At 35.2% G+C, this 144179-nt stretch overlaps 1 protein-coding gene across 1 annotated transcript; it reads left to right on the top strand.

Moving 5' to 3' along the window:
* The first annotated feature begins 46717 nt into the window (after window positions 1-46717).
* LOC150097429 (uncharacterized) lies at window positions 46718-139436 on the top strand. The gene is made up of 7 exons (XM_090406912.1): window positions 46718-47258; window positions 114450-114762; window positions 115104-115221; window positions 130450-130565; window positions 131756-131874; window positions 138818-138987; window positions 139296-139436. Exons 1-7 carry the CDS (start codon window positions 46718-46720, stop codon window positions 139434-139436), a joined length of 1518 nt encoding a protein of 505 aa, XP_090263038.1.
* Window positions 139437-144179: the final 4743 nt, after the last annotated feature.

Below are 144179 nucleotides of genomic sequence, written 5' to 3'. Positions count from 1 at the left end.
GCATAGCATCTACTTCTTCCTGTGGATCCCATCTCCTAGTATATAGCAGCAATCAACATATTTTGTCCTATTAGACTCTCACACCAGACAGCATCAAATAAACATATTTCCCAAACCTATAAAATTCTCTAACTTCTAATATTTTGTACAGTACTTTTTCAGCTATCATAAGCAACATCCCATCTCCTGTCCTATTCTCTCTCTATCCTCCTTAAAAATGCAATTCCATGTTCTGTCAACCAAGTCCCACTGATGCCTATAAATTTTGGCCAAGTCAACCTGACCGATGTCAAACTCTCTCCCCTTATTTCTGGTATTAATGTATATGCAATTTTATATGATGTAAAATTGTATATGTAGTGATACTAATGAAATTACACAAATTCCATTGTGTAATGTCATTACCAGCCAATTTCAATCTGAAACACCTGTGAAATCACATTCTTCTTTTCAGCCATTTTCTGTTTACTGCTGGATGAAGGCCTCCTCCAGTTCTTGGCAGTGGTTAACCAATTTTCCCCAACAAAATTTGACAATTCATCACTCCACCTTCTTTTCAAGTCCTCAGCCTCATTTCCCTTCTTTAGGAATCCAGTTCATTAGTATGGTGGTCCATCGCTCATCTTCTCTTCTGGATAGATGTCCGGTCCATTTCCATTTTAGTCTCTTATGGTGAAGAATGATGTCAATGATATGAGTCTGGCTTCTTATCCAGGTGTTTTGCTTCTTATCTTTTAGTGTGATGTTTAGCATCAGCCTCTCCATTTTTCTTTGAGTTGTTTCAAGTTTATTTGCAAGTGCTTTTGTTAGAGACCAAGTTTCACAACCATATGTGATGACTGGAGTTATACATTTGTTAAATGTCTTCCTTTTTAAACAGAGTGAGACATCATTGTTTTAAAAAATGCTTTTCAATTTTCTGAATGCACTCCAGGCAAGTTGAACTCTCCTATTTATTTCCTTTTGGAGTCCACAGTTCAGATCAATGAGATTTATTATTTGACACCTCCAGGGAGTCCAAGGACTCATCAAGGGGAGGGCACAACTCCACCTCCGTCATTCAATCACTAAATGACCGCAACTACACCAATGCCATCTACCACCGACGACCTCAAACATCTATGCCCATGGTGGGATTCAAACCTGCAGCCTTTTGGCTGGAGAGCAGAAACGCTATCCACTCTGCCTATGAAGACACTCTTTCTAAGAAATTGTTTTCTATTATGTTTTTTGGTGTTACAAAATGATTAAACATGATTTTAATCATGTTTAATCATTAATTTTTTTTTTTAATTTTAATTTTTTAATTAAAATTTTATTTTTTTCTGTTTATTTTTAGAAACTTTTCTGCTTTCATGATATATGTCTTCTATCATTATATTAAGGTCTTCTACAGTGTTTACAAAAATTATATCATCTTGCATATCTTAGATGTGTTAGGTTTCTGTTATTAATTTTAACACCAAGGTTTGTCCATTTGTGTTATTAAATATTTCTTGAAGGACTGCTGTAAAGATCTTTGGGTGATAGTCTCCTTGTCAGACACCTTTTTCAATTGGTATTTTATTGCTATTCATGTGAAGTTGGATTGTTGCTATTGCAGTGTGGTATATTTCCTGGAGGAGGTCCATATATTCTCCAGGAATTCCCTGATTCTGAGTGCTTTGATTATTGCATTAGTCTTGATGTAATCAAATGCTTTTCATAATCAATAATTGATAAACAGAGAGGCAATTGGTTTCCTTCTGCTTTTTCTATTTGTTTTACTGCATGAATATGATCAATTGTGTTCAAGCCTTTATGGAATCCTGCTTGTTCTACTGGTTGATTTGAGTAGTATTACTTTAGTAAGAATTTTGCACAGATTAGAGATAATATTAATTGGCCTATAGTTATTTACTTTGTCCCTTTTTTTTCAAATAACACTATCAGAGTAGCATCTTTCCAGTTTTCTGGTATCTCCCTTTCTTCTAGGCATAGATTTAGTAAGTTTGTGACATGGTGAATTATGTTGTTTTCTCCCCATTTAATTAATTCTATGTGAATTAGGTCTTCACTGGGATATTTTACATTAATTTTTTTTTTTTATTTTGCATTAAAACAAGCATTTGTTTTAATGCTTGTTTTATTTCATCTAAAGTAAATGGGGAGATGAATTCCATATGCAATGAAGAAGAGTTATTTATATTTGATTTTCTATTGAAGGATCACTATAGTTCTTTATAAAATTCTTCTAGCCTGCTTAGGATTTGTTCTTGGTTCCTTATTGAAGTTCTATTCTTATATTTTATTGCAGTTATTTGTCTTTTACCAACTGAGTGCTGTAAAAGGAGTTAGAGATGATAAAGGTGACATGAAAACGGGAGAAAAAGATATCCTTGAGGTATGGAGTAATTACTTTGAAAAACTGCTAAATGAAACAAGCAGTGATGACAGCACAGTGGTAAAAAACAATGACCAGGCATGTAGTCAGGAATACATATCCATACTTGAAGTAGAAAAAGCCATCAAAAGCTTGAAATGTGGAAAGGCAGCAGGAGTAGATGATATTCGATCAGAAATGCTGAAGTATGGTGGTATAAGAGTCTTACAGTGGCTGCACTGCATAGTTCAGAAAGCCTGGACAGAGGGACGAATTCCCAATGATTGGAGTAGAGCTCTCATAGTACCCATATATAAAAAGGGAAATAAAACTGAATGTGAGAATTACAGAGGTATTTCCCTACCGAGTGTTCCTGGCAAGATCTATGCAAGTATACTTGAGAAACGGTTGAGAAGAATTGTGGAAGAAAAGCTTGGTGAAGAACAAGCTGGAATCAGGCCAAATAGAGGCTGTCAGGATCAGATCTTCACTTTACGACAAATAGTCGAGAAAGCATGAGAATATAACAAAGATCTGTATTTAAGTTTTGTCGATTTGGAAAAGGCATATGACAAGGTGCCAAGAGAGAAGCTATTCAATACGCTGCAGTTATATGGTGTCAATGGGGCATTATATCAAGCAATCCTTTAGTCTTTATTTGAGTTGTAAGTCAGCAGTTAGAATTGAAGGAAGTACAGGAAGATGGTTTAATGTTAAATCTGGTGTTGAGAGAAGGATGTACATTATCCCCTCTGTTATTCATTATCTATATGGATCACATTATGAAGGAAAGTGGTATTAAACATGATATCAAAATTGGAGATGTTAATGTCAGCTCTTTGCTTTATGCTGATGATGTTATACTTCTAAATAAATCCGCTACAAGTCTGCAAGATTCTCTGACTAAATTGAATAACTGTTGTAATAGATATGGTATGAAGGTCAGCAATAAAAAGACAAAGACAATGAAAATAGGCAGAATCATTGAAAATGTCAACTGTGTTGTGAATGGAGAACCCGTGGAACAAGTAAAACATTTCAGCTACTTACGCACGATTTTTACTGAAGATGGTAAATTAAATATAGAAATAGCAACAGAATCGGCAAAGCTGGTATGGTGGGAAGTCAATTGAATAAATTCATATGGAATAAGAGAGAAATTAGTCGGAACACTAAATTAGCTGTATACAAGACAGTGTTCAAACCAGTTTTAACTTATGGATCTGAGAGCTGGGTCAGAAGTAAAACACTTGACCAAAGACTAGAGACCGCAGATATGAGAGTCCTGAGAAAGATTATAGGCTGAACAGATGGCATCAATGGCAATATCGTATTAAAAACGAGGATATTAGGAAAGAACTTGACATTGTCAGCATCCAGGAATGCGTTAGCAGAGCTAATCTCAGGTAGTATGGTCACTTAAACAGAATGGGCGAGGAAAGATTAGCAAAACAAGTGGTCTCTGCCAGGTTGGCAACCAAACGACCCAGAGGAAGACCGAGATATAGGTGGATTGATATGATACAAAGTGCCTTAGATGATAGAAATATAAGATCTGATAATGTTGGAGTCTTGACAAGTAACAGACTGATTTGGAGGAAAATTGTCGATAGGAAGTTAGTAATGATGTAATTTTTTTCATGAAGTACTATCATATCCTGTACACCCATTGAGGGTACATGGCAGGAATTTGATAATTCAGGCCTCCGTGGAGTCGAAAGACTCATTGTGGGAGGTCCTTCCTAAGAACATAAAGTCTGTCAGGACTCATCAAGGGGAGGTCCCCCCCCCCCAAGAAATACAAAGTCTATCATACCACTCCTTAAACTCATTGACTGTTCTCACTCTCACCACTCCATCAGGCAATGCATTCCACTGTTCAATCACCCTCCATGCAAAGAAACCACTCCTCACCCTCTTGCTCACAGTTTCCTTTCATAACTTCCAGGGATGGCCTCTTGTCATCACTCCTTCCTGCTGTTCAACCAAGCGAAAGAACATGCTTTTATAATTTTCTCATTAATTATACATTTTATCATTGAATTGAATATCCATACAATATTTCCAATTTCTTATACTTTCATACTTTTTCCAGTCATTTTTTTTCTCATTCTCCTGCCTGCTATTCCACCTGACAATTGTTTCTCTAGGTCCTATTTTGTCTTGTGTATGCCCAAACATATGCACTTTCACTCCTCACTGACACCTCGTCTTCTACGTTACTTTCAGCCACTTCTTTCTTACTATCATATTTCATACACTACCATTCACTCCTTCCACATACTCAAGAACACTTTCTTTCATTACATTATTAATATTCTTCACTTCATTATCCCTCTTTCCACATAACTGGCATTTCTTGCACTTGCACAAAAACATTTGACTCTTTCTCTCTCTCTACTCTTGCTTTCATATGGTAACCCATTCACTCTTGGTAATGGATACATAGAACATACGCTACATCATACTAATATGCTAAACTTAGTGAATAAGGAAGCTTTGTCTTCCGTTTTCATAGTACGAATGGGTGTCATGAAAAAATGCTTTCTAAATACTATCCCATACAATATCATCAACACAACTTTATAAGTTTAAAGTAACCAAAAAATAAAATAAATAAATGCAGAAGGCAAGTGATTTTAGGTGATTGTGGGTAGAGATTTCAAGTTCCTAGGATATATAAGGCATTGGTCAGACGACACTTTGACTATTGTGCTCAAATATGGTCACTTGGTTTTCAATGTGATATGGAGACATGGGAGAGGATTCAAAGATGAATGACTAAGACAATATCAGCAGTTTGGGATGCTGGCTATGGAGAGAGATTGAAGAAATGCAGATTGCAGAGTTTGGTGGATAGGAGGAACAGTGGTGATATGATAGAGACATTTAAATTAAAGGATTTTATCAGATTAATCCAGAGGGGATTATGAAAAGAGTAGAAGAGAGGGGAGGAACAAGCAGTCATCTCTAGAAGTTATGTAAAACTGTGAAGAGTGGTGTGGGGAGTAGATTTTTTACATGGAGAATGGAGAATTGTCAGTGAATGGAATGCATTACCAGAATGTGTTGTTAATGCAAGGAGTGTTAAGGACTTTAAGATATTCTATATGGTAAATGTATTGCCAGTTGAACGAACCTCCCATGATGTGTCTTTCGACTCCATGGAGGGTGTAGTAATAATACTGCTGAGTTATGAAGACATTCAGAGAATTGCTGCAATATGAAGGAGGACAATGACCACAAGAGTTAAGTGTGGTTGTCCCATTGTATAATGCTTTGATCAGACCATTTCCTGATTTCTGTTCTCAGATCTGGTTACTGTGAATGAAGGGGATGAAATAATCTTGGGGGGAATGCAGATACATATAACAAATATCAGAACTGTACAGTGTTAATCCCTGTTTATCCTTAATTATAAGGATAGACCGAGAGCATGCAGACTGCAGAGTTTTAATAGAAGACAAAGGGTGGATGTGATCAAGATATTTAAGCTGTTGTAGGTTTATTATCTTAACATATTATTCATATGATAGAATGAGAGGGAGCAATGACAAGGGGCCATCCCTGGAAGTTGCAAAAGGGAGTGGTGAATAAAAGCATAAAAAAAGTCTTTTGCATAAAGCGTGGTCTGGGCAAATTCATTACCAGTGAATGTGCAGAGAGTGGATGAGTTAAATGGTATTATAGACTTTGTTGACCTCTTGTGGTGTTTTGTTACAAAAATAAATAAAAATTACTAATATTCACTAAAATGAGACTTATATGTTGGATATGTATGGTGCTGAATGTGATGTGCTATGTTAGTCAAATTTACCATAGCTATATCATTTAAGTTCTCTTTTATTAAAAGCAGAAAAGTGAGCATCACTATTAACTTGCCTGGTGAGAATTTTTCCCTTCTAACATCTTTCAACTTCCAGATCTTTATCAAGGGAAACAAGCTGTTCTTCCATTCTATTGAAATCAGAAATCTCTCTATAAATTTGCACACAAAATTCTTCCTTTTAAGAGATTTGGTTCATGAACATAGTGCTTTGGTAGTGAATTATCCGAATCTAAATTATCTTGTCCTAATTAATTGATCTCAAATTAGAGGTATGACAATGAATTAAACTGATATTCTTAACTAAAGGATTCATAACTGTACATACTTACTAAGCTCTGTTTTTCAATCCAACTCAAATCATTTAGATGCAGTTCAGCTGGCTGAGAATTTAGACAGGTGAATTTGATAGTTCTGTGATATGCATAGGCAAATTGATGAATGAAATGAGTGGAAGGAGAGTAATATTATGGGGGATTTCAACTATAGTAACACTGGGAAGGAGGAGAGGACATATGTGAGGAAGGAACTGGATTTTATCCAGTTACTGAGGGATAACTATCTGAGACAGCATGTAATGGAAAATGCTAGGGGGTTCGAGGGTGCTTGACCTAGTAATAGCATCTGAGAATTTGACTGTAATGAATATGACCGTGTTGCCATCTATTGGTGAGAGTGATCATAGGGTCTTGACTTAGGAGGTGGCTAAATGTGAAATTTTCAGTTAAGACAGGGTACATGTGGAATTACCGTGCTGGCAAGTATGACAAACTTAGAAGATTGCTTGGTTCGGTGTCATGGCATGTAAAACTGTAAGGGTTGGATGTTGATAGGGCATGAGAAGTGGTCAAGGAGCATTTGCAGGAGGTAATTGCAGACTGTATACCTAGAGTCCGAATAGTAAATCAAGTAGGGGTTAAATGGATGAATAACACTGTTAAACTTGAGTTGCAAAAAAAGAAACAACTGTAGAAGGAATTTAAGGAAAAAGGTGACCTGCAGGCACATGAATGGTATAAAGCGCAGGCCAGAAGGGTGGTGAGAAAGGCAAAAACAGATTATGAAAGGAAATTAGCCATGCAAGCTAAAGAGAATCCCAAACAGTTCTTTCAATATGCTGCTAGTAAAAGAAAAACTGTACACCGCAGAATGATTTTAAGGAACGGTGATGGTAGGGAGGTCACTGAATCAGTCGATATAGTGGAATTGCTGAGTGAGCACTTTGCAAGAGTATATCATTCAGGTGGTGACGTTGAAGGAATGAAGGAACCATTAGTTTATATAGGAATTCTGGTGAATGAAGTGGAGGTGAATAGTCTATTACAGAACCTTAATGTGAATACATCTGTGGGATTGGATGGTATATCAGCATGGGTATTACGTGAAGTTGCTACTACAGTTGCAAATTACCGACCGTTCAGCATATCACGAGTCGTTGTCGAGGTCTTGAAGAAAGTAGTCAAGGGTAAAATACAGAAATGGATTGATGTAAATGAGATACTGTATGGGGGACAGCATGGTTTTGTGAAGGGTAGATCATGCCTTCACCAGCAAAGGTTTGGTCGATTGGTAGAGCCTCTGCTACAAATGGCGCAGCAAAAAGTTAAGCAAGTTTGAGCGTGGTTAGTAGTTGGAAGGGATCAATCGTTCGATGCTGTTGGCACACTCTCCCCCAATGAGTCTTTGGACTCCCTGGAGGTGTCACATAATAATAATGCCTCGGTAACTTGCTCTGGTTTTATAACACAGTGATGGCTGAACTGGATAAGGGTAATGGGTTTACATTGATACTGCTGGTAAGGCCTTTGACAGGATACCACATGGAAGTTTAATCCATAAACTGCAACATATGGGAATGGATATAGGGTTGGTGAGATGGATAGGAGGGTGGTTGATGGAGAGATTCCAGAGAGTAGTTTACTCAGGAGTAGAGTCTAAAAGATGGCCTGCGACTAGTGGTGTGCCGCAGGGTTCTGTTCTTAGACCACTGCCATTTAATTTGTTCATTAATGATATAGGGAAGGATCTGAGAGGAACGGTACATTTGTTCGCTGATGATGCCGAGTTGGGTAGGGCAATAGTGAATGCCGAAGATGTCAAAATTTTGCAGGATGATTTGGATAGATTGGATGTATGGGCTAAGGAGAATGGATGTCAATTTAATGTGGCAAAATGTAAGATTATGCATTTTGAGGTGAAAAGATTAGCAGCAGCATATCACTTTGGTAATCTTTCTGTTTTCGTTCTTTGAACGTGTTCCATCCATTTATGTTTATATTTTTTATATTACTGGTTCTTGGTTTAATTCTTTCCTAATTTCTTCATTTCTTTTGTGATCAAAACAAGCCTTAAAGTACAAGCCATTAGGAAAACCAGGACGTCCTCTTAAACGATTCAACGATGACTTCTAAGGCCGGAACAGCCCGTACTAGGCCTAAATCCTTGATACGCATGATGATAATGATATCACATTGGTGGAACTGTACTCCAGGAGATTGACGAGGCCAGGGACTTGGGAGTTTTGGTGGATAGGAAGTTGAAGTTTAGGGGGCACATCGCAAAAGTGGCTAAATCAGCTCATCAAATCACTTGAATGTTGAAGATACTTTGACAAGCAGAGATAAGCAAGTTATTGTTCCTCTCTATCAAGCCTTGATAAGATCTTGATTACCGTGCCCAGATCTGGTCACCTCTGTTTCTTCTTGATAGGGAGGAGGTTGAGAAGATCCAGAGGTGAATGACCAAGATGATAGCAGATCTATGGGAGAGACAGTGACTTTGCGAGAGTCCATATATTTTTGAGTCCATATATGCCATTGCTGCTCAACTGGAGCATCCAAAATCAAATGTTAGTGATGTGATCAATAAATGGAGATGTTCTGGCATCACTAGTGCAGGAAAATACCTAGGGAAGCTGCCAAAAAATGACTGACAGAAATAGTGTTAAATTGGGTGGCATAGAAAAACGGGCTACGATATCTGATGAGTTCAAGAGTGCCAGTAAAGCCATGGTCAGCACTAATACTTTACGGAAAAAAAAAATCCATATACTGGATTTTCACAGGAGAGTAGTGGCAAACAAGCCGAACATTATGACAATGAACAAGGTGGTTTGTATGACCTGGTACAAAGAGCATGTGAACTGAACAATTGATCAGTGGAAAATGATACTCTGGAGCAATGAATCAAGGTTCATCTGTTTCCAGTCTGATGGCAGAGTGTGGGTATGGAGGCAGCCTGGTGAATGCTTGTTAATACAGTGTGTTTTACCCACAGTAAAGTTTGGAGGAGTGATGGTGTTGGGCATTCAGCTGGTTTGGAGCAGCAACATTGGTCATTGTCAGTAGTTCCATGAAGGCAGCTCAGTACCTGGATATTCCAGATAATCGGATTCTGCCTACACTGTGGAGTTTTTATGGAACACACCACAAAGCTGCAGCTGTTGTGGAATGGTATGAAGAGATGAGTGTTAAATGACTGACCTGGCCTGTAGAGAGTTCTGACCTCAAACATCGAACACTGTGTGGATGAATTGGAGTGCCGATTGAGGTCTAGAGCAGAGAGTCCTCAATCTGCTGCTGTTTTGATTTAGGAATGGAGACAAATTTCACCTGTCTGTCACACATTGGTGGAAAGGAAAGCCTCCCTCAGAGGGTGCAGGAAATGATCAAGCCAAAGGTGGACATACCTAATATTAGGGTTTGCCTGTTGGTATCGATAATTGTTAATTGCAAAACTGTCCAGACAATTATTGGAAGATAGTGTATAACACATATATATTTTCATAAGTTCACAAATTCTATTCCCAGGTAGAATAGTCATTTAAAAAAAAATGGCTATTCTATTCGCACACATCCCTAATCTTAAAATTTTGGGGCTTCTAGCATTAAATACAAAATACACTGTTTGGAAATAAGTCGGTGGACATCATAGTGTGGAACAAACAGCCACAGCACTCATCTTAAGATGTACAGCTTCCTTTTGCTGCAGCAATTCGGTGGGGCTTTCCACAAGAGTAGAATGGTGATCAATGGAATTTTTTAACCATTCTTCACACTATCATCTACTCTGGGCTTTCATAAATAGTTTCCGAGAACATATAGTATTCACGTGACCAAGTATTCTGCATATACTCTACGTAAGTAATGTTTATGTATACATCTACATCAGTTTCTAATTCAGTGGCCATTAGGTCTAGGAAGTGGATGGAAATCTGAAATTCTGCAGTTCAGCAGCCAAATGAGAATACTCTTTTTGGCCAAAGCAGAGTTGACATAAATGGGATCAAGAACTTTGCATAAAGTGTTGTAATACTACCCGTATAAACTTCTGCCACAGCCAAGAGTTGCAAAAGGAAGATACCAGCATTTGAGGAACGTGCCTGTTCAACATTTCTGGCACATGTAGAAGTCGATGAAGATTGGCCTTGGAACATCGTATTTAGTGAAGAAGAACATTTAGAGTTCCCTATTTGGGTTACAGAGAATTGCTATGGATTTCATTCAATAATGGTAACCGTATAGATAAGATTTATGGGCAGATTCTTGATCACACCATTTTTAATTCAAAGAAATCCCTACAACTGGATTTCCTGCCTGCTTGAAGGCTCATGGATGGGACATTATTATTATTTTTTTTGACACCTCCAGGGAGTCCAAAGACTCATCGAGGGAGAGTGTGCCGACAGCATCGAACGATTGGTCCCCTTCCAACTACTAACCGCGCTCAAATATAGCTGACAAAAATCTTCATACAATTGAGTGTTTAATTTTTATAAATTCACATGTTTCAAGAATTGTAAACCTGAAGTATTTTATTTTACTCTTCTATAATTTAGTTAATATATTTATTTATTCTATTTTTATATTTATTCTATATATTTATTCTATATATTTATATATTTTTATATTTATTCTTTTTTTATTATTATTTATTCTATTTATATTTATTATTCTATTTTCTGAGGCATGGACTTCCTCAGTTTCCATTGTTTACTGATTCATATACTTTCATTCCTTCCAAAGACATGTTGAGCAGTTTCATCATCCCACAACTGCAGCAAAGGGGGTGCCTGAATGCACATTGGTGTTAATGCAAGATGGAGTATCTTCTCACACAGGACATCAAGTTGAACCATTATAGCATCAACATTTCAGAGGATACTTAACAGTCACTCATTGTTAGTGAAATGTGCACAAAGGCCAACACATTGAGCACAGACTCCAGATCATCCCAATCTCCTTGACAGCTCTCTGCAGTATGTCAGATCTGTTTCTTGTGTTGCATTTTATGAAATGAGTACAAATTAAACATCAAATAACGTCATTTGTCACTCACTCTGATTTCACAATCACTTTCCATCTGGTTCACGTTATTGTAATTTTCTTCATTTTATTTATCTTCAATGGGATTCTTTTTATTCAGTTAATAGTTACTTTGCAAATATGATACTTGAAATTCATGTTCAGTCACTCTTGTTCAAATTGGCATTCTCAACTAAAAATTGAATTTTTGTCCTAATTTTTCTAACTTTCATGATGTACAATTATGAATACCACTTTTTAATGTTAGGCACATATTTTTGATTCTATGGGAAATTTGTTCTTATTACTTTCTCTTCTGTCTCTCAGTTCCTGTGTGAGTATTGAAGGGGGGGGGGATACTGTTTGCCGTGATCACTCACAAATATGTGCTATGCTATGTTAGTATAAAGTTATAATATAGCTGACAAAAATCTTCATACAATTGAGTGTTTAATTTTTATAAATTCACATGTTTCAAGAATTGTAAACCTGAAGTATTTTATTTTACTCTTCTATAATTTAGTTAATATATTTATTTATTCTATTTTTATATTTATTCTATATATTTATTCTATATATTTATATATTTTTATATTTATTCTTTTTTTATTATTATTTATTCTATTTATATTTATTATTCTATTTTCTGAGGCATGGACTTCCTCAGTTTCCATTGTTTACTGATTCATATACTTTCATTCCTTCCAAAGCCTGTTTTGGCCAGATGATGATTCAGATTTCTCAAATTGTATTGCAGTAATGGGCTCCACTATGAAGAGAGCAAATTCAATGTTCTTTCTTAATGGCAGTAACTGAGTTACTGCTAGATATATACATTTTCAGCATGACTATTTGCATAATTCCAGGGATCACTTATTTAATTCTTTATTTCTGAGTTAGCAAAACTTTGGAATATCCTCTGTGTATAATTTCTTAAATTGCAATTTTTTTTTTTTTCACATCAGAAGCTTACAGCAATTTCTACTCCCTTGTAATGGTCTTAAATAATGTTTAAGTAAAATTAAGTATTATTACTGTTAACTCAACTGTAATCTCTAATTGCTTACTTTTTTCCCACAACTTGAAACTGAGCGAGAAGAACCAACAAAATTAACTAAATGAAGATACGACACATGGAAATGACAGGCAGAATTACAGGTAATTATAACTGACAAATCTTTTGTAATCTGTAAATAACATTCAAATATTTTATATTGCATATTTATCAACGTGCATTCCTTCATCAATCTACAGGTAATTATTCCCTTATTTCATCATTGATTTATGAGCTTTTCCATGATTGTTAAACTTCCATTTCAACATCCAAAGTTGTGTTGCTTTCTCAAGAAATACTATAATTATAGTAATATTTTACACGATTGTTATCCGGTCATACAGGGTGAAAATTTGGCATTGTTCACATATACGTTGCTTGGAAAGAAGTAAATGGATACCATAGTGCCCACCTTCCTGGACTGTTTAGTGTGACAGCCCTTGACATCACCTGATGATCTAGTTCATCTCCCAGATGTTCAATATGGTTGACATCAGGATTCAATGAAGGCCAGTCAAGTGCATGATGATGGTTATGTCCACAAACCACACAGTTACATCATCACTCTTATGAGACTGCATTGTCTTACTTTTTATTTATTCGTATGGGAGTTCCTCCTTTCTTCCAAGTCATTTTGGGGGGGGGGGGGCATCTTACTGAAAGAGACAATGGTCAGTTTCATAGAAATGCTACAAAGTAGGAAGGCATTGCGTTATCCAGAAATTCCAAGATACCTCTCAGAATTTGTTCATGGCTCCACATATGGAGGTCCAAGGTCAAATCCAAGAAAAACAGAACCATATCATCACACCACCACTACTGCATTTCATATTATGGTTATGTACTCTGGTAAAAGATACCCACACTTGTCCATCTGCTCAGTAGAGGTGTAATTCATTGCTCTATAACACAGCTTTCCAAGCTACAGTGGGAAGGAGTGATGACAAGATGCCATCCCTGGAAGTTACGAAAGGAAACTGTGAGCAAGAGGGTGAGGAGTGGTTTCTTTGCATGGAGGGTGGTTGAACAATGGAATGCATTGCCTGATGGAGTGGTGAGAGTGAGAACGGTCAATGAGTTTAAGGAGTGGTATGATAGACTTTGTATTTCTTGGGGGGGGGGGGGGGACCTCCCCTCGATGAGTCTTGACAGACTTTATGTTCTTAGGAAGGACCACCCACGATGAGTCTTTTGACTCCATGGTGGCCTGAATAATAATAATCTCACTGTACACTCTTTGCAGCTCTGAATGTGCATATTGGTTTGGGTTTTGTGGGGGGGGGGGGGGCTTGCATATTGTGGTCCTCCTGTGAAAACTCATGTTGTGTGCCTTCATTCTCAATGTTTTTGTGCAGAATCATGATCTAGTTGCTGCTTGTTGGCCATTGAATGGTGGCTTTTACATATTATCCTTCATATCACCCTATGGTCATAGTTAGTGACTGTGGTGGGTCATCTACTGTGGATGCCACTCACAGCTGACTCCCTGTGCTTCCATCTCAGTATGGTATCACTGACTGTTGACCTGGGATAGGTCAATTTGTAAACAGTTTTCGAAACAGATAGGCTTGCAGCACAGCATGCTATCACAATGCCTCTCGTAGCCATTTTACCAAGACATGGTGCACTAACTTGGGACAATGCACCTTGTCCATTAACCTCTAATCAAGCAGTGTACAAATACCTCGTACATATTCAGAAATGAAATTCTTAAGATTTGAACTACTGATCTCATCATGATAGTCCATATTCGAAATCATGATTACCGTGGCGGCCGGTGAAAATTTTAAGTGGGGGGGGTGCTGCATATACAAAATATACAAAATACACTTTCAAAAAAAATTTTTTTTTCCTAATCAGGAACCAATTTATTAATAAATAAATTTACATGTTAAAAAATTTCTTTATTAAAAATATTCACCCACACCACGAACAAACACCAATAATAAAAGTTTTGTATCTCACAGAAATAATGTGTGCAAGCATATGATACAATGCCCAAAGAGCAGTGTCAAGTGTAAACGAATATCTGTGAGTCTACGTGCAATTAGTGCAATCATTTTAACACTGCGTTAGATTGCAATGTGTATGTTTCGTGTAACCATAACTGAAAAAATATAATTCTTTTCATATTTTCAGCAGTGACACTGGTCATAATTCAGCCTTGTATCTATAATAAATAAATAAATGTTATTTTAACAAAATAAAATAAGATTAGCAAAAAATAGTTCACCCTTTCATATCTCACAGAAATAACACGTGCAAGCATATACGATATACTGTCCAAAGAGCAGTGTCAGATTCACTAGTTATGTGCAATGAGAAGTGCAAACGAATATCAGCGAGTCTGCCTGCAATTGGTTGAATGTGATAATTCCAACACTGCATTAGATCGCAGTGTATTTTTTTTATATATATCTGAATTTATCATTTGTTTGGTTCAGATATCTGTCATTTGAATATTCTATCCCATTCTGTTTGTTTTCTTTGTTTATTTTATTTAGAATTTTTTAATATAATTTCTAGTTAACTAGTATGTTTTGCAGTTAGGTAATTTGCATTTTTCACTATACTGATATGGTACTCTGGTTTATATAATGTTCCCTAGCTTGCATTTTATAACTCTATTATCTATATTATATTTATCATTATCTCTTTACTGCTCTCTCTCCAGATAAATTTTGAACATCTGGAAATTATCACTCACCAATTCATACAAAAAAACACCAATTCATACAAAAAACAAAACAAAAAGGACCATTCCTGAAAACATATGTTTTCAGGAATGGTCCTTTGTTCTCCTTCTGCCTCCAGATATTCTATCAAAAACCTTATCCAACTTATTTTGATAATTATGCCTTATCAAGTTATGTCTTGATCATGTAATCCCTCCCTCTTTCTTCTCAGTGAATCTGTAATTTGCATACTTTCAATCTGTCCTCATTCTTCATTCCCAAGATCTGAAGCTGACTTAGTTATCTCTGAATCCTCTGTCTCCTCTCCAGCAGCTCTTCCTTTCAAATATTAAGGTGACCAAATCTGCACTGTCCTCACGATTTTAATAAAAATGCTCTGAAGTATCACATCTCTATCCACCATCACGACAAGATCCCTCATCCCATCTAAGATATCCTGGAACATTTCCTTAAGACACCTTATTCTACCACAAATCCCCTTGCTTTATTCATATCAAGTTGACTCAGTAAATCATTCTTCCTGCTCGCTCACCATCAGTAGTAGTTATCCTACCAATTCTCCCCTGCTCTAAGTCATATATTATGTGATATTAACAAGGATTTAATTACTTGTTTAACACCTACTTATGAGTATATTCTCAGTGGTCATCATTATTATTAACCCACATCCTCCCATAATCATTCTTCCTTCTATTGGCCTCATATTGAAAAAAACTCCCTAGGATGTCTTTTAGCCTTATTTGATAACTGCTGCTGCTCATACTGCACTCTTGCTACCCATAACAAGCCTTGTTTAAGGGTAGCAAACACTTTCCTTGTTCTCCTTATGTAACTGATTGCCACTGATCTTGTGCTGCCATCATATGAGGCATGCAATCTCTTCCATATTGCATGCTTCAGTCACCCATTTTACAGCTCCTTCATTTAATCTTCTGACCTTTAAAATACAGTCCTTGCCTCTGCCAGATAGTTTGCAAGTAAGGAACCAAGCAGCATTGATTTCCTTCCCATCCAATTCCTCATTCCATGATATAACTGCAAGTCAACTGAGTTTGTCAAAATCACTTTCCTTATAGTTCTACAGCTCTTACGTGAAAGTCTTCATATGCCTAGTGAGCACCAAATGCCACTCATGGTCACTTTCACCAACTGTGGGAAGATTTCCAGCCTAGCTGGCTGAGTGTATCTGCTCTCCAGCTTTTGATTTGAACCCTCAGCCTTTTGGCTGAGGGTTCAAATCCCGCCATGGATGTTTGTAATTGTCCTTTGAAATACTAGTGGTGGTGGGTGGCGGTAAATGGTGTTGGTGTAGTTGCGATCAGTTGGTGGATTGAGTGGCGGAGACAGAGTTGTAGAGCAGGTGCCTTCTCTCGATGAGTCTTTGGACTCCCTGGAGCTGTCTAATAATAATAATAATTTGACACTTCATCTAATAATATCCTCTTTGGTAATCAAATACGCAATTCCCGTGTGTCCTCTGTTACATTCTGCCTAAAATGGTCATCCCTCAAAACCTCAAGGAATTCATCCTGTTTAGTTCCAGACTATATATTCATGCCAGCATATATCACCATAATGATCACCCTTATCTAATTAGACAGACCAATTTGCCTACGCATTTTTTTTCACTGCCTTCCAGATTACCAGGTCTATAGCAATATCCTACTAAATATTTCATCCTGTCCACCTCTGCTTTATACCATTCTGCTTCAACACTACTGTCACTATTTGCTCCTTGCATCTCCATCTTTGATGGGCCTCTGCAATCAACAGCACTGCTCCCTTTCTGCCCTGGATGAATTAACTATCAAATGCTACAGTTTCATTCCCCTCGTTTCAAAAGCATCTTTCATTTGTGAACATATACACTAGTTTTCTGCTTTTATAAAAGTCCTACACCTTCCTTCTATGACTCTTCCGTAGCCCCCCCCCTTGACCATTCCTCTATATAATCACTGATATTACTCTCTTGAGACCTAGATGTTTAATGCACATGCTTGATTTTCCTTCCTTGAACATTCATTATCTACCTGAAGCCTTGTATGCTTCTCATGAAGTGTATCACTATTCTGTGTTCCCCCTCTCTTATTCTCTTCACTCATGCCACTTGTCTCTTCAGTTACAAATTCCCCTACCTTACTCTAATCTCTTTCAGACAGCTCTATATATCCCTCAAATTCATCCCACAAATTTGAAAAAAAATTGCCTCTCCTCACTTAACTCTGCTAGCATACAATTCCATAATCTTTGTTCACTGTCTCAACTCATTATCATACCTAGGCAACATGCTTGACTACCTTGCCTACCACACTTATCTTTCAGTCTACTTGATACAGCCTCCTGACATCCATCCTTGCATTCTCCTTACCAACCAAATATTTATGTCAACTATCACTACCAACACTATTGTTCCCCTACTCTTATCCAGTTCTTCAATCACCCTGCTCATTCTACAGTACAGCACAAAAAAAAAAAAAAAAAAATGCTGAATAATTACAATGACATGTTAAGGAGTAAATGGGTTTATTAAGAAAGAAATATGGTTATGCAAGATGTGTACATCCACAACAGTTGATGGAATAAAGCATTGACGATAGATTACATGCTCAACATAGGCACCTTGTCTTTTAAGACAGATTTTGTAGTGCATGCAAATGTTTTCTGCTACCTTGTGGGACAAATGTTTGGATATCTGCTGGACATGTGTAATTTTATCCCTTAGTTCGTTAATGTTTGAAGGTGGGTCACAGTGGAATACCTATTCTTTCAACATACCCTCAAACGAAAGCATCAAGTGATGCGAGATCAGGAGAACGTGAAAGTTACGGGAATTCTGCGTACCTCAAAATGAGCCTCCTGAGAAAGTGTTCTAGACCCACATGTGTGACAAGTTGCTCCATCCTGTTGTAATACCTGTGCACAAAATGGAATATTTTTTGCACGATACATTATGGGTGAGCAGAACGAACACAATCTCCATGTAGAGTTCACTGTTGAATGTCATAATTACATCATCCTGTTCAATGAAGTAGGGCCCAATTATTCCATGCCACACACACCATGTTTCTCTTGAACAAATTCAGATCTCTAAATCAAAGAAACCTATAGGTTTGTTTGTTTAGAACCGCTTAGATAGAAATGCGCTTCATCCGAGAATCGAACATTATGGAGAAAGGATGGATCTTCAGCACATTGGCCAGCATGCATGCACAGGTATTTCTGCCTTACAGCATAATCTGTTGCTGTTAAACACTGAGTCACCTTCAGTGACTACGAAATGGCACCCAGCTCCTTAAGGATTATTGTAGTGACAGAGTCAGTGTTGCAAGTTTAACCGCTGTTCCACATTAACAGTGTTTGGGAGACTGTAACACTTGCTCCAGCACACGTCCGTGACTCTGTTAACAGTCCATGGTCTCCCCGAGTGCCCTTTGGATTGCGGCAGAACACTTGGTATGCTGGAACCTCTCGATTAAGTCAATGATGACACTATTGCTTGGGGCACATTTACGAAAACGGCGAATAAACTGTTCACAAATATATTGTGAACTTGGATCATTTGATCTACCAACTCCATATGAATGAAAATAATGTGCGACAATAAATGTCTTTTCTTCCAACATCAACACCAATGCTACAGCTAAAAGTAATGGTATAAACTCTAGACGTGCTCTTCTATTAATATGCATGCGGTCGAACGGCATATCTCATAGTGCACCTACTGAAGAATGTCGAAGTTTAATACTTAGTTTTTGCACATTGCCTATCTTCTGGAAAAACAATCTTGTGCAGCTTTTCTCTCACCACTTCTCTACTCATTAAATCTCTGTCTAGGGCTATTATGAATCATTCGATGTCTTCCAAAAGGCCATCTTTCCTCACATCTTACAAATTCGTAATTGTCAGTTCATTCCTCATATATTTAATCTGTTGCCTCAACTCCGCTTATATATCTTCAATACATTCTCATGTCCATATACGCCAATCATATTTTCATCACCTTGCACGTCCTGCTGTCTTAGTGCGCATCGCTGCTAACTCACTGCCAGGTATGAGTGCTGTCTGACAGTTATCATCAGCAGCAGCAGCATCTTTGTGCACTTAATCGTATCATCAACCGTGCTTCCTTCCGTAGCTGCATACAGGATCTTTTGTCCACTACTGCTTACATTAAATTACATTTCATAATCTGTAGGCTTGTTAAATTGTTGCATGTCCAAACTCTTTCATCTCTCCTATTAATCCTCTCTTCATAAATATTTTGAATCTCTCCCTAAGCAAACATAATTGCTCTTCAAGGTATCTCTCCAATTTAGAAATATCTCTGCCACTTGCTTTCTTTCTCACCTATCTATGTTTCGCCAATTTTCCTATGCTCAAAGCTTAGGAAAAAACACAAAATAATTGAATTAATGCAGAACTAAAACCGAACACAAACTATGGATCACAAGCTCTCATACACCCATATTTAAATAACATATGCTCTATCACCACACAATTTTAAAATTTAACACTCTTTTCACTGTTCTCTTAAATAAGCAGTATTATTCTTGTTTTAATCTTCTGCAATCTTCCGAAGTGCACTCATAAATTTTTTGCATAAACCATGACAGCCTTTTGCTAGATATGCATAAATAGTAGTAGTTCAATGGTTTACATCCCTACCATCTATAGGGTGTAGCATAGAGGCTGCCTGCCTCGTGGCTCGGTTTAATAAGAGCACTCGTTCAGCCATATTGTGGTAGGCTCAGTCGCTATGCTAAAATTTCTGTTAGTGTAGCAAGTGCGGAACGAAGTTTTTCCAAGCTTAAACCGACTAAAAATTATTTGCGAACAGCAATGACCCAAGAAAGATTGGTTGGTCTAGCTATATCGATAGAGGCGGACATAGCTTATAATTTAAATTTAGAAAAGCTTATGAACAGTTTTATTGTGCGATATCCCCGTAGAGCAAACATTTAATTAATATTATTATCCAATCGTTTTACATCAGTGATTCTCTTCTAATAAAACAAAACAGCAACTGGAGATTTTCTTATATTTTTGTCTTATGATCCAATGGGGGCGATATTTAATTATTTGCCTCAAGGGAGTGATCTAATCTGGCAACAGCCCTGTTTACATGATACATCAAATTCATCTCTTAGAAATATCCATAAGCAACATGAAATCTAGAGTAAATTTTGTTTTCTTTTGATATCAAACTTGAAATGCACTTCTCATTGTGTATAATACAGGTAATTCTCATTATGAATGACTGATACAGGAATTGAAGTGAATGAAATGGAGATGAGTAGTATATTACAGAACCTTAATGTAAATACATCTGTGGGATTGGATGGTATACCAGCTCAAGTCTTACATGAAGCAGTAAAGGAATTGTCATTTCCCTTGACCATATTGTTTAATTTAAGTCTCAGCTCTGGTTATTCCCGAGGAGGTGGAAAGAGGGGGGAAATAGTTCCATTGCATAAAGGAGATTCCAAGACTACTGTTGCAAATTACCGACCGATCAGTATATCAGGAATCGTTGTCAAGGTTTTGGAGAAGTGAAGAGCAAAATACAGGAATGGATAGATGAAAATGGGATACTGTATGGAGGACAGCATGGTTTTGTGAAGCGTAGATCATGCGTCAGTAACTTGCTCACGTTTTATAATACGGTGACTGAACTGGATAAGGGTAATTGATTTACAGTGATACTGCTGGACTTTGCTAAGGCCTTTGACAAGATACCACATGAATTCTAATCAGTAAATTGCAGCACATGAGGATGGATATAGGGTTGGTAAGATGGATAGGAGGGTGGTTGATTGAGAGATATCAGAGAGTAGTTTATTCTGGAGTGGAGTCCAAAAGAAGGCCTGTTACTAGTTGTGTGCCACAGGGTTCTGTTCTTGGACCACTGCTATTTAATTTGTTCATTTATTTGCTGATAATGCAAAGTTGGGTAGAGCAATAGTGAATGCACATGATGTCAAAATTTTGCAGGATGATTTGGATAGAGTGGCAGATTGGGCTAATGAGAATGGATGTCAGTTTAATGTAGCAAAGTGTAAGGTTATGCATTTTGGGGTGAAAAAATTAGCAGCAGTATATCACATTGGTGGAACTGTACTCCAGAAGGTTGATGCAGCCAGAGATTTGGGTATATTGGTGGATGGGTAGTTGAAATTTAGGGAGGCACATAGCAAAAGTGGCTAAATCAGCTCATCAGATCACTTGGTTACTGAAGAATAGTTTGACGAGCAGAGATAAGCAAGTTATTGTTCCTCTTTATTGGGCCTTGATAAGATCCCATCTTGACTACTGTGCCCAGATTTGGGCCCCTTGGTTTCTTCTTGATGGGGAGGAGGTAGAGAGGATCTAGAGACGAGTGACCAAGATGATAGCTGATCTATTGAATGAACCTTACGAGAACAGGTTGAAGATCTGTGGGTTAGAGAAATTGGTTGATAGGCAGAAAAGGGGTGATATGAATGAGACATTGAAATTACTGAAGGTGTTTTATAAGATTCATTCAGAGGAAATTTTTTAGAACAGGTCTGTTGGTGGGAGAACTAGGGGCCATCCATGGAAACTGAGGTGGTTACTATTGACAATAAATGTATCATTTTTCAAAATTCCAAAATGCATGACACCTTATATATGACAATCCCCTACCTGTGGAATGTCACAGCGCAACCAAGCGCCGGAACGGATAATCCATATTTTTTGAATTAATCCAATTTTTAACAGGGACTCTTTCCTTTCGAACTGTCCATTTTTTAACATGGAAGTCTATGGGCGACCGCTGTGCACGTCGTGATGCGTTAGCAGGCGCCTCGTCCTCGTTTGCGAACGGAAGTGACGTCACCGGAAGGGGGATGAAGCGGATGTTACATCAGGCAGACGTCACAATGACGCACTGATGGGTAGAGGAGGAAAGCTTCTCGCTAGTGGAATAATTTCACCCGCCGATTTTGAAACGAACATTCCTTTACCAGAGGAACTGAAGTTACTTAGGATATAAAGAAAACAGCTATAACACAAATAACAAGCACTTTTGCTGGATGTCACCACAGATGAAACCTATTAGAGAAGCTGACGTATCTTTCGTAATATTACGGGCGCTAGAAGGGCATATGCGGCGGAACTAAATATATCCCATGCACGATGCAATGTTGTCGGTTGAATAGTAGTCGATAACACTTAACAAGCACAAGCAGCACTGAGGAGAATATAAATAAAGCATACAAGAAATGAAGTAAAAATGAGTTGGGTATTCGTTTCATGTTTGTTATCACCACACAAACGCTATCATGACTCCATATTTTTGGCTGCTGTTAGGGTTCCGTCACTGGCGGGAAAATGCAGCTGAACATGGTATCCGCCATACGCGGACAACGTCGGTGCGATTGCTGGATGTCTTGGTTTGTATGGTATCGTCGGTTTCCATACAATGCACAATTCCTAAATACATATATACAGATCCAAACATAACCAATACAAGCAGCACATACTAAGTAAGAGAGGACAAAGTTAGATTTTTTTTTACAAAACGAATGCGCACATATCACGAACAGAAACTAACTCCCTGCAGCAGGAAACCACCACGTGGATGAAGATGGCCAGTAAATACAATACGCTTTTGGTCATCGTTATCGCGGGCGATTTATATAGCAGCATTTACAGAGCGATGAACATGATATATTGTTAATATCACATTTTAATCTACGAAGTGCTTATTTAATAGTTACATTTGAAATTGGGAATTCGTGCATTAAATATGTCTGTGATCGTTCTTCTACACACACACACACACATATATATATATATATATACACTTTATAATATAAAATGATAATTAAAATAAAGTGATATTACATCCCATTTTGTTCCGCTACAAGACTTATATGCTAAACTTAAATATTAAAATTTAAAAAAATAATCACTAATAACTAAAAATAATAACTATCCAGGTTTGCTGGACGTGTATATGCGTCCTACGCCTTTTTTTTTTTTTATTGTTCTCTGTGAGAAGTAAGGTTTTTCTATGTGCCCCCATAGAGAGTGAGGCCCCCAGCTTGCGCATCATGCGCCTAATGGTAAATGCGGCCCTGAATATATATATATATATATATATATATATATATATATATAACGATCTTCTATGTGTGTGTGTGTGTGTGTATATATATATATATATATATATATATATATATATATATATAGAACGATGATACGAAATACTAGACAATGTTCTCAGCTGGTGGTAAAGGATAAAAGCTTAGATTACTCTCAATGCTATTGAGAAAGATTGGTTGTATTCCTTCAGAAGTCGCATTAAACAGCCTCAATCAGTTTCGAATTAATTCATCTATTGATTGTATTGATTGTAGATGCAATTTCATGCTCTATAGATATTATTATTAGACAAGTGGGTCGTTCCTGAACCATCGTAGAGCGAGTGTAATTTGTTTTAAAGTTTTAATTTTGAGTAACTTGGGGGGGGGGGATTCAAATACTCTGTTTATGTGATAGAAACTGCTCTTACCCAACTAATTAATACAAATAGCAGCAGCACATAAAAAACCTGTTGTCTCTGGATTAAACTGCTAATTCTGGATTAATAAGTCGCTTAGTGTTTGGTCAACCCAAGTCAAACATTTACGAAGAGAAAATTTCCAGAGGAGATTGAAATTTAGTAATATTGATAAGAACAATAATCTAAAAGTCCAGGTAGTCCAGAAGTGAAAACCATATATGACAAAATGAAACTAGTTTATTTAAGTAAAAACACAAAAATAAATACAACTAATATATCTTAGAGTTCATAATTGAAAGGACTAATAATAGATTTCTACAGATGCGTCTCATCTTGTTTTGGTATTAAAGTTATTCTGAAGCATTATGAAATTTACTATTTTATTATTATGCCGCTAATATTTCTTCAAATGAGTCACTTTTTACAACCAAACTGGCTATGTTAAAATCCCTTTGACCTGATTAAAACGTAGAATGCTGTTGAAACTTCATCACTATTTTATCTGTTCAACTGCAATCTATCTCCACCCCCAGCCGTTAACGGATTGTCTTTATGTGCACTGTGTTACTTGGAATTTCTTTACTGCCCTACGATATTTGACATTTTTTGCTGCACAATTTGTTGTCTCTTCCCAAAATAAAAACGAATTTCACATGTGCAAAAATAAATAATCAAAATGTTTGTTTACATTGGAAAGATTATGTCAAATATAATTTTTAAATAACATTTATTGCAATAAATATTACATTTTGCTTTCTTTCCTTACAAAATAAGATTATATGGGTCTCACATTTCAATTTTAGGAACGATTTTTTTTTTTATGAACAATAAATGGTGTTAAACTGCATTACTCTAGGTTTGCGATTGCGAGCTTTTTTAATATAAAAAATTTATCCAATGGTATTTTATTCACAGACTCTTCGCTTTTGTCTTTTGCTTAAAACTGCAAGACACGACTACTTCAAATATCTTATTCGCAAATAACAAGTGCGGCAAGCTTTTTTCACCCTGGCCGCGTATGGTAACATATACCGTAAAAAGCAAACATGCCGCGTGTGCTCAGCCGCATATGCACGCAAGCGACCGATCGTAACCACAGTCACATAGGGAGACCACGGCCGCTATGTTAGCCGGCGATGGAGAGAGAGATATACGAGCGTCACCATGACGTCAATCTGATGTAACTTCCGCTCCCCTTCCGGTGACGTCATTTCCGGTAGCGAACGAAGACGAGGTACCCGCTCACGCATTAATGCGTCCGCTGCGGTCTCCCATAGGCTACCATGTTAAAGAACCAGCCGTTTGAAAGGAAAGAGTCTGATTTTCGAAATGGATTAATTTCCAAACCTGAAATGAGCCCCAATTTTAGTAAGTTGCGCTATTCTCACTGAAAGGTAACAAATTGCATGACATGCTAATATCGGAATTTAGATTCGATACGATCTTTCTCACGTTTAGTCAGATACTGTGTGAATGCCAATATTTGTTCCTGATATTATGTTTAATGCCTCCCTCGATGAGTCTGACTCCTTCGAGTTGCCCTTAATAGTATAGTATAGTATGGGAATTGCGTTCTCGAGAATCGCCTCGTATATCAAAAATGTACCCATTTTTCATTCATATTAATCCAAGCGTATTAAATAAAATGTTCAGTATGTATAAAAGAAATAATGTTGTAGTTATTTATTTTAGCGATTAATACATCTTTAGCTCGTCATTCCATAGCAATATGATCTACATCCGCAGCATCGTCAGTCAAATTTCTGCTGAACACATAGCCACTTACAGTGGTCGAACCACCTACAACTTCCAGCAAAAGATGTCGGTTGCTTTTCGCCTTCGCTCGTGTGACCTCCCCAGACAAAGGGACGTTCACACGAGAGAATCCATATAGCCAGCATTCTTTCCATTTTCATAATTGCATTGACAATTGAGCGCTATTGTGCATTTGCCAGTTATTTATCACTGTAGAATCGTTCAATCGACTCATCCTTTGAATGCCAGTACTGGGTTCGCCTCTATCACACCGATTCAGAACTTCCCATTTTACCGCTGAAGAATGAGATTTCCTAGACCTTGCCTTACATTCTTCCTTTCACTTACTTTCCTTTCTTGCCAGAAATCTTCCTTAAAGGTCGCAGAATTTTTTTTACAGATATAGACAATACTGGATAAAGCAGTAGGGACACATGCACAGGACTGGGGTAGAAAAGGCGCATGCGCGGAAACTTCCACACCTTGGATAGAAAACAGCTGTAGTTTTTATGTACCGTAATAATAAACACGGATAACGAAATCACGTATAACGAGAGTTAACACCGCTATTTAATATTACTTTGGCAGCAAAGTTTAACCATTGTGTACTTTTTATTTTGTTAGTACTTATTATTACTTTATTTATAATAATAAAATTTAATAAAGATGTTTCAACATTTTTTTAGGAAAATTTTGAAAATGAAGAGAACGTTTAGATTTGGCAGTTATATTTATAACCTATTTCTTAGGTTAAGAAATTTACTCGGTTAGCTGATACTCTTCGCGAGACAAGTCAACGCTCGTAATTTCTATACTCTAATCGCAAGTGATGTGAAATTACCAATAAAACATGCGGCTTAAATTACTTATACTTTTCGAGTATTTAAATATACAGGAATGATTTGGATTTAAGGGGAAATGATTAACACATGTTCGATGTGTAAAAGTGACCGCATTTTCATATCATTGCGTTATTGACTGTAAATTATTTGCTTACAATTTTAGTTCTCCTAAAAACACCATTTGTGTAACACGTATTTCCAAAATTTCATACCATTTTAGGATTTCGTTTTACCGACTTCGTAGAAGAAATACTGGCATACTGAATATTTGTAGGGGGTGGTCATTTCTGTATTTCATTATTTAATGCTACCTTGTGAAAAAGATGAATTAGTTATTCCACATTTCTATTGCAAATCAATACAAATAGTAAAATTACATAAATTGTGATGATCGATTTTATTTTAAAAAAATATATTGCAATGACACCTTTTAGTGTCTGTTTCTTCCTTGAAATTTTAAGGTTTATTTGAAATGAGCCTCACTTGAAATTTTTATTTCTTTTTCAGAAACAGAGCTTAGTCGGTCTCTACTTAATGAAGTTCGTTTACATAACTTTTGTTCCTGAAACTTTGTGGAGCCGGGTTTTCAGGCCTTCAAGCCGATTCTGTCTGCAATGAAGGAGAGAAGTTTTCTATGACTTTCTCTGATCAATGAGATGAACCAGTCTTTGCCTGATTCTGTAGGGTTTTTTGTCCCGGCAACGCGGGTTTTTAATCCCGCAAAATAGGTAAAGCTGTAACATCCATTGACTTTTAATGTACGCCTTTTAATGTGTTATATGAAGTGTTACATTGCCACTCTGTGTCACCAATATCTTGTTAATCTCGCCTCAATGCCAAGACTCAAATTGAAATCCAAAAGAAATGTAATGACTTATACATGGAATTAGAAACCAATTATAATTCTCAATTGTATAATGTTTTAATTGGCAAATGAAGTGTCGAATAAAAATGTCACTGTCAGCATTCGAACGTGTCCTTCCTTAGTAAGCGAATCCAGTCACGTGTCAGATCTTAAGGGCCGCTTATCGTTGAGTGTCAATTAATTGTAGCCGGTTAATATCACAAAATAGTAAAAGTGGGATTTTTTCTTATTCTCCCCCCCCCCTTCTAGCACTCCACAAAAATCAGTTCTGAATGTATTGTCGAATATGTAATGTTTTAAAAAAAATTAGTCTAAGGATATTAAAAATAGCAAAGCAAAAAATAATCGTAGTAATAATTACGAATAATATGTGGTAAATTAGAGAATGAAAAGCTTGCATTTTAAAGTACTTTTTTTTTTTTTTAAGCTGTGGGTGAAATTTTCATTTTATGTGCATTTCGTAAGTAAATGAGATGATTTTCGCCAGTCCTATGAGCTACTAGCAAAATATCCAGTGTTTCAGCTGTTTTAAACAGTTTAGCCTGAAAGTTTCTTTCCTTCCTCCTTCCCCCTCTCTTCTTCCACTTGATCGCTTCAGTTGAATTCACCGATTTTTTTCTGGAACGAAACTGACGCGGTCATATTGTATTGCGGCCAAAATGATGTGTATGATACTGACTAGTGGATGTCAAATATGGGGCAGTGTGATGCAAAGAGACTTGACAACCGACCTGCAATGGAGACTTCCGTGTCACATGCATCTTTCTACAAATCATTCTGGCAGATAATATTAAGTGTGGAAGAAGTTCCTTTTTATGTAGCCCACAAAATACTTAGTGATTTTAAATTTTCTCAAAATCAGACGATATGTAATCGTGTCATGTTCCTTCACACTTCTCAGTCCACCTGTTCTTCGCATAGATAGAGTATATCACGTATCCAAATATTAGCATGGTTTGAAACTAGGTTTATGGAACTGGACTGAAGTGTTCTCGGCAGCTAAGATGAAATAAAAACATTAGTTCTCCCCCTTCCCATCAGTCATTGCACTAATTTTTTTTCTCAATATAAATATCAATTCTTCTCTTAACTTTGATTCTTAAGAAAGAATTTAATTCAACTCCATGGGTCAAAAAAGAGGAACCGAAATCTTAATTTTTCTCAAACGATTTTAAATTTGTAAATTCGTAGTTGTGGTGCAGAGTTTTTTTATTATTTTTTCCCTGTCTATTAGTCTCACTACGTTCATCTTTTGAATATAATATCTGTTTCCTGAGAAAAAAATGGATATCCACGTGGGTGCGGTTTAGTGGGTGGCTATGCGCTTCGCAACCATATACCTGGGAAAGGAGTGTCCTGGGTTCAATTCTCGTCGCTGACGTGTGGAGTTTAAGGATCTTTCTCGGACATAGCGAAGTTAGCGGATCTTGGACGTGGACAGCAAGTTTTTTTTTTTTTCCAGTTTATCTGGGGTTTTCCTCCCGCAAACCGGTACCGTGACCACAGGATATACCATATTCTCGGTCCGGTATGGCTTAGAAGAACCTAAGATAGCCCTGTAACAGGCCAGTAGGTCTAATATGTAGAAGGGAGAAGAAGAAAACGGATATCCAAGTTCATATGAATGCTTCATTTCTTTCCAACTTCCATTTCACCCACTGGTATACAACTCTTTAGTCAAATAACCCCCCCCTCCCCTTTGGGATTAATATCATAATAGATTATATATCAGTTATACTAATCATGCGGTAACAATAAATTCGAAACCTTACGATGTCACCGAAAACGGTAGTTATAATGAGATATGAAGAAAATTGGAACATTCCAAGTTTAATAACATAAAAACCGGTGGACAAGATAATAGGAGGCAGTATTTCATCGTAGCAGTTGAAAAAAAGGTAATATGGCAACACGACATGAACTCGGTGACATCGAGAGATCTGTCACATTAGTGCCATTGCCGCTCAAATGGAGCATCTAAAATCAATGACTGGCGATGTGATCAACGAATGGAGACGTTCTGGCATCACTAGTGCAGGAAAACACCCAGGGCGGCCACCGAAAATGACTGACAGAAACAGGCGGGTGTTACAACGGGTGGTATGCAATAATCGACTACAATCTGCACAGATCATTCGTGATGAGTTCCAGAGCGCCAGTAACACCGTGGTTGAGCACTAATACTATAGAAAAAGAACTCCATTTACTTCGTTTCCATGAAAGAGGAGCAGTACACAAACCAAACATCACAACGAACAAGGCAGCTCCTCTGACCTGGTGAAGAACTTGTGAACTGGACAATTGACCAGTGGAAAACGGTACTTTGGAGCGATAAATCAAGATTCAGCTATTTGCAGTCTGATGGCAGTGTGTGAAGGCAGCCTGGTAAATGCTTTTTACCACAGTGTGTTGTACTCATTGTAGAGTTTGGTGAAGTAATGTTGTGAGGTGCATTCAGCTTGTTTAAAGTGGAACCACTGGTCATTGTCTGTGGTTTGGTTCAATAAAGGAACCTTAATATTCTGGATAATCAGGTGTAATGTACGTTGTCGGTTTTATGGAATGGACCGTGTCAAGACGACAATGTTGCATGCCAGAAAGCTGCAGCCATACGGAATGGTACGAGAAAATGGGTCTTTAACCACTACAAGCCAGGAAGTATATATATACGTTCACATTTCTATGGATGCGAAGTGCATATTACAATTGTAATACCATTGATATTACATTGAAATTTATGATGGATACGAAGCTTTTCAGGGTGGGTATTTGATATTTAATGGCCGGTAAGGTGGTTAAACGATGACCATGGCCTGTGCAGAGTCTTGACCACATCGAACATCTGTGTGACGAATTCGAATGGTGATTGAGGTACAGAGAGCACGTCCTCAATCTGTCGTATTCAGTGCTATTAGTAGTAGTAGTAGGGGCACTTCTGACAAGATCAAGATAAGATAAGTAATCGTGACGTGATGGGTTTTAATTTGATGACGTCTTTGTTTGTGTGACGTAATGAGTTTGGAATTTTTCTGGGGACTATCTGTGTATGTGTGTGACGTCACGTTGTTTTGTTCGCATATGGAATTATGGGTGATGGTAGCGATAAGGATTCGTGTCGTGATTGGTTTGGCACTTTGAAGAAGATCAAGATAAGAAAAGGAACCATGTCGTGAATGTTTGTTATTATCAAATGTAGATAAGTGACATCATTTGTTAGTTGTAAATAAGCGACGTTATTGTTTTGAATGGAAAAGGAAGATATTATTAGGGGATAAGGATTCGTGTCGTGATTGGTGGGATACTATGAACAAAATAGGGTTAGGTTGAATGGGGGAAGCAAGGTCAGTGTATTGTTATGAGTTGTAGATAAGTAAATGGTTTGCATATGTCATTATGGGTGCTGGAATTTCGCTGGGCCTCCCCACTTTTATCAGGGACATCACGTGGTGTGTTGGGTTCGCAGTGTGCATTGTGGGTGATATTTAAAGATAACCAGTCATGACGTTATGTGTTTAGAAATTTCTGGGTATATATGTCTCTCTGTGATATCACATGGTGTTTTGGTTTGCCTATGGAATTGTGGGTGATGTTTTTGAGATAAGATATCTTGGAATTTTCCCAGGGTAACACACATCTGTCATTGTCATGTTTTGTCTTTGGTTGCCTATAGATGGCTGTACTAATTTTCCAATACAGTTTGGGGTATTTCTTTCTTTTTAAAAGGTGGGAATTCTTAGAGTAGAGTTGTGATGGTGGAAATGATTAGGCTTTTCTGAATAATTTAATTATATGCTGGTGTTCCTCACACAAATTAGACATTAAAAGTCGCTAATGTATCCATGATGATACTCTAATATCTACTTTATGATTATTCTTATGAAAAAAAAAACTATTCAGTATTAGAATTACGCTTATCGAAACATACGAGCAGTGATTATTGAAATTACAATAATGTAATTATTGTATTACATTACTTAAACAATGCAATTGTTATGTTTAAGTTAAAAAAGAATTAACTTACATTTCTTTCCAGAATGGGAACATCTTGGTACTATCTAGGTTTTCTGAATGTTCTAAATTGTTGATTTTTAACATATTCACAGCACAGAACACAAACGCAATTCTGAAAATGCAGTTGACTTTTTCATTATAGGTTACTGGGGCTAACATATATTCATAGCACAAAAACACACAAAACATAGGTGTTGAAAGATATTTCTGTTAATAACCAGAAAATATAGTTGACACATCGTTTAGATTACCACCCTGTTCGTTTTCTTTTAGATGACTCATTAATTTCCGGTCTTAGTTTTCGGTTTTCTCTTTTCAGACTATGGAACTACAGTTACTCATTTTGTATACAGTTGATCACATCCTGTATTAGATGACGTTCAAAAAGTATAATTTCAAACGTTTTTTTCCACGCTTCTGGAGCTTCTCTGATTACCGACATCGTAAACATCGAAAAGTAAACTCAATGCTTGCCTTTCTGTTAATCTCATTTATTTCTGGTTTTAGTCTGTAGTTTAGTATGTTTGTATTAATTACATCCTGTAATATATGAGTTGCAGTATTGTTCAAAAGGTATCATTTTCCCACGGTTGGATGTTTCTCAAACACTTACATATGACTAAATGATTAGCATTCATGTGATTGTGATTACACATTTCCTAAAATTATTCATTTCTGATTATGGATTTTATACACATATTGTTTTCAAGTAGATGGCTTCTTTGTTTATTTACATTTTGTGTAGCTAGGAAACTCGAATTTATTTCAAATGAATATTAGCTCTGCAATATATACAGTAAAACCCCAACGTTATGCAGTAGGTGGGACCAACAAAAAGCGCTTAATTCGAATCTGCGTAACTCGGGGTATAATTTTGCATGCAATTTATATATACAAACATATAATTGGGACCAAAGGTTTACAAAAACACCTATTTTTTTAAAGAAATATAATCATAATTGTAGTTTTTCGTACATAAAAAAAGAAAGTTATTTCGATGTCGGTGGTTTCATAAAATCTAATAGATTCGTCTTATAGTACAATGTCTTTTCTTGTCACGCAAAATTTCTTCATAGCAAACTAATGATTTTTTTATTTCTTGCCATTTGCCTTGTGGCTACAGTTCGTTCCTCGTTAGAATCTATGTCCTCCAAAATCTGTAAACCTTTCTTTTATGATTGTTCTTACTGTGGATTCCTATAGACTGAACTTCTTTGCTAGCTCACAAATTTTCATTCCACCTTCAAAATCCTTAATAATGTTGAGTTTTGTTTCCAAAGTCATGTTTTTCTTTTCTTGCTAGCTGTAGAAGAATCGGACTTGCTTCTTTTGGATGACATTATTTTTTATGTGATAAAATTTTTATCAAGAACATAACATTAAACAATCTCAAGGTTTGTAGACTATAAAAATCGTATATGAATGAAGACCGCGCGAAACACGTCAGTGCTTGTTCACAGCATGTGCGACACTGGCGAATGCGGCGACGCCCGAAAGATACGACTAGTGCTGAGGCGTGAAGTGGGACGGGAATACGTACATATAAAAAAACCCGTAACTCCGGATTCGCGTAAGTCGGGGTATGACTGTACTTTGTTAATTTCTATGTTACATTTTATTTGACTGTAATATTATTAACAAATTGTATTTACTGAATCTAATATACAGAAATTAAATAAAGTGAAAAAGACAGAATTTTTTTTTTTTTTCTTATTCTTCTGATTAACATTTGTGCTGATGTTCATAATGTATGATTTCCCACTGGTGATTACGCATAATTCACGTGATTTTTCTCCATGTGACATTTCAAAGCAAGTTGAACTATGGTATTTACATAGTTCAACTATATAAAACTCATTTCCGTTAGTCCCAATTGACTTGTCCTCTCAGCCCGACATATATTTCACAGTAGGGATATTTAGATATATATTTTAACACAATTATTGTATTAGATATTCTTTCCAATACAAATAAATAATTAGTTATTCTTATTTCAAATGAAAATTAGCTCAGAAAGAAAGAAAGAAAAACAAATGTTTACCCTCAAATAAATATTTATGATCACAGCAAACAAGAAATTCATCAGCATTTTCAAAGTTTTGAAATTCATACAAATATTGTTTTCATCATTTGGCAACGCTAATCTTGGGGCCAGTTTAGTCTGGCCAGTCACTGTGTTGCACATACTTACATAGCGCATGGTTCTTTGATTGTGAACCACATGCACTAGCAATTATGTTTGTTTACCAGGCACAATGCTTATTTTGAGGCCCGTTTATTCTGGCCCAATCACTGCGTTTGTACGTAAATAGCACGCAATTTTTTCATCTACTGCGCACAATGTGCAATGGACTGATTTTGTTCTACTGCGCATGATGCGCAATGCACCGATTATGTTCTACTGCGCATGATGCGCAATGCACCGATTATGTTCTACTGCGCATGATGCGCAATGCACCGATTATGTTCTACTGCGCATGATGCGCAATGCACCGATTATGTTCTACTGCGCATGATGCGCAATGCACCGATTATGGTCTACTGCGCATGATGCGCAATGCACCGATTATGGTCTACTGCGCATGATGCGCAATGCACCGATTTTGGTCTACTGCGCATGATGCGCAATGCACCGATTTTGGTCTACTGCGCATGATACACAATTGATCGATATTTGCCTTCTGTGCATGATGTGCAATGGACCGATTTTGGTGTTTTTTTCTTTTTATTGCAAGTTCCTTTATTTGTAAGCTTCATATTATAGTACAAAATGTTGAATTATGTAATGCACTTCCATTATGTAACATACGGAAATCCGTGTAATATATATATGTATATATATTAGATGAGAGAATCATCATTAACTCGGTTAACATACATATTTTTTAAAAAGAATTGAATGAATAGAACCGAGATTTAAGTAAAAAGGTTTTAATATAAAAACACGACTAGTTTCGGCTTGTAACAACTTTCATCAGGTGACATTATAAAAGAAAGAAAAAACACTAAAACACTGAAGCTTGAATAAACTATGAACAACATAGCGAGTCTCTTACATAATTGACACTAAAACGTTGTGGTTATTCAAAGCTGTTCTTTCGTTTGTTGTATTGTTGGGAAAGTACGTGCTAGTTAGCATCTCGTGAACGCCAGTACATGATTATAGCTGAATGACTATCTGGGAGGTTGTAGCTCAAGTTATTATTTAGATGAACAGAATTGAAGATGATTTCCCTAGATTCCACGATTTTTCTCTCTAGTTCATCACTGCAACGGAAGACGTTAGTAGATTTTTCCCAGCAGACTTTGTGACTTTGGCTTTCATCATTAGGATTAGCCGAAAAAAGGATATGACTTGATAATGCACTGGCTCGCTGTCTCTGTTAAATAATGTCCCTCATGTGTTCTTCCATACGCAATTCGACAGATTTGTCTATCTGCCCAAAATAAGGAATATCACAATCACACAATATTTTATATACACCGGGGTATTTAAGGTGATAAAGTTTTGGGTGGCTTATTAAGAAACGGATTTTTGGAAGTGGAGTGAACAAAGTTCTGATATTGTATTTTCTTAGAACCTTTGCTAATTTATGTGAAACTGTACTTATGTAAGGAATAGATATATATTGCCTTTGAATCTATTTGTTTCTTCTGAGCGATGTCTAGGAGGATTAATAAGGAATCTTTCATGATTCTCTTGGAATATCATTAACTTTGAAAGAAGTTTTGAGATGGTTTATTTATGTAAGAATTTCATTTGGGTCATCCAGAAAAGAACGGGCTCTATATCCCAAGGTGGAAATTATTCCAAGCTTATGAGGAGGGAAGTGATGGGACTGACTATGCAGATATCTGTTGGTATGTGTGGGCTTTCTATATATCAATATTTTGAGTTTACCAGAAGAGCAGCTCAGTTTGACATCAAGATATGTATATATATTATATACATATTATATATTACTATAATAAATAACCTAATAAAATCGCAGGAGTCATGCTATAGTGAAAGTTGCATAACATTAATTAGGAACGAAAAGTACAAAGTAGTTAAATAGTATCTATTTTTTTTTTTATATATTTTACACCTGCAACAGGTTGTTTTTAATACCAATATGCAAAAGTCAATTATTTATATTATTTTTTAAACAGAGTTTCATCATTACTGTGTGAAAATATATATTCTTTTATCGAGTTTGGTATTTGTTTTGGTTAATTTCATTTCGTATTGCAAAAGGTAGGGTGTTGAACGTTTTGGTGCTAAATGTTCAGTAAAAATATTGTTTATGTATTGCTTCTTTATATGCTTTAGTAACATGGAGGGTGGTCTTAAACGATATTTGCTTCAAACATAGAAGGCAACACTATGAGATCGATTTTTTCTAAGTTTTAATCGGTCATAAGAACTCATGTGAATTTTCAAGTCATTCTATCAAGTAGTTTGTTGTATGCAGTTGTCGGAAGCAAACGTGTTGTCTGTATCCCTTGAAATGAATAAAATGGTTATCTTGGGGTTATAAAATTCTTTGAAAAAGGAGGTTTAACTCCAAAAGGAAGTTTTATGAAATTCATTCGAATTTCATAAAAGCTTCGGGGCACTTTCTTCTCCTTTATTTTCAACAATTAATAAATGGATTTAAATTTGGCAGTATCAACCTTGAAGATGATCCACGTGAATGACGTTCAAAATGTGTAACAACCAAGAAAGTGTAACAAGAATCATTGATCAAATGCACGATATGTTATTCTACAACCGGTGAGTCAAATTGCGTGAAATTGATGAGACTATAGGCATTTCAAAAGAACGTGCAGGATGTATTTTGCATGAGGAATTTCAAATGAAAAAGCTTTGCACAAAATGAAAGCCGATCTAGCTCACTGCAGATCAAAAACCCACTCTCAAGAACTTGATCGCATTTATTCTTTTGGAGACCCTAGGCGCATCATCATTATGAGGCATTAAAAGAACAAGTCTATTTCAGTTAATCAAATTCACTACAAGTATCTAAAGTGCTAAGGGATAGTATGTTTAGTACGCTGTATTCATTACACACATTGCAGGATCCTTATATTCGTTGGTAGTTAAGATTTCAATTACTATATTCTGAGCAGAGACTAAAGCTTTCAGCGTAGTGAGATAGATTCTTCTAACCACTTAATATACAGTACCATACTGGAGTGTGCTTTGAATCCAGGCATAATATAATATTTTTATCATATTTAAATTTAAGAATCTATTTAGGTAGTATAGTCTATTTATCCTAATCTTATTTTATTTACGACATCTATAATATGCGGTTGCCATCTTAAATGATTATAATTTTTAAACCAAAGTAATTTATTACACTGATCTTTTTCTATTTCCTCGCAGTGGCAATTTGAATGCGTCCTGCAATTCCAATCATTCAAAATTAATTGTGCAGTGAATTTCATTTTGTCTATTGTATTTCGCAAGTTTAAATTTACATATTTAATTCTGAGACTTTCAGACTGAGTTGCTTTGACTGGAACCAATTTCTTACTTTAAAAAGATCAGCATTCACTATGATTTGCATTTGTTCGGCCGTGTCTGTAGAGAAAATTAGTATTGTGTCATCTGCAAAAGTATTTATTTTACTGATTATTTTAAAAAAAGTATTTATTTTACTGTAAGATTGCAGACGGGATTGATATAAATATTAAATAAAATTCGTATTAAAACAGATACTTTTGGTAAACCGCAGTCTATTGTTTTGTAGCTGGCTGGTAACTGTTATTTATTTTTCGATTTGTAATCTGACATTTAATAATTTTTCAACCAGTTTAGGGCAGTACCTCGTATTCCTATGACTTTTACTGTTTTTTTTATTAAAATTTCATGTGATATATTTGAGCTTTCCAAAAGCTTTTCGCAGAAACATTATCTTGAAATATTATCTAGAAACGTTATAATTTTTCTATATCTAGAAACATTACCACTGTTTCTAGATATAGAAGCACTGGTAATGTTAGTTTATATTCATCAATGGAGAAAGAAACTCTGTCAAGTTCAGCAAAACATGTTCTGGGTAAGCATAAGCATTTGCCTGAACCGAAATTTGGAAAAAGTTGCTTTTGACATAAATTTCATGATACAAAGTAGTTTGGTCTGAAATTCTTCTATTTATTTATTTTTTCTCTTTTGGTAAATAGGTATAACTACGACTTTCTTAATATCTCATGGAAACGTGCCTGTCATCAGTGATAAGTTAAAAATGTACATTCTGGCTACCATAATGTACATTTGACATTTTTTCACAATGCTTGTGTTAATAGCATCGTGTCCTGAAAGTTTTGTTCTTTTTAGTCTAGCTGTAACACTCTTGATTCCGTTTTCACAAGTGCGGAAAAGATATATGGAGTTATCAATTCTCCTGGGAGTGCAATTTTGAGTGGTGGTTTTAGCATTTATCAGAATGTTTTCACTGACCGGGGAAAAGTGATTATTGAATTCTTCAGCTAGTCCTCCTTCTCCGTTTTCTCTATCCGTATCGATATCTTTAAGTATGTTGAGGGTTTGTTGTGTATATCCTTGCCGATTAATTTATTCACAAACTTCCATTGTTTTCTGGGATTGCCTTGGCATTTTAGGAATTCATTTCTGTAGTATTCGTTTGTACTTTCTTTTAATTTATGGTCTATTAGATTTCTATAGAACTTAAAACTATGTTCATAATATTAGTTTTAGTTCATAATAATGTTATTAACAGATATGAACTTTTCAGCAGTAATTGTCTTTACGAATAAAGAAAATTACACCTCCAGAATTGTAATAATTTCTATATCGATAGATTTTTAAATCCACTTAATTGATAGAAATTAATTTCTTCCTTTTATCCCAGATTTCTGTCTATATCAGAACATCTAACCGATATACTAAATCGTCCGGTAGTAATTCAAAGTGTTCTAATTTATCTCGAATACTTCTTATATTTATATGTAAAATGTTCAAGGGAGTTACATTGCTGAGCATAAAATGTTTCTTAATTCTACTGAATCATGATTCAAATTACACATTTTACAAGTTACTCTCGATGTTTTCTCGGAATTTAGACAAGTCTTTTTTGCATCTGATTCGCCATGTTCTTGAAGTATCTTCTCTTCTCCTGAACAGTTTACCATGTTTGACCAAGATATGAATAGTGGAGTTTTTCAGGTTGGATGTATTTTACTACCCTTAAAATTGTCATATGTAGCAGTTGTACTTCGTCTATTTGACACTTTTGTATCCATTCAGCCATTGGTCTCTGATCGCTTTTCTTTTAAATTTTCTAATCCTAAGCATTGCTCTGTTTCTCTGCCCACTACGAAAACGATGTTTAGCCTGATTATCCTTTTCAGTATAACTGATCTTGATTTTGTACGCAAATTATCTTTGGTGTTTCGATCATATTCTCGCGTGGCTTCATCAACACTAACGATTTGCAGATTTTAGCTAATTACCTGTTGATTCAGATGACCCACGGTTTCGAGAAGTTCTTAAGCTCTCTACGCAGCTCCATATTTGCGTTTTCTAGTTCAAAGTGCTTTGTCTTAAATTCCTTAACATCTTGTGGCAGGCTATCAGTGATTGCCAGAAATTTGATCTATTTTGTTACAGGTATATTAAGTATATTATCTTAAGTAGTTGACTTTTGTTGATAGTGGCTCTTTAATGCTTTCATTATCACCATTAAATCTGTTATACATATATTGTCCATATTATTAATCTCTGGAATGCATGAGCCATCACCCCTGGGGAAAGTTGCTAGAAGGCGTTGGCTGTCATTGGAATGGCGTCCGTCGTATAACTGGAGTCCAACTGCTCAACGGTTGGAACATTAATCAGGTCATTGTTGTTCATCGAATTTGTACGAACTGCATTTCCAGTTTCGTTTTCTGATCATAGAGAGCTTTATAAATTGACTTTTGCTAAGACATATATGGCACAATAAATATAATAAATGCTTTTACATTTATCTGTGCACTTCATAACAGATGTACAGCCAATACATAATGTTTCATTTCATACATTTCAAAAACTTTCCAGCAGACTACCATTATTTAATTTACTCTGTATGGTCTACTGTGCATGATGGGCAATGAACTGATTTTTCTACTGCACAATATTGTGCAATGGAGCAATTGTTTCCTGTGGCCATGATACGTAATAGACTTATTTTAATCTACTGTGCATTATTTGTGGTAATGCAATTATGTTTATACGAAGAAGTCCGTCAACCGATTTTTCTACCCGCATGATGCGCAATAGTCCGATTTTTGTCCATTGCGCATGTTGCGCAATGGACCGATTTTGTTCTACTGCGCATGATGCGCAATAATCCGATTTTGGTCTACTGGACATGATGCACAATGGACCGATTTTTTCTACTGCACATGATACACAGTAGTAATGGCTGTATGCAACACAGTTTTAATTGCCGATGGCAATGTTTTAATTAGGTGATGCAAGGTCGCGCTTTGGAGGGCCCCTCCCTTATCGAAAAGTAATTAAATTCAACCCTTTCACCATCGTTTCTAACGTACTTTTAATTAGGAGGGTTCCTCCCTTATCAAAAAGTAATTAAATTCAACACCTCTATTTTGATCTACCCGAGGTCGTGATAGGCTAGCTTCTTTGTACCTCAGCCAATACCAATGTACAAAACAATGAGGAGGAGATACGTAGCCTGACTGGTTTATTTTAAGGTCTACAATTCCCGCCACCCCCCGACCTTGTTTGAACTGCTTTGTAAGCGTTCTTTCGAAGGCTTTTAGGACAAGATATCTACACTGAATGAATTACTTTTGTATGGAGAAGGTAATTTTAATTGGAAAGTTTTAATTTTTCCATGAGGTCAACGTGTGACGTTATTTACACGTGATGACTGTTTTCGTCTCTATTGTATTGTCTATGTTACCGCTAAAGTGCGAAAACCGTTAATGTGCAGATTAACTGATTTGCTCCGTTAACGTGCGGAAGAGAGTTTTCCGCATTTTACCTAGGTAATGTGCACATTAACGGCTTCCGTATCGTTAAAGTTCAAAAGTTTGTTTCTCTCATTTCCTTTCCCTACTCCTTCCCCCCTCTCCCTCCACTTTCAGTTTGGTTTTTTAATAAGTAAACATAATTTTATCATGTTTTTTTTCTTAATTGTAATAATATTTTAAACCGTTTGATTCCTTGTATTATATTAATTGATTGATGATTGATTCTATCAACTAATTTGTTGATTGTTTGATTGTATTAACTTGATTCTTTAGATATCAAAAAATAAATAAATAACATTATCTTAATTTAAACATACAGAAACGTTGCTGTTGTTCCAGCAAAGATCTTATTTTCACTTTAACTAGTGCCTAGTAGGTAATTTGCAGATTACCTAGGTAATTTGAGAAATGAAACAATTTTCCGCACATTAACGGCTCACCGTAGTTAATCTGTACAATACCTAGATAATCTGCAGAATAACTGATTTCTGCACTTTAGCGGTAACATCTACAGTTAGTTTACATGTATTTTTCTCCAATGGCTTGTTTTTTATAAATAAGAACTTCTGTCTAGTTCTTGAAATCATCCAAGTATATCTAAAGCTAGTGCTAAGTATTTTCTTACTAACGGAGTATATTTGTATTTATCTATGTCAGGGTTAGGTCCTGAAATATGTCTTCAATCCCGTTCAGCTACAATAGTTTTTCGTGCTTCTGATGTATAAGATGTACTGAGATTCCAGCTTTCGCAAATCAAACGATGCTTGCAGAAAAATGGAGGAGGAAGAGAATTTTCTCTTCCCTCCTGCACTGTGAGAGTGAAAGGAGGCCTTGTTCGTTTTGTTAGTGATCCAGTGTGATATTAACGTTGATTGATCGTGCAAGTAGTATTTCCCCAACATCTTAATGTTTTGAAAGCAAATGCTAACGTGTTTCGTATTATGTCCGAGGTTCTTGCATACAATTTCAAGGATGTTTCTATAAAGATGGCTTTGGAATCTTCTTCTTTGACGGATGGACAGTTTTTGAAAGTGCTTTCCTCATTTATGAAACGTTGTTCTCCATTTTCGATCATAGAGGAATGTGAATTGTAAAGAAGGTGTGGAATGTACCTTATAGATGTATAGTGTCTTTTATGTAATGATTTCTCAACACAGTTATTTGCGTTCTTTATTGTCTTCCATCTAAATATTTGCTAATAAAAAATATATTAAACCTGAACCAGTGTTTGTCTATGTTTATTTTATGTTAAGATGTCTACTGATTTAAGTAAATTATATTATGATTTGTCGAACCCAGGAGGGTTTGGAAGCATATCATCTTTGCAAAACACTTCTGGACATAATATCAGAGAAGTTAAACGATGGTTGCAAGAACAACCTACCTATACATTATATAAACCAGTGAAATGTAGATTTAGACGATTGAAAAAAAAGTAGCTGGAATTGCTCACCAATATCAATGTGATTTGTTGGATTTAAGCGCTATTGCTAGATTTAATAATGGTTTTAAATATTTATTAACTATGACTGATGTATTTTCTCGTAATGCTTGGGTTCACCCTCTCGAAACCAAAGGAGGTTTAGGAGTATCCAGAGCTATGCAGAAGTTGTTACTGAATGCAAAAAATCCTATACAGGTTGACAGAGGATAAGAATTTTGGACATGTAAAGAAAATGAACATGTACGTGCTTTACTTGAAAAACGAAGGATTTCTAAAGGTGACACTTCTTATTATTGTGCTATCTTCTATCGAATGTCAGCGACCATCTTGGCGAACAAACTGCCCTCTTGTGCTAATATGAGCAGTTGTGCAGTGCTCTTTCCTGTCCACGTCTTGATGTTGTCAAACCATGATATTCTTTTTCTTCCTCTAGTTCCTTTGCCATCAATTCTTCCTACCAAAATAGTTTGTAGAAGTTGATATTTGCTGTTTCTCATGATGTGGCCAAGATATGTTTTTCGTTTCTTGATTATTTGTACAAGATGTTTAGCTTTGCCAATGGATTTTAAGACATCTTCATTGGTAATTTTTTCTGTCCATGATATCTTTAGCATTCTTCTGTATAGCCACATCTCAAAGGCTTCGATTTTCTTGATGGTTGTCGCCTTCAATGTCCATGTTTCAACTCCATAGAGCAGAATAGACCACATGTAGCATTTCAGCATTCGGCATCTGACTTCCATGTTTAGGTCTTTATTTCAGAATAATGCTCTCATTTTCAAGAAGGACTGCCGTGCAACTTCAATCCTTGTCTTTATATCTATTTCTGGATCCCACAGTTAATTAAGCCAGCAACCAAGATATTTATATCTTGACACTTGATCGATATTTTTCCCATTGAGTGTCAGTTTCATTGATGAGGCTGGATGTTTGCTGATGATCATGTATTTTGTCTTGTTGATGTTTATATTTATTCCCATTCTTTGGCCTTCTATGTATGCTCTGTCAATGAGTTTTTGGAGATCCATAATGTTATTTGCAATTAGCAGGGTGTCATCTGCATATCGTAGGTTGTTAACAATCTTTCCATTTATTATGATTCCCCTCTGGGCATTATTCCAATGATTTTTTAAAGATTATCTCTGAGTATATGTTGAACAGGAGTGGTGAGATCACACATCCATGTCTCACTCCTCTTTTGATGTTAATATCACTGGTGGTAATGGTAATGTTGTCTAATTGATCGGTAGCTGACTGATTCCAATACAGATTTGTTATTAGTCTTGTCTTGTTCGTCTAGCCTTATTTGTTGAAGGACTTCTAATAAGTTAGTGTGTCTGACTTTGTCGAATACTTTTTCAAAATCTATGAAACACATAAAGACAAATTTCTGTTTTTCTATGCATTTTTGTATCAATATTTGGGTACAGAAAAGGGCCTCTCTAGTACCGAAACCATTCCGAAAGCCGAATTGTGTTTCACTTAGAGTGTCTTCACTTTTTCTATAAATGCGATTCTGAATTATTTTCAAAAATATTTTTAATGTTTGGCTGATTAGACATAAGTCGGAAGTCACCACAGGAATTCACTTTGGGTTTCATTGGGACAGTGATAAATGTAGATTTGAGCCAATCTAATGGAAATTCATTACTTTCATATATTTTATTAAATAGTTTTTCAAGACGTATGATGTTATCTGGTTCTATGAACTTTAAAAATTCTGTTTGCACACCATCTGGTCCACTGGCTTTTCCTGTTTTACTTGTTCGTATAGCATTCTCTATTTCGCATTTCATGATTGCTGGTCCTTGAATGTTAGCTTTTATATTTGTAGGCTCCTGTCTAGTATCATTGAAAAGTTCTGTTACATATTTTATCCAAATCTGTGCTTTGTTCTCTTCTTCTATAACTATTTTTCCATTTTCGTCTCTTAGAGACACTATTTGCTTTTTCCTGAGTTTTCTGGAAATTTCGGTGATTTTCTTATACAGATTGAAATTATCATGTTTCTTCTGAAGCAGTTCAATTTCAGTACATAAATTTTTCATCCAATTTTCCTTGACTTCTTTTATTTTTTTCTTGATGATGTTATGCGTTTCTGTATATCTGGCTAGGTTTTTGTTTTTGTACATTCTTGTATCAATAAGAGAAAGAATCTCATCTGTCATCCATTCCTGTTGTTTTATATTATTCACCTAACCTACTTCTTCAATACTTGTTGTTACGATGGTTATGATTACTTCTTAAAGCTATTCCAAAGAGATTCCACTCTTTTACATTCTTCTATGTTAATCTGTTGTAATCGCAGGTTAAGCTATGTCTTGGCACTTTTATTTATGTTCGGGTCTTTCAGTTTTTCTAAGTCGATTTTCTTTTCTTTTGTGATTTTTTTAGCTGATTTTAATCTAAGACTTACTTCTGCAACTATGGGATTGTGGTCTGATGAGATATCTGTTCCAGGATAAGTCTTTGCACTCTTTATACTACTGTAGAATCTTTCATCTATCAGCAAGTAATCAATTTGATTTCTGGCAATGTTATGTCGGTTATCCTGAGGCGATTTCCAAGTGTACAATCTTCTGGGTGGAAGTTTAAACCAGGTATTTGCTATTGTTAGATCTTCCTCCTAACAGAACTGGACTAGGCGATCTCCTCTGTCATTCCTGGTGCGTAAGCCATGTTCTCCAACAATTTCTCCATCATCCCCTCTTCCCACTTTTGCATTGAAGTCACCCATCACTATGTTTATATCGTGTTTCTTTGTTAGGTTTTTAATCTCTTTTAGGTGTTCATAAAACTCTTCAACATCTTCTTCACTTTTGTCAGCTGTGGGTGCATAAAGCTTGGATGATATTTATATTAACGGGGTTTCCCTTAAGTTGTAACAGCATTATCCTTTCAGAAAATGGAATCCAATTTTTACTGATTTATTGATTTCTTCATCTACTATTACAGCTACACCATGTCGATGTTTGTTCTCATCATTCCCAGAGTAATACATTGTCGTATTATCTTGTTAACACTTTCCAGATCCTGGCCATCTTGTCTCGCAAATTCCCAAAATCCGGATGCCCAGCATCTTCATTTCTCTTGTGGCTTTTCTTAATTTGCCAGCTTCATACAGAGTTCTGGCATTCCAAGTTGCGATTTTAAAAGTGGACACCATTTTGAGCCAGGAGATTCTTCGCACTCCTCTCCCATTTAAGGGACGCCGGGAACTTGGGGCCAATTGTAACGGTTTGCTCGCCATGGTGGTTGTTCTGGAGATAAGGTAGAGCAGTAGTTTCTCAGTTTGCTTTCTGCTCCGCAGTATTACAGACGTACAAAATATAATCATATTCCCATCTGCAAATCTCTGATCATAAGCTTTTCCGTCATCATTTGGCTTCAACCTTGTGTCAGTACTGATAATGCTGCTTCCCAATGTCAGGGGCAGTGACCCCAGCAGGTGCTTATTAAATGGCGGCACAACTCGCCATGTCACCGAGTTGTTATTGGGCTTTGTGAGGCTTTAAGTGAGCCAGAGTTGCCACTTCTGCTCCCCCACGCTCTGATAGCTCAGTCGCTGTTGGTCCACGGCTGCTAATTCGCCAGATTGCTCTGCTTATATCGCAGCTAGCCTCCATATCTGAAGGCTGTTCCCCGATCCGCCACCTGGGGACGCACCCGGTAGTAGTCAGCTCTGCCCCGGGAAAGGGCAGAGCTGACACTAAAGCATCGATAGTAGAAAGATTTCACCGTACTTTACGTGGACGGATGTGGCGTTATTTCACTTATAAAAATACATACAGTTATGCTGATATATTACCTGAACTTTTAAGAGAGTATAATTTATCTAAACATAGATCTATTGGGATGACTCCTGAAGAAGTGAATCACGGGAACAAGAGTAAAGTATACGAACGGTTATATGGACAGAATGAAGAACCGAACCCTGTACTGTTTAAGAAAGGTGACGTTGTGCGTATCTCCAGACAAAAAAAAATCTTATTGACAAAGAATCCACACCTTCGTGGACCGAGGAAATCTTTATCATCAAGACCGTTCTTTTTACCAATCCTCTCACCTACCGACTCGAAGACACAAGCGGAAAAGAAATTTCTGGTCGTTTTTATGCCGATGAAATGCAAAAAAGTAGCCAGGCCTGAATTTTACGTTGTTGACAAAGTTTTGAAACGAAGAGTTAGAAGCGGTATTCTGGAATTACTAGAGAAATGGCGATCTTATCCAGACCCGAATCGGGTTCGTCCAAGCGAAGTATTCCGTTTATAACAGCTCTCTGTGGTACTATTGTGGTTCTTTATGCTTTGTCTCCCGTAAACAAGGTCGTTCTCCCTGATGGTGAGAACTGTATAATTCGAGACGGTACAGGTAAGAGCGTGCCTTGTTCGGTAATTGATATATGTGTGTTTAGAGGATATAGTTACGCTTCGTTCAGTGATATAGTAACCTGGATGAGTATAAATCGATCATCATCTAAACAGAAACAAGAGTGCAAAATTCGTGCTACCACCTGAAATTTTCGCTATACCTTCAGAGGACAGATATGGCTGCTGGTTATCCGATGCTGCAAACTTTCGAAGACTAGTATCTGCTCTCGAGAAACAGTTGGGAATATCGTCTCGTGGCATATCTGACTTCAGATCCAAAGTACTTGGAAAAGCAGGGGTGCACGACTCCGTCAATACCTAACTTGGATTTGCCTGGAGGGTTAACGCAAGTGGCAGTTTTAGAAACACGACCTCGAAATACAGGATTTCTGAATGAAGCCTTATTGGATGCTGTTTATCCTCATTTTAAGCGACACACACACACACAGAGATGCATTCATTGTGGTGTTGATGATGTGGTTGTTCATTTAGCGCTTGCCCTATCACGTGTTAATCTTGTAGAACTATTGGAAGCTTGAAGCAGACGTGTCGAACCGTTTTTAACAGAGAGCGAAAAGGCTTCACTCTACAGTTCCTCGAAGCGTGGTTAACAGATTGCAAGAATATTCATCTTTTGTAAAAGGTTTTGATATTAGAGTATTCTACTTTATGTAATGGAGTATCTAATCTTGCCTAGTACAGCTTCTATGGATATATTTCCAGAGAACAGCATAGGAAATTATTTTGTAAGACTACCACATGCTGCTGATCTCGGTCCAGGTGAATGGATGATGGGTTTAGCTGAAATTCAAATACCTGCCGTTTTTAATAATGTAGATGAGTCTGTCAATAAACTTGACATTGCATATGAAACTAAGGGTGAATACCAGATTATTGGTTGTTCAATTGATACGTATCCTACAGTAGGGAATGCAGATCAGCTGGCAAGACAGCTGAACAACGCTGTTCCTGATAATGATAAACTCTATGTGATGTTTACTGTGGATGGTAAAAAAAGAAAGGGAAGATGGAATGTAGTTATACATACTTTACATGGTTATCAGATCAAACTTTCCTCGTATCTAGCTCAGTTGTTGGGAGGTCCTCCAATCCCTTCTGGAGAGGCTTACACCGGTTGGAAAGGACCAGGAACAATCACGATGCCTAGTGCTATAACTGAACTTAAACGCACCTACAATATATCTTTTCAGATACGTAAAATAACGAGAATTGGAAAAATTGAGACAAAAAAAAGATTTCTGTTAAACCGGATATTATCCTACCCCCACCCCTCTCGATTTGTTGAATACTTTAGAAAATCTCACAGCAATTACGTTTCAACGAGAAGCAGATGGTAAAGTTAAAATAATTATTCCCGATAATACTCGTCTTCGATTTCCTAAAGCTGATCCGGGACTTGCTAGATTACTAGGGATGGACGAATCTCGATGGACGATGTGTATGCACCTCTGCTCAGAATAAATCCTGCTACTTATGACGGAAGTGATATTATTTCTAAATTATACAACAAGATAGATTACTTTCCGATGCCTACAAAACATTTTCAAATCGTAGAAATTGATTTAAGATCACACAGTGGGGAACCTATTTTATTTCGTTCTGGGAAATCGGTGATTAAACTCCACTTCAAAAAACGAAGATGAGCTACTTAGAATACTATAGGAATCAAGCAGGATTAGGAATAAACTCTAACGTGTTCAAGGGTCCTACTTTCCAACGTGGAGGGGGGTTAGGGGGTTCGTTTAAAAGTGTGTTTAGGTTTGTGACCCCTTTCATTAAACTAGCAGCACGTGCTCTTTCAAAACAAGCAATGAAAACATGACAACAAATAATAGATGTAGTGTCTGGTCAGAACATTCGTGAGTCAGCCGAGCGCAAGAGGCGGGTGTAGATTTACTTAATCAGTCGAAGGAATTTTTGGAAAAACAACTGGGATCTGGTATAAAGCGCCCTTACTGAAAGAAGAAACGTCTTTGTCGAAGAGAACACTACCCGCGATATATTCGATTAAAAAATGTCTTCAGAGTGTGTGGGTTCAGAGCTCGATATCTTTTGTGTACCGCCAACTGACTATTCACACGAGAAGAGTTTGTATGCAGCATATTATCCCCTTTCGAGTCTCGAAACCGGGCCGTTAGAATTTTTTGTAAGTGGCGGCCAGCATTACCTGAATTTGTCGAAATCAGTTTTGTGTTTACGTGTTAACGGTAATCATGGCATATCTCTTACAGAACTGTAAGAGGGAGTTGGTAGTTTTCCTGTTGAAGTAGTGAGTATATCTAGAGTGTACTAGTTTAAGAGAAGGCATAACAACTGTTGTGGGTTGTATATGTCCTTCCTCGACAAGTTCTTAACTCACTGGAGGTGTAATAATAATTTTCTCTTGTATATTTTATATTTCTTATCTTTGGATACTTGCACAGATACTTGTATCTGTATATTTTCTAACTACTAAATTTGCAGATCTCACATCCAGTGTGATCTATAAATTTTTCTTTCTCTTTTACATTTTACATTAATGATACTAATGCATTCTCTTTAGTGAAAACTATCAAAAATCGAGAATCCTTTTGTGGCTCTATTTGAAATAAATGTACATATACAATAAAATTTATAAACAAGCGAAACGTTTAATCTGCACTCTTTGCGATCTTGTCACCCAGATTTTTTTTTCCCCTATATTTCTTCCCAATGGACTGCTCGCTAGGATGAGAAAAATGTCTGATGTTTTCAAAATAAAACATCAGATAAAATAAAATAAATAAAAAAAATAGGAAACTTGGGAAAGACAGTCCACACCATAGCTAACTCCCGAAGTTTAGCATATTAGCATCGATAATTTAGAAGCATAAACAAAACACCAGGGAAGTGCCACTGCCCACATACGAGAATAGTATACTTGAACCTGACACTTGACTCCTTTGAAATAGTGACTTTCTAAAGTCGAAATTTTGAGATAAGGAGTTAAAAAAAAAACACCAAAACTCGAATTTTCAGAGGGAAAAAAGCATACTTGCCTGCGCATTGAACTTGGGAATCGTCTGAAAAAAAAAAAAAGCATAGAATGCGTAAAAATGTCTTCTAGTCAGCGAGTAATGTCGAATTGTATGTTCCACTATGCCCATATTTGAATTTGAATAAGCTTTCACTTCTTGCATTCAGAGACTACCATTGTAAATAATTAAAACAACGCAAATACAGTACTCAGTAAGTAATAAAATATGTATATCCAGACGTCCATATCGTCATGTCAAATAAAAATTCCCTCATATTATTTTTGTTACACATTAAGCATGAGCCACCAAAACAATACAAGACACGCACATAATCATATAATTACTTTCATTAAATGCAGTTTCTGTTGCACGAGAAGAGTACATTATATCAAACTGAAAACTCCTGGACATGATTGGCGATTCAAATTTAAATATCCAACCGTTATTGTTATGAGTGAACGAAGACGTACACACGCACGCAATTTTCTTTTCCATGTGTCCAAACAAGGGTTTACGAATTAAATGTTCGATTGCCGTACGGCTCATATTTCTGTTTTATGGGAGTGAATATTGGTTTCTTCGTGAAATCAACGGAACTCGGTATCCTCCATTCTATACAGTATTATGATTCAGTTAGAAATGGAGAATAGGGAGTTCACGAGACACGCACATTTCCAGGTACGCAGAATTACCTAAAAATGTGAGTGTTCCCAGAGTCTCTACTACATCTAGTAACAAGCAAGTATTTCGCACTTGGTCGAGCTGGAAAATGCTATCCTGGGGATTGAGATTATGTGGAATACAGTTAAGTCTGAAAGCAAATGCTACAAAAAATCGGCATGGAATTCAGTTTGGTTTGTAACGTGTGTGATCTTTGTAAACTTTTATATTACATGAAGATTCTTTTATTTTCCCAACTGGATCACAAATATCGTTTCGAGTACCCACAATGTTATTCTATTGTGCACCATATGCATTTTCAGATGAAAAGAAGCAGCTTTCAAGGTACTTCTGCAATCCTTCCCTATATGTAAATCACCCTCGTGTGGACAAACTTGCCGGTCAATAAAAAGAAGTACTTTTGGTCTTGTGGTTTGTTGCTGGATTTAGTTCTTTGCAGCCCTCGTGTTCTCAATCGGATTAATGATGTTCTTACGAAATGAATCTTCAGCATCGACAATTCAGAGGACACTAGTAGTAGTCCGGTCACTTCTGACAAGATAAAGATAAGGAATCGTGACGCGATTGGTTGTTGAGATGATGATGTCATTGGTGTGTGACGTCATGAGTTTGGAATGTTTGGAATTTTTCTTGGCACCGTCTGTGTGTGTGACGTCACTTTGTTTGTTTTGTTCGCATAGGGAATTATGGGTGATGATTAAGGATAAGGATTCGTGTCATGATTGGTGGGGTACTTTGAACAAGATCAAGATAAGGAATCGTGACGTGAATGTTTGTTGTTATCAGATGAAGATAAGTGACGTCATTTGTAAATAAGTGACGTAATTGTCAGTTGTAAATAATGACATTATTGTTTGGAATGGAAAAGGAAGATTATTAGTGGGACACTTTTAACCAGATCAAGATCAGATAAGGAATAAGGGACACTTTAACCAGATCAAGATCAGATAAGGAATCGTGACATGGATGTGTGTTGTTATCAGATGAAGATAGAGTTTGGAATTTCACTTGGGGCCCCCCTTCAGTCAGGGATATCACGTGGTGTGTTTGGTTCGCAAAGCATTGTGGGTTTTTTAGAAATAAGGAATGGTGACATTATGTACTTTGACATTTCTGGGGAACATGTCTCCGTTTTTTCGTTTTCGTGTGTTTTCGTTTGTCTATGGAATTATTGCGTTGTTTTTGAGAAAAGATATTTAGAATTTTCCCAGGGTGACAAACATCCGTCTTTGTCGTCAAGTTTTGTGTTTCGATGTCTATAGATGGCAGTACTAATTTTCCATCTGAATAATTAAATATATGCTGGTGTCCCCTCAAACACACACTTTTTTTTCATAACTCATCCATATTTTATTCTATATTCATATTCTAATTCATATTTTATTCATAACTCAGCCGAATATTTTGATTTTTCTAAAATTTAAGATCTTAAAGTTCAATAAATAAATAAATTGTGTTTGAATTCACTTTGATTTTAAAAGTGATCTTACTTAAATATGCATAACACATCAACGACACATTTTTTCATTTAAGTTTACACATTTTATTTCACAGATATTATTTAGAATGTAATATGCAAAAATAGGAATTTACAGATATTACCACTGTCTGTGTGTTTTTCTAGTCGTAACATTTCTCTGATGAGACATGTGCGATTGGCTGATACTGATACTGCTTCCCATACTAATATATAAATTTCACAGGTCATAAACAAAAATAGCAGTAGTATAAATACAATCAGTTGACGTTTTCGCGATGGTTGTTGATTTTCACCTGATAAGAAAAAAATCTTATTGTTAGTGATGGAAAAGTTAACAGATTACTATAATCCTAATATAGTTGTTAGTTTTGGAAGTAACAAAACTTTACAGAAACATACAAATTTTCCACATGAAACCGTGAAAGGTTGGTTAGCAGCACAGCCTACTTATGTGAGACATAAACCCATTAGAAGAAAGTTTAAACGCAATTTAATAAGTCCACACTTTTACACACTTTTTAATATGATTTGGCAGATATGTCATCCCATGCAAAAGAGAATGGGGGAGTTTGTTTCCTTCTTTTGTACATTGATTGTTTTTACCGATTTACGTGGTTTGAACACTGAAGAAGAAATCAGCAGGCGTTGTTATTAATGCTTGCGATTCTATTTTTAAAGACGTGCCATGTTACATAAACACAGATCAAGGAAAAGAGTTTTGCAACAAGAAAGTTTGTGCATTGTTTAAGAACCATAATATTCATTTCTACACGACAAGGAGGAAATGAAAGTACCCATTGCAGAAAGATTTATGAGAACATTGAAAATAAAGATCTACAAATGGATAACATATACTAAAAGTAAAAGTTATACGAAAGTTTTGCCGACCCTTGTACGTACTTATAACCTCACACCACACCGCACTATCGGTATGATTCCTTCGGAAGTTAACCTTCACAACGAGGATCGTTTGGAAATATTTGTACGAAACCCAAGAGGAGACTACCAAACCAAAATTTCAGGTAGGTGATAGCGTAGTTTTACCTGTATCCGGAGAGTTCATCGAAAAACAATTTATCGAAACGACAATTTATCGAAAAAGCAATTCGCCGAATAATCATTTCATCGAACAACAATCAATCGAAAAAGCAATTCCTCGAAAAGCAATTCCCCGATCAGCAGTTAATCGAAAAGACAATTCATCGAAAATACAGTTCACCGAAAAATGAATAATAAGGCATGTGTGGTGAAGATGTGTGAGTAATTTTTTTTTTTTAATTGTTTTGTTAGGGATATTTCTTTCAGGTAAACTACTATTTATCCGACTTCGTTCGGAAAGCGATTTTTTTGCAGGGCATACTGGTTGCAGTGAATGATATCCACTGAGGCGGATATAGTTGAGATGTTAAATGAACATTTCATAAAGGTATTTCATCCTTGTAAAAATAACATCCTACAGAACTTGAGGTCAGTGGGGAGGGAGGAGGAACACTGATGATAAGTGGGTTGGAGGTATACATGAGGAATTAAGTAAACTCGATATCAATCAGCATATAAGGCTTGTTGATATATCAACATGTGTCTTTGCGATATCTCAGAAGAGGAAGTCACTAGTGATGTGGTGAAAGGACCAGTTGAAAGTAACAAGCTGTACGAGGGGGTGAAAAGTTCTGATAAACACCTAGAATAAAAATGATGTTAAAGCATCTGATACAAACCACAAGGAAGACGATATCTTAAACCCTTTAACACCTATGTTTCCTGAAATCGTAATAATTATTGTTTTTCATTTAGGACATGTAAGAAAACATGTTAGTGGTTTGAAGAAATTCGAAGACACAGAGGTGCGGGCCGTCAGGTTTTTCGTGCTGCAAGAAAAGTCTGCAACTGAGATTCACCAAACATTGCGTGAGAATTTAGGGGACTCTGCCTTCCAGTATAACCAACAATTGAAAGCTGGGCATCCTGGGCTGGAGACCTTCCACAGCGATCACACCTGAAAACTTCGATGCAGTGCATCCCATGATCCTTGATGAGCAAATGCCAGCCAAAAACATCGCAAAGACTCTGGAGACATCCAGGGAACAAGTTGGTGTCATTATCTACCAAAATCTGGAAATGCAGATATTCTCAGCAAAGTGTCCCCAAAGGTGTTTGAATGCCGACCAAAAGAGAAAACATGTGCCAACCAAAAGCGAAATCATGTTTTCTCAAAACAAGATCATTTTGAGAAATCAGGTGCAAATTTTTTAGCTCGTATTCTGACCGTTGATGAAACAAGGCTTTTTCTCTATGACCCAGAGAACATTTTAGCTCGTATTCTGACCCGTGGTGAAATATAGCTTCTTCACTATGATCCAGAGAACAGACAACAGTCAATGAAGTGGAGACACAAAGGTTCTCCATGGCCAAAGAAGCTTCAAACTAAAAAGTCACCAGGGAAGGTTCGTGCCATTGTCTTTTAGGATATTGATGGTGTAATCCTTACCAAGGGAAAACGTTGCTAGAAACTAAGCAGAGGCGTGTTGCTTTTGCAGGACAATTCACCTGCTTATGAAATCCAACAGACAATATACAACTTGGGATTTCAATATCTACCTCAACCACCATATTCACCAGACGTAGTCCCAGGGCAATATGAATTCATATGAATTCAACAAAAATGAATTCATATCTGCAGCTGAGGACTGGTTTGCGCGAAAAGGGAAAGACTTTTTAAACAGAGGATTTGAAATGGCAGCATCGTTGTAACAAATGTATAACAGTAGCATATTTTGCCGCCAGTTCCCTTTAAAAAAAAAAAAAAAACCTGTTCTAAACGTCTTTAACGCCATGCCGTTAAGCTAGGCTTCAACATCTCTGATCATAAATTCTAAATAGCAGTATTAGCTATTAAAATTCTCTCTTAATTCTTTCTCTCTCTCTCTCTCTTTACAGAAAGAGAGAGAGAGAATTAAGCCTTTAACTCTACATTCTTTTATTTATTATAAGTTTTAAAAATAAATACCCTACAACGAAGTTTTATTATTCATGATGAATAATATTATTGAAGTTTTATTATGTAAAAATTTAACTAACGACATCCTGAAGATTGGTTTCAACAGAGAAGAAATAAATGACTTTTTTATAATTTATTTTTCGTATACTTTAAGCCAATTTTGCCGTTCCCTCCACAATTTACCCCCCCCCCACACACACACACACATGTGCAAATGCAAGTTTTTCACCTCTGGTATTAGAGCCGGCCCTGCCTGGCCCAATCTGACTTTTTCCTATTCCCAAATTAAAAAATAAATAAATAAATAAGTAAACTTCGGAGGAACAAAATTTACAAATATGAATTCATATCTGCATCTGAGGACTGGTTTGTGCAAAAGGGAAAGACTTTTTTAACAGCGTATTTGAAATGGCTACATCGTTGTAACAAATGTATAACAGTTTGTGAGGAATATGTAGACTAATGTGTAAGTTACGAGGTTCTACCTCAATTCCTTCACGGTGGTTATCAGAAATATTCCGCAAACCCTCGCAAGATTTAATGGTATGGGAGGCACAGATGGGAAGCAGAATATAGAATGGTAGGGAGATATCTTAGAGGACGTAGAGGAAATCCAACATTTCAAATCCTTATCCACCAACATCAGTGATGTTAGTGGATAAGGATTTGAAATGTTGAAGATATTTTGCTAAAATTGTGAGGACTGCAGAGCGCATTCTAGCACTGATGCCGAGAACACTGATATATAGGGGTAAATGTAAGGGTAAAGATGTAATGACTCCATTCTATAAAGTTTTATTCAGACTGCATATGGAGTACTGTGCCAAGAATTTGTTACTTGATTTTCAAATGGATCAAGATATGTCGTAAAAGATTCAAATACGATTGACTAATGGTAGTTTCTAGTCTCTGGAATGTTGAGCATGAAGACAGATTGAGGGAATGCCATAGTACAGTCTAGTGGATAAAGGACAAGAGGGGGGGGGGACGTCATCGAGATATCTAAGTTATTAAGAGATTATTGGAATAACGAGTATCAGATTTTTCATAGAATGGATGGAGTCAGGGGAGAACAAGAGACCATCCCTGGACGTATAAGAAGATCGCAAATGATGGTGAGTTTGAGGGTGGTTGGAATGCATTGCCTGGAAGTGTAGTGGGTGTGAAGACAGTGAATGCATTCAAGCCACAATATGATGAGCTGTGTGTGTAATGGAGGGTCTCCCGATATGAGTCATTGACTCCTGGGAGGTCTAATAATAATAATAATAATAATAATAATAATAATAATAATAATAATAATAATACACGCATACCCGGTCGTACGACACGTTAGGTTCCAGACCACCTCCGTATAGCGAACCACTGCCTTTTATTGTTTTTTTTTTTTTATCAGAATGCATAAAATGCATTTAATGGCTAAATAACGTTTTAGATAGTCATGTGTGTGCGTAAATGACGTGAATAAAGCATTTGTGTACGTCAGTTACGCAAAAGAAATATTTAGAATAATTTTCGGAAACTTAAATCTTATTCTGAATCGCACGGCTAAAAGGAACACGCCGACCTGTTTACTACCAATCTGCATCATTAAAATTTTCTAATTTCGTCAAAACTATTGTCAGGTTTATGGATAACTGTAATATTAACTAGTGGTTATTTTTTTTCCCCACTTGACTAAAAACTTTATATTTGTTTTTAACAAATCTAACAACAGTAGTGCCAAGTAAGTTTAGCCTGCGGCCTCTCTACGATACACCATTCTCAGTAAATTTAATTATTTTATTCTTAGTAGGTAATGTAACGCGACTTCTTTTCACTGGAAGCAATAGCAACCATACCTTGTAATTTTATCAGAGCTATGACAAGAAAATAATTATTATAAACAGTTTACAATTCACAGCCAACGAAACACCCAAACCTAAAGCAATGTAACAAGCAGTGGCGCAGCCAGGGAGCCAAGGGGCCTACCCCCAAAGAAAAAGGAAATGCTCAGTCATCGGTCATATTCAATGCATAGTATGTATTCTCAAATCGCTTACTCAACTCGTCCCCCCTTCCCCCAATATTAAATCCTGAGTGCGCTACTGGTAACAAGCAATAAACGTTCTAAATCTAAATTAACAGCCACGGAAGAGCGCAGCGATTGTTTCACAGGAGCTGTTCCTGCTAAAAAAAAAAAAAAAAAAAAAAAAAAAAAAACATCGTATGAGCTACTGCATTGTATGGTGGGGAGGCTAGAATGTTTTGATACCTAGAACAAAAATGATATTAAATTAAAGAAAGTGATATAACCACAAGAAAGAACATATCTTAAAATCCTTTAACCGCATGTTTCAAATTGTGATAATTTGTTCTTTTTCTTTTAATATAAGAAAAATTTAATCTAAGAAAACATAAAATTAATTGATTTTTCTTGTGGATGTTCATCAGAAACCCCCTCCCCTCCCCAATCGTATAAATGGGCGCCGGTTATAATTGAGAAGCGTCGTTTAAGCGGATCTTCATAAAGCGAAACGTCCTAAGGCTGGTATTACTGCAATGATAATAATAATTTGAAGGATTGTTGGCCCCAAGTCACTAATCTTGGGGCCTATAAATGCTTCTCGGGTTATTGTTAAATTAAAACATAATCACTAAAGCTTTTTGGTTACATCATTTTAAAAAAACATATAAATAATAAATAAAAAGTAGTAAATAATATTTTGGCCATGTCTTTCTTACAAACAAACAAAAGAAGTTAGTTCTTAGAAGATTCCCAAAGCAGGGAGAAATATTTATCAGACCAAAGTAAACAAACAAAAACGGTAGTTGGACTTGCTGCATTAACCCCCCCACACACACACACCAACCGGCTGAGGTGGATGAAAGTCAGCTCTCCCTAGCTTTTTCCATGTATCAAAACTTCATTGGCATTTATCCTTTTATCGTGCCATTACCTTCCTCCCCCGATGACCTCGTTACGTGTTCTAGGGCCATTAGTGGATTAACTGTTGCTGAGTGACCTTTGTGTTCCCCTGTCTTTACGTCTATTGTATTGCTTGGAATTTCCTTTACTGTCCTAAGATATTTGATCTTTTTGTCTCAAAAATGATTTTTGTGTCTCTTCCCAAAAATTGAAACGAATTTCACATGTGCGAAAATAATCAATCCTGAAATGACCACCGAACAGCCTTTGCAATGAATCTGTTAGTGATAGTAAATTGGGTGTATTTTATTCTAGAAATCAGTGCACAGGAAGAGTTGCACTGGTTGTTCTTTCACTTTACTTATAATATAGAAACAGTTTTTTTTTTTTTCGAATTTCAGAATTTTCAAATGTTTGCTTTGAAAATATTATGTCAAATATTTATATTTTTAAATAATATTTATTGAAATAAATATGTCCTTTTGCTTTCGTTCCTAGCCAAATACCATTATATGGATCATCACATTTCAGTTTTAGAAACTATTTTTTTTTAAATTTGTCTTTATGAACAAGAAATGTTAAAATGTTAAATTGCATTACTCAGTTTCCGTTGTGAGTCTTTTGTTATCAGAAATTTATATCCAATGATATTTTAGCAGTGATTCTTCGCCTTTGTCTTTTATTTATTTATTTATTTGTATTATGCACGTTACGATAATATCCAGTGCATATCCTCATAGATATGTAGAAAATATAATATGAAAAATATCATATACGGAATGATTCAAAATATTTGGTCAGTTTGAAGATTTTCTAATGCTTCCTCCCCTCTTTATCCTCTCCTGGAACTCATGTGCATAACCACTCTAAATTTCTACAGGTTTGAAAGCTTTTCTAGACAGTGTTCAAAATCGATTACTTCATTTTACCGTTTTGACAAAAGAAATACGGCAATCAGATTGTTGTACCGTGAAGCTTATAATTCTGTACTATTTATTTGCAATCTAAAATCAGCTGTTCTACTGTCTGCTGAAACTATTTGAAATTTGAAATTTTAGAAATAATATTTAGAAATAATAGAATATAAAAGAATAAGAGCCATAGCTAAAAGAGAAGTCAGAAAATGACATAGAGAATCATGGAACAAATTTGTTTCTAATTTAGAACATGATTTATATAAAATAAGACCCAATGTATATAAAATTTTGATACACTTAAATGTTGATACCAAAGAAAACACAAAATTAAACACTGAATTGAAATTAGAAGAATTTCTAAATTACTACACAGAATTGTGGACAGACAAATATTATAAAAAAGACAACTGGCAAACAATTAAAGAAAATGAAAAGGAAATAACTAAAGAAGAATTAGAAATCAGCCTGAAAGAAACAAGAAACAGAAAATCACCTGGAGAAGATAAACTAGGTTCAGAACTATATAAATATGCAGTAACTAGATTCAAAGAAAGACTCTTATTATTTTTAAATAAAATTTATTGAACTGGTATCCCCCCCCCCAATAGAATGGACTAAAGCAATTGTGATTCCTATCTTTAAAAAAGGTATAGTTCGCCCACCGTTTGTAGATCTCTCCTTGGCATTTTGCCAAGAATAGTCGAAGGGGACTGCTGAAGGGGAGAAAAAAAATGAAGGATGTACGAATTGGTCGTCAACATGCGAAACCAGGTGCTTTCTTGTCTGTCGCTGTACTAGTACTAGCTTGATTTTTGTTGTCGCTTTTTTGCATTATTTCTTTATTATTAATTTGTATGATGGATCCAGTACAGTTAACAAGTTCTGTTGTTAAACGTTTCATTAGCTCTTGCAAAATAATATTGAATAATGTGCTGACATTCTGCGAAAACGAATGGTCTCCTTGCTCCCCTTTCTCAAGTCATAAAACGTGCAAGTGCAATTGAGGGCGTATCGGGGTCGACTGTTAAAAGAATTCGTAGGGAATCAAGAGGTGAAGGTAAGCCAAAATTTAAATCTCCTAAAAAAAAGCGCCAGAGTAAAGAAAACTATCGAAACCGTAGCTTTGAATGATTTTGATGTAGACGTTATAAGAAGAACTATTCACCAATTTTACGTGGTCAAGAAAAGAGTGCCAACTGTTCCGAAATTGATTCCTGTGCTTAAAGAAAAAATTAATTTTCCTTGGAAAAGAGAAACTTTAAGGAAAATACTTCATGAAATCAGATTTTGTTTTAAAAAGGCCCAGAATAAAAGGAAACTTATCATGGAGCGAAGTGACATTGTTTTATCTAGAACGCAGTATTTGAGAGCAATAAGACGTTTCAGGGAGGGAAAAAAAAACGATTGTGTATCTTGATGAAACTTGGATTGATAGTAATTTAAATTATGGAAAATGTTGGCAGTCTAAAGAAGAATGTGGAGTGCTACAAACCGGAAATGCCTCGATTTCCGGTTTGTAGAAAATTGAATTCCTTGCGGCTTACAATAATTTTGTGTGCGGGTGGAGAAATGTTTTTTTTTTTACCGAATTCAAACTTACTATACAAAGCCAATTACCATAGGCAAATGAATTCTACGATCTTCGTAAAATTTCGTAAATTCTTCGAAAAGGCAGAAGAAAAACTGATTCCATACCTTCCAAAAATGCTGTTGTTCGATCAAACAAAGTTCCAAATTGCTCTAATAAGAAGCAAGTTCTTATGAATTGGCTCTCTGCAAATAACATTTCTCATTCCCCAGATATGCGAAAATTGAATTTCTTAATTTGGTCAAAAGAAACTCGCCCACAACTAAGCTATTTAAATTCTACACGATGCTCAAAGAGCATGGATTTCTAGCTTTGAGGCTACCACCATATCATTGCGATATTAATACTATTGAGTATGTTTGGGCAGAAGTGAAAAGTTTCATTCGCTATCGCAACATAACTTGAGATGTTGTCATGTCGAAACTTTTTAAACTTTTAGAACAGGCGATTGAAAGTATTACAGTTCAACACTGGGGAAAATATTGCTTTCATGTCACCTCATTGGAAAATATGTATTGGGACAGAGACGGAATTATCGAAGAATTATGCGATCCTTTGGTGATCAGTTTAAGTGAAAGTGATGGCGATTCGGACACCGATTCAGATGACACTGAAGATTAAAAGGATTTGATAATGGTATTTTTTTGCAACCTTTTTTTGCATGGGTTTGTTAAAAGAGTCACAACAAGTCATAAATAATTAATCGGTTTAGGACATTAAAGTGTCTCAGTTCTCTCAACTGTAAGTTTAGAATATCTAAGTTCATTTGAAAAAAATTCTGTATAATTATTTTTATTTTATAGAAAACTTTCTTAAAAATAAACATAGTTAAATTTTTGTTTTATGCTATACCTTTTTTAATTTTGTTAATACTCTACGTACATTTTTCCAACTGTTATGCAAGCAAAATAGTTACACTTTAAAAACTACAATGTTCGTAAAAGAAGAGCTAAATTTTCCGACCTGTAATAATAAACAAACACAACCCAGAAGACAGATTGATTACATTACCCTATTATCGGAATGGATTCTCCTTTTTCTGACATGCGCAAAAGTGTCGAGGGACCTCTAATCGGTGGGCGAACTATAATAGAGATGACCCTAAAAACTATAGAGGTATCAGTATACTAAATTCCTGTTACAAAATACATAGCAGAATCTTAAATAGCAAACTAATGAAACATTCCGAGAACTTTATTTTAGAAGTACAGAATGGATTTAGAAAAGGACGATCATGTATAGACCCGGCCTTTTGCCTAAAATTAATAATAGAGAAAAGAAGAGCATACGATTTAGAAACACATATTGCATTTATTGACTTTGAAAAAGCATTTGACAAAGTTAAAAGAAACATATTATTTAACATATTAAAAGAAAGACAAATACCAAATAATATCCTAAAAGCTATCACAAGTATATATGAAAATAATCAAATAAAAATAAGATTAAATCACGAGCTATCATATACGAGAGAGATAAACCAAGGGGTCCGACAGGGATGTCCCCTCTCAGCAACTATTTTTAATATTTAGTTAAATGAAATAATAATAAAATGGAATAAAAATTTATATCAAGGAATTAAACTTTCTCCTACAGTAAACTTAAACACTCTCCTCTTTGCCGACGACCAAATAATAATTACAAATTCTGAAGATAAACTACAAAAAGCTATTTTAAATCTAAATGAGATATCCAAAGTATGATAATATCAACAAAAAAACAAAAAATATGGCCTTTAAAGGACAAGATCCAGCAAGAACTAAAATAGTATTAGATAACAAGATCTTAGAACAGGTGAATTCATTTAACTACCTAGGATGTATGATCACTTATGAAAATGAAAAAGATATAAACATAAAAATTGTAAAATATTTAAAAATAACAGGAGTAATTAACTCTATATTTAAACCAAACCTAGTTCAAAAACAAACCAGGCTAAAAGTATACAATGCATTAGCCCTACCGGTCTTAATGTATAGAAGCGAAATCTGGACAATAAAACAAAAAGACAAACAAAGATTAATAACAGCAGAAATGAAGTTTATGAGAAAAACTGCAAAGTATACCCTATTTGATCACTAAAGAAACGAAGATATTATGAAAGAATTAAACCAGGAACTAGTAATAGAAAAAATTAACAAATACAAACATAGATGGATGGAACACGTTCAAAGAATGAAAACAGAAAGATTACCAAAACAAGCCTTAAAGTACAAGCCATTAGGAAAAAGATAACCAGGACGTCCTCTTAAAAGATTCAAAGATGACTTCTAAGGCGGGAGCTGGCCATGCTAGGCCTAAATCCTTGATACGCATGATGATGATATATGTGACCAATAAGAAATTTGTGACCAATATCACATCAATGTTGAGTGTTGGCAAGGTGAAAATATTCACGTTATTATTTATATATTTTGTTTATTAATTTTATTTTATTATTTTTTGGTGAAATAGTTTACCTGGAATACTCTTTCTAGTTGAAGAGGAACTGGAAAGAGTATTCTGATTCCTCTTATATTTTATTCATTCGAAAATATTATTCTGTGATATAAAAGGACTTAAAAATTCGCCTTCAAGATGCAATGAAACAGTACATCCAGGTATCTCTCTATCAATATTTGTTGTCCTGAAAAGGACTGTTTTGATGGCCCTGAAAATAAACATTTTTTATTTCATACTTATTCCTTTCTTCCCAGTAATAAGCTCTAAGCTAACGGAGATCACTAACTGAGAAACAGAACAATAGAACATGCACAGTAGACAGCAGACTAAAGAACCTCAAGCAATATCTGAATATTTTACAGGCAGAAATTTCTTGTTTGGTTTTTCCATCTTTCTTTATTCTGCTATTGCATTTGAAGGATGACAGTGATTTTAAATATAAATTTCGCTTATTACCGAATATCACATAATTTCCTGATTTATAATAATCAGGAAATAGTATGTATATTTTCTGATTTATAATTTGCTAATTTATAACAATCACCACATAGTTTCAGTATCGAAAAATTAAAGTTACGTGGAACAATTACTAGAGAAAACGAATTAAATAAAAACTGTACCTATGTTTCATAACAGTTTTTGGGTGTGTGATAGTGATGCAGCAGGCGGGGGGGGTAAACTATCAAAGGCGAAATAAAGTTCAGTTCTATTGTAAAAATATGGAAATGAAATTTCACATTTGATATACATATTTTGAATGATAAAATATAGCAAATGCATCGCTTACTTTAAAAATTAGAGAATAAAATATCTGAATTATGCAGAAAATATATACATATAAATTTAAATCACAACTGTTAATTTCATTTTGTAATGACCAATTATAAAAGGAAACCAAGAAAGCGAAAGTACAAAGAACAGTAGATAACTATATAAAGAAAACATTTAGTTATATTAAAGACTTTCATGTTATTCTCTATAAAGCAAAATCGATCAAGCACGTCCTAAAGGAAATCTGTGAAGTATTATTCAATTTCGATGATTTTGAACAAAACTAATATAATCTGGAACGTCGGCAGCTGGTTTTCTTTTCTTTTTTTTTAACCATATTTCAACTAATTATCGTGAATTAATTTACAGAGAAAATGTTTTGTCAAGTAAGCGATTAGAAAAAAATTAGCGCAAAAAAAAAAATAAAAACGAAATTGGTTCTCCAAGGTAAAGTAATATTTAAGTGAAGAAATTATGCAAGGATCTTTATTTTGTCCAGACAATAAAAATGTATTGTACAATAAAAAGAGAAAACAAAAATATAAATAATTTCTATATTTTTAGTCTATCCAATATAACTAAGATCCAGTTACCCAGCATATAACAAGGACATTAGTTTCTTGTTATATGGCAACTGAGAGGTAGCTACGAATGTGAGATAATCCGATTAACTCTTCTCTTCAGCCTGAGGATTTATCACACCTTCTAATTGACATGGTCAAATTGCACTGTTTATCACTGTTCTTTTCAACAGGTGGGCTGAATCATATCCAGATTTTCACTTAAATATTACGTCTATAGATGTCCTGGCCGTTGGGGAGATAAAGTCTGCTTCTAATGGAAAGTCGTTGTTTTCTTAAACTGTACATAACTTACATCCTTTCAATCAAATGGAAAATTCTAAATCCCCTCCCATTCAAAAAATATAAAATAATAAATAATAATTGTTGTACTGTTTCAGAAAAGAAATGAAAAATTTTTAACAAAAAAACGCATTTCAAATTTTAAAAGGCAATGGAATTCAAAATGGTCTGAATTAAAATATATACTCTGTATGTATGTGTAATAAGCAGATGATAGTGTCCACTCTGCTATTCTAAAGAGTTGAAGGGGGAAAAATAAAAATTCACGATAATTTTAAAGGTAACTAAAATGATAAATTCTGGTAAATGAATCACAGGAGTATCGGCAGTTGTCACGTCAGAGCTATCTAACTTCCTGTTGACTTCATTTCTGTGATGTTTTCTTTTTTCTGTCTATCACAGCAAGCAATTACATGGTCTTCTTTTTTCTTTCTTCCCCACTCCATGCTCTCGGTATAAGCAAATGTTTTTTTGAGCATTCCACTTTTATAAAAACATCATGGCACTTCAAACTTTAAAACCAAATTTCCTTCACGCTGGTTATTCATTTCGCTGCAATGTATTCACCATGCTGACTTAAGTAGTGTTGTTTGCGATTTCTTTTTTCAAACGAAGTTCTAATTCAACAATAACTAAAGTAAAGCTGCTGTAAACGAAAGTTGCTTGGCAAATAAATTAATGTTCATCCTTCGTAACAAAATTATTTCGTTAACTTGTGTTACATCACACGTTCTACCATGAGAAACTTCGACTGTTACAACAGAAACGTTCTCCCATTAAGGCTAAGAGATATATCGTTATGCAGAGGTAGGAACGCAATGGTTGGGCTGGTGTCAGAAGGGTGCCACTAACACGATATTTTATTGAAAATGGGACACTTAAAGAAGGCGCATAGCTACGAATTTTTCAAAGGCTCCAATGATCATGATATTCTACCAATGCACTTCCTTTCTGGAATATCTTAATTTTATAATCCTTGTATACTGCAGTAGATGAATAAAATGACTGTTCAAAAATTGCTGATTTTTAGGACATTAAAAACTTCACGGCATTAACTGCTTTAGAAGCATGCCGATGGATGCACTACATTAATAATGAGAAACAAGGAAGTTATTCACAGTAATCACTATAGGATTTTTTTTTTTCTTTTTTGTGCGGCTGAAATGGTCGCGGATTGCTCTGGATTGTTGGCACTTGAATGAATCCATATGATCTATCATACGTTGGGAAAACAAACAAAAAATAAAAAAAATAAAAAATTTAGAATTATGGCACCTTTTGAAAAGGTAAATGAAAAATGTCACAAGCCAAGAAATTGTATAATAAATTACCTAGAAATAGTGGATATTAAAGATACAAAATGAGTTCTAAACGAATATTTCTAGAAACTATGAAAGTTTCCTAAATTTGACCTGATAGCTTACGAAAATACAATCCCCATAAGCTCTGAATTATTTTACGTGATCTTTTGAGTAGAGGAAGCTAAGGTAACTTCGATCAATGCCGAAGATTGTATTCTCGTAAGCCCTGTCTGTATAATCTATGTACCGGCAGAGTTAACTTCTGAAACCTATAATACTCTTATTAAAATGACTGTGTTTCATAGTTGAATTTAGCAAACTGTTAACCACTACCCCCACCTCCCATTCTCTTCAACCATTAATAACATTATACAGCACAGCTGAGTTTACCACTCATTCGGAATGAATCATTCCAGTAGTCGCGATATTAGATTATCTGAGTGTGTGGAACACTCGGCAGCATAGTTAGACTTTTATCTCTCCAGACTAATTCCTAACTATTCGTAATATATATATAGTTAGACAGTTGCAATGTAACACACTTGGTAACACAGCAAGTCACTGGAGCCCCTGGCAACTTCCCCAATGCCAAAGTGTTCCTACGCCGCTGGGAATACAGCTTGACAAAGCTCATAAATCTGTAACTGATGACCTAATCCAAATTTTGAAAGATTTAAACATATTTACTGCAAAATATTTCATTAAAAAAAAAATTCAGTGTATTGGGAAAAATCTGAATCTTGATATTTTGTGTTAAACAATAAAGAAATTCTCATAATTTTTTTTTCCTTTTCATATTTACATATATTCACACAATAGCTCACTCAGGATTTAATCTTGGGAGGGGGAGAGTTCAGTAGACGATTGAGAATACACACTACGCATCGCATACAACATATGACTAAGCACTTGCAATGATCGCTAATTCATAAGTAGTATAGAAATAGAAGACATGACACAACATAAATTTAAAAAAAAAATTAATTTTAATTAGGAAAAGATTTTTGGAAAATTTTCTAGTGTTTTTTTTTCCTTTTTCTTTCGGGAGCAAGGGCCCCTTGTTCCCCCCCCCCCTCTGGATCTGATTTGGCTACAGTTAATTGAAAAGTAAAAGTAATCAAAGTTATTCTACAATTAATATGTAATTAATTAAGATGAGCGCTGCTGCGCTATGCACTCTTAACCCTTTCATACATTGATACATTGATAAAAATTCAATCATACTGTCAAAATAGCGGGAATTTTGTAGCGCGGTTTGCATAAGCCACACGACAGTATCCAACCTAAGTGGGAACTCGACGTCACTTATATATATATTTAAATTGCCAGCTGGGAAACTACTCTGAACTCTATTGGTATATATCTAGATAAAAGTAAGCAATGTTTAAGCTTAATTTATTGATTCATGGAATAATCTTAATCCTCTCTTTTAAAGGATCTCTCGATTTTTATTTCTGAGCTCTCCTTTAAGAGCTCAGATATATTCTTGATGCTGGGAGGAAATGTCACTGCAAAATACTTTTTTGTATTTCAGGTATCTCTAATAGTAGATAGTCTAGCCTGAAGGGTACGGTGCAGGCACACAACAAGGCTAATCCTATGTTTATTTCAATGTAAGAAGATCAGTATGCTATAAAGCAGTGGTACACTCAGGATATAATCTTGGGGGCGGGGGGAACCGAGTTGAGTAGACGATTTACGAACACATACTACGCATTGCATACGACCTATGGCTGAGCATCTGCAATGAGCGTCAATACTTGATAAGTAGTATAGAAATAGAAGACAGAGCATAAATAAAAAAATGAATTTTAATTAGAAAAAGTTTTCTGGAACTTTCTAGTGTTTATTTCCTTTTTCTTTTCGGGGGCCAAAGCCACTTGGTTCCCTCCCTGGGTGTGCCATTGCTATAATGATATATTTTTATACGGTGGACGCCGAGGAAGAATAAATGATGTTGTTAACTGCATTAATATTAAAAATGCAGATTTTCTTTAATATTTTGTTATGTAGATGTAATTTGTTAAGGATATTTTTATGCTCATCATTCCCAGCAATTCTGTATCGAATTCTTATACATATTCCGGTGTATTAGATATTCTGTAAAAATTATGAGATACTATGCATTTAATGTGATGCGTTATATACAATGTGTACCTTAGTTTGTTTGCAACTACAAAACTCCAAACTCTTAGAGAAAAACACTGGTTATTCCGTTTATTTTTTTTAAAAAAAGGGAAGAAAGATTACTTAATTACGGTAGACTTATTCTGCTGGAATATTAAAAGTGAAGTTAACTAGTACTGTAGTGATCAAACTACCAGAATAACAGAATGGAATCCTGAAGACCGATCGTGCACAGACTCAATTTTTGCTCTAAAAACCTTAATTGAAAAGCGAAGAGAAAATTTCTAAACGAAACAAAGACGTGGCCTTCATTGATTATAAAAAACTCTTTGAGAAAATTAATAGAGAAACCTATTTAAGATGTTGCCAATCTAAATATATTGAAAAAGCTCTTACAGCTTATTCAGGAAATATACACAGGAAATAAAATAGCAGTCATACTAGAACAAAGAATAAAAAGACATATCAAGAGGAGTATATGACAAGAATGTATCCTATCAACTCTTCTTTTTAATATATGTATATATATATATATATATATATATATATATATACAGGGTGTTCGGGATAAATTTGACAGTTTCGTAAGGAAAAAGAAAATCTTCTTTGTATCTATTAAATTTAATGAATTGACAAAAAAACATTACAGGCAGAGTTAATTACAATACTATCAACAAGATTTACTCAAAATAACCACCATTAGCATCGATCACAGCTTCAATTCTGCTTCGGAACCTCGAACAAGCTGATGCTACAGTCTCCCTGGGAAGGGCCGCAAAAACTGTTTTAATTTTATCCATTAACTGGGCTTTTGTATTACTGGAAGTGCGATTGGTGTCTTTTTCAACTGCGCCCCATACAAAATAATCCATGGGGTTAAGGTCTGGGGAGTTTGGAGGCCAAACATTTGGACTGGTGAAGTCGTAGAAATTTTCAGACAACCATTTTTGACTTTTCCCAGAGGTGTGGCAAGGGGCCGAATCCTGCTGCCATACATACGGCCTACCATTGGCTACCCTTGTTATCCAGGGCTTGACTACAGTTAGCAACTCCACGAACAAAGCCCGAATTCCAATGCCAGGGTTCTTCAACACCTGTTCCTGCAGATTTGCGAGGAATTCTGCTGTACGAACGCAATCAGATCGTCTGCTAGGGATCTTTCTTCTTGCTACATCCTCGTAGTCACCATTGCAAGTCTCTAGTTCATGCCTGATTGTTTTTACTGTATTCAGGGAGCATTGGGCAGCAGTCGTAATATCCTTATTTTGATGGCGGGCACGAATCATCATGATACAAGTTATTCTCTTCCATGATTCAGGTGGGTTCCAGCTATCCATCCTTTCTGACATCTTGTATGTGAATGAAGAAGGGTCCAAACTTTTAAATGAAGAGAAGTGTGTGTTAATACATGTAACTTACGGAAAAATGGGGGGGTGGGGGGGGGGGGGGGTGGGGGGGGGGGGGGGTGGGGGGGGGGGGGGGTGGGGGGGGGGGGGGGTGGGGGGGGGGGGGGGTGGGGGGGGGGGGGGGTGGGGGGGGGGGGGGGTGGGGGGGGGGGGGGGTGGGGGGGGGGGGGGGTGGGGGGGGGGGGGGGTGGGGGGGGGGGGGGGTGGGGGGGGGGGGGGGTGGGGGGGGGGGGGGGTGGGGGGGGGGGGGGGTGGGGGGGGGGGGGGGTGGGGGGGGGGGGGGGTGGGGGGGGGGGGGGGTGGGGGGGGGGGGGGGTGGGGGGGGGGGGGGGTGGGGGGGGGGGGGGGTGGGGGGGGGGGGGGGTGGGGGGGGGGGGGGGTGGGGGGGGGGGGGGGTGGGGGGGGGGGGGGGTGGGGGGGGGGGGGGGTGGGGGGGGGGGGGGGTGGGGGGGGGGGGGGGTGGGGGGGGGGGGGGGTGGGGGGGGGGGGGGGTGGGGGGGGGGGGGGGTGGGGGGGGGGGATTGTTTATTCGTTGAATTGCTTTTTCGATGAATTGTTGTTCGATGAATTGGCTTCGATGAATTGTCTTTCGGTAAACTGTTTTTCGATGAACTCTCCGGATACCCTTTCTTTGTCTTCCCAGTCTTCTTCTTCTGTTTTTTTTTTTGTTTTTTTTTTTCATTTATTTTATATCCATATAGTATTTTTGGCAATCTACTATTGTCAATTCGATTTATATGTTCTAATAATTTCTGTTTATATTTACTTATATAGAACTGAATTGATTTTATATTCAGGGATTGAAAAAATTTCTTCATTTGTTTCAATAAACATTATATATTGTGATAGAAGCACACATTTCAAAACATGGAATGAGTAAAAACAATTCCAATATTCAGCTTTTAAAATTTAACAGTTTGATGGAATGGACAATGTTTTCTTATAAAAGTTTGAATTTAATATAAGTAAACTGTAATTAATATTGGCAGAACTTGTTAGAAAATTGCATCAATTACTACCGATACATTTCTGAACGCTTGCACTTCGCACTTAACAATTGCGTTTGCCAAAATTCATGGTGCTTGTGGGGAAAATATAGATTTTGAAATCTTTTATCAGCAAACTCATGATTTTTCTTCCATTACATTGCATAGGTGTTATTTCCTTATTAGCAATGAACGTTTCACTTTTCTTTCCCTTATTTACAGGTACTACTTAAAGTACCTGTAAATAAGGGAAATAATTCCTTGAATTTCCACCCAGACGATGTTGCTGACAAGGAATGTCCGTTAAATTAGCTGTCGTAGAATCCTAACTATTAGCAAATTCCTAAAACAAACACACTGATGAACCTTGAATGTTTTTATTACAAGTTTCATTTCTCTAAAAACAAACAGTATTAATTTTTGATTGTCAAAGAGGCAGAAGTATAAACAAAATTATCAGTGAATAAACGGGTTTTATGATATAACTTCGTATTACTAAAAACGAACGACTCTCTTCTAGGTATGTATTATGCATGTACACATTCTTGAATAAACATAAAATACACATGGCGGAATTGCGTTTTTCGATAGGAAATGATCTGAGTTCGATTCTCGTCGTGATAGAGGAGCTTTATATGAGCTTTTTCAACTAAAGCTGAGTCCATCTCATACCGTGGCTGCAGAGTTTTTCTCATGGAAACTCGAATTTTTCATCCCGCAAACAGACAAAAATAAGTACATGGCATTCTGCGTAGTTGGTGGATGAAGTGGTGGAGACGGGGAGTTATAGAGCAACGGCTCTTCCTCAATTACTTGTATTCCCGAGAGGTGTCGAGGGCCGTCCCAGATTAGATCGCGCTCTGAGGAAAACAATTAAATATCACCCCTGATGGATTATAAGACAAAAATATAAGAAATCTCCAATTACTATTTTATTTTTATTAAAAAAAAACATTAATGCAGCCTAATCGATTGCATAATAATATTAATTAAATGTTTGCTCTACGGGGATATCGCACAATGAAACTGTTTATAAGCTCTTCTAAATTTAAATTATAAGCTAATTCCTCCTCTATCGATATGGTTGTTAAACCAACCAATCTTTCTTGGATCTTTGCTGTTCGCAAAAAATTTTTAATCAGTTTAAGCTTGGAAGAACTTCTTTCCGCACTTGCTACGCTAACAGAAATTGTTAGCATAGCGACGGCGCCTACCACAATATGGTTGAACGAGCGCCCTTATTGAGGCAGGCTGCCTCTATGCTACACCCTATCCAAGGTACTGAGTATAGCATAGAGGCAGCCTACCTTCCATCATACGAGGATGGAAGGTTTTTTCTTCCTTGAAACTTGGGTTTTTTCTTGCCGAAAAACAAGCGAACTGAATAGGAAAACACTCGCAGTGATTTAAGGCCAGTTGCTGCGGCCTTAATTCAAAACAACTCAACCCAATCCCCTTTTCCTTTAGCACTGTGTTTTCTAACTTGGTCCGCCGACCATTTGCATCCTTCAGAAGTCGAATAAGACTTCCAACCGCTGCTCATCTAAATATAACAACAGATCAGTATGCTTCAAAAAGGTTTATAGGTGGGTTTTTTTACGACTCTTTATTCATCATTCCTGTTTTATTAATTTCCTAGATAATATTTTAACCTTTTTTTTTAACAATCTGCACCGACACCTCCCCAAAACCCAGAAATATACCCATGCATATACTCATCAGTATTCTTAGCCTAATCCTCCCCTTATCAAATGCAATTACTTGCTTTCGAGGTTATTCGGGAGATAAGTGCATGTGGCACTCCTGTCGTTGAGGAATAACAGAAACAGGAGTAAATAAGTGAAACGTGATTGAAAAATCTATTGAAATTATTTTTTTCAAGTTTTCCAATATTTTTACTCTGAATTCCTGTATATTTTATTATTATACTGTGAAAAATATTTACATCAAAGATTCAATTTATTATTATTATTATTATTATTATTATTATTATTATTATTATTATTATTATTATTTTAAAAAAATATTGGTAGTAGTAGTAGTAAAAAAAGTAAATCAGCAAATAGTAGTAAATTGGCAGTAAAAAAAAAAAAATTAATAGCAAAAGAAACGGCCTATCAGTTTGAGCAGGCTGAATCCCTTTGCATCGAAATCACTAATACCACCAATAGACAGCATCCCATAATAATAAATGCTATTTACAGGCCACCAAACCTAAACATGATAAAATTCTTGCACGAACTGAATTGCTGGCTTTCAAGCCAAGAAATATACTCAACCGAATACCTAATGATAATTGGCGACATAAACATAAATATTGCAAACGAAAACCAGAACAACACTGTACAATACCTAGACACTCTATCTATGTATAATGTAATACCAACAAAAACATCATGTACTAGAGAAGAAATATTTGGAAATACTATCACTGCCTCCTATCTAGATCATATAAACGTCCGAGCACCATCAAACAGTTACACTGCATCAGTCATAACGTGCAAAGTAGCAGACTATTACTTAACCGCTCTAAACCTGCACACCAAGACAATATCCATCCAATGTCCCACAGAAGAAAAGCGACAGAAAACAATAATAGACGAAGAAATAGGAACAAGCACGAAATAAGAAAAACAGACTGGGAACACCTGGCATCAGATTCAGCAGATATCTTATACAACAACATTAAACTCACACTGGAGGAAATATATAAGAAAGCTACAAAGAAAGTCAGAATTCGTTAAAAACAACACAAAATCCTTAGATAACACAAAAATGAATACTAGAAATACCCAGAAAGGACGCTTTATGGAAAGGAATTAAAGCGATATCCAAATAACACAGCTTTAAAAACTGGATATAAGATAACTAGGAATCGCCTTACAACACAAATCAGAAATGCAAAAAGAAGCTACTACAGAGACAAACTAACCTCCGCAGAAAACAATATGAAACAAACCTGGCATCTGATCAATGAGATGCTAGATTTTGTTCCTAACAACACCGCCTCCGAAACAATAAAACACATCTTCATGAAAGACGCAAAACCTATAAAACAACTAGAAAATGACTTTAACCAATACTTTGCAGACTTTATCCAAGAACTGCACAGAAATATTCCCCCAGTCACAAAACGAGACCCTCCTGTTGAACCACAATCAACACAGACATTATGGTTCCCAACCATAAAAGAAGCAAAATTTCTCTCTGCAATACATCAAATCAAACCAAACAAAGGCAAAGGAATTGCTGGTATCAGACCTAAAGATATAAAGCAACATGCAACTAGTCTAAGTCCTATCCTACTAAAACTAATAAATAAAATATTTAAAACAGGACAGATACCAAGTATGCTAAAGACAGCCATAATCACACCCATATACAAACATGGAAAAAGAAATTTAATCAGCAACTACAGACCCATAGCAACATTATCAATTATCAATCAAATTATGGAGCGGATCATACTGAAGAAATTCACAGCATACACTGAGATCTTTAATATTATCCCCAAAACACAATATAGTTTTCAGAAAAATAAGGGAACAACATCTTTCTTGGAACACGTTACAGACGTAATTAATACCGCCTTAGACAAAAACAAAATTGACATGGTAGTCTTTATTGATCTAACTAAAGCATTCGATACACTTACACATCAAACCTTGTTAGAAAAGCTGAGGCATGTTGGAATAGACGGGCCTCTTCACAGGTGGTTTACAAACTACCTTCAAAATAGGAAGCATATCACACGTATCGGGTCAAACCGAAGCAGAGAGCTACCAGTAACCTGTGGAGTACCACAGGGAGCTGTACTCCCCCCAACTCTAGTCAACATTTACACGCACGATATTAATCAGCTACCACTCAAAGGTAAGATATTCCAATACGCAGACGATACAGCAATAATATCCATCCATAATAACCCAAGCATAGCCCAAACAAATATGCAACATGATATAAATCTGATCATAGACTGGCTCACGAAAAACTCCATACATCTAAATTCAGATAAGACAAAATTAATGATATTCAGAAATCCACCTACTCGACCAGTTGATAACAAATATATAACCATCGAACATCCACTTTCCAACATAAAAAACATACAGAACAGCAAAACCACTACAATCACTCAGGTTGAAACCATATGATACCTTGGAATTTACTTCGATGCAGATATGAACTGTAATAGCCACATAAACCATCTACACAACAAACTCCGAACAATAAGTGCAAACTCTACAGGTTAAAAGACATATTTCAAATACGCCTAAAAACACTAATATACAAAGCACTATGCCAAAATATACTAAGATACGCTATAACAACGTATGCTTTCTGTGCACCCTACAAATTAAATAGATTAATGTCGCTACAGTACAAAATGATAAAACTGATCTTTTGGGAACAAAGAGAAAATAACGATATTATATACATTGCAATGTCAGAACACAAAATACTGACAGCAAAAGATTTATGCCACTATGCAGCTCGCTAAAACATTATTTCGATGCCAACTACAGGACAGTCAGAAATACATACCGTATAATAAGACCTCAAACTACTAATTATATCACATATAAATACAGTAATCACTACGGAAAGGCCACTCGAAATTTCTACATCCCAGAAATAATAAGCAAATTACCTTTTGAATACAGAAACCTTACAAACTACAATAGCCTGAAAAGAGGTCTAAGGGCATGCCATGAACAAGAAACACGCACCCAAAAATACCATACAAACTTAATGAAACACAATATATTCGTGTTCAGGATTCCAGTTCAGCGACGCATCAATACATTCCAAGTTATTGTGTGTGTGTGTGTGTGTGTGTGTGTGTGTGTGTGTGTGTGTGTGTGTGTGTGTGTGTGTGTGTGTGTGTGTGTGTGTGTGTGTGTGTGTGTGTGTGTGTGTGTGTGTGTGTGTGTGTGTGTGTGTGTGTGTGTGTGTGTGTGTGTGTGTGTGTGTGTGTGTGTGTGTGTGTGTGTGTGTGTGTGTGTGTGTGTGTGTGTGTGTGTGTGTGTGTGTGTGTGTGTGTGTGTGTGTGTGTGTGTGTGTGTGTGTGTGTGTGTGTGTGTGTGTGTGCACGCGCGAATTTCTCAATCATAGATTTCGTAGCTTCCCAACACAGCAAAAAAAGCAATAAATATTAACTAACTGGTGTCATCCTCAGATAAGCTTACATATAAGCTTCGAGGATGAAAGCAGAGAAATTAGTTCTCATCCAAGATGTGTCACATGTAAACCAAAGTATGTAATGTATGTATTATATGTATACAAATGTATCTAATGTAAGTATCATATGTAAGTAATGTATGTAATGTTAGTATCATATGTAAGTAATGTATCATATGTAAACAAATGTAAGTAATGTGTCATATGTATGTCATATGTTAATCAAACGATGTAATGTATGTAATAACTGTAACCAAAGTATGCAATATAGAGTGATTATATCCATTGATATTGTATATATAGAGTGTAAAACTGCAAAGAATCATCTGAAATAATCATCATTATGAACATTATAATAATATACGTTGTGAACAGTTATTGTTATTATTATTATTTAAAAAACTTTATGTACGAGAAAGTATTTTTTATGCATAATTGTCTTCATATAATGTATGTAATTTATCTGAGAAATAAAAATTAAAAAAAAAAGTAGTAGTAGTAGTAGTAGTAATATTAATGATTAATGCTATTTCCCTCATCCTCCTCAATATAATGATTGTTGGTATAGTAATGTTACTTTACTAAGGAATAATTATACAACAATAAGGATTCTTACTGGTTTTCTTGTCCGATAAGTGTTTCCTGTCTGTATATATGTGTGTTCATGGGACTGATTTGCCTATTTCCAGGAGAAAAAGCCTAGTCATCTCCGTATTAGGCCTACTAACTTACCTTCAGTTGAAGAGGACTGATAAAAATTATGCGCCTCATACATTTATTAATGGGCAAATTTTAATCGGATTCGGTATTTGAAACTTTTACAAAAAATTGTCGAACCGTTCCAGTTTTCAGTTCAGCTATATTCGGGGCTACAAAGAAAAGTGTCGAAATTATGTATTACAATAACTCGCTGACTTAGCAGAAGTTTTCAGTACAAGTAACTGTCTACACGGATCGGTTCCAAATGGATCACTTTTATCATAACATTTCCGTAAAGAAGTTCCGAAATGATATTAGCAATTCCGCTCTGGCTGGATGAAATTTAATGAAATTTTTCGTTTCAGTCGAACTAGAGTTATTGTGACAAAATTTGGTAGAACGAAATGTCTTCTCTACAGATAAATTGCTATCTGCACAATGACGCAATACATACACTTACATTAAATGTTCTAAAATGCAAGAAAACAATTATTACGTTTCAATGACCACTTCCATATGTTGTATGTATCATGGGTAACGTACCGCATTGTTAATGAAGGTTTTTAAACAATACTTTGCAAGAAAAATTACTTTTCGATGAATTCTTTCATAATTCATCGAAAAACTTTCGGTGAATTGTTTTTTCGACGAATTGCATTTCGATGAATTATCGTTCGATGAATTGATCATTCGATGAATTGCCTTTTCGATGAACTGTCATTCGTTAAATTGTTGTTCGATGAATTGTTTATTCGGCGAATTGCGTTTTCGATGAATTATTATTCGATGAATTGCATTTGATGAATTGTCTTTCGATTAACTGTTTTTCGGTGAATTTGCCTGTAACCAGTTTTACGTGATGATACCCACAAATTTAGAAAAGGGTTTTGGGGTAACTGGACACAAGAACTGTTCACTATTTCTCAGATTATTAATAGAAACCCTGTAGTATATAGAGTTTGCGGTCGGGACGGAGAGATAATGGAGGGAACTTTCTATGAACCTCAACTGCAAAAGGCTGATATACCCAATGAACTTCCAGAACACGTGTATATAATCGAACAAGTACTTAAATAGCTCAAGAAGAAAGGAAAGCTTCAGCATTTTGTTAAGTGGCTCGGTTATCCCTCATCGTAAAATTCTAGGGTTCATAGCGAAGATTTTTTACTTAACCCTTCCTAGTAATGCCAGTATGAAAATGTTTCCTACTAACACACAAACGAAATTTCAATGGAATTACCACACGCGATCAGACTTAAAGGTAAATGGAAGTTGATCTTGCCGAAATTCATCTTCCTGGAGAATTTAATAACATCGATTCAGGTTACAATGAGTTTCATATGATACGTGGAGTTGGAGGAGGAGTCAACACTATCGACAACAACAACATCACTGGAAATAACGTTTTCGAAAAGCCTAAAGAAGGATTTTGCAAAGTGTACAGGATTCCCCCTAGCAGTTATAATTCACCCTCTGAACTTCTTCAAGCAGTATTTGATGTGAGTTCTGTGATTACTGGAAAAAAGAACCCAAACAACACTATTTCTCTGACAGTCCCAAATGATTACAACCTGTTGTTTTCAAAGGAAGCTCCAGGGTTGGGGATTCTACTGGGTTTTAATCAGATTGGTGTTAAACTGAAAGGTACAATCAATTGGAAATATCTAGTTGATATAAAGAGGGGTGTTGCAGCATATTTTGTTCATTCTGATTTAATCCAAGAACAGATAGTTGGTGATACATGTGCACAATTGTTACGAGTTGTTCAGTGCAGCAACAAATGTTCTTTCGTTTTTGCTCACCCTGATTGTTATCCGTTACGAAAACAATCATTTCAGCCAATTAGCATCGAAATTCGTTCTGATAACGGCGAGTTGTTCCACTTTCGTGGCGGCAAGACAATAGTTAAATTACACTTCGGACAAGTGAAGGATGACTGATTATCTCAAATATTACACACTGCAGGCAGGTGAGGCTCAAGCGTTTACGGGGCCCCACAATACAGCGTGGGTACGGATTAGGTAGCATTTTTCAGAAGTGCATTCTCCTTTCTAAGTCCACTTTTAAAGCCTGCAGCTCAATTTGTCGGTCGTCAAGCCTTAAAAGCCGGTCAGCATATGATAAGAGATGTATTGGAAGGAGTACCTGTACGTCGAGCCTTTATAAACAGAGCATCAGAAGCTAGGAAACCATTGCTGGAAAATCTCTGAGCCGATTACTTCAGAGAGGTGAAGGAAACAAGAAGAAGAAAAAGAATACAAAAAAGCGCAAGAGAGATGACATCTTTTGCTGAGGATATGATGTCAGAGGTAGATATTTTTTCCCACCCTCGTGTCAACTTGTGTGTGGAAAGAAGTTCTTATGTCACCTACCAACCAATATCCAGTACTGACAGTGGAGGACCTGTGGAATTTTGCATACCAGATACATCTGAAGAATACTTGGATTTGGTAAAATCATACCTACGCGTTCCTGTGCGCATCACTGACAATGATAGTAAACCTATTGAAGATTCTTCAGTTGGTGTCGTGAACAATTTTTTCCATTCCCTGTTCAGTCAAATTGACTTTTTTCTCCAAGATAAACTAGTGAATGTGGCATCAGACACGTTTTCAATATAAGCTCCTTATAGAGCTTATATTGAAAACCTGCTAAATTATGACAGAGATGCTAAAAACAGTCAACTGACAAATGAACTATTTATTAAAGATGACGTGGCTGATGTTAGTGATATGTTTACCAAAAGTGAATGTGGGATGCGTAGACGACACGCTCGAATTAACCAATCGAAAAGTGTCGAAAAATATGTAGGAAACTGAATTTAAAAGTAAAATAGACGAAATAAAACCAACGAGTTGGAGGTGAAAAAATTATGAGTGCTAATATCAAATCTAAGTAAAAATGTCGTACTATATTGTGAAATTAACAGAAAGGCAAGCGTTGAATTTACTTTTCTTCCAGGATGTTGGTAAGCAAAGAAACTCCAGAAGTATGTGAAAAAAAAAACAAAAAAACAAGCCATGAGTGAAGGAAAAACGAACGAAATTCCCCAGTAACCAATAATGAAAAAAAAAAGAGTCGACTGCATTTCAGATCTTGTGTTTGTGTGTTTTATGTTGTGAATATATGTTTAAAATCAGCAATTTGGAATATTCAGAAAACCTCGATAGTTCCGAGATCTCCCATTCTGGAAAGAAATGTAAGTTAATCCTTTAAAAAAAAAAAAAACTTAACTCGAAAGCATTAACAACAGCGTCTGCTGATTTCTTCTTCAGTGTTCAAACCACGTAAATCGGTAAAAACAATCAATGCACACAAGAAGGAAACAAACTCCCTCATTCTCTTTTGCATGGGATGACATATCTGCCAAATCACATTGAAAAGTGTGTAAAAGTGTCGGGACTTTGATTAAATTGCGTTTAAACTTTCTTCTAATGGGTTTATGTCTCACATAAGTAGGCTGTGCTGCTAACCAACCTTTCACGGTTTCATGTGGAAAATTTGTATGTTTCTGTAAAGTTTTGTTACTTCCAAAACTAACAACTATATTAGGATTATAGTAATCTGTTAACTTTTCCATCACTAACAATAAGATTTTTTTCTTATCAGGTGAAAATCAACAACCATCGCGAAAACGTCAACTGATTGTATTTATACTACTGCTATTTTTGTTTATGACCTGTGAAATTTATATATTAGTATGAGAAGCAGTATCAGTATCAGCCAATCGCACATGTCTCATCAGAGAAATGTTACGACTAGAAAAACACACAGACAGTGGTGATATCTGTAAATTCCTATTTTTGCATATTACATTGTAAATAATATCGGTAAAATAAAATGTGTAAACTTAAATGAAAAAATGTATCGTTGATGTGTTATGCATATTTAAGTAAGATCACTTTTAAAATCAAAGTGAATTCAAACACAATTTATTTATTTATTGAACTTTAAGATCTTAAATTTTAGAAAAATCAAAATTTTCGGCTGAGTTATGAATAAAATATGAATTAGAATATGAATATAGAATAAAATATGGATGAGTTATGAAAAAAAACTGTGTGTGTTTGAGGGGCAATACTAATTTTCCATCCATAGACATCCAAACACAAAACTTGACGACAATCGGATGTTTGTCACCCTGGGAAAATTCTAAATATCTTTTCTCATAAACAAAGCAATAATTCCATAGACAAACGAAAACACCACGTGATGTCACGGAGACATGTTCCCCAGAAATGTCGAGGCACATAATGTCACGATTCCTTATCTCTAAAAACACCTGACTGAAGGGCCCCCCCCCCCCAGCGAAATTCCAAACTCTATCTTCATCTGATAACAACACACATCCATTTCACGATTCCTTATCTGATCTTGATCTTGATCTGGTTAAAAGTGTCCCACTAATAATCTTCCATTTCCATTCCAAACAATAACGTCATTATTTACGACTGACAATTACATCACTTATTTACAACTGACAAATGACGTCACTTATTTTCATCTGATAACAATAAACATTCATGTCACGATTCCTTATCTTATCCTGATCTCGAGCTTGTTCAAAGTGCCCCCCCCCCGCAATCACGACACGAATCCTTATCTCTAATCATCACCCATAATTCCATACGCGAACAAAACAAACAAAGTGACGTCACCACACACAGATTGTACCCAGAAAAATTTCAAACTCATGACGTCATCATCTCAACAACCAATCACGTCACGATTCATCTTATATTGATCTTGATCTTGTCAGAAGTGACCAGACTACAACTGGCACTCATTTGCACAGAATTTCTTTTGTTTTCCGTTATCGCTGTGGCAGCTTTAATATTACTCCCTTGTGGATAGGTATACACGGTGATGATTATTATGCATGATATTTCCACCACTACTGAAAGGATCCGATTCCTAAATTCGGATTGAATAATGTTCTGTGCTGATAATGTAGTTTCAATCCGTTGGATTACATTCGTATTGTCCAACTAATTGATGACACAGATAACATATATTTTCATTCATGATATTTTTATGGTATGCAATCAATGTAGTTGAAAGTTGTTTTAATATCACCAAAGCTGTATGTCCGCGAGGTTAGCCTAGCGGGTATGCGTTTCGCAACTATATGCCTGGGGAAGGAGTGACCTAGGTTCGATTCCCGTCGACGACGCGAGGAGCTTAAGGATTTTCCTCAGCCAAAGCCAAGTTAGCCAGTCTTGGGCGTGGACAGCACGGTTTTTCCTCCAGTTTATCTGGGGTTTTTCATCCCGCAAATGTGGAATTTTATTCCACATTTGCGGGATAAATCCAGCCATAGGTCTGAATTGTCAGCTATGCCGGTCCCGAGCCGGATGAAAATAGGGGGGATTGAGGTGGTGCCGTACCTCCCCGTAAAAGGGGCTCACGGCCGTTGAATCGCCATACGAAATGAAAATTAATGAATAAATGAACCAAAGCTGTTCTTGATATGCAAAATATTAAAATGTGACAGTTTGCTACTTCTGTACTGTATATTTCATGGTAGATGACATTCGTAATGACGTCGTGCTTTGCGTCCAGTGTAAGAGATCTTCAAAAATCTTTCATTTTAGAGATTGGGAAATTTATTAAAGACATACCCAAGTATGAAAAGCAATTGCTAAGATAAATACAGAGTGTCTTCAATTTCACCGATACGTTGCCATGACAATTTACAGGTATGGGTTTTTTTTATCATTAACAAGAGTTTGATATCGACTACATTGGGTATTGTAATCGCTTGCTGGTTGTTCGGCTGAATCCAGAGCAGCAGATGCATTGAAATTTTAAAGTCTAAGATTATATCTTTTGCATTTCCAACTAATTCACTGAGTAGTCTCAAATATCACTTACGTGCTACACTGATGTTGACAGCATAGTTATTCCAATGTCACTGAGAATGGTATCATGTATTCTAATATCTTCCCGAACTGACTGTTATACTAAAATATGTTGCAATGTTCGCTGAATTGAAAGATAAAAACATCGTCAAGGATCATGCTAATGACAGTTTTAGTAGTAGACTGCAAGACGAAAAACGAAACGTGACCAATTAGTATTCCTTCTCAATTATTTCATGTAACGAACAAGAATCTTTGATTCATTTCATAAAGTTGGTAAGTACCTTGTTGACTATCTGTCTGTCATGTATTTATGCAAGTATTTTTTTTTTTTTTTCTGACTGGATGGACTGAACTGAAATGCAGAAATATTTAGAATCCAAAAGATGTTCATTTTTACGTAGGCTGTTCAATAAGTAATAAGACTATATTTATACAGAAAACAGATTACCTTTAATCGTCATCATTTACATGGTCTTTTTTGAAGTAACTACCGTGAGACTCGATGCATTTGTCCCAACGTTGCGTCCACTTCTTAAACACATGTGAGAGTCCGTTTTTTGAGAGTTCTTTCAAAACCGCCTCCGCAGCTTTTACACATGCTTTGTTGCTTTCGAAATGGCGGCCTCTCTTAGTAGTTTCTTGAGCTGAGGAAACAGCCAGAAATCGCACGGTGCGAGATCAGGACTGTATGTAGGGTGTGGTAGGATATCTGTGTTGTTCATCTGCAAACGTCCTAATTGCACCAAGATAATGTAAGGCCACATATCTACAATATGTGGCCTTGCATTATCTTGGTGCAATAAGAAGCCATTCTTCAGCAATAGACGCTTCCTTTTGACGTGCTTGATGATAACCACTGCTGTGTTGATCATTGTCTCTGTGATGGACGTTGAAGGTCTTCCCTCACGTTCAAGATCTTCCACATTTTGCCTTCCTTCCTTAAAAGTTTTATGCCAGCAAAAAAAACACTTGCCCTCGACATTGCTTCATCGTGGAAAGCTTCGCGTATCATGTTAAAAGTGTCCAATGCCGATTTTTGCAAACGCACACAAAATTTAATCGCACGACGCTGTTCCAAGGACGCTTCCATTTCGGAGACTTGTCGCACCTCGGAGGCGCGCCGATGAGCACTTGGTTGTTTAGTCACGTGACACTCTGGCACATCAGCCAGTATACACCATTTATCAACCTTTTTGTTAATACATACAGCAACATTTCTTTATTCCACAGAAATTAATATTGTGATGAGTGGTTTCGCCACAGTAAAATTAGTCTTATTACTTATTGAACAGCCCACGTATATTCCGTCGGACCATTTAAAGCATAGAATAAAAGAAAAATCGAATATGTATAATAAATTTCACTTTCATTTGATTCAGCGGAATATAATTTGAGTTTTAGGATGTTACACAAGAACATCCATATCGTTCATTGATTCTATCTGATCATTTTACTCAATGTTTCAGGGAATAATTCTTAGAAATATCAGAAATTGCGCTCCTACTTGAATGTGATTGATTCAATGAAATATGGCATTTAGGTTCATTATTAGATACTGTAACATTTAAAACAGATGAAATTAATTTCATTTATATTTCTTACGCTTTGAATAAAATTCAAAACAGAGATGCTTTGTTATTAAATTAATAACCAAAAACCTTCACAGCTCAGTCACTATCGACGATGCGCATTCGAATAAAAACAGTTAAGTAATTCGGTTGAATAGAGAGACTTTCTGAGTCTTTCTATTCTGATTCGGTCGAAGGTTTGCTGTTAATCTACGAATGTTACTCGTATGTGTGTTTCTGTATTGAATTCGTGATGTTTTTCCATTAAGAATTTTAATCTAAAAGTTAGGCCAATGCACGATCGTCCTTCTTTTCGGAAGCCATTTTTTTCTTCACAAAGTTAAGTTCTTCACATTCTAAACAAAGTTCTTCACATTCGTGCATATAACTTATAACCAGTATTTAGGAGACATATTCTTCTGCAATTGTCACAGTTGCACTTATTGCCTTTCTATGTATTGGAATAAGAATTGTCTTATTCCACCTTTCTGGGATTTTTCCCTTGCTGCCAGAAATTGTTAAATAATTATAATAGTTTATTAAGAGGAGTAACATGGGAGTTTTCCCCAGAAATAATATACATAATTTACTTGTGTCTTATAACCATACAACCCCTAGCATTGGCTGTCTACTCATAACCTCCCCACCAATCCCTCCCCCCTTCGATCACAAAACATCCTTAAAAATAACCTTCACCTAACGCACATACCAACACAAGCCTATGTCATGGTCGCACGTCACATGTTCAATCAGTGCATAAACTTTACAAAAAGTACATACCAAAAACCATCCTAACATACACCGCTCAAAAAATACACATAACTTTCCTCAAAAAATGCCTCGATCACAACATCACACCAAAATTCGCGACAGTACGCGGCAACAGCACGATTCGCGGAAACAAAAAAAATTTGCTAGCGAGCATCCCGTGCCCTCATAAAACAAGCCATAAACAACAGATTTAAAAAGAAACAACAAGCATATTTATACATTCACAAAACAAAAAAACAGATTGAAAAAGCTACTAACCATAAACGAATGGGCAGTCTTTTGGGATAATACCCAATCTCACAAAGGGGCACTCCTAAACTGAAGCAGGCTAATATAATTATAATAGTTTATTAAGAGGAGTAACATGGGAGTTTTCCCAGAAATAATATACATTGTTAAATAATTTTGAAAGATTTTCGAACAGTAGGATGCCTGCATACTTACGTTTTGCTCTGATTTGCTTTGCTGTATTGCTTGTTGGATTTCTTGTAATGTTATTTCTTCCACTGTATATTTAGTAGTTAGCATTACATCAGTTTCAGATTTATTACTATCTTATCTTATTATTTATTACTATCTTATCCAGTTCTTGAAGAAGTGCAGCCAGGTTTTTTCTCTTTGATTATTTCAAATTTGACCTTTTCTTTTACATTCTTATTCATATTCCTTAGAATTTAATATGTATTTGGTTTCTTCACTGTAATATCCCTTTCCAAATTTGCTATTAAGTTATCTCATTTTTCTCTATTATTTTTCCTGAAGGTTTTTTCGCTATTGCTCTTTTGTATTTATAATTAATTTTTGCTTCTAGTGATTTTGTGCTTATTCACTGTTTATATGTCTCTTTCTTCTCATTGATTATTGCTTCAATGTTTTCGTCCCAGTTTTCTAATTCCCCTTCTTTTTTCTATTTACTTTATGGTTCCGAGTCACTCAGCTGCTGCGTTTATTAATAATTTTTAAAATTATTCGATTCTATCATCATTTTCATTTATTTGCTCTAGTTTTCCGTACTAAAGGTAGTTAACACTTTTATCATCCAATAGTTGAACTAAAAGATTCCTGGGATTTCTCTTAGCACTGATTGGGTTAATTTTAAACCATCTTGGAGGATGCTTAATTTTCCTTGTAAAAGATAAAGATCAGATTATATTTCTGCACTCTTAAATACCCAACTATCTATTATCATATTAACTGTTTTCTATCATCTATTATTTAGTCTATTATGCTTTTTAGGTTTCTTGTTTCCCAAATGAATTTATGGCAATCTTTGTGATTGAAAAAAATGTGTTAGTAATTTTTTAAGTTATTAAATGTTGAAAAATTCGTAAGTCAGTATCCATTTTATTGCATGCAGTTTTACCGTTTGTTCCTATTGTACCTAGTGGAATGATTCTTACTCTGGCATTGAAATCTCCCAATAATAAAAGATAATCATTTGGGTTGGTTTTGTCTTTCATTTTTTTGCAAATCTGAATAAAAGGCATTGTTATCTTCCTCTCTTCCTTCCTCTGGGGCACAGAAACCAATAATAGTCAGGAAGCCACGACTTATTTGTAATCTCAGTTCTAGAATTCTTTCGTTCCAGTATTTGTAATGAGCGATATTTTTTTAACTTTATATGTGAATCAAAATTATTACTCCTGCTTTTGCTATTTCTTACTTTTTGACTCCAATGTAGATTTCGATGTAGTTATCCGTTTCATCTGAAACGTTTTATTTATTTTTTCTTCGTTTTAATTATTGTTGCTAATTTTTGTGATGTTTTCGTATGACCTTTCTGAACGGCATTAAAGAAGAAAACCTTGACAGTATTCAACAGTTAGGATTTTAGTATTTTAGTGCAGAAGTCAGAACTTTTCATATTCCTTACTACGAAATAGGAGATTTAAGGAAAACTACAATTATTTTCAAAACTTTTATAAGAGAAAATTGTTTTCAAGATGAGGAACTATTTCCACTGCAGAGATAAAGAAATGTTTTTGGCTGAAGCACAGCTGAGTTTGCGAGAAATCGATTTTTAACTGGCATATTTTTGGCCCTGGCAAGATGTCGTTTATGTAATTTCTAAGACAAATTTCTCTAGTTGAAGATAAATGCAGAATTATTTTTTATGGAGCTTCCACCCACAAAAGGTTTATTTGTAAACCTGTAGTATGTTTGCACCGTGAGTGACGTATGGATTTTTTTATTGACTATGTATGTTGTATTTTTATTTGTTGTCCGGAATCCTGCTCTAGAGCCTAAACACGAAACCTTTTGCAAACGCGCCTTAAGCGGGACAGTGGTCTTCTACCAAAAGATGAAATTCATCTCCCACCTAAAGACAATCACAAACATGCATGCTCAAGGTGAGATTCGAACAAATTTCCTCTTGGTTGGAGAGACGATACGCTGACCATTCCGCTAACCAGTCCGACAGAGTATTGTATATTTCTTTTGATATATCTTAATATATCAAATAAATATGTCTTTATTAAACTTAGTATTATTATTAAACTATTTTATTTTTGTTTTTATATTTGAAAGTGTAAATACTCGATTCACGTACTTATTCGGGAAGTATGGATTAATTTTTAAGAATAGGAAAGAATTATCATAGCAATATATCTAAGATCTTAGTTGTGTGCTTAGATTTCAGTAAAGAAATTCGATACCGCTGGCAGTCTTTATTAAACTGACGAAATCGATGATAGAATTAAAACCAAAGTTTTTTTTTCTACAAATATCAGTTAAGCTTTATACAGTTTGATGGTAAATCATATGTGAGACAAGAGTGCACATTATATCCACTGTTATTCATAGTCTATTTGGATCATATTATGAATTCCATCAAATTTTAAAACATCTAAAATCATTGGCGTCTTAAACCCTGCCAAAGACCCTACAATTGCTTTCAACTACGGTCCTATCGCCTTGTTAATCATCTGCCCGAAACTTCTGGAAAGAATGATATACAACAGAATTTCTCCAAGCATACATAATAGAACTCCTCAGGAACAGGCTGGCTTCAAACCTGACAGAAGTTGTGATCAAGTACTGGCCTTGACAACCTTCATAGAGAACGGTTTTGAAAAACAATTGAAAACGGCAGCGGTATTCGTGGACCTCTCTGCTGCCTATGACACAGTGTGGAGAGAGGGTCTTATTTTAAAATTTTTAGAAACTATCCCATCACCAAAGCTAGTCAACCTAATTAATCAAATGGTAGCAGACAGATGGATAGAAGTATCTCTCAATGAATCCAAAAGTCAATTCATTAAGATTAAAAATGGCCTATCTCAGGGGTCAGTTCTCGCTTTTTAACTTATATATTAGTGATATCCCAGTGACAACATCACGGAAATTCATGTATGCTGACGATATTTCCATTGCAACTAAACATTCTACATGCCAAAAAGTCGAGAATATCTTAACTGAAGATCTGGCTGTACTTGATAAACACTTTAGAGGATAACGATTACAACCTACCCTGAACAAAACTGAAGTCGCATCCTTTCATTTAAGTAATATCCAGGCCAACTATATCACGAAAGTTTACTTCAGAAATAACCTAGTGAAATATATAATCATCCAAAATACTAAGGAGTTACCCTAGACAGAAATTTGCCATTTAAATATCATCTAGAAAATATCGCTCGAAAATTAAAATCTCGTAATAATATAATGCGCAAACTTGCTGGTACTTCTTGGGGTGCTGATGCCAACACACTGCGTACTAACGCACTGTCTTTGGTCTATTCTATAGCAGAGTGCTGTTCTCCTATCTGGCTGAACAGCGGCCACAATTCTTTAGTCGATATCCAGCTGAATCAAATTATGAGGATAATCTCTGGTTCTCTAAGATTTACTCCTGGCTACTAGCTCCCAACTCTCAGTAATATAGCCCCTCCCTCACTTCGCAGGACCCTAGCCTTAATCAAATTAGGGACAAAAATAATGGGCAGTTTCTTGCTTATCCACCAAGACATTTCCTTCCATACCTCACAAAGACTGAAATCCAGGCGCCCTAACTGGAGGCGTGCAACACAAATGAACAACCAGAACTTCGACCTATGTGCACGTCATGGGGAGAGTATTGGCTTCAACATACCTCCAATCTTCAAATTCCCATTTCAAATCCAACATCTCGTCTGGAGGGCTTCGATCTCCCTAGACATGAATGGACCACTTTAAATCGGATCAGAACAGGACATGGGAGATGTAAGCATCTCTTGCCTAAATACAACTGGTCCAATACTCCAAACTGTGAATGCGGAAGTGGAATCCAGACTATCAATCACTTTGTACTTGAGTGTCCTGTCTACTCATTCGCAGCCACTAAAGAGGACTTTTTTTAAAACTTACCCCAGAATCCCTGGAGTGGATTCGGGATTTAAGGAGTGGATTCGGGATTTAAAAATTAAGAGTCAGGAAGCTCTGCTTCCTGACTCTTAATTTTTAATTTTTAATCAATTCAACCTATTGTACCACTTTTAATATGATTTTTATGTTGTTTTATGTAATATATACAGTATATGTAATATCCTGAGACCTGTACATCATACGCTAATAATAATAATAACATTATGAATGGAAGTGACAAGAAACATTATTATGAAAATTTAAGAAGATAATCCCAGGTCTTTATTTCATGCAGGTAATGTTATTTCTTTAAAAAAATCAAGTATAGTCTGCAAAATTCCAAAACTAAATCGAATAATTGATGTAATATTCTGCATTCAGTTTGAAAATCAGCAATAAGAAGACAGACTAAGACAATATGCTTGAACACTGAAAACATCAATCGGCATCCTAAAGAGAACGTGTAGAATAAATAAAATATTTCATCTATTTACGCACAACCTTTGGTGAAGATGCCAATTTTAACTGAGAGATCTGGGAGCTCGGTTTAGAAATAAAGTGCTTAGAATCAATGTTATATTCACATTAAAGACGAGCATATTGGGAAGGAACTTGTTATTATCAGAATTACACTGCGTTCAAAGCTAATCTCAAGTAAAGCCATCTAAAGTCATGTGAGAGTACACTTTGTCAAAATAAGAGTTCCTTGCCAAGACGGTAGAAAAAAGAATACCAAGATAAGGAGTGCTTTAGAAGGCCGAAATATAAGATCTGACAATATTCGAGTCCTGACAGATAATTTGGAGGAAAATTGTAATTTAACGAAGCTAATTATATAAACTTTCTATGTGGTACTATCATAATACTTAATTTAGTGATGGCAATAATGATAATGGTGAAACTATATACTTCTAGTATCGTTCATAATATTAATTATTACTCTAACTTTAGGTTTTCAATAAATATCTGCATTTGAACTAAGTGCATTATCTTGTGAAGCCCAGTATATAACAAACACGATCCTAAGTGAATAACTGGCAGAAAGATCAAAACGTTTACAGACCTGTTAGACATCTGAAGTGCTGCATACCTGCATTCAGAAACCTGAAAGTTTTCAAAGGCTCATTTTTTTAATATTCCTCCTTGGTTATTTTTTTTTAATTACAAAGAAAACATGTATATATATATTGTGAGATTTTGTTTTCTTTAATTTACTTCCTTCTTTCAACATATCAGACGTTATCAGAAAAACATTTAAGAGATATTTTTAAATTGTTCTATTGTTCAAGTGTAGATGTTCTCCAAATACCTCTATAAGAATGTGGTAGCGTTAGTGATAAAAGTCTATACTCCAAAGACAGCTTCCCTCATGGTAACTAATAATTTTATTACCATTTATAACCAAAATTCCATTGGTCTGCGTAGCTTTGTGGTAACTTTGCGGTAATAAGCAAAAGAAAAATCATTTTTTATAGACTATGAGCAGCCATAGTCTATAACAATTTGCAGAGACATTTTTAAATGCGCTTATAAGTCAGTAAGTGAGCAGGTTTTTGGTTTAGGAAAGTACACATTTTCTCCCAAATTTTCCATTAAACTGATCCTAAAACACACACACACACACACACACAAATATATATACTCGTAAATTAGATGAGCAAGCCTCTTCTCATCAAACGTAATCTGGGAATGTACACATGAACATAATTTCTTAAGATGTCATTATCTTTGAAAGTGATTAAAGAACTAAAATGTTTCTTTAATATTTATTTATTACAGATTTTATGGAATTCGAAATCTACACAGCCTTTGAAGAAAGTCCGCGTTGGTATCGATTATTTATATTTACACTATAACATTATAACTAAAAATAATTGTAAAACCACTTAAAATATTTAAACTTAATTTACATCCTCACTGAATATAAATGTAAAGAAGCAACGACAATTAACTTTATTGTTATTTATTACTTATCAAAATATTAAGTTTAGAATATTCAAATATACTCATTTTAGTATTATTTATTATTAGAACCATGGTCTAACCGCTTTGGATTGTGAAGCCAAGTCAGGTTCTAATTAAACATGGATGTTGTCTCCAACCAGAGTGAAACCAATTCAAGTTCTTCCTCACTGTTAGACGCGTTTATATTTGTGGAAGATGCGTATATTTGTGTTCAGATGCGTTTTGCTGGTTAGCAGATACGCGGAGCTAACGGATTTCCAAGAGTTATCCCTTTTATGGTTGGATTTTGAGGATTAGTGAGGAATGCGTTCCACTCCTCTGGTTTCTTGGAGAGAGAGGAAGCTTATTTTTGATATGAATATTGATTAAGTAGTAGCTTGCTGTGTGAGTGATTTCTTCTATTTCTGAGGAAGCATTGTTTTCATTTATATATCCTTTTAAAAATCTGTTACTTTGTGTTGATATTTTCGATACACAAATACGGCTCTTGGGCAGAATGTTTCTTGTTCGGAATTGGATAGTTATTTCTGGTTCCCATTAATTTCTTGAAGATTTAATGATTTCTCCCTATGTATGTTGCATCGAATACTAGTTAAACTGTAACTAAATATTATTATTTTTAAAGTTGGAGAGCACCTGCTCTACAACTCTGTCTCCACAAATCAATTCACCAACTGACCCGCAACTACACTAACGCCATCTATCGCCGACCACCACCACTAGTATTTCCACACACACACACTCACAACCATCCATGCCCACGGTAAGGTTTGAATCCGCAGCCTTTTGGCTGGAGAGCGGATACGCTAACTACTCGGCCAACCAGGCTGGCCAAATAATAAAAGTTTAGTTTTGATTTCTTTATTCTGTTGATAGTCGAATGATTTTCGAAGTCTGTTTGATTTTTTGAGGACTTAAAGAATTTTTTATTGCAACATCCATTATTAGGTTTAATATGACACACACTGAAAAATACAGAAGCTACATGAAAACAATTACAGGAAAAAAAAAGAAAGAAAGAAAGAAATACACATTGCTGCAAACATGAAACTAACACATTGACATTTTCTACTCCTCCTTAAACAATTTTAGGCAAAGAAAACCATTAACCTCTTTGTACAAACAAAGTAAACAATCAGTTAATATTTATTTTAATGCTAGGTAAGTTTATCTTCATGTTTTGGAAAAACAAATACTATTATTATTAAGTATTCATCACAAACAAAAAAAGCAAATGAATTTTTCTAAGTCAAAATACAGAGTACAACATAATTAAAGCGGTTCTCACATAAAGGCTTTTACTCATATTACATCAACATAATCATTATAATTTCTAAATTTCGCGATCATTTATACAAAACTTGGAAATGTTTCTTACCCTCAGTCTTTGAAGTTTCAGATTTCATTTTCATCTTGCGTTTCCGTTATTTCCTCCATTATTTCAAGCTAGGTATCAAAGGCTTCAATTAGTCTTCAATTTTGTCACCTTTGTCAAAAACGACAAAACTAGGTATCAAAGGCTAAGTTTCTCTGCATTCTTCTTCTAGTTTTATTTCTGATTGGGGTTATCTTTTTTTTTAAATCACAATTCAGCATTTTTTCATAAGTGAACACTGTGACCTCAGTTGATAGTTCCATTTGATAGCTTCTCCATCTTCTCAATGCCTCTTTTATTCGATCTCACAAAAAATAAATTCGATCTCTGCATTATGGTAGTAATCATACGATATGCTGCTGAAATAAATGGAATGGAATAAATCCTACCCTTAAATAAATAATCATAGTCCACTAATCTTAAATTCCAGCAGAGAAGCAATAACAACGCAGGAAGTTCAGTTTGGCAGAAATGCGATTTTGTACATTATCGAATCGCAGAATTTGTTTTTCAGATTATTCCTGCCTTCAATTTTTGATCTGCAATTCTAAAAGATGAAGGAGTCATTTCTGTGGTTGCTTTGTAAGTTCATAAAGGACGTTCGGCGTTTTCAACTTTCTATATTGAAAATCCAATCAGTAAGAAGCAACGGATACGTTTATTTTCTTTACATAAGTGAACACTGTGACCACTACATATTATCCGTATGTAGTGGAAAGAGGTGGGGGGGGGTAAGTTTAAAATTAATGCAGGTGTGCGTGGGAAGAAAACTACCATTAGAATTTTTTATACACTGAGCAACAGGTAATTGATGAGAATCTCAGCTGTCCACACAATGTCTCATTGCACCCTTCATTGGAAAGAGAGGAAACCCATATTTTATTTTCGTTTCAAAGACCCTACCACTCACTTATAAACAAACGTTTCTGATAATGCAACTTGTTTTCTTTACCATATTGTTCAGCTGTAATGCGAAGGATGGTTTTACAATATCTGCTGGTGAACAGACACGAAAACATGAGATGTCCTTAAACCGCGACAGAGTCACAGCTGCTCGTACCCATGAGTTCTTTCTACTATGTGTGCGTCTGTGTGCTCCGACAGGCGGTACGATATCTATTTTAGGGATGTTGTGACAATGTTTTCTACTGACGATAATGGTACAAAGATAAGAAAACTCTGCTGTAGTGTATATTTATATTATAGCCTCTTTCGCATTCCAAGTGTCCTTTCGCTTCAGGAAACGATTCTGTAAAAAAAAGCCTTATCAGGAAACCGTTTTTAAAAACATTTTCAAATAAACTACCAACCAACAGATCACCGGAAAAGCCAGTTCTTCTTAATCAGAATAGAATACTGTTGAAAACACTACCCGCGCTCTGTACAGGAAATTGGAATGAGATTGTCATTTCAAGTAACAGTGATTCCGAATAAGCACAATTTACAATATTTTTTCAAAGTGAGTTAGTGTTTTAGATAAATGAAAATGGAATTTCCAGCACATGAAAGAAAAGTAAAATAATTACACTGAAAAGTATTCAGGAAAAGAAATCTACTCAATTATTTATTAAGGCTTTCAGCAGAAATGCTAACTTTCTATTCATGCTGTTTTCATCTTAAACAATTACACTTCTTTCTTATTACGAGTAAAATACACCACATAAAGAACAATAAAAAAATCACAATTACTTTGAAGTTTGGAAAAATAGCATCATTAGGCGTTGGCTTTTGTTTTAACTTTCTTAAATAATCAGTCATAAGAATAATTGAATTTTTATCACCTTTTTTTATCAGAAAGAAACACTTACATTTTCAGTTTCTGAAGTTTCCAAATACTGCGATGTTTGGTAATTAACAACACTTACGATTATGTTAAAATCGTTTTTACAATAATTTTAAAAGGCAACATCAAAGAAGAACGGAGTTTCATACTAGTTTCATACTAGAATGCAGTTTCATAGTATCAATGGTTGGAAGCCAATCTTTACAAGAATAATCATCTTTAATTGGCAACATAATATATGCAAGTAACTAGTAGTGCTTTAATTACATGAGTATGATAATTAGAAACAAATAATGCCAACAATCTGATAATCGTATATCAAATGACATTAGAATAAATTTATGTTATGAAAAGTAATAAAAATAAATACTGTTGGATGGAAAAATTCGCTCATTTCTTTCATAAATTCAAATGCAGTGAAACTTTTCAGTTATTTAATATCGCACGAACAGAAAAATGTTCTTAAAGAACTTGCTTCGGTGTGAAATATATATATATATAGATAGATAGATAGATTATAAATCTCTATATATAGAAAACCTACTCATACAGTAGATATCTGCATAATCTTTCTCATCATTTTCCACTACAAAAACTTGGAACTATATCTACCTTAGGACACAGAGCACGCTCTCTCTTGAATGAACCTGATGAAATACAAAAAGAAATAAATCACCCCACTCTTATCTTTAAACAAAATGGATACTCTGAAAAAACGATTAAGAAATTTCTTCTGGATCCTCCTAAGCAGTGCACAACAGAAACTATTAATTTTAAAGGTAGCATCTCCATTCCATTCCATACATTAGCACAGTCTCTAAAAATTAGCTAAAGTCCTTAAAAATATAATATCAGGACGTTCTTCACCACACTTCCTAAAATCCGTTCTCTAATCAGCCATCCAAAGCCTGCTCATAATATATGCAGGCTTTGGATGGCTGATAATCGTATATCAAATGACATTAGAATTAACAACACTTACGATTATGTTAAAATCGTTTTTACAATAATTTTAAAAGGCAACATCATAGAAGAACGGAGTTTCATACTACCTAAAATATCCAGGTGTATATAAATTATGGTGCAACTGCGTTATCAAGTCATGTTCTTTTTTCAAACAATCCTAATGATGATCAACAAAGCTATTCCATTTGCTGGGATAGATCAGAAAATATTTTTCGCTGTAATGATGAGTTTGAGAGAAAAATTGTAGAATCAAGGGAAATCCTGCTGAACCCTGTCCACTTAAACAACAATTTGAGTTATAACATCCCAGATAGCCATGCTGCAGTTATTCAATATTGGCGTTCACGTGAGCCTGCACGCACACTTGCAATAAACAATGGCACGCCTGTTAGAACAACTTGAAAAAATACAACGTTTTTTATGTAGTAATTATGTGTGGCAATTTTTACCTGTAATTTCCAGTTGTTTTAGATACTTCAATGTTTATTACTATTCTTTTCCTTTATGATTACCTGAGAAAGGCTGTTATAAGCTGAAACTAGTTGTATTATTTTCATTAAAATCTTGATAAGTTATCTCGGTTTTTTTTAAGTCATTAAATCTATGTTTTTAAAATGTATCACAACAACCGAGTGAAAACCTATGATCACACACACACACACACACACACACACACACACATATATATATATATATATATAGAATCTCTATGTACAGAAACCCAACGCATACCAATAGATATCTTCACAATCTTTCTCATCATTTTCCACCACAAAAACTGACAAAATGGATATTATAAAAAAAAATTAAGAAATTTCTTATAGATCTTCCCAGGCACCGCAATACAGAAACTACCAATTTTAAAGGTAGCATCTCAATCCCATATCAGTTTTGTCTCCCAAAAATTGGCTCAAGTCCTTAAGAAGTACAACATCAGGACGTTATTAACTACCCTTCCAAAAATCCGATCTCTTATAAGCCATCCTGATAATCTGAAATATCCTGGCATATATAAACTATGGTGTGACTGTAATTTTCCTTATTATGGTCAGACTAATAAGTCTATTGAACTTCGTATGGAGAAACATAAAAGAGACATCTCCTATAAAATATCACATGCCAGTGCCTTATCCAGCCATATTCTCTTCTCTAACAATCCTCGTGATGATTTTGAAGGTCACTCAATTTCCTGGGATACATCTGAAAACATTTTCCGCTGCCATGATGAATTTGAAAGAAAGATAGTGGAATCCATGGAGATCGTCCTTAATCCTGAACATTTAAACAACAATTTAAGCTATAACATCCCTGATAGCCATACTGCTGTTATTCAGTACCGGCGTTCCCGAGAGTCTGCTACCACGCATACAACAAACAATAGCACGTAAAATAGAACAAATGAATGTTAATACAACGCTTTTAATTTCAATTATGTACTGCAATTTATCTGTGCTTCTAAGTTTTTTAGAATCTTCAATTTTTATTATTGTTTCGTCTTCTTAAAAATATACCTGATGAAGGTTGTAGAAAGCCGGAACTAGTTGTATTTTTTATAATTAAAGCTTTTAATTAATTCTCTGTTTTTTAGTCATTAAATATCTTTCTAAATATATATTTCTGATGATTCCAAGATTTTTCTTTCAAGTCATCATAGCATTTGTAAATAATTTCGGATCTATCCCAGTTTACTGAATGTATAGTGGACTGATGGTCATTGGGATCAGAAGAATTAAGCAGATGGCTGGATTAGCTATGGGCAGCCCTCTCTCCCCAGTCTTAGCTAACAGTTTTTTAGAAGATTTTGAAGAGAGAGCTATTTCTATAGCTAGTTTAAAACCTAAACTGTGGTTATGCTACCTTGATGACGCCTTCCTTACCTGAGAACATGGTTAGAGGAACTTCAAAACTTCCTCAACCATTTAAATAATCAACATCAGAACATTAAATTCACTTCAGAACTAGAGATTTACGGCATTCATGGAGCTAACGATCAGTAGATCACCTGGCTGTCTTAAAGTTTCTATTTTCGGAAAACCACCCACACTGATGGATATTTGCATGGCTCTTCTCATCACCTCCCTCCTTAGAAACTGGATATCATCTCCACCCTTGTCCATCGAGCAAGATGTCTCACTTCCACAGAAGAAGACCTTCAAATAGAGCTTAACGTCCTGAAAAACACATTCTAAAATAATGGATATTCATCTCGTAACATCACTAAACGTTTGAGACCACGCCAACAACCTCTACAAGAAGATGAATCTAACTATATCACTCATATACAATTACCATTTATCAGCTCTCTTACCCCCAAACTATCTAGGATTATGAAGAAATTCAACATAAAGACCGATTATACTACTCTGCCAAAACTTCGTTCTTTTCTGAGTCGAAAAGAATGAAGAGTTCTTTTCGAAAAGAGTCGAAAAGAACCAAAACCAAAACACAACCAATTGCATTTTCCTGGTGTTTATAAAGTTATGTGCGACTGTGGTCGACCTTATTTTGGCCAGACAGATAAATCTGTTTCACTTCGTCTTGAGGAACATAGACGTGACATCTCCTACAGTAGAACACGAGCGAGTGCCCTTTCCAGTCATGTGCTCTTCTCCGCAAACTCTAACCTCGAAGAAAGGCAACACCAAGTTGATTGGGACTGCACAACCAATTTATATATATGCAAGGATGAATTTGAAAGACGTATTATAGAATCAAAAGAAATAGTTCTGGAGACTTCACACTTGAACAACAATCTAAACTACAATTTCTTGATTCCTATAGCGCAGTAATCCAATACTGGAGCTCAAAAATTAGCTGTCACACACATTCTACTCATGCCAACAGTAGCACGCGGTCACCAATTCAAATATGCCTGTTACTATTCTGCTTCTTTTTATTAAGCTGGAAAGTCCATGTTTTTTACCTTGTAATTTTTATAAGTCTTATGATATTTCTTACTCACCTGAAGAAGTCGGAATACCGATGAAAATAGTCGTGATTTATTAAAGATTTTTGTTATACTTTCTCGGGTTCTAGTCAGTTAAATTTTAATCTTATAAATGTATACATCCCGAGTCAATCCTAATTACAACAATATATATATATATATATGCATTAAAGTTGATTTATTCGGTTGTTAAACATATTTTAAAAGAATTGAATGACATAAACCGAGAGCAAAGGAAAAAGATTTAATAATATCACACGAATAGTTTCGGCTTTTTACAGCCTTCTTCAGCTGTTTTCATAAAAGAAAAGAAAAACATTAACATTGGAGATAAAAAACTGCGAACAGCACAGGAAAGTCATTATACCTATTTAACGTGAAAACGTTGTAGTAAACGTATTCAAAGCTGTTCCTTCGTTGCCTACATTGTTCGGTGAGTTCGTGGGTGTAGTATCTCGTGAGTGCCAGTATTTGATCACAGCAGCATTACAGTCTGTGAGGTTGTTGCTTAAATTATTATTTAAATGTACAGGGTTGAGGATGATTTCTCTAGATTCTACAATTTTTCTCTCCAATTCGTCATGGCAACGGGAAATGTTGTTAGATCTATCCCAAAGGATCGTATGACTATGGTTTTCATCATCAGAATCGGCCGAAAAAAGGATATGGCTGGATAAAGCACTGGCATGTGTTCTCTTGTAAGCGATGTCCCTCCTGTGCTCCTGCATACGCAATTCAATAGACTTATCACTCTAGCCAAAGTAAGGAATGTCGCAGTCACACCATATCTTGAACACACCGGGATATTTTAGATTGTGATGACTAAGCTTTGGACGGCTCACTAGAGAGCTTATCTTAGGAAGCGGAGTGAATAGAGTTCTAATGTTATATTTTTTGAGAACCTTGGCTAATTTTTGAGAGACTGAGCTTATGTATGGTATAGATATATTGCTTTTAACATTATTTATTTCATCAGTATGGCGAATAGGAGGATTAAAAAGGTGTTTTTTAGTAATTTTCTGAGAATAACCATTCAGTCTGAAGGAAGATCTAAGAAAATTGATTTCTTTACGACGTTCATCTGGGGTTATCAAGAAGAGAGCGAGCTTTATGTCAAAAAGTAGAAATAATTCCAAGTTTCTGAGCAGGGAAATGATGGGATTGACTACAGAGATATTTATTGGTGTGTGTAGGTTTCTGTATATCGAAATTTTAAGTTTTTCAGAAGAATGGGTCAGTTTCACTTCCAGGAAAGGCAGGGAACCATTAGTTTCAAACTCAGACGTGAATTAGATATTCGGGTGTTAACTATTGAGATGTATTACGAATCTTTTGTAATAATATCATACATTCCATCGAGTTCAATCAATAAAAGAAGCAATCTCTACAGACATTGTTTCTTTTAGAAACAATGCACATAGAACAAAACAGGATGTTTCAAGAAGAAATAATCAAAATTAATTAGCAGTATGAAATCTAGAGTTGGTGAAATACAAACACAACTTCTTCAAAGGAAAAAAATTATCATTAATAGAAAATTATAATAAATTCATTTTACTATTTTACACATTTTATGGTAATTCCAGATGTGGCAGATTCCTCAAAGAATACACTTTAAACATGGATGAGGAGGGGAGAAACTTTAACACTGCATTGGTTTATTTACTCGGTGTTGTTTATTTTAGAAAATATATAATAAGTGGGAAACGTCGCATAATAAATCATTGTTCCTAAGCTACAATTATGGATGCCAATTCTGGCGTACAGTCTAATCATAAAATATTTGATAAATGTAACTTACAAGAATACAAATTAACGTGGGCTAATATTTATATGGAAATTGTTACTTGAGAAATAAAATTACATAATAATAAAGCAATCAATTTAGGAAATGCAAATTTTCCATTTTTTAAAACACACAAACAAAATAAGCATACTCCTTTCTTGAATTAAATGCTTCTAGAATTGCAAAGTAGAGATTAGAAAATTTATGTTACTATCGAACACCATCCGTAACTCAGTCGATATAGACGAAGTCCTTTGGTCGAAAAACCCTGGGTTCGATTTCCGTTAGTGACGTGAGGAACCTTTATCTAGTCTCTTTCGACGAAAGGTGAGTAAGCCGGTCTCATACAGAAGTGGGTATTTATTTTGGAAGTGGGCCGGTTTACCTGTTCTGATGGACGAAAAGCTCGGAAACTAGAGTTTTTCGTCCATCAGAACAGGCAAACGGCCCCGTCAACACATCCATCTACAGTGATAGGAAACTGCTGGAATAAGGACTGACCGACCCATTCCGTGAGATTTCCGGTTTCGTAACAGGCCACTAGGCCTAATACGTAAAAGGAAGAAGATTTTATTATAATGGAAAAAAATTATTTAAACATCCATATTCTTGATGATACTTAAGAAATCTTTTAATATAATAACGTATATGAGACTATACCTTTAAAACGGACGAGAAAGACAGTTTCGCCTCACGAAAGTTGTGTATCCCTTTGTAAACATAAAAAACTAGCCAAAGAACACACACACACACACACACACACACACATCTGATAGACATGGTAGGCTAAGTGCAGATAACTGCCTTATCATGGCTTAAATTAGGTTTAGATGAAGACAAGTTACTTTGTGTTGGGCAATGGAACGTAATATGTTAATAAGGAATATAAATAAATTCGTTAACGCTTTTTTTTTTCTGAATTCCTAAGTAAACAAACGCAATTAGTTTTATCCCTAACTTTTGTAAATACGTAAGCAGTCTATCTAAACCTATAATCAATGTTAAGGTGAGCATCCTCACTGCATGCTAAATAAGACGTGATTTTTTTAACCCTAACGGAAATTTGAAACTTATTAACTTATTAAATAAATTAAAATAAGATTTTTTTTTTATTTGAGTCAAAAAAATATAAGATTATTGCCAATCGATCGTTGACTGTTTTATATCATATTCATATAATTCTATAAGTATTATATCCTCTAATTAAATAATTCTATAAGTATTATATCCTCTAATAAAATAATTCTATAAGTATTATATCCTCTAATAAAATAATTCTATATTATATTTACCAATAAAAGTAGATTTATTATGTATTTATCTTTATAATTTTATATTAAATCAGATATCCTCAAAAAGCGAGGCATTTTGAGGTAATTCTATTTCAAACGTGCGAGTAAACATAGCAGAAGTGCAGTCGCAAAACACACTTCCGTATCAAATTCCGGTATTTTTCAGGAAGTTTGTGTACATCAACAGTTATCATCCAGTTAACTGTAAATGATTTGCTTTTTGATTACAGTTAAATGTACTTCTTTATATAAGTAGTGAAATAACTATTTTTATAAAGTCTATGGATTTATCTTCATAAATTGTTGCTTTAAATGAGACTTTTTCATTTGCTATATCTTTAAAATTCAATGGTGATGTCATATCAATAAGGTAAGTTTGCATGTAACAACAATGCATCGATTGTAATGTTTTACAAAAGGATAAATATGCGGATTAGAATAAAAGTTCGTATGTTAATCGATTTGAAATTAAACGAAGGAAATAGAAAAGAAATTTATATAACGATAGTATATATATGAACTCCGTATTTTTGATGAAAATGAATAATGTCTTTCGTCGTCTTAGTAATACGATAAAGGAAATTTTTTCGTAAGTACTGATTGGGTAAACGTACAGTGCGTATGTCATGCATGCGCAGTGGGTATGAACAGTTCTCAGTTATTAGAATCACTCTTTCCGGTATTAAACTACACACAAAGATGTCAAAAAGAAAGTATATTTTAATTCACTAGTTCTATAATAAAAAAAAATTAATTAATTAAAAAAAACTTTGTTTCACTTTATCAGGAAATAGCACAAATAAATTAAAATACTACAAGCAGAGTAATAACAGTTAACATTTATAGTGAAGAATATTTGAAAACATTTAAACAATGGAAAGTGTACATTCGCTATTTCGCTGGTAGATATAAGTGAGTCGTGATGGATTAAAGAAGCCAGATTTGATATAAAGTCATCCCTTGTTTTTTAAATCAATTATCATTTCAGCTGATTCTTTGAATGCTCTTGAGTAAAAGCTGTAATCAATGTGGATCTTTTCAGTTTGTGGTCATTCTACTAAATGTTTTGTAGGTTGCATGTGCTGCCAACCCTGATTTGTGTTTTCCTTCATTCTCAACGTCCTTTATGTGTTCCGATTAGCGTATCTCCCCAGATATGCCAGTTTGTCCTATGTAGTGTACTCACAATTGCAACTAATCTTGTAGACGCCTGGTTTTTTAAGAGGCGGATGTCGTTGTTTAAACATATTTTCATATCATGCGAGTGATTCAGAAGAAACCACGACTACCTAGGACACCACAATGCATTTTTTCCGCTTCTCGAGAATCAAACATGCGTACATGTGATTGAAGATTTTGTTTATTGGGAACAAATCGACGTTTAGATTTTTTGGGCGAAGCACTCTTGCTATTTTATCTATGCTTGATTGGATATATGGGTGAATCACTGCTACCTTATATTCTTGGTTTATTTGTTCTACTGTTTGTTTTGGAGGTTGAGATAGAATTTTGTTTTTTTTTTACTACTGTTTTGTTGTAGCCATTTTTGGGAGAACAGGATTAAGTTACTGTAGTTCTTGGTTTCTTTTATCTAAGCTGGTAGAGATTCTGTAGGCTCTGTCGCGTAAGCAACTGATGATTGTGCACGATGATGAGTTCATCGTGTTCTATCATCACTTTGTTTTGGTTTAAGCGAATACAGAATAACAGAATACAGAATACAGATCGGATAAATCCTAAGAGGCCATTCTCCTTTCATTATCCAACTGATATTTATTAAGACGTACATCACAGAGAGAAGTGATGGACGTTCGGCCTGAATTCTGGGTCAGCTATCTGCTTTACTTAAAATGATATCTTAAGTCTCCTCTCAGTTACCTAGATTTTACCCTAGGTGAGCTTATATCCATATATACGCTGATATAATATCGAATTATGACCACTTACTTAATATCATGTCGGTCCGACTTTCTTATGCATACAGTCAGATATCAGTCAAGGCATTGATTCCACTAGATACCAATTTATGTCTATGTGCACCTCTAATCATTGTTGCTACGACATTTCTTGAAAGGAGGGGCAGCAGGAGGAGGACGCAAATCCATAAATTGCACAGCATATTCCAGAACATCCTTCAGCTGTTAGCTCTGGTAAGTTGATGTAAGTGCTAATTCCGAACAGAAAATGTACTCCATGTACTCCTCTGCTCTGGAAATCATGAATCAGGATTCTTGTATATATATTATATTATTTGTTCCACACACAGAAACTTATTTCCATATCATGCGCGTGATTCAGAAGAAACCACGACTACCTAGGACACCACAATGCATTTTCTCTGGAACCAAACATGCGTACAGTAAACATCAAAACTGCCGTTTTCATGATTTCACCGATAATCTTCGGAATGTAGAGAGTGATTTGACTCACCTGCTCTGAAATCCAGTACTTGTAAAAGTGCGGCCAATCATCATTTGCGACATCATTCCCGCACTCCTAATATTATATTAAGACATCATTTGCGGGAATACAGTTGTCTATGCGTTGCACTGTACGCTCGCCATCTATTTCCATATTCTATTTCTGTTTCGTGTGAGGAAGATAGTTTCGTTTTCGCTTATTTAGCTGCTTCTATATCCAACTTATTTTGGATGTCTCTGTCTCGGATAGAGATATCCTAAACTGTAGTTCCTGATGATCATTCACATTTTGAACCCGATAATATCTTAACGTTTTCCACACCATTACAGATGTAACACTTTCTTTTGCTATAAACCAGCTACAGTACTATACTAGCATACGGAGTCACGTGCACCCTCGTTGTATTCCATATCGCGTGTAAATTCTTATAATTCAGCATTATCTCACTGCACTGCCATAGCACACTTAACTGAGAATTACATCTGAAAAGTCCTACCATCGAAAAAAAGTCCTTCCAATGTAAACTTCGTGTGTGGTCAATTACTGTTTGTGATGGGGGATGTTTTTTTTTATTCTCCAAGTATTACATTAATAGTGTGGCAGCTCAGAGGTTATGTTCTTCCTCTACATTATTTTAATAACTATCAAATTAATCCATAGTACTATGTTCATCGCTCCAATTTTGCAGAAGATCAATCTGCGTTCTCTGCCTTTAATACAGATTCTTCCGACGACGGCATTTATGCGAACTCAGATGTAAACTTCGTCTGCTTTCTTCAAAAATCTCTGGACATGCAGACTAATGCACAACTTTACATTCGAGCTCGATGTCATCACACTAACAACTGATTCGCTTCTTTCATCCTTGCAATAGGCCAGTGTCATCATGATCAGTGATTGTTATAATGTCAGTGATAAACTATATCGGTTTCTCTTTCTTATCTTTATAGATGGAAGTTAATTTACATCTCTCACCACACCTTGCTTTTCTATATTTGGTCCCTAAAGCGGGATTTCCTTATTATTTAAACACCTTGTTGATTTATGGTATTAACGTTCAATACGTTAACAGCGATCGTAGTTAGAAATGCCATTTAAAAAGGACAGTCTTTTGGGAGTAGGATTACTATTAATAAAAATGTCATGATCTGAGTTTAGGGATTATTCAGATTATAATGTATTTGAAGTGAGTATTGGTTAGAAAAAAGATCAACGTGCTAGCGCTTTGTATTGCAGTAGAGAATTAAAAATCCGAAAACCGATTTGTAGATCGGTATAAAAATATTTCTGATACAAAATAGGCGATTATCATTTCGTGATCTCTTGTGTACTAATTTCCCAAGGAAGCTTATTTTAAATGGTAGCATAATTATATAAGAATAATTTATGTATATTATATAAGAATAATTTATGTTATCAAGCGTTGTCAGACCATTAATTGACAAAATGGTCTGACAACGCTTGATAATACAGAACACAGAGAGAATCCTGTCATTTACTGGCTAATAAAAACTACTCGAATCACGCTAATATCCATCACGTGATGACATATTTCTTTTGTCAGTTTAATTTTATTATATTAATCACACTTATGCAATTATTCTTTCACTTTAGATAATTGACTTGATAAATAATGTAAGCTGAGGATGATGGCAAAATAATAATCAACATCTGTATTAATAAATAGTTATTTACACAACGTTCCATTTTAATTATCACTGGGTCTTTTAGATTAATAGTAAACCGTTTTTGTTTTTCTTGTTAATAGGATTGTCTGCTATTCTAGGAAGAAATAAATAATTGTGAAAAGTCACACACAAACATTTTGGTATTATTTTTGGGCTTTTTCTGAAGAAGTGGCAATGAAAAGCAGCTGAAAGTTGAGGATTTATAAGAGAAAGAGAAATTTCAGGAATCCATCTTTAGAGAGAAAATTAGAAAAAGAAAACACTTTAGAACATGTTGCAATAATGTCAACATTAAATCGCAACCACATTAACAAAATCCGTCTACTATTACTCGCTTCTAAAGACAAACGCTGTCATTGTTCAGCAACCTACAGATGATCAAATTCATTGTTCCTGCAATTCTATTTTGATCAAGTGAGTAGGTCCATTGAATAATATATGTCCGTACATTCAATTCATCACACGTATATCACAATCTGATTCAAGATTAGCCCGCCATGGAGTTGGCACTGCGAAAAGGATCCTCAGGAATAATAATAATAATAATAATACATTGCTACATCGAAGTATTTCCAAATATCAGCATTTGTTCCTAAACAGAAACCCTATTTCATAGCCGAAATCTTAATCGCAACGATTTATCCATTGCTAAAATTTGGAAATTATGATTAGAAATTATATCAACTACATCTATAAAAGAGGCCATATATTCGTTGTAACACCAGTTAGTTAATCGGCTGAGTTTAAATTTCCCATTGTTCTTATCTTTCACACTGAACATTAATTAATTATGTTATATTCAATTCATTAAACAGTTAATCCTTAACTATGGTTATTATTTCACCTTTTTCCCAGTGTGAAAATTCTAAATCATAGAAACTTCTCTACATCAGTAGGAATCAGCCAATGGTTAAATTCTAGACCAATAAGCTCCGGGGCCCCTTAAAGTAAGGATCATAAACATGAAGCTATTATTAGATTGTCGCAACATGTTTTTTAAATTTGTGGTTTAGTTAAAGCCATCAAGCCTTCTGTTCCACACCACCACAAAAATTAAACACAAATACAGATACACATACAAATACAAAATTACAAATTAATATAATACATCTAACATATTAAAAGATCATTCAAAAGCTAAAAAGTTCTGTTCTTCTACAATATGTTACAAAGAATTCTCACTTTTACTTCTAATAATTGCTTCTGCACAATTGATGTTAAGTGAATAACCTGATGTGAAGAACTTGCGCCCTAGGGTCTGTACCTCTGCACATGTTATGCACCCAAACCTCCGTCCTTGCAAAATAACCAATTGTATTTACCTTTGAATGCTTGCTGGACACTGGTCGAGTGTCCAGCAAGTCGGCAAAACATTCCTTTCGTCCAACGTATTAGTATTATCGCATTTCAACTGATGGGAATCCTGTGTTTCTGTGGATTCGTCACAGGCAGAAACTACACATAAACTGCCATTATAAACTCGTTTTTATTATCACTGTCATCCGAGCTATTTTTTCGTTTAAAGAAGGTAGGTACCAATCTGCTTATCCATAGTTAAAATAGTAGGTCTACATAAACACAAAACTATTACACGATTTTTCTTTATACTTCTCACAATCAGAAGCTCTGATTAACAATTGCTAATCTGCTGTTCTATTGTTGGTCACTAACTGATTAATTGCTGACAGTGTTGCCAACCAGAAAAGACGAAATATCGCTACGAGTCTGTCGAAATTCCTCTACAGTAAGCTGCAATAATGTTTGCTTATCAATCGCTGCAAGGTATCGCATTACAAGAAGCTCCAAACCTTCCCGTCCCTTTCATCACGTGTTCGTAATCAGGCGACTGTCGATATTGACTTTATATACACATTCAAAAGTGTAAACTATTAAATGGATAAGAATCCTATATTGTTATATAGCCAGTAAGTGAAACTCAAGATCGATAACCACGATCTATGAGTTTCAATGCCGAAAAACTATCGGCGAAGGCAATTCGAAGCAAAGGTGGAGCAAGCTCCCTCACTATTCTTGATATTCTCTCATAATGTAAAACACAGCTCCTAGGAGATGTAATACTGTCATTATATTATGAGGGGAGGTCCCTACCCAGACCGGTTTCAACCTTTTTTTGAGGTCTCATCAGTGAGTAGGTAGACCTGGAAAATATCAAAGATTAACGATTAACATTTCTGGCTCTAAGGGTGAAGCAAAGCGCTTTTCATGTTCCCTGCTATCTGGCATGGAAACCTTGAGTGGAAAAGTTTGTGAGCTCATTGCTCGCCCTGGGCGGGCTTGGAGGTTAAATATCAGAGGGGGGGGGGATTAGTATGGCTTTGGGTCTTTTGTATTTGAAGCAGTCTGTTGCGTCGTAATTCGTAGCTAGTTGAACCAGTTCGTTGGGGTGCGCCGATGCTTTTTTGAAGAACTTTGTTGCTGTAGTTTGCAGAAAAGTGTATATGTAGGGGACATCTGTGTCTCGATGGAGCTGCACAGTTCTAATGAACCATGGGGCGTTTAGGATCATACGAAGGCATTTATTCTGTACTCGTTGCAATTTGAGAATGTTAGTATCAGCGGTATGACTCCAGGCTGGAGAAGCATAGGTGAGTATAGGACGGATCATCAGTTTGTAGATAAGTAGTTTGATTCTGGGGTTTAGTTTACTGGTCCTGTTGATCAGGGGATAGAGTTGAGCAATGGCTTTTGATGCCTTTGCACAGAGAGCCTTCATATGAGAATTGAAAGTTAGCCTTTTGTCTAGTATTACGCCAAGGTATTTGACTTCTGTTTTCCAGGGGATTTTTGTGTTGAAAAGGAGGATGTCCTCTTTGGGAAGCATCGGTCTTGAAAATATCAAAGCTTAGTGAAAAGAACTTACATACCTTCACTATACGAATGCCATAAAGGTGTGCTTGTATTTCGTAATTAAAATAAAAAGCCAAAAAGGCTAGTTTTCTGGCAATTGAATAGATATTAAATGGATAAGAATCCTATATTGTTATATATCCAGTAAGTGAAACTCAAGATCGATAACTACGATCTATGAGTTTCACTTAAGGCGAAGGCAATTCGAAGCAAAGGTGGAGCAAGCTTACACTTAAAATAAAAAGCCGTTGGCTTTTTATTTTAAGTGTAAACTATTGTTGAATAATAACACAATAATGTAGGCATAATTACCGTAAAGGGAGAAAAGTCACAAAACAGAAAAATGTTCCGTGTACTAGCCCAGTGAATAAAATAGTTCCGGAGCCTGGCGCCGCGGGGTCCAGGCTGAATTTAACCACTGGTATTCAGAGACAGAAAGAAAGTTGTAAGGCTTAAATTTGTAACGAATTAGGAAAAGCACATGTGATAGGATAAAACGACAAGAAAGAATCGGGATTAAATAGACAGTGTTCTGGATTAGAAATTCTGTGCAAACGGAAATTCTCTACAAAGCATAAGGAAATCATATAATGTATTAGTGAAGGTGAGATGAACAGACTGGCAGTGAGATTATGCATTAGGCCGGGATCCTCCTGATAAGTAATCAGAAAGTTTTAGGTAGATTGACAGCTAAATAATACCATGTATCAATGTCAATATCACTTGTCAATATTTTTGAATGCTATTAAAGATGCAGTGTAAGAAGAAACGTTAAGGGGAAAGAATAGATTGGAGTTTCTGCTCTGGAACACAAATATGGTTCGCATTTTCAAACCTCTTATAAACAAGACAGTGATTTTCACGTAGCGTTGAATATCACCACCACTGCAAGTAGTTCTGAGTATTAGAACTAAAGGTGCAATCTTCATTAAACACAATCGAGTTATATATAAAATCATTATCCTTATTATTTTTAAGAATAGGGATACTAGTTTCTCATAATTATAAATTTTAAAAAAAATTAGTAGTTTAAATTTCTGAAGCACGTTTTGTACATAGTTGATATCAACTTTTAAAATGTTTATGCTGCTAACTCCTCATGAACTATTAACAGTTGACTTCAATACATATTTACATAAAACTCTGGTCTTAAAACACAGGTTTCCTGCCTCTTCATTTTTCATTCAATTTTATTATTGCTTCTGATTATAATGTATGCATTATTTAACTCTCTTTGCAAGAGTTTATTACAAGCCTGCAATACCTGATTAACTTTACGGTTCCATTCGAGATTTCTTCTTTCGCCCTCTGGTGCCAATTTAGAATGGATGAAACTAAAGTGACTATTAAATTGCTGACGTTCGTTTGTGTGCTTTCTTGATTTCATAGCTGCTATTTCAGTATGGATTTATTTAATCGGTTCTCTTCACTACTTATTACCTGTAACTGTTATCTTAAACATAGTTTTCCTTGTCTTCTTCTTCGTTGAATTTTATTATTGTTTCGAATTATAACATATGCATTTATTTAACTTTATTTGAAATATAGTTTATTATAAGAATGGAATACATAACTGTAACCTTACGTTTGTCTCCGTGATTGATTATTGCGCCCTCTAGTTTCAAACAAATTATTCATTCTGGAATAATATTAATATCAGAAGAAAACTGCCATTAGATAAATGATCAGAAGCCTGGCGTGAAAACAGTAAAGGAGGATAATTAAACATGAAATAATAATAATAATAATAATAATAATAATAATAATAATAATAGAAAGCCAGAGAGAACGAGAGTTATTTTTAGTTAGCAAATAGCAAACACATTATCTAACGAGGACATCACTTTTCTATTCTATTTCGAAATAGGAACAGCTCTCTTGGCAATTCAGACATTTATAATTTATTCATCAGACTTGCGCATTTATGACACGTATTGTTCTTAATGGACACATTCACTTTGATAACGGGCACATTTGAAAGTCCGAATTTGAAGTCAGTCTTTCCACCGCGTGGTTACGAATGCATTCTCCAGCAGGTAAGTGGTGGTATTTTTAATTTTTTCCCCATTCAATAGACTATTGAATATAGCAACAACATGCCATGAAATGCCTTCTTTATTCTTATATGTGTTTTTTGTTATAGACCTTATCTTTCATTTTTTTTTTCTAACTGAGGGAAAGTGAAAGGTTTGGATTGAAGGTACAGATGTTGCTATGACAGTAATTAAATGAAATTCTTTGGCTCCCTGTTGATAATTATTAATATCAGATAATACATTCTTTTTTTTTTCATTCTTCTTTGTCCCACAGGCTCGTTCATAGCGCTTATTCCATTTGATAAGGTCTGAGCAACTCTTTTAAATATGCGCATTCAACAAAAAGTAATTTTGAGAACGTTTTAAAAAATACAATTACAGTATATTTACGCTCATTATTGATATCAGATTAATAGAAATAATGTATATCGCGGAAATATGTTGTTTGATTTGGATAACAAATATTTTGCTGTGGTCATATAAAGTTTTAAAAATCGCGTGTTAGTGAATTAAAGAATCTTAAAAAAAATATGTAAATGTTTACTAGAATATAAATGTGTATTAAATATTATGGGGTGCTGACTGGTGACTATAGTATTATTTCTACTTTCAAATTATTTCGTAGGTTTTCATGTACACTGCTCAAAAGAATTAGGGATATTTTAGTTTCAATCGGATAATTATAAATTTCTGCAAATAATTATAACTATTGGGTACTTTTTACATGAATAAATATTTCTTACTTAAGGATAGGGTGTAATTGAGATATTGTTTAAATAATCGATATTTATTACAAATTTATCAAATTATACATTTTAGCGAGAAATCATTTTAACAAGAATAACAATAAGAATACCCCCTAATTGTTTTGAGCAGTATATAAGCAGGGGGAAAATGCCCATTCCAGATTCTAACATTAGCAATATTGTGTGTATATTATTTAATAACTAAATAATAACAATTACTCTGCGGATCTGAAAGTAAATAATGAATTTTGATCGATATATATATGGATGATAAAGAATAAAGATGGATAATGCTGACGTGTCATTTTCGAATATCACAGATTACCTACTTCAATATCAATATACTTTTTTTTTCAGAAACATTAATCTGTCTCCCTTCTACGATAAACTGATCAACTGACATGATTAGCGTATACCAAAGATTTAAAAAAAAAAATTTTTTTTAAAGAGAGGCCTTATAAACTCAAAGAGCTATACAAGCTCGTTCATAACACGTCATTACAAATATCAATGCCATCGGTGGGACTCAAACACACTACCTGTTGGTTGGAAAGCAGCCTGGCTAACTGAGTATCCACTCAGTTAGCCAGGCTGGCATTTAAGGATCGATAAATACTTTATTTTTTGTTCAAATGAGATAATTAAGTTAGATTAGACACTTTTTTCAATTCTACACATGAAGTCCATTTTATGAATGTAATCTGGAGTGACTGAAAAGCTAAAACTTTTCTTTAGTATATCTGATTCATGTTTCGAAAGGCAGCGATTCGACATGTTGAAAATCACTTTGTTATCTAGGAGGCCTTTGTGTGTCTGGTATTTTTTCTTGTAAAGTTCTTCACATTTTTTAATTTGTTTGGCTTTGTTTAACCGGAAAGTTTTTTCGTAGCTCTGTTCTATCATGTGGGCTATATTATTCCAGGTCGTGTAATCTACTATTAGAAATGTCATCAAAATAGTTGCGGCAATTAATATCACTTATATTCACTTCATACCTGATGTGTTGGATTCTTTCTCTAAGTAGTGCCAATGAAGTTCTTTAGTAAATTCTTCTGGCTTGTATGGATTGAATATGTCCTTTGATGATAAGGAATTTAGGGATGATAGAGATCTCCCTACACCTTTTTAGGAATGTTAAGTGGTTCAATAGCTTGGCCTTTTTGCATTTTTCCTTTTCTAGGCACCGTACGTTGTGTTTCATTAGACTATTTAAATTATACATGTTTTTGGTCGTAAAGTGTTACAAAAAATAAAATTTATTGTTAAACTGACCATAGATTTTTAATTTGTACGTATGTTAGTAGAATATTGCCTACCGGTTTCGCTAGTAACTTACTAGCTTTTTCAAGGCTTGCACAATACAAAAAAATGATAAATGCAAAAAAGGTTTAAGAATACAAAAAAACTTTAGTACCTGTTAGATAGCTAAGGTAACACGTTCGCGTGACATTTCTACTCAGTATCATGAACACGCGTTAATTCCCTCAGTTCAACAGAACACAATACGCGTATAATCATATTAAGCGTTTGCATGTAACGCGTGTTCATGATACTGAGTAGAAATGTCACGCGAACGTGTTACTTAGCTACTACCTAACAGGTACTAACGTTTTTTGTATTCTTAAACCTTTTTTGCATTTATCATTTATTTGTACTGCAAGCCTTGAAAAAGCTAGTCAGTTACTAGCGAAACCGGTAGGCAATATTGTACGAACATACGTACGAATTAAAACTCTATGGTCAGTTTAACAATAAGTCTTATATTTTGTAACACTTTACGACCAAATCATGTATAATTTAAATAGTCTAATGAAACACAAAGTACGGTGCCTAGAAAAGGAAAAATGCAAAAAGGCCAAGCTATTGAACCACTTAACATTCCTAAAAAGGTGTAGGGATTTCTCTATCATCCCTAAATTCCTTATCATCAAAGGACATATTCAATCCATACAAGCCATACTAATTTACCAAAGGACTTCAATGGCACTACTCAGAGAAAGAATCCAACACATCAGGTACGAATTGAATATAAGTGATATTAATTGCCGCAACTATTTTGATGACATTTCTAATAGTCTAGATTACTCGACCTGGAATAATATAGACCACATGATAGAACAGAGCTACGAAAAAACTTTCCAGTTAAACAAAGCCAAACAAATTTAAAAATGTGAAGAACTTTACAAGAAAAAATACCAGACACACAAAGGCCTCCCAGATAACAAAATGATTTTCAACATGTCGAATCACTGCCTTTCGAAACATGAATCAGATATACTAAAGAAATGTTTTAACTTTTCAATCACTCCATAATTAGGTTAATCAATTATTCTACTCATACTGATTCACCAATCTCAGTGTTTCTCAGAGAAATTCTATCTGATGAATATAGTTTCTTGTAGATGCTTTTAATCAACCAACACACTCATTAATACTCATCCGATATCGTCTTTACCAACTTTCTTACCCGTCTGAGCTCACCCACACCAATGAAGGATGTTTGTATCCACTTAATTTAAAAACGGAGTAAAAATTCAGTCAAATTTGCCTTATTATCCTCACCTCAGTTCATTCGAAAATAACGGAGGTAAACAACAATGAATTTCTTCATCTGGCGATCCACAATTACTCGGTACTGTCAGTTGGTTTCTGAGCTCCCAATTCAAAGCAGTTCTAATTCTAACCAAACCAACATTACCTACCTTTGGACGCTTGCCATGATAATGTTTTGACGTTAATATTATTATTAATTGAAATTGAAATCTATTAAGACTGAAGAGGTGGTACAAATGATAACATATTACAAGATTGGTACAGCAATACGAGTGATAATGGAACAAAGAAAAATATAATCGATGATATAATTATCCAAAGTTAAATAACTGTATCAATGAGGGCTCGAGTAACATGATATATACTTAGTCATAATTAATTAGAGTCATAATTAGACTTAATGTACACCTTGAAACTAAAAGTCAACATTATTTACTCTTATGAGGTAACCTTTCAATCTTTTTCTGAAAGCATATTCTGAGGTTATTGATTTTATTTCATTAGTTTATTGTAGCTGCTTGTTGCTCGGAGTTCAGAGGATGTATTAAAATTTTCATTGTTTGCTTTGTGAACTACCAGCAAGTTCCGGCCACAACTTAAACCATACTCTATTATATACACGAAAAGTTTACATTGTTATTTCTTACATATAATATACACATAAGGATAAAGTTTCTGTAATGGCAAATATTATTAGTAAACAGCTCATTGGTTGAATATGCGAAGTAAGAAATGGCTATAGCTCTAATTATTCTATTTTATATTCGTATCAAAGGAAGCAGATTTTTGTAATGATCTCCTCCCTAAAGGTGATCCCATATTGCAGTGAGGAATTTACCCGAGACTAGTACAAACATCTTAAACGAGGTATTATTTACATGATATAAGTTGATTTTTTTAGATGAATCTGAAGTAGTATCAAAAAGCATTTTTACAAAGGTTAGATTATAGTTTTTGACTTGACAGTTGCTCAAATTCTAGGTTATTTATATGCCCTCTAGTCCATTTGGCTCGGCATTGTTTCAGTTGTTCACAGGTAACATTTAGCTTTACTTCCTTCTGTGACTGTGTTCGTTCAGGTAGTCAGATGTTTTATTTATTTATTTATTTATTTATTATCTGTATCACTTTTGTGTTGCCGTCCTTTCTCATGAGCAATTTACTGTCTCTTACCCACGCATAACTAACGTCATCAATTGTTCCCTTTTGCTTTGCTTCTTAAAGAAGTTGCTTATTACGTTTGGTCAAGTGGTCGTTTATATGATGATGGGTATTCTGTGGGCATGTACGATGTCTTCCTTTGCAACTCCAAGTATATTCTCCAATTTTGCAGTTATAGTATGCATATTTTCATTACAAGCTTCTTGTAAACCGTTTATATCAATATTGTTCAACCAGGAGCACTACTGAATTTCATTGACTTCTCATTTCAATTCGTTCATTTGTACCTTCAGTTATTTATTTTCGTTTGTTAGTTCCGAGTTTTCATTAAACAACACCGTGATAATTTTTTCATTGCATTTCAGCTTTAAATAATTCTTCCAATTTCCTTCTCATTGCGGAGTTATTTCCTCTTGATTGGGTCTAGCCTATATACCTAAATGCGAAACTTCCATCTTATGGCCTTCCATCATATAATGAACTACTAGAAAGCAAACTTTAAAATGTCTAGTGGGTTTTGCATATCAAAATGCACGTCTTTCTCTCTTCTGATTTTCTCACCATTTCCTGAATGACCTGAAGCTCTTTGGCTTCGTCAGAGCCTCTGATCTTCAATTGCATTTTGTTTCATGTTGTATACTCCATTTATCAAAGCTTACCGTGTTCAGTCATTTCGATTAGCAAGCTATTCCAAAACCTGTGCCTCAAAAAAAAAAAAAAAAACTCTGCTCGTTGGGTTTCTTCACTGGAGTGGGGAAAATCTTTGTCGATGCCAATATGACCAAAGCTTCTTCCTAACACGTTTGTTACAAGAATAATCGCAATATTTAAAATTTCAAGTATTTGTGGATTTTAAAATAGTTTTAATATTTTAACTCTTGTGTATATAAATTTATTCCATAAAAAGATTTTGATGTTTTTCAGTACGACTCTATTCATCTTGACCTAGTTAATAGAAGAACAATGGCGACAACGAGACAGTATGCATCCAAATTATTCGAAAAATCGATGATAACTGGAGTCCCAGAGATTGTAACAACCGAAAATAATTTTCGAAAAGTTTTGAAGACTTTCATTTTCATTCTTTGCCTCGCAGGATTTATCTATCAAGCAAATGAATTCGTATTTTTATTCTTGAAGCACACTTGCTATCCTGAAATCAATCTAGTATTTGAAGACAAAATGGAATTTCCAGCAATTACTGTTTGTAACATGAACGGGTAAGTCGCACTTTACCTTGATTAAACGTAATTTGATTTTAAATATTCCAAATATGTTAATTTATATAATTTGCATAATTACTTATGCATAATTACTTACGTGACATTTCTAGAGTAGGTGTCGTAGTTGTTGTAATTTACCCCCCCCCGTTCTCACGTTTCTTCTCATGGCGTGTAATTTTTACAAGTTAGTTTCGTGTTTTCCAATAATTGTTTAGGTAATTATTAATTCCTATTACCATAACGATTAACGAATAAATCAGATGAATTTCATATTTATCTGATTTATTCCAAAGCATTCTACAAGAAATAAATCTAATTGTATTTTATTTATTTTTCAGAATTCGAAGACAAGAATACTGTGATCAAAATCCGGATAAATGTGACACTCTAATAAACGACAAACAATTCTGCGAAAATTACCCACATTACTGCACTCAGAAAACTGAAAATTTAACGGTAAGCTAATTTATTTATATTCAGTGTGAATTAAATCAGTTCAGCTTTGAACATAATAAGTACGGTTCTCGAGAATGCATTGTTTACTGAGAGTGTTGAAGAGCAAAGTCAGGTAAAGTAATGCTATTTGGGTGGATGCTAATGGATATGCAAGTAGGCATCCATGAGACGAGAAGAATGAGTGTATGAATTACCAAAAAAATTAATATGCATCATGATTTTCCTGATGAATACCAATGCATCAGGAATATCATGGAAGAATCTTGAGACTTGACTGACATGATATAGTTGCAGGGACAGATTGTGGAGTGAGTATTTTCAGGGAGAATGGAAATAGGATGGGGAGGGTACTGCTGATGATAGCAGTCGAACTGCAGTTTAATAGAATAGGAGATCATGGAGAGAGATAGAGAGAGAGGCCAATATAACAACTTATGCAGTTGGCAATTGCTACAACGGAGGGGGGGAGGATATGAGGTGTAAGGCATATATCTGCAAATTACCACACTAAATGCAGGTGTAGTAATTATTATAGGGAGAATCATCAACACAGATATTATTTACAAATTTAATTAAAACTGAAAACATAGTAATTTATTTATCGTTATTTTGTATTATTTTTTAATTCTCTTTAAGTGTATTGCTATTGTTTATTTATTTTTCGTTAAAATTGTAAAATCAGTAATTTTCTTATAAGTCAGGGTAAATGAATTAATTTGGATCAGTGGAAATCAAACAGCGAGTCGAGTGAATACGATTATAAGCAAAGCACATTGTATGCGTTTCGTTTATAATCGTGTTTACTCGTTTGTAACTACATCAAACACTTCCCACTACCCACTGTTAGAATTTCAGTTGAGTTTCAGTTGCTCTCAATTTATCGTTGGATTTACCATTATTTTGTTCGCTAATTGATTCCGCGAACAGAATACAGAACAAAGATATAAACATATTTTATTTTAATAAAATATTTTTATTAAAATAAAATATGTTCTATAAGTTATTTTTTTTAATTTGAGGATAATCATGAGTGTATCAAAGAAATCGAAGACGTATCATTTTCACAAGGAATGGGAAATGGATTATTTTTTTACAATGGTAAATGGAAAGTGTTGTTTGATTTGTAATTCATCTGTAGCAATTCCAAAAAATGGTAAATATTGAGAGACATTTTCGATCGCTACATGTAAAATGATGAAAATATATGATGAAGATTTTCCCAAAAATTCCGAAATTCGTGAATCAAAAATTACAAATTTAAAGCAGGACTTTCTGGACAACAAAATGTGATTTCGAAAGTAATAAATAAACCAATATCAGCCACTACTGCATAATTGAAAGTGTTTTATTTATTAGCAAAAAAAAAAAAAAAGGCTTTTACTGATGGAGAGTTAATAAAAGAATCGTTGCTTGCAGCAGCAGAATCTTTATTTTCTAATTTTAAAAATAAAAATGAAATCATTTCGAATATTAAAGATTTAGATTTACACTTTCCAGAACAATAGTTATGAGAAGAGTTGAAATTTTAAGTGCCGTTTTGAATACTCAGTTAATGTCAGACATTCACCAGTGTGTTGCGTTTTCATTACAATTTGATGAATCAAACGACTTCACTGATATTGCTCAGTTAATGGTATTTATTCGCATGGTATTTCAAGATTATTCAAGTAAAGAAGAACTTTTGAAAATTGCACCATTATTGGGAAGGACTAGGGGAGAAGACATTTTTTCTGCATTTTATGAATTTGTGAAGCAACACAAACTTCCTAAACTTGTGTCTATTACTTCTGATGGTTCTCCTGCAATGATAGGTAACAAATCAGGCTTCATATTTGTAAAAACGATTATAAATATCCAGATATTTTAACGTACCACTGTATTATCCACCAATAAGTACTGTGTAGTAAAAGATTAAATACAAAAGATGTTTTGGATATTACATTTAAAATTGTAAATTATGCGCGAGGAAAAGCCCTGCAACGCCGGGTATTTAAATTACAGGCAGATGATGATAGGGAACTTCTGTTGTACAATAATGTTCGCTGGCTCAGCAGAAGTAAATTTTTAGAAAAATTTCTTGTATTAATTATCGATATAAAAATTTTTCTTGATGAAAAAGAAGATATTTATCCACAATTGAGTGATAAAATATTACACTTATCATTTTTAGTAGATTTCTGTACAAAACTGAGCAATTTAAATTTAGAGTTACAAGGTACAGATAAAAATTTAATTGACATGTTAAGTTCAATAAAATGTTTCCAACAATACTTACTTTTATTAAAGAAAAATGTAAATGACCGCGAATTTAGATATCTCCCATATTTATTAAACTTTTTTGAACAAAATCAAGAAATGCTTCGTTGTGATTTAAAAGAATTTATTCGAGTTGAGGAAGAAATAAATTCAACATTTAAAGATTTTAATAAAACTGAAATGATTGTATCTTTTATCAATAATCCATTTCAAGAAAACTTGAACATCACAGAAATTTCAAATGAAATTAGTGGGCTGGTTGATATAAACCAAGCTGAAGTAGAACTTGAGATAATAAACATTCAGAATAGTTTACATCTAAAATCAATAAACAATGAAGTCATTTGGAAGCATACACATGAAAAATTTCCGATATTAACTGATATTGGGCGAAAACTTCTGTCGTGTTTCGGATCGACTTACTTGTCAGAATCCGCATTTTCAAATATGAACGTCATAAAAAAATCAATTAAGAAACCAAATTACAAATGATCATTTGGGTGATTGTCTGCGATTGGCCAATATATTTGTTTTATTTGTTGTATAAAAATAATTAAAAGTGATAAATAACTTTTTAAATACACAAATAAAGTTTTTAATTTCTTTAAAGTTTTTAGGGCTAGGAGAGTGGGACCTTCGAAGTGAGTGAGCGCATTTAACTGCATAGTTGTGCGTAATCAGATATATGGTTGGGAGAACGTGATCTATATAAGAGAGTAGATCGCCGAATAACTTAGTATAGAAAAGTAGCTCGCATAGTAAAAAAGGTTGAACATTGAAAACATCAATCGTCATCCTGAATGGAGAACGTGTAGAACAAATAAAATATTTCATCTATTTAGGCACAACCTTTAGTGAATATGCCAATTTTAACTGATAGATCTGAGAGCTCGGTTAGAAATAAAGTGCTTTATTTCTAACCGAGAATAAAGAATCAATGTTAGATTCACATTAAAGACGAGCATATTGGGAAGGAACTTATTATTATCAGAATTACACTGCGTTCAAAGCTAATCTCGGGTAAAGTCACCTAAAGTCATCCGAGAGGAATCTTTGGCAAAATAAGAGTTTCTTGCCAAGAAGGTAGGAAAAAGAAGAATACCAAGTTAAGGAGTGCTTTAGAAGGCCGAAATATAAGATCTGATAATATTCGAGTCCTGACAGATAAAGAGAAATTTGGAGAAAAATTGTAATTTAACAAAGCTAATTATATAAACTTTCTATTATTACTCTAACTTTAGGTTTTCAATAAATATATGCATTTAAATTAAGTGCATTATCTTGTGAGGTCCAGTATATACCAAATACGATCCTAAGTGAACAGCTGGCAGAAAGATCAAAACGTTTACAGACCTGTTAGACATCTGAAATTCTGCGCACTTACATTCAGAAACCTGAAATTTTTCAAAGGCTCATTTTTTAAATTTTCCTCCTTGTTTATTTTATTACAAAGATAAGATATATATATATATATATATATATATATATATATATATATATATATATATATATATATATATTTTTTTTTTTTTTTAAGAATAAATTTTAAATGACTTTAAACCGAGATAGAATATTAAATTTTAATGATAATGATACAACTAGTGTCAGCCTTTTACAGCCTTCTTCAGGTATCCACTAAAGGTAGAACACAGTAATAAAAAATTAAAGTTACGAAAAACTGAGAATTACAGGCAAAAAATGCAATACATAATTGACACAAAAACGTTGTATTTTTCAAGTCGTTCTATCTAACGCGCTAATGTTTGTTGTATGCATGCTTTCAGGTTCTCGTGAGGGCCAGTATTGAATAACTGCAGTATGGCTATCAGGGATGTTATAACTCAAATTGCTTTTGAAATGTTCAGGATTAAGGAGGATTTCCCTGGACTCCATGATTTTCCTTTCAAACTCTTCACTACATAGAAAAATGTTTTCGGGTTTATCCCAGCAAACTGAGTGACTCTGTAGTTTGTCATGAGGGTTATTAGAGAAAAGAACATGACTGGACAGCTCAGATGCATGTGATCTTTTATAGGAGATGTCTCTCTTATGCTCCTCAATACGCAGTTCAACAGATTTGTTAGTCTGTCCAAAATAAGGAATATTACAGTCGCACCATAACTTGTAAACACCTGGATATTTCAGGTTATGATGAATAGGCTTCGGATGGCTTATAAGAGAACGGACTTTAGGGAATGTAGTGAAAAACGTTCTGATGTATTTTTTAAGGGCTTTAGCCAATTTATTGGAGACTGAACTAATGTAAGGTATTGAGATGCTACCTTTAAAATCATTAATTTCCGTAATACGCTGCCTAGGAGGATCCAGAAGAAATTTCGTAATTGTTTTTTCAGAATATCCATTTTGTTTAAAGATAAGGGAAAGTTGTTCAATTTCTTTTTGGAGTTCATCTGGTTCATTTAAAAGAGATCGTGCTCTGTGTCCTAAGGTAGAAATAGTTCCGAGCTTTTGTGATGGAAAGTGATGAGATTGACAGTGCATATATCTGTTAGTATGAGTTGGTTTTCGGTATATAGAGATTTTAAATCTATCAGAGCATCGTGTAAGAATTACATCCAGGAAAGGAAGGCAGTTATTTCGTTCTAGTTCGGCAGTGAATTTTATATTAAGATGCTGGTTGTTAAGATGTTGAAGAAAATCCACGAGAGATGTGTGTCCGTGACTCCATATAATGAAAATGTCGTCAAAATAACGTCTCCAAAGTTTCGGCTTAAATGAGAAGGACGATATGGCTTTCGTTTCAAAATCTTCCAGTAAAATGTTTGCTAGAACTGGGGATAAAGGGTTGCCCATTGCTATGCCTTGGTTTTGTTTGTAAATGGAGTCCCGATATCTGAAGTAGCAAGATTGAGTACAATGCTTTAATAAAACAAATATCTTTTTAGACAATTTGTCCTTAAGTAATGTTAATACCTCTTCAGTAGGGGACGTTAGTAAATAACGAGATAATGTCAAAAATTGCTATGATATAATTTTCACTGATTGAAATATTTTTGATATGAGAAACGAAGTCTGTGGTGTTTTTGATGAACGATGAAAATTTATTGGAGAAACACTTGAGTTATTCTGCAAGATGTTTCGAAAGCTTATAAGTAGGACCATCAATTCCTTCCACAATTGGGCGAAGAGGGGTGTTTTCTTTGTGTATCTTCGGAACTCCATAAATGCGTGGTATAAGAGGGTGAAGAGAACGTAAAGAAAGACGAATATTGTGAGGAAGTTCAAATGTAGTCTTTAACAGATTGTTTGTGCGGTTTTGTAGTTCCCTTATTGGATCATCCTGAAGAAATGAATATGTAATGTTGTCTTCAAGCAATTGAAGCATTTTATGGTAATCTTCAGAATTGAGGACGACTCTGGCATTGCCTTTATCTGCAGGTAAAATAATCATGTTTTTGTTCTTTATAAGATTCTTTAAGGCCTGTCTTTCTGCAGGAGAAAGATTATCTCTTGGAGGTTTAGCATTATTGATAATGAAGATGGATTCAATACGGAGAAGTTTTGCTAACTGATTAGGAATAAGTGAACTGGCTTCTTCTATTTTAGTAAGTAGAGATTCTTTTGGAATAAACTTAGGTGAAGGAATGAAATTTAGACCTTTGCTTAGAACATCTTTTTCAGCAACTTTTAAAAAATGTGACGAATTGTTAACTACAACTTGTCAGGATTAATATAGGCTTTAGTAGGAACAGATGTGTTTTTGTACTCTCTTAAGAGTATCAAACTTCTTGATAAGATTAAGCTTATTATTATTTTGTATCCATGTAGCTTGCGCTTCACTGTTAAAAGATAAAATCATGAAAAGTATCATTATTTATAACCTCTACAAGTTTTTGAGTTAAAGACCTTTTTACGTTGAACAAATGGGCAAGACAACGATTTGTATCTGAGATTCTTTCGCTGAGATGATGATGATGATCATCATCATGCATATCAAGGATTTAGGTTTAGCATTGCCTGTTCCGGCCTTAGAAGTCATCGTTGAATCGTTTAAGAGGACGTCCTGGTTTTCTTTTTCCTATAAGATCTATGAGAAGAACTAACTTTGCTTTACGATAAATTCTTTTAGCGCGTTCTGTTGTAATTGTTTCTTGAAACGATATGAAATTTGGAAAAACTTGATGGAATTTACAACGTTTTATGAAAACCAACTTATTGATTCTCAGTCCTATTTTCTTCAATGTTTTTTATAACTTCTTTTCATGTCAGTATGAGATGCCTTGTCATTTAGGCTGTAGATATATTCTTGAGCTTCTACTCGTTTGTAATGATACATTTTAAAGAATAAATTTTAAATAACTTTAAACCGAGATAAAATATTAAATTTTAATGATAATGATACAACTAGTTTCAGCCTTTTAGAGCCTTCTTCAGGTATCCACTAAAGGTAGAACACATTAATAGAATTTTGAAGTTACAAAAAGCTGAGAATTACAGGCAAAAAATGCAATACATAATTGACACAAAAACGTTGTATTTTTCAAGTCGTTCTATCTAACGCGCTATTGTTTGTTGCATGCGTGCAACAAACAACAAACAATAATAATTAAATAAAAATTTTTATTACTGTGTTCTACCTTTAGTGGATACCTGAAGAAGGCTGTAAAAGGCTGAAACTAGTTGTATCATTATCATTAAAATTTAATATTTTATCTCGGTTTAAAGTCTTTAAACTTTAAAATGCATCATTATAACCGAGTAGAAGCTCAAGAATACATATACTGTATATATATGTATATATATTTTAACATATATATATATACATATATATTTAAAAAAAACTTATTTACATATATTATTAAAACGTTTTAATGACTGATACCGAGAGATAAAGAGATAATATGGTTTATTTGAAAAGATACTACTAGTTTACTAGTTTCGTTGATTTGATCAACTGCTCTTCAGGTATCACAGTCAAAGAAATATATAAAAAAATTACAGAGACTTAAAATTGTATTAACAGAACAAGTACAAAAGACAGTATTGCGTTTGAAAAACAGAATGCGAGCTTGAGTTCCAAATAAACGTAGACTACGCGCTGACACGAGTGCGCCAATACTGAACAGAGGCAACGTGTGCGTCAGAGAGATTAAAGCTTAGGCTGTTATTGATATGGGAAGAATATAAAGAAATTTCTCTAGATTCGACAATCTTACTCTCAAGCTCATCATAGCACACATAGATGTTAAATGTTTGCGTCCAGTTCACAATGTGTTGGCGGCCTTCGTCTGAGTTAACTGAAAAGAGAACGTGGCTAGCGAGAGCGCTGGCTCTAGTCCTGTTATATGAGATGTCGCGACGATGTTCTTTCAAACGTAGAAGGATGGATTTAGCAGTCTGGCCATAGTATGTCTTTCCGCAATCACATAAAATCTTGTACACTCCTGGAAACTGAGTTGGAAGATGTTTCTCTTACTTGGTGAAAGAGAGCTGATGTAAGGCAAAGAGATGAAGGCTCGGGGGGAGGAGGGATCTTCAGAAGTAGTTGAGTGACTGGGGAAAGAAAGTTAGCAATCTTATTAGGATAGAAACCATTATTAATAAAAGTCTTTTTAAGAAAAAGGAGTTCATTTTCAATATCTGCTTCTTCTGTAAGTAAAGATTTGGCTCGGTGTGCTAAGGTGGAAATAATACCAAATTTTTGTGGGAGTTAGTGATGGAAGGAAGCATGAAGGTATCTGTCAGTATGAGTAGGTTTTCTAAAAATTGAGATTTTAATACTCTCAGAACATCTGGTAATCTTCAGGTCTAGAAAAGGGAGGCAGTCATCGGATTCTAGTTCGAAGGTAAAAGAGATTTTTTCATGACACTTGTTTAGGTGGTCTAAAAATAAATTGAGGTTGTTGACACCATCTTCCCAGATGAGGAAAATATCATCTATATTATGTGTGATATTATGTGATTGTGGAAATTCATACTATGGTCAGACTGCTAAATCCATCCTTCTACGTTTGGAAGAACACTGTAGAGATATCTCCTACAACAGGACTAGAGCCAGCGCTCTCTCTAGCCACGTTCTCTTTTCAGTTAACTCAGACGAAGGCCGCCAACACATTGTGAACTGGACGCAAACATTCAACATCTATGTGTGCTATGATGAGCTTGAGAGAAAGATTGTCGAATCTAGAGAAATTTCTTTAGATTCTTCCCATATCAATAACAGGCTAAGTTTAATCTCTCTGACGCACACGTTGCCTCTGTTCAGTATTGGCGCACCCGTGACAGCGCATAGTCTTTTATTTGGAACTCAAGCTCGCATTCTGTTTTTCAAACGTATTTACTGTCTTTTGTACTTTTCTGTTAATACAATTTTAAGTCTGTAATTTTTTTATATATTTCTTTAACTGTGATACCTGAAGAGCAGTTGATCGATTCAACGAAACTAGTAAACTAGTAGTATCTTTTCAAATAAACCATGTCATCTCTTTATCTCTCGGTATTGGGGAGGGTACTGCTGACGATAGCAGTCGAGAGAGAGAGAGAGAGAGAGAGAGAGAGAGAGAGACCAATAGAACAAATTATACAGTTGGCTATTGCTAATGGAGATGGTATATGAGGTGGTACATATCTGCAAATTACCACACTAGATGTAGGTGTATAATTATTACACAGCTATAGTCTGGAAGGATGAAAATTTTTTCGTCAACTAAGGAATAAATACTTGAAAAAGCATATGACAGAGAGGTCAGGAATGCATGTCTACATTGCCTACGACTGCGAATAGTGATCATATTGTGTTGACTTTAGAGGTTGCGAAGCATGTGGAATTTTCAGTTAAAAAGGTGTATGTGGAAATACAGAGCAGATGATTAAAACAATCATCTGCGCTATCAATCTGGGGAGAGATTGACAATCTTGGGAGAGAACCTAAAGCGGTGTGATTGCAAGAGAATTGTCAAAAGAGTATCTGAAGGAAGCAATATCAGAGTGCATACGCAATGTCCGCGGGATGAATCAGGTCGTATTTACATGGATGATTACGACCATTAAGCAAGAGCTATAAAAACGCTGTGGATTGTAAATAAGGAGAAAGGCGATCAGCAAGCTCATGAGTAGTAAGGCTCAGGTAAGCGAGATGGCTAGCATAGTGGTGACAAAGGCAAAATCAGATTATCAGAAGAAATTAGCTGAGTAGACCATAGCAAATTCCAGTTCTATCGTCATGTGGAAGTAAAATGAAAAATAACTACTCTGAAGGATAACTTTGATGATTCCTGATGATAATGAAGTGATAAAACCGCAAAATATTTGAGTTACGGAATGACCAGTTTTCATGGATCTATCGTTCAAGTGAGAATGTTGCTGTAATAGATGAGACAGAGAAAATGAATTTGAAGTGCTTAGGATATTGCAAAATCGCACTGCAAATACTGTTAGATGTAATATCAGCAAAGGATTTGGGGTGGCTTTGTGCTATGCCTTTTAACTTAGACTTAGCTATGGAAAAGTCTCAAAGGAGTAGGAGGAGGGGGGGGGAATTCCGTTTCATAAATGAAGCCATAATACTGCAGTACAAAATTATAGACTAGTCAGTACTATGGGAGTGGTGATAAAAATAATGGAAAACTTCATAAAAGAGACGCAGTAACGGGTAAAGAATCTGAAAAGATGTGATACACCATGGCCGAAGTGAAGAATATAATAAAGTATCGGAGAAGTGCAGTATGGATTTATGAATTAGAGACTCTTTCTTAGTAATTTACGATATCTTATGATAGAATAATGGCTGAGTTCGATAAGGAAAATAGCTGTAGATACTATTTCATTTTGGAAAGACGTTCGGCAAGATACCAGATGGAACTTGGTGATATAGGCACAAGAAAAACTGCTGGCGAGATAATAAAGAGTAGCATATGACGAACAGAATACAAAAAAAAAACAGAGAACGAGAGGTACGCCACAAGGCGTACCGCTAGTTCTTTGTACCAGTGCTATTTGATTTGCATACAAATGATATAGGAAATTATTTCATGGAAACATTTACTTGTTTGATGATGATGCAAAATCGGCTCTAGGAATAGTAATTAAAGCATTTCAGAGAGTTTCCACAATGATTTAAACATGGTGACAATATGAGAAAAAGATAAGGAGTACTTGTTTAATGTGAAAAAGTGTAAAGTTATGCATTTGGACAAAGAGCTGGAAGTTATCATCCTCTTTGTAAGGCCTTCCTACGGCGAAATCTGGATTACTGCTCCCAGGTCTGTTCACTTGGGAATAGAAATTGATGGAGAGTATTTAGAGGCGAATGACAAAGATCACCATGCCTGTGAAGTGGTCCTTATGACTATAGATTCACTATACATTGCAAAAGTTGGTTGATAGGCTGAAAAAAGGGATATAATATAAACATAAATTACAAAATGAGATTGATGAAGAGGACATATTTCATCGCTCGGCTGCAAGGATAGAATAAAAAAAGTCATTCCCTGGAAATTAAGTAAGGATGTGTTTATCAAGAGAGTGTGAGGACTGCATTTTCGGCTTGAAGAATGAATCGGTGGAACGGGTTGCGAGAGTCAGCTCTGAGTGCTTCTCAGTCAGTCAATTCAGGGAGGGTTGTGATAGGTTTGGTATGGATAGTTTGGGTCTCCCGCAATGAATCTTCGGACTTCATGGCTGTACCTGTGCATCAATAATAACAATGTTTCTTATAAAAGGATGATTTTTGATTGTTACTAAAATTATGTTTTGTTGGGATTCTACAGCTTAACTCTAATTAGAATTCTCTATCTATCCTCTCCTTTCCATCCGTCCGTTAGGATCGGTTGAGCCTTAACCCCTGCTAACGAGAGGCTTACGACGAGCTAATGCCGGTTCTTCCCTCCTCTGCTGCATCCTCTAAGTGCAGTATTCATGACTATAATCCGTGTGTGTTCACGGGGCCGGTTTGACTATTCTGGGGGACGAAAAACCCGAGTTTCCGGTTGAAAAAACCCCTACCTCCGTATGAGACCTGCTAACTCACTTTTCGTTGAAAGAGACCAGATAAAGGTTCCTCACGTCACTAACGGGAATCGAACCCAGGTCTTTCCGACCAAACGGCTTCGTCTGTATCGACTGAGCTAAGCTATGGAGGCTCATGATTGGAATGACCATGAATTTGCTATGGTAAGCAGTACACGTCACTTGTACAAATTAAAGAATATGCATCTGTACCTATGTAGCTCTTCCCCTCATAAACAGACGGCTGTGAAAAGAGAAAAACTGCTGCTTCATTTTCTTCTTTTTTATCGGAATAATTCTGACAGAGTGCTTCTTTCCAAAAGAACTGTATAGCATCTTCGAGAGAAGAATGTATGTGTGGTGCTATTAAAAAATATAAAGACTAATTTTAGATTTTTAGTAAATGTGATGGGTGAAACAATAATAACTAGCCAAGTTATCATTTAAGTAAACGGGTCGTATGTGATCTTTCAGAAAATGAAACAATGCATTAGGCTTCAACAATTAATTTTCTTTTCTCGAAAACAGTGTTATGGCATAAAGAAAAGATAATACATGCTAAATTAATGAACAAAATGGGCAGTACTGCAAATTAAACTGGTTTTGAAGTAAAATGGTAAGAAATTATCCCAAAATAAATAACCCGTTAGGATAAATGATCTAGTAAATCACATTTTTCTGTCAGAATGTTATTAACCAGAAGTGGGTAGTATACTGACAACGGGGACAATTCTAATGCACTCTGCCAGTTCTACGTGATCAACATAAGCAACTCAGATTAGTAATAATGTACTAGCTCAAGCTAACTAAAGAGACTACATGCTCGTGTTCCATCGATACAGTACATTTCTTTGTAAATTTTCATTCCAATGTTGTTGAGGAAATCTTGAAAAACTTTTCGGGATGGTGACATGAATATAATTTTAAATAACAGTTTCATATATGTAAGACAAAACTAAATATAATTTAGGGATAAAGCCGAAGAACCGATAATATTTAAATTCTAAATACAAGAGAGAGTCATAATTGAAAGAGATCCTATACAAAGGATCTAATACTATTGGTATTAGATCATTTGTATAGGTGCTAATACTATTGAAAAGTTGAGGATTCATAATGCTTGCCACCCACGTATTTTTGGCCTTCCAAAAAATACAAATCTGGTTATTTATTACGTCTAATACTTGATTGAATAGGATCGCCTACTTATTGTTTGGCAAAATATCTTTCAAGACAGAAACTTTACTGGAAATTCATCTCTTGTATCAAAAACAGTTTCAACTTCGAACAAAAAATTAAAGATCTTTATCATCGCGACTCAGAAATCATTGTTTCATTTCATGTAGTATCGCAGTTTACAAATGTACTACTTCAAGAAACACTATAGCTTTTGCAAGTAGATTTCCCTGATGACATCATCACTTTATTCAAGTTTATCATCAATGCTGGTTATATTACTTGGCGTTATAAATTATTTCAGCAGATCGACGGTACTGTTATGGGTATACCTATATCATCTGCTCTGGCTGATTATTTGATGGAGCATTTAGAGGATCGGATTTCTAATTTCTCCTCAATCTCGCCTTTGACTAGGTATTGTGGATGATGTCTTTGTAATCTGGTCTCACTCTGAAACAGAACTATTTTGATTTCTGGATGAACTCTTTATATGCTCGCATCAAGTTTCACTAATGAACATGAATCTAACAACAGTCTCCTCTTTTTGGATAATTTAATACATCCTAACTCTGCTGTTGATACTGAATTTTCTGTTTACAGAATGACTACCTTTACAGAGAGAGATATACCCATGTATTTTTTTTGCATCATCATCGCTCACAGAAATAGGTATTATCAAACACCTTGTACATTGAGCACGCACATTTTGTTATACTGAGTCTCGTCTATTAGAAGAAGTAAAACTTACTCTTTTACTTAATGGATACACCTAGACGACATTGATACAGAAACTATTTGATAATTATCGTCCGTCTCTCAGATGATGACTGATGTTAAGAGGATCAGCATACCCTACTTTAAAGGAATATCTGAACAGATAGCAAGGACTCTTCGCAGATATAAATTGTATACCCTTCAAACGAGCTCGGAAGTTGTCATCTTTCTTAATACCTACTAAAGATACATTATCACCTTTATCATTGTTTGGTGTTTAACAAATACCCTGTTTTGTCATCTTTGGCCATTCTGCTACTATTAGAATCCAAGGACATCAAGATTATAATAAGATTTTTGGATTCTGAATGTTAAGGCCTTGTTTCTCATGCCATCGACACTAGACACAGAGTTCACTGAAGCTATACAAGATGCTACATTACAGTAGATCATCTATTTTTTGAATCATGTGAAGGATTACTCCACTGTCCTAATTTTAATCTGGCAGACTGTATGCCTATCTCCAAGTTTTAGGAAGTGATTGCTTTTAATTGTTTATAATTTTAATTAATTAATCAGTTAATTAATTATGCCACTATTCCCACGTCTCTGAACTCTCTATAATACTGTTTCCTCCTACTATTCAGCTACGACCGAAACACGTGATATTATGCGCATATTATATTACTCGTTCTTGTATTCAGAATTTAATACATGAACGAGTATATTAATGTTTAATATTTTAGCTAATTCCGCTGCCTTCTCCTAAAAGAAGCTCATGACATTTTGAGCGAGATTTATAGGAGTAATAAATTATATTTTTTCCTTTTCTTTTACAAGCGTGTGAAGCAGTTATTCAAAAATTATATTATAATGAAATGTAAAATGTAGGAATATTTTTGACTATTTTGATCTATTATCTGGTTTTTTACCTTTTGCAGTGATTCTTTTTTTAACAGTGCAAATTTCTGTTTTCTCTGTTGAAAAATTTGCTCCGATCGAGTAGGATGTCATGTTCATGTTAAAGCCTCTAAAATATATCATTGATAATCTTCTTCAGTTCCTTCAAAACGTTTTGAAGAATTGAAGATGTAAAAACATTCTTTTTCAACACTGCCATATTTCTTTCTGCAAATACATAGGGAAATATGTTTGATAACTAATTTGAAATTTGTATAGTACGGAACTGAACTGTTAAAAGGATTTGACACGATAACATTAAATGTAGGTTTAACAACTCTTTCGGTTTTTCGGAAATTCCCTTACTTAGAACCATCTTCAATACTGAGAACTGCAACTACTATTTAGACACTGATAGAATGGAGGATCGTATTTAAAAATTCAAAAAAAAATTACTGCGTCGTGGAAGAATAGTCTGTTTGTTTTGTCTTTAACTTCCATGAAGTTGTAAAGGAAACACTGTTTTTGATCATCTTGACCCCTTCGTTAAGTTTAGATTTGAATTGTTTAAAAGTAAAGCCATTAAAGGGAAACATTACAGAACTTTTAGAGTGCCTGCGGATAAACTTTCTTTTCCCCTGATAATATATTAGCATTTTGATAAAGAGATGAACAGTTCTTCATGTGATTTTAGTTACTCTGGTTGAGAAAAAGTGTATTATTATTATTATTCTCTTCTGGCTTGAATTCTTTCATTGTAACTACTCGAAATCTGGACTAGGCAATTCTATATGAGGCATTTTAGGTCTTGCTGTAAACTCTACGGGAACTATTTTCAGGTTGCAAACAGGACTACTAATTTTTTGTAATTCTATCCGCTTGTCAGCTTAATTATATCACTGTTTCCTCCTACTATTCAGCTTCGACCGAAACACCCAAGCAATACCTCTAAGCATTCCTTGAGCGAAAGGAATGCTTAGAGGTATTGCTTAGAACCGGTTTCAGTCCTAGTGAAAATTTCGTTGAACAGTAAAGAATTAAATATAGATAAAATCCACGTTTATTTCTTAAAATAAACGTGAATTTCTTTGTTTGTTTGTTTATATACATTTCGTAAAACATTCATAATAATGAATGAATAATATAAATATTATTCAAATGTAATTAATGAAAGAATGAATAATATAAATATTTCTTTCATTTTCTTTCTAGTTTCCTTCTAGACTTACTGCATATTCAACCTACGAGGATGCACTGCGTTATGGACATACAAGAGAAGATACGCTAGTTCACTGTTGGAGTCCGTTTGTTAATATCACAGACTGCAAGTAAGTGACTTTACCCTCTGAATAAGAGCACAGAATATTTTCTAAACAAACAAAGATAAAGGAAATGAATTTTGTAAACTATTTTGAAAACAGCTCTGCTGTTTTCAAAATGGCAGAGCTGTTTTAAAAATCGTGCACGTGACCTGACGAATGTAATAAGGTTGGCCTAGTTCAGTGATGCCGAACCTATGACACGCGTGTCAGCACTGACACACTTGAGGGTTTCAGGTGACACACCCTGGATGTTGAGAGATATTCTTCTGGTTCCCATCTGCCATACGGCCGCGGGAGGGTAGCTAAATGCTACCATTCTAGGGAGAGATGATTATGAGCAAGGTGGTTTCCCGTTGCCTTCCTTGTGAGAGATATTGGTATTCTGATGAAAAAACTGCGATAAATCGTGTAAGATAGCTCTCAGTTAAGGCGAAGGTAGGTTTCGGTTCATTGAAGGAATTATATTTTATAGTTAGCCTATTTCTGTTTTATTTTGTAACTAGCCTATAAACAACGAGCGTTTTAAGTTTACGTTTTCTTTCTTAATCATTATAATTTCTGCATAGTCATATGATATTATAACAACTTATAAAAAATATTATCAATATTATACGATACAAAATTATAAATACGATACGTGCTTTATATATTATAATAAAAAAGGTTAAAAAAATTATTATTAAAATATAAAAAAAAATCAGCTACGCCTGTTTGTTCCCGTTTAGGGAGTAGGCGGGGTCGTTTACCCTATATAACGTTTGGAGACTGAGTAGGCAGTTCAATCTCCACTGGTAGCCAATCAGAGAGAGATAGCTGGCCCAAGGCTATCACTGATTCATCGGTACGCAGTGAAGAAGGCGACAAGCTAGGCCGCCATCTTGTGGTCCCTAACCCTAACACAATATTTTTAATGTCTGAAAATAGTGTGTGTTCGACGGTCGATTTTCTTGAGTTTACGGGACGAAAAATCCGCTAGCCCGTGCCAGAGATCGACTAACTCGGGATTATTATTAAATAATAATTCCGAGTTAGTCGATAATAAAAAGAGAATAATAAAAAATAATATTATTAAAATATTATTATTAAAATAATATTATTAATATTATTATTAGTAGTAGTAGTAGTAAAAACATTATTATTATTATTTGATGTTTAGTGATCTATATATTAATTTTGGATTCTCTTTCGTATTTTAGAGAACATATAACTGATCGAATATTTACAACAAAGTTTGTTGGCCAAAGAAAGTGCCAAACCTTATTTTCTAAATTAGAAGATCCAACCAAAGAACAAGCGTTTGTTGAATTTTCAGGAGGTAGGTGACTCTGCACGCAAAACATACATTGTTTTTCGTAATTTGGTACACTTTAGTGGCACAGATGACGTATTAACACCACCTTGTATGCTATATTATTTTTTTGGTTGTATTCCTTATACGCATATTTAAGAGGCTATTCAATCCTGAAGTTCATTATATACCACGACTTCTGTGATTTCACAGCTTTTTTTTCCATTTTTCTTTAACATTTTTTTTTCTAAGCTTGCACATCTGTCATAAGCATCTGTATGAAATTGCAAGTCATTCTATCAAGCAGTTTGTTTTATACAGCTGTCTAAAACAAAAGTGTTGTCTGTATCCCTTGAAATGGATAAAATTGAGTATCGTGCGATTATAAAATTCTTTGTAAAAGAACGTATAACGCCAAAAGAAATTCATTCCAAGTCATAGAAGTTTGTGGGCACTCTTCTCCTTCGTTTTGCACAATGAAGAAATGGGCTACCGAGTTTAAACTTGGCGGTACCAGCCTTGAAGTTGATCCACGTGAAGGATGTCCAAAAAGTGTAACAACAGCAGAAATCATTGATCAGGTGCACGATATGGTGTTGGATGACCAGCGAATCAAAGTGCGTGAAATTGCTGAAAGTATAGGTATTTCAGAAGAACGCGTAGGATATATTTTGCATGAAGAATTGCATATGAAAAAACTTTGCGCAGGATGGGTTCCGCGCTTCCTCACAGCAGATCAAAAACGCTCGTACGACGCAATTTCGTGCGTCGATTTATTAATAACATGGATGAGACTTGGATTCACCTTAACACATCAAAATCCCAACAGCAGCCAAAACAGTGGACAAAACCCGGTTGTTCAACGACAAAGTCGGTTCCATCAGTAGAGGTCATGGCATAGCTGTTTTGGGATGCTAAATGCATTTTGTTTATTAATTATCTTGAAAAGGGTAAAACAATAACCGGGGAATATTATTCCGATCTTTTAACCAAACTAAACGAAAACATTCATGAGAAAAGACCCGGTTTGCAGAAGAAAAAAATCATCTTTCATCAGGACAATGCATCTGCCGCAAAGGTGTTTTGGCAATGGGAAAATTAAGGGATCTGCATTATGAATTGTTTTTATATCCACCCTATTCTCCAGATTTGGCTCTCTCTGAATTCCATCTCTTCCCAAAAACTAAAACTCTCACTCGCTGATCAGCGCTTTTCTTCGAATCAAGAGGTGATCGCAGCTATAGAAGGGTATTTTGCAGATCTTACTGAGAACCACTACAGGAACGGAATAATGGCGCTGGAGCATCGCTGGAATAAATGTATTTGTCCTAAGGGAGATTATGTTGAAAAATAAAAATAATTTTGAAATTTTAAAATCGTTTTTTCATTGTTAGGCCGAGAACGTTTCAGTCCACCCTCCTAAAATGTTATTTATGATCTCTATTGATATTAATTTTAATTAATATTATCGTAACTTCGTGTTGTCATCATTATGCTGACCAGCGAAGTTTAACTTTTTCTTTATATTCTTCTAACATAAACTCAGCAATGTGAGCAAAACGATCCATAAACTCATACATCGTTCTTAAAACAATAATAGTAACGGTTAAAATACGAGATGGTCGAATTTTCCACTTGAATTCGTATTCATGTATCATCTCAATCTTTGGCAGAATGCATTCAACTTCTTTCTAAGAATGGGAATAAGTGGAAACTGATGCCTACAGATTTCCAAAAGTCCAGCTGAAAAGAGATGGAATGGTCTTGCATGGTTTGAAGTAATCACAATCAAGGGCTATAGAGGCTATGTTCATGATCACAATTACGAGCTATGATCACGGCCCTTATTTTATAATTCGTCATTCCCACTAAAAGGCACTCTCATCACGAGAAATCCCGTACTAATGAGAGAAGTGCATCATGTACTATTCATTCGAAGTTGCTGATCGACATGGGCAAGGGATGTGATTTGATGGCCTTCGAAGAAAATATGGAGTTGTAAGGTATTTGTTGAATAGTGGAAGTATTCAGAAAACTGTCAATACTGCAAACTGTTCTCAGAGCGCTCTGGTTAAGATGTTCCAGGAGCGAAAGGATACTCTGAAGAACAATAGTGGGCATCCAGGTCACCTGTCTGTTGAATGAAATTTGTCCACCCTTGTGAAAGCTCGTATACGTAGACGAAACAACTTTGAAAGGGCTGATGGAATTTAAGCAAGACACGAATCGTGGCGTTCCCATTCACTGCCCAGTTACTTTCCTCTTCCTCCGTAGGGACTTTTCAATTAGATCCCATTAATTCACCGACAACTATACAGGGAATAGGAGAAAAATCATTTCAATATCATCGTCCAGAAAGAAAAAAAAACAGGCAGCAAATGGCAGCCTTATTATGGAGGCTGTTTTTCCTGAGAATATCTTGAAGTCCCTGGTACCGTTGCCTGCGCCGCTGAAGTGGTTCGACAACGATGACAGCGAATTTCAAGTGTCACAATTACAGCCAAATTCGCCGATTGGCAATCTATAGAACATCATATATTAGTTCACATTTATCTAAAGATTCCTCACTTGAATACATCTCTCCAAAAGGCTGTCAGATCTGCGGGAAACTACATGACGTGTTAGAACATGCCTCCTGTAACGTTAAAAGGTCCAAAAAAATCATGAGACGCTGGATAGTAGCTTTCCGGCAGCAAGAGTTGGGCATTGATATTCTGACTGAATAGTGTATGTCTTTATTATATACAGAGAGATAAATGGGCAACCATCGTTTCTGCAGAACGTAATCTATATATGGTCTCCTAAAAAGCAGATGTAGATTAAATATTTCAAAAAAGAAAGAAACAAACAAAAAACGAAAACTTAATTACATATAAAATTAATTAAACAACTGTAATTTACATTGATGTGCCTATTTAGCTTCGTGATAAATTCCGTGATTTAGATTAGCAGAAGAAAGGTCGTTATAGGTTCATCCTGTAACTTAATTTTTTTCTTTCTCCTTCTTCTTCCATGAGTCACTGACTAGCGTTTTCTAGGCCTATTTATTAGCACGTTCTCGAGTTAGTCGATCTTTGATGCAGGAAAATAGCAGTTTATCTACTAGAAACTCGAGTTTGTTAATTGAAAAACATGGAGTGCACAATACAAGTGATTTTACACATTATTAACAGTTAGGATTAGGAACATGAAATTGGGACAGTGTTTTCATATTATTATCACAATTACCTTGATTACCTTGATGGACCTGTAGTTTCAGTCAGGATTTCTCCATGACTGCAGGAGGTAAAGAGTCCAGCTATTCCTGTCTTGGGCTTTTCTTCTCTATTTTCTTCCAACTTTCTTAATCATTGGGTCTTCCCACCTTAAGGCTGGTCTTCCAGGTTTTCTTTTGGTATCTCTCGGATACCAGTTCGTAACTCTGACTGTCCATCTGTTGTCTCTCATTCTGGCGAGATGTCCTGCCCATCTTCTTTTGCTGTTGGATTGTTTTTATTATATCTGTGAGTCCAGACTTCTTCCTGATTTCTGTGTGTCTTACGTGGTCTATTTTGTTTATATTGCATATTCTTCTTTCTATTGCACGTTGAGTTGTTATTAAGCTTTCTTCTTCTTTTAAAGTTGTGTTCCATGTTTAACTGCCATAAGTTAATGCTGGTAAGATGTGGCTATTCAAAAGATGGACTCTTATGTCTATATCTATGTTTTGGTTGGTAATTGTTGATTTTATTTTGTTGAAGGCTATCCAAGCAGCTCTTTTTCTCCTTGCTGTTTCATTTGATATATCATTATTCATTTTTATGGACTGGCCCGAGGTAGATGTATTTTTCAACTTTTTCGATGGTGTGAGATTCTAGAGTGATTGTATGATCTTTACAGTATTTGTTTTTCATCCATCTTGTTTTGTCAAGGTGAATTTCCAATCCAATTTTTTGGCAGTTTTGGCTTATGTTATTCAGCATTGATTCTAGGAGTTTGGGTAAGTGAGATATTAATACCACATCATCGGTGAATAATAGGATATTTAATATTTCACTATCAATGTTTATTCCATCTTTAATGTCAATTTTTCGAATGATGCTGTCCAGAGTAGATGTGAAGAGATTAGGTGATAAGACATCACCCTGACGTACTCCTCTACTTATGTTAATTTTAATCACGTGATTGAAAAGGGTGGTATTGGTTGTGCTTTATTTGTAGATATCTTTTATGAGTTGGATGTATGCTTTTTCTACGCCTTGTTCTATTAAAGCTTGGAATACTGCGTTATGCTCAACAGTGTCAAATGCCTTTTTAAAATCTATAAAAAGAAGACAAAGTGGGATCTGGTATTCTCTGCATCTTTCTGTTAGCTGAGTAATAGTTTGAATGTGATCTATTGTTGAAAAGCCTTTTTTGAAACCAGCCTGTTCTTTTCAGCTATTTTCATTGATGGAGGTTTGTATTCGGTTTAGGATGATTCTGGCGAATATTTTATATGTGTGTGCTAATAGACAGATAGGTCTATAGTTACTGATGTCTTCTTTATTACCTTTTTCATGCAGAATTATGGTCTTTGATGTTTTCCATTCAGTAGGTATTTTCCTTAATTGTATATATCGGGTAAACCTTTCTGCTAGAGCTTTAAAGAGTATTTGTCCACCCATTTTAATTCATCAGATTTTATACCGTCAATTCCTGGTGATCGGTCAATTTTCATATGGTGGATAGCCATTTTTATTTCTTCAAGTAGGACAGATGGTATCTCCAGATTTTCCAAATTTTCGTCTGGTACTGGAGCTGTGATTACTTGTTTAGATGAGTAAAGGTTCTCATAAAACGATTTTACTATTTTTTCCATTTCACCTCTGTTTGTGTGTCTGTTTCCTTGATTGTCTATGAAGGCTGATGGTAGTGGTTGCTTTAGATTTATTTCTTTTTCTACTTTTTTTAGGCTACTGCGGAACCTAGCTGCTTCTGCCAATTTTGTTGTTCTATATATATTATAGTCGTCTTTGATATTCGGCCTCAGTTGTTTACAAATAATTTTATATTCTAGACGATCTTTTCCTGTATCTTTCAGTATGCTTCTTTTCTTCAACAGTTCTATTGTTCTTGCTGATAGGCGTTTCCTGGTCTTAGGAGGAAGTTCATATGAGGTTTTTTCTTTGCAGTTCGTTAATTTATTGTTAAAGTTTGTTAAATCTTCGTCGATGCCATTTTTTAATTTCAGTCGGTTTCTTCCACCTTTTTTTCTAAATTCTTCTGAGTTTATCTGTTTTGAGCGTTTTTTATGGTTGGACTGTGCTGGTATGCGTTCTTCATTTTTTTTATGTATTTTGAGAGTGACTCTTATTGGACGGTGGTCTGAATGAATGTCGCAATAAGTTTTCCCAATGACTTCGACATTTTTTATTATTCTTTTGCAATCTGTTAGGATGAAATCAATTTCATTTCTTGTCTATCCATTTGGATATTGCCAAGTCCATCTTTTTCCAGTTCTCTTTTTAAAGAAACTATTCATAATGTACAGCTTTTCTGCTTCTACAAATTCTGCCAGGAGTTCACCTCGTTCATTTCATGCCCCTTTCCCCCACGGTCCAATGTATGTTTCTTCAATAAATCCTGTACCAATCTTTGCGTTGAAATCTCTACACACTATTGTGTGTGTTGTTTTTTTCAGTAATGTTTCTCGTAGGTGTTCATAGAAATTTTCTATTTCTTCTTTGTCAGCTGTTGAGGTGAGTGCGTAGGCTACTATTATTTTTATTGTTATGGATTCTCCAATTTTAATATTAGTGTTCCTAGTCGTTCAGAATGGGTACAAGAAATAATACCTTAGTTAGCTTTTCATTTATGATGAAGCCAACTCCTCCAGCCCTTGTAGTGTTATCTGAGGCTCCCAGGAAAATTTGGTTGCCATTGTTCCATTTTGCTCTTAATTCAGAGCTTCTTCGGGTTTCACAGATAGCAAGGACATCAAACCTTACATTTTGCAGTTCTTGAAGCAGGAAATCAATATGGGAGTCAAAAGACAGAGTTCTAGTGTTGAAGGAACCAATAAATAGGGTCGAATTTCCATATGGTGATCTACCTTCCTCTGCGGGATTCTTAGCACGCCCTGCTCTTGCAGATTTCTCACCACCACCTTGGTGGAATTGCAAAGAGCCGCGCAGGACTGGGGGCCTTTTTCTTCTTCTACTTGCTGGCATCTTTATAGTGGTCTACAGCACTTCTGACCATGGTTCTGAAGTGCGCCTTTGGTCCACGGCTCATTATTCATTATTTGGAGCTGCCCGTTTGAGCTTCCCTCATCCGCCACCCGAGGGACGCGTTTGGTAGGGGTGAGGTCCCCTCCCCAAAAGATTTGTACATTTGTAGACTAATTATCACAATTACTCTACAAAAAAAGGGTTTATAATTTTAACCGCTTTTGCAACTAATTTCTGAACGAACGACTAGGCGAAATAGTAATGATTGTTTATCCTTTGCAACCCCTATTTACCCACAGGCAACTGAGCACAAGTGTAGATATAATTTCATCGGCGTAAAGAATGAGAGAGAGAGAGAGATAGAGCTACAAGCATCTGTTACCGTGCTCCCACGCCATAGTTCTACAGGTATTATGCAATTTTTGAGATCCTGTGAGTTCTACTGTTGATTTGCTTAAATTTTGAGATTAACAAGTTGAGTTTCGGTAGAAAAATTCTACTTGATTGTATCAAAGATCGACTATCTCGCAAACCAGCTGATAAAATGTTCTAAATAGGCTCTGAGTATAATTCAATCTATAATAGACTTCCTTCGGGCTTCCTAGCTCTATGGTACGAAATGAGATTTCAACAAGCATACACACGCAGCTCAAATGCTAAAATTATTAAAGACATTTAAAATATGAAACTGATGTTACTAAAACAAATCTGTTACATTCATAATAAAATAAGCAATATTTTAAAGTACATTCTAGTAATTCTTAATTTACTCATTTCAGTGATTGAAGAATTCCTTACATTAAACTTCGCATTCCAGGGTGATCAATATTCCCATCCAAAGATGAAGCCTAGTGGAACACTTGAAATTCATTCGCCATTTTCTGTCCCTGAAATTAAATTTGATCATATTATTGAACCCGATAAAGTTTACACAATTACCATAACAGCTGTAAGTAACAACTGTTTATTTAAAAATAAAAACTGAATTAGTAAAATAAGGTCGACAGTTTGAAGTAATTAAAACTATATATAGCTTATAATATATTAAATTATATATTAAATGTAATTAATAAATGTATATTTAATTAATTAATTATGTATTAAATTTAATTAAGCTTATTACAATTGCTTTAAAATGAATAAAGCAGTATATATATATATATATATATATATATATATATATATACATATATATAGTTTGGCAATACCACTATTTTATTATTATGCTTTTTTAAATATAATTTAATGTTTCTTTAGGCAAAAACAACACTTCTTCCTCCCCCATATCAGACGAACTGCACTGATTATGTTTCTCGGTGGCTAGCGAATGGGGGCTCAGGACCTTTGACGTTTGAAGTAATTTTCATCTCGATCAAATTTTCCCCAATAATGGTATAGTGGAAACCATGTATTGTTTGTACCGTTAATGTGTTTAGAATAAAAAGGAGACTGAATAATGCTAATTCTTTGGCGTAATTTATAGCTGGTACTAATTTGGGAAGAGCTTGCTAGCTAATATAAGGCATGTTAAAAAAAAAAAGAACCGAACTATTCCAATAAAGACTTTACTGCTCATTTAACAACATTTTGAGTACTATCCCCACTTCAACGTCGTCGTCCCCCTCTACTGCCGATACACCGTTCCCGACGATTCTTCCATTGTTGAAATGCTTCCTGGAATGCACTTTCTGTGATGGAATGAAGTTCTCTTATCACATTTTCCTGAATCTCCTCTTTGTTTTGAAACGATGTCCTTTCAAAGTAGTTTTCAGTTTGCAAAACAGAAAAAAGTCTCTGCTGAGGATAAGCGAAGAATAGTCTGTATGGTGCCCAACGGTTGTTTCATGTTTTGCCATTCACATTGTCGTTTTGCAACATCCAACTCTGGTTTTTCTTTTTCATCAATTCAGGTTTCTCAGTTTTCCCAGTTTTCCCAGCATTCAGCAAACGCTCTAAACTTTATTGGCAACTCTTTGTTCACCACCTGATTTGGTGGTATAAATTCGTAATGGATAATGCCTTTTTAATCAAAAAACACAACCAACATCACCTAGACCTTTCACCGACTCATTCGTGCTTTGGTAGAGAAGACCGTTTCCCCACCCACTTGGAATGCCTGCACCTTGGTTTCGACAACATAGCCATAAACTTACGTCTCAGTGTTTACCAAGTTTACTGCAAAATTTCACACACACACACACACACACACACACACACACACACACACACACACACACACACACACACACACACACACACACACACGCACGCACGCACGCACGCACGCACGCACGCACGCACGCACGCACACACACGCGCACACACACGCACACACGCACACACACGTTGTTCTTTAAGCTCTTTCATCACTTTGACACTAATCCAACGAACAGTTTGTGCACGTGCTCACTTCAACGGATGTAACTCGACGATTAATGCTCGTAGTAAAACGAAGCAAACTTGCTGCTAGGTGTTCTCAGTAGCCGAAGCGCGCTCCCTGTGCCTGTTGCCGCGCTATTGGAAAGTTTGGTCTTTTTTGTTTTTTTAACGCGCCTGTGTGTGTGTGTGTGTGTGTGTGTGTGTGTGTGTGTGTGTGTGTGTGTGTGTGTGTGTGTGTGTGTGTGTGTGTGTGTGTGTGTGTGTGTGTGTGTGTGTGTGTGTGTGTGTGATTATATATATATAATCATCAGTTATATTGACTCGGTGAGTAGATATGTCCATGTTTTTTTGACTGACTGAAACCTAGAAACAACAAGTTAATTTAATGAAGCACACAACATGTTTCGTCAAAAATGATTTCTTCTTCAGGTGTGGTAACACTTAAAGCAAATGAAAAAAACCATAAAAACACTGTGTCATTATAATAACAGACTTGTAAACTGAAGTTAAGTTTAAATTGTCGTTATAGTCCGTGCTGTAGTTCTATTGTTGTTCATATACAAGCTTGTGAGTTCACGCTTACGCCAGCATCTAATGGCAGAACTATACGAGTAATGTCGACTATAACTAAGGTTTCTGTTGATGTGAGAATAGTCGAAAATAATTACTTTGGATTCAGCTATGCGACGGTCCAGTTCATCGTGACAAATATGAACTTTTGATGTTGCATTTCAATCTATTTCGTGTTGGCTGCCTTCATCGTTTGTGTTCACTGAGAATAAGACGTGACTTCTTGGAGGATTTCGAGGAAAAAGCCATCTCTAAAGCAACATTAAAACCTAGAACATGGCTCCGCTATGTGGACGACATATTCTTTATTTAGGAGTATGGTATGTGGAGAATTTTTACATCTTTCTAAATCATTTAAACAACTTCCACCAAGACATGAAATTTGCTGTCGAGTTTGAAGACAATGGTTCCCTTTCATTTTTAGACATGAAACATATTAAGATGTCTGATTCTTTAAAAATCTCAATCTTCAGGAAATCAACACACACAGATAGATACCTACATGCATCTTCACATCACTATCCTGCACAAACGTTAGGCATCATTTCCACATTGGCTCACCGTGCACGCTCAGCATTGTCCGATGAAGAACTAAAAAATGATCTAAAATGTCCAGAAAGAATTTTCTTTAATAATGGATACTCTTCCAAAAATATCAAGAGGAAACTATACCAGCGCCCTCGAAACAGCACAGTGATTCTTAACAACCCTAAGGGTTATATTTCTTTACCTTACATCAGTTCGCTCTCCCGGAAACTAGGGAGAATTTTGAAAAAAATTAATATAAAAACGTGTGTTTCAGCTCTTCCAAAACTAAGGTCAGTTCCAAGCCACCCAAAAGAAGATCATGACCATCTTCAGTTCCCCGGTGTATATAAAATAATATTTGATGGTGGGAGACTATATTATGGCTAGACTGAGAAGTCAATCCTCCTACGGCTAGAGGAGCACCAGAGAGACATTTCATACAATAAAGAGCAAGCGCACTCTCAAGTGATGTCTTATTCTCAGTGAACACAAACGATGAAGGCCACCAACACGAAATTGATTGGAATGCAACATCAAACGTTTATATTTGTCACGATGAAGTGGAACGTCGCATAGCTGAATCCAAAGAAATTATCTTAGACTATAACTAAGGTTGCTGTTGAGCAACCTTAGTTATAGTCTACCTGACGCGCATAGTTCTGCCATTAGATAGTGGCTTACGCGTGAAATCACACGCTCGCATATGAATAACAATAAATCGGACTATAACTACAATTCCAACTTAAATTCAGTTTAAAAGTTTGTTATTATAATGGCATAGAGTTTTTATGGGTTTTTTTTCATTTTCTTTAAGTGTTCCTACACCTGAATATATATATATATATATATATATATATATATATATATATATATATATATATATATATATATATATATATATATATATATATATATATATATATATATATATATATATATATATATATATATATATATATATATATATAATATAGTATCTGTCTTATTTCACAGGGATGCTATCATACTTGTGTGATTAACACTTCACTAAGTAATTGCCGCCAGAAGTGCATAGCAGAACCTTCTCTTTATCCTTATACGGATAAGCCATGTTACAGTGGTAAGATTAAATAGCAAATAACTACTATTGTTTAATAAATTTAACTGATAATTTACGCAATTTATTTGACTATAAAGAATGATTTAAGTTTTGGTGCGTTTGCTTGTTTTAAATTAAAATTGAAAGTATATCAGTTTGTAACTAAGAGCCTAGGATACGTTAAAGTGAGTTAGTTTTTCAACAAGATAGGTTTTCCGAATCACTTAGCAGAAATAAGGCAGTTTTGTAACTCTATTGAGAAAGAGTTTGATGTATAACACTTATTATGATTATATTCTGTTTAATCAACTGATTTTTTCAAAGGTCTTTATTCCTTCCCGTTTCACTAATTTCAATAGGAACTCTACTGCTGGACTAAACTAACAGAACAAAATACAAACAAGCAAAATGTTTTACATTTTGTTTCTAACAGTATACCCAATTATTTGATATGAAGGTATTGTGGCCTGCAAACTTTGAGTGTCCAATTGAGATTGATTCACCACTCACAGGTCTATACAAAATGCAAATTATCCACTCCTAAAAAAAAAAAATAAATAAATAAAGTTTTGACCACATCACTTAATTCCCGATGGTTCAATTAGTGGGTTAGCCACATTTACAGCAACATCAGGATATCAAGTCATCATCGTTCAGATGATTCTTTGACATAGGGAGCCATCGGACGATTTCAAACCAGTCAGACAAAGAACTCATAATACGCAAGCGGTGGACTAATATCTTGAAACCGAAGAAATCCAACGATTGCCGTGAGCAACACATTCACCGTGCTAAAATACCATCGAAAATGTGCGGCCAACCTTTGTGCATCGCATTTCACTCTGACAGCCTCCTCCTCGGTCACACGGTGAACTAAATTCTGTTCTTGTGGGAGAATGCGATTTGTTGCTGCAGAATGTTTTAGACACCCTCACATCGAGCATGGTCCTTCACTCACATGCATCTTTTATCAGTTAGAGGAGATCATAAAGCTGTACTCATTTTATGTGACTATATTTTACAGAATATTACGAGTATGTTGAATTTTGTAATGTGATCTTTGTAGTATATCTTATACACCCTCTGTAATGTCTCTTATACTTCTCCGAAGTTTCTCCCCATCACCTCATTTCATTGTTATTTTATTTTACACTACCATACTGCTTTATTGTATGGTAGTGTAAAATACTGGATAAAATACATTACATTTGTTGTTAATTTTGTAAAGCAGTGTATGATGCATCAGTATCTATGAAAATCACTTATCAGTAGAAAAATAGCATTCCCATCAGAAACAGACATGATACATAAGTAACGACGATTCCCATTAGTTACAGTAACATGGATCCAAATCTCGTGTAGAATGAGAAACATTTATAATAATTTTCCCCTGATCATGAGTTAACGCATCTAATCGTGGTCTCACTTTTTCTTTCGATAAAGGTGAGTTCCCGAACAGTATAATTGACTAGGGGGAACTTGAATATGAAGATAGGATTAACCACGTCATTATACAGTAACTAAGACAAATATATAGCAATAGACTGAATGGAATGCATAAACTACCTAACTAAAAAGGCCTACGA

The sequence above is a fragment of the Typopeltis vanoorti genome, chromosome 17 (genome assembly GCF_054136105.1).
Source record: "Typopeltis vanoorti isolate ZY-2024b chromosome 17, IOZ_Tvanoo_1.0, whole genome shotgun sequence".
NCBI classification, from domain to species: Eukaryota; Metazoa; Arthropoda; class Arachnida; order Uropygi; family Thelyphonidae; genus Typopeltis; species Typopeltis vanoorti.
This window is presented reverse-complemented; position numbering and strand designations above follow the sequence as displayed.

Bases quoted from the DNA above. Each gene is read 5' to 3' on its own strand.
- LOC150097429 (XM_090406912.1), top strand. From the start codon at position 46,718: ATGGAGTATCTAATCTTGCCTAGTACAGCTTCTATGGATATATTTCCA. The intron at 115,222-130,449 runs GTAAGCTAATTT...TTTTCTTTCTAG, and splicing joins AGAAAACTGAAAATTTAACG to TTTCCTTCTAGACTTACTGC. The intron at 130,566-131,755 runs GTAAGTGACTTT...TTCGTATTTTAG, and splicing joins GTTAATATCACAGACTGCAA to AGAACATATAACTGATCGAA.